This window comes from Hydractinia symbiolongicarpus, chromosome 9, assembly GCF_029227915.1.
Source record: "Hydractinia symbiolongicarpus strain clone_291-10 chromosome 9, HSymV2.1, whole genome shotgun sequence".
In the NCBI taxonomy this organism is placed as follows: domain Eukaryota; kingdom Metazoa; phylum Cnidaria; class Hydrozoa; order Anthoathecata; family Hydractiniidae; genus Hydractinia; species Hydractinia symbiolongicarpus.
The window spans coordinates 24,146,859-24,287,125 of record NC_079883.1 but is presented as its reverse complement, the minus strand read 5'-3'; the positions used below and the strand labels follow the sequence as shown (position 1 = coordinate 24,287,125).

At 34.0% G+C, this 140,267-nt stretch overlaps 14 protein-coding genes and 2 pseudogenes across 24 annotated transcripts in view; 8 read left to right on the top strand and 8 right to left on the bottom strand.

Moving 5' to 3' along the window:
• LOC130657548 (LIM domain only protein 3-like) overlaps nucleotides 1-6,677 on the bottom strand; it is a 7,306-nt gene extending 629 nt beyond the window's left edge. The window contains exons 1-2 of one of the 2 annotated variants that reach the window (XM_057460532.1): nucleotides 6,596-6,677; nucleotides 466-683 (exon numbers count right to left, since the gene is read on the bottom strand). In XM_057460532.1, the coding sequence (XP_057316515.1) occupies nucleotides 466-644 (179 nt within the window). In that variant the 5' untranslated portion in view covers nucleotides 645-683; nucleotides 6,596-6,677. Of the gene's footprint in view, nucleotides 1-465; nucleotides 684-2,898; nucleotides 3,270-6,595 lie in introns of those variants that run through there. The other variant, XM_057460531.1, reaches the window with a different exon arrangement.
• Nucleotides 6,678-9,365: 2,688 nt separating this feature from the next.
• LOC130657546 (T-complex protein 1 subunit delta-like) lies at nucleotides 9,366-26,778 on the bottom strand. The gene is made up of 13 exons (XM_057460530.1): nucleotides 26,631-26,778; nucleotides 26,438-26,542; nucleotides 14,990-15,042; nucleotides 14,539-14,628; nucleotides 13,929-14,180; nucleotides 13,506-13,627; nucleotides 13,149-13,427; nucleotides 12,841-12,937; nucleotides 12,548-12,655; nucleotides 12,016-12,146; nucleotides 11,612-11,846; nucleotides 10,151-10,264; nucleotides 9,366-9,516 (listed from the first exon to the last, which is right to left on the bottom strand). The coding sequence occupies exons 2-13, from the start codon at nucleotides 26,526-26,528 to the stop codon at nucleotides 9,502-9,504; spliced, it is 1,587 nt and encodes a 528-aa protein (XP_057316513.1). The 5' UTR covers nucleotides 26,529-26,542; nucleotides 26,631-26,778; the 3' UTR covers nucleotides 9,366-9,501.
• LOC130657545 (uncharacterized) lies at nucleotides 14,992-22,046 on the bottom strand (annotated as a pseudogene).
• Nucleotides 16,710-17,573, top strand: LOC130657547 (uncharacterized; annotated as a pseudogene).
• Nucleotides 26,779-29,415: 2,637 nt separating the features above from the next.
• LOC130657544 (BTB/POZ domain-containing protein KCTD3-like) lies at nucleotides 29,416-37,245 on the top strand. The gene is made up of 19 exons (XM_057460529.1): nucleotides 29,416-29,516; nucleotides 29,588-29,641; nucleotides 29,815-29,860; nucleotides 31,343-31,416; nucleotides 31,503-31,561; nucleotides 31,696-31,776; nucleotides 31,925-32,062; nucleotides 32,509-32,593; nucleotides 33,129-33,256; nucleotides 33,349-33,393; nucleotides 33,543-33,658; nucleotides 33,762-33,849; nucleotides 33,939-34,055; nucleotides 34,651-34,821; nucleotides 35,395-35,550; nucleotides 35,666-35,762; nucleotides 36,031-36,163; nucleotides 36,248-36,293; nucleotides 36,574-37,245. Exons 1-19 carry the CDS (start codon nucleotides 29,467-29,469, stop codon nucleotides 36,939-36,941), a joined length of 2,052 nt encoding a protein of 683 aa, XP_057316512.1. The 5' UTR covers nucleotides 29,416-29,466; the 3' UTR covers nucleotides 36,942-37,245.
• A 5,303-nt stretch (nucleotides 37,246-42,548) lies between these two features.
• Nucleotides 42,549-44,580, top strand: LOC130656298 (uncharacterized). 3 transcript variants are annotated; one of them, XM_057459132.1, is made up of 4 exons: nucleotides 42,549-42,707; nucleotides 43,497-43,634; nucleotides 43,720-44,007; nucleotides 44,242-44,580. In XM_057459132.1, exons 1-4 carry the CDS (start codon nucleotides 42,617-42,619, stop codon nucleotides 44,451-44,453), a joined length of 729 nt encoding a protein of 242 aa, XP_057315115.1. In that variant the 5' UTR covers nucleotides 42,549-42,616; the 3' UTR covers nucleotides 44,454-44,580. The 3 variants fall into 3 exon arrangements, with proteins under 3 accessions (XP_057315115.1, XP_057315113.1, XP_057315114.1); XM_057459130.1 differs by having other exon boundaries at nucleotides 43,720-44,580; XM_057459131.1 differs by lacking the exon at nucleotides 43,497-43,634 and having other exon boundaries at nucleotides 42,570-42,707; nucleotides 43,720-44,580.
• Nucleotides 44,581-45,716: 1,136 nt separating this feature from the next.
• On the bottom strand, nucleotides 45,717-50,399 carry LOC130656297 (PI-PLC X domain-containing protein 3-like). The gene is made up of 4 exons (XM_057459129.1): nucleotides 49,611-50,399; nucleotides 49,210-49,361; nucleotides 47,780-47,943; nucleotides 45,717-46,722 (listed from the first exon to the last, which is right to left on the bottom strand). Exons 1-4 carry the CDS (start codon nucleotides 49,681-49,683, stop codon nucleotides 45,987-45,989), a joined length of 1,125 nt encoding a protein of 374 aa, XP_057315112.1. The 5' UTR covers nucleotides 49,684-50,399; the 3' UTR covers nucleotides 45,717-45,986.
• A 134-nt stretch (nucleotides 50,400-50,533) lies between these two features.
• On the top strand, nucleotides 50,534-66,858 carry LOC130656295 (radial spoke head protein 4 homolog A-like). Its single transcript, XM_057459127.1, has 14 exons — nucleotides 50,534-50,767; nucleotides 53,032-53,093; nucleotides 54,040-54,107; nucleotides 54,302-54,361; nucleotides 54,634-54,835; nucleotides 56,097-56,215; nucleotides 56,676-56,706; nucleotides 57,075-57,191; nucleotides 58,240-58,337; nucleotides 58,706-58,847; nucleotides 63,261-63,370; nucleotides 63,623-63,770; nucleotides 64,369-64,486; nucleotides 64,748-66,858. The coding sequence occupies exons 1-14, from the start codon at nucleotides 50,655-50,657 to the stop codon at nucleotides 64,974-64,976; spliced, it is 1,617 nt and encodes a 538-aa protein (XP_057315110.1). The 5' UTR covers nucleotides 50,534-50,654; the 3' UTR covers nucleotides 64,977-66,858.
• LOC130656296 (uncharacterized) lies at nucleotides 66,378-69,337 on the bottom strand. Its single transcript, XM_057459128.1, has 4 exons — nucleotides 68,677-69,337; nucleotides 68,059-68,112; nucleotides 67,149-67,490; nucleotides 66,378-66,868 (listed from the first exon to the last, which is right to left on the bottom strand). The coding sequence occupies exons 1-4, from the start codon at nucleotides 69,292-69,294 to the stop codon at nucleotides 66,563-66,565; spliced, it is 1,320 nt and encodes a 439-aa protein (XP_057315111.1). The 5' UTR covers nucleotides 69,295-69,337; the 3' UTR covers nucleotides 66,378-66,562.
• Nucleotides 69,338-72,417: 3,080 nt separating this feature from the next.
• Nucleotides 72,418-77,253, bottom strand: LOC130656990 (uncharacterized). Of its 2 annotated transcripts, none has more exons than XM_057459941.1 (5): nucleotides 76,970-77,253; nucleotides 75,451-75,582; nucleotides 74,694-74,739; nucleotides 74,088-74,287; nucleotides 72,418-72,904 (listed from the first exon to the last, which is right to left on the bottom strand). In XM_057459941.1, exons 1-5 carry the CDS (start codon nucleotides 77,081-77,083, stop codon nucleotides 72,566-72,568), a joined length of 831 nt encoding a protein of 276 aa, XP_057315924.1. In that variant the 5' UTR covers nucleotides 77,084-77,253; the 3' UTR covers nucleotides 72,418-72,565. The 2 variants fall into 2 exon arrangements, with proteins under 2 accessions (XP_057315924.1, XP_057315925.1); XM_057459942.1 differs by having other exon boundaries at nucleotides 74,694-74,724; nucleotides 76,970-77,244.
• Nucleotides 77,254-77,614: 361 nt separating this feature from the next.
• On the bottom strand, nucleotides 77,615-79,318 carry LOC130656992 (uncharacterized). Its single transcript, XM_057459943.1, has 3 exons — nucleotides 78,727-79,318; nucleotides 78,494-78,649; nucleotides 77,615-78,224 (listed from the first exon to the last, which is right to left on the bottom strand). Exons 1-3 carry the CDS (start codon nucleotides 78,887-78,889, stop codon nucleotides 78,013-78,015), a joined length of 531 nt encoding a protein of 176 aa, XP_057315926.1. The 5' UTR covers nucleotides 78,890-79,318; the 3' UTR covers nucleotides 77,615-78,012.
• A 3,857-nt stretch (nucleotides 79,319-83,175) lies between these two features.
• On the top strand, nucleotides 83,176-100,607 carry LOC130657929 (uncharacterized). 2 transcript variants are annotated; one of them, XM_057460927.1, is made up of 9 exons: nucleotides 83,176-83,379; nucleotides 93,153-93,222; nucleotides 94,624-94,922; nucleotides 95,657-95,761; nucleotides 97,042-97,091; nucleotides 97,461-97,556; nucleotides 98,291-99,013; nucleotides 99,933-99,998; nucleotides 100,153-100,607. In XM_057460927.1, exons 1-9 carry the CDS (start codon nucleotides 83,229-83,231, stop codon nucleotides 100,378-100,380), a joined length of 1,788 nt encoding a protein of 595 aa, XP_057316910.1. In that variant the 5' UTR covers nucleotides 83,176-83,228; the 3' UTR covers nucleotides 100,381-100,607. The 2 variants fall into 2 exon arrangements, with proteins under 2 accessions (XP_057316910.1, XP_057316911.1); XM_057460928.1 differs by lacking the exon at nucleotides 83,176-83,379 and adding an exon at nucleotides 91,117-91,760.
• LOC130657927 (RNA-binding protein 25-like) lies at nucleotides 98,572-112,157 on the top strand. The gene is made up of 16 exons (XM_057460925.1): nucleotides 98,572-98,583; nucleotides 104,915-104,971; nucleotides 105,889-105,972; nucleotides 106,270-106,327; nucleotides 106,990-107,081; nucleotides 107,193-107,318; nucleotides 107,421-107,490; nucleotides 107,848-107,888; nucleotides 107,983-108,066; nucleotides 108,137-108,526; nucleotides 108,602-108,765; nucleotides 108,856-109,099; nucleotides 109,884-110,282; nucleotides 110,357-110,455; nucleotides 110,726-110,773; nucleotides 111,875-112,157. The coding sequence occupies exons 2-16, from the start codon at nucleotides 104,936-104,938 to the stop codon at nucleotides 111,965-111,967; spliced, it is 2,028 nt and encodes a 675-aa protein (XP_057316908.1). The 5' UTR covers nucleotides 98,572-98,583; nucleotides 104,915-104,935; the 3' UTR covers nucleotides 111,968-112,157.
• A 1,024-nt stretch (nucleotides 112,158-113,181) lies between these two features.
• LOC130657932 (CCR4-NOT transcription complex subunit 9-like) lies at nucleotides 113,182-118,881 on the bottom strand. Its single transcript, XM_057460930.1, has 10 exons — nucleotides 118,830-118,881; nucleotides 118,604-118,737; nucleotides 118,476-118,528; nucleotides 118,212-118,279; nucleotides 117,899-117,986; nucleotides 117,025-117,131; nucleotides 116,691-116,786; nucleotides 114,383-114,481; nucleotides 114,194-114,285; nucleotides 113,182-113,992 (listed from the first exon to the last, which is right to left on the bottom strand). The coding sequence occupies exons 1-10, from the start codon at nucleotides 118,848-118,850 to the stop codon at nucleotides 113,818-113,820; spliced, it is 933 nt and encodes a 310-aa protein (XP_057316913.1). The 5' UTR covers nucleotides 118,851-118,881; the 3' UTR covers nucleotides 113,182-113,817.
• Nucleotides 118,882-123,818: 4,937 nt separating this feature from the next.
• LOC130657935 (uncharacterized) lies at nucleotides 123,819-126,252 on the top strand. Its single transcript, XM_057460933.1, has 2 exons — nucleotides 123,819-124,322; nucleotides 124,857-126,252. The coding sequence occupies exon 2, from the start codon at nucleotides 124,874-124,876 to the stop codon at nucleotides 125,447-125,449; it is 576 nt and encodes a 191-aa protein (XP_057316916.1). The 5' UTR covers nucleotides 123,819-124,322; nucleotides 124,857-124,873; the 3' UTR covers nucleotides 125,450-126,252.
• Nucleotides 126,253-126,371: 119 nt separating this feature from the next.
• Nucleotides 126,372-139,978, top strand: LOC130657926 (crossover junction endonuclease MUS81-like). Of its 6 annotated transcripts, none has more exons than XR_008985238.1 (24): nucleotides 126,372-127,089; nucleotides 127,242-127,285; nucleotides 129,766-129,838; nucleotides 129,916-129,975; nucleotides 130,228-130,364; nucleotides 131,317-131,406; nucleotides 131,494-131,574; nucleotides 131,889-131,977; nucleotides 132,556-133,071; nucleotides 133,306-133,379; nucleotides 133,552-133,636; nucleotides 134,043-134,113; nucleotides 134,209-134,404; nucleotides 134,931-135,004; nucleotides 135,087-135,135; nucleotides 135,399-135,442; nucleotides 135,685-135,750; nucleotides 135,923-136,020; nucleotides 136,711-136,827; nucleotides 136,953-137,048; nucleotides 137,400-137,537; nucleotides 137,747-137,850; nucleotides 138,341-138,530; nucleotides 139,089-139,978. XR_008985238.1 is itself a non-coding variant. In XM_057460922.1 (24 exons), exons 1-24 carry the CDS (start codon nucleotides 126,954-126,956, stop codon nucleotides 139,138-139,140), a joined length of 2,487 nt encoding a protein of 828 aa, XP_057316905.1. In that variant the 5' UTR covers nucleotides 126,372-126,953; the 3' UTR covers nucleotides 139,141-139,978. The 6 variants fall into 6 exon arrangements, 5 of the variants coding, with proteins under 5 accessions (XP_057316905.1, XP_057316903.1, XP_057316904.1 ...); XM_057460922.1 differs by lacking the exon at nucleotides 138,341-138,530 and adding an exon at nucleotides 138,211-138,294 and having other exon boundaries at nucleotides 134,296-134,404; XM_057460920.1 differs by lacking the exon at nucleotides 138,341-138,530 and adding an exon at nucleotides 138,211-138,294.
• Nucleotides 139,979-140,267: the final 289 nt, after the last annotated feature.

Here is a 140,267-nt window from a genome sequence, read left to right as displayed (position 1 = left end):
TTTTGTAAATTAAACACGTTTAATCAAAGAAGTTGTTCTATCGGCCATTTTTTTGTGTGTTAAAAGATAATTATTCTGTCTAAACAAATTTTCAGTGCTGTTTCTGATTTAACTGTTCCTTATAAAAAACACGAGGGTTCAATAAACTTAATTGTGTTCGGTAGGGCATAACCCAAAAAGATAAGAGGAGGGTTGGTGAGTGGTAATGTGGTATTTTGTGGACCAAATCAACCTATGTCAAAAATTGTAATGAAAATTTCATAAGAAAATTACAATCATCGACGTAGGGGATTCCTGACAAAACATTTTTTTTAAAATAGCCTTCCCATTTTTAATGTTGGGAAGAGCGTACGTTTGCATTTGCTGGATTTTTGACTTTAAAAAACGAGATAAGAAAAGGGGAGCTCAAAATGCATTTTCTGTCACTGTTTGTAAAGAAAACTAAAATTTAAGAAAATAAATTACCTTAAATAGTCGTTTTTGCAGAACACATTCCCATGTTTGAAGTACAACGAACTCCCCAGCTGAGACAAATTTCCATCGCATGCATGACAACATAAACAACTTTCGTGCCAATAACCATCCAACGCCTTCAGAAAAAAATGGTCTTTAATGGCTGCCGTACATTTAACACAAGTCGCCATAATGTTTTCTGTTTTGAAATCTTAACAGCACCGTTCTAGCTGTAAAGGAAATTCAAATAAAAATTAGTTATTATTGACGCGCAGTTTTGTTCTGCGAAGCTGTAATTGCATTGTAAATCAAAAGGACATGGTAATTACATAATTACGTTTAATTAAAAAGTCTTATCCCAAAGGAATCTGCTGACCTTGACATTACTAAAAATAGCGGAAAATAAACAAGCAGAAGAGCTTAAAACGAGAAAAAATTATATCACTGATTCAATCTATTATTATTTTTTAAACTTTTAAATTTGCATCTTAAACAACTAATGATCGATATAAATTAAAAACAAGGGAAGCTTCAATTATATATTTTTTCAATTTTCTAATACACACCCATAATGGCACGTGGTAATCTGGTAGCTAGGTTGCGATAATTGCAGCCAAGTCACGAACAGGTAAGAACGTCACATAAGTGTTTCTTTGGGAGGCTCGTTTTGTTGGCAAGGTTATATTACAAGTGAAATTATATATATATAAAAAAATATTGCAGAATTTTATTAACGTGAATTTGGAGTTGCACTATCTTTCGTATTTATCGCGTACTGGCCCACGTTAGGACGTTTTTATTATCGAATTTAGTTTTAATTAGCTTTGATTTGATTTGACAAGTTTTGGTCTGTAAAAGTAAAATTAAATTCCGACCCTTTTTTTTGTATTTTACGTATCAAAAGTTACAGAAGAATTGTTATATTTTGGACCAATCATCTCTTTAATTGTGTCACGTGCACACGAAATAGCGTTTAATTTAAAGACGGACGACCCCGTAGATTTTTCCAATATCAATATATAATACGATATTGGAATATAATATCAAATACGATATATTTTTATTCACTTTGTTGCGACGGGTAAATTTAAAGGACGGGCGAACCCGTGGATTTTTCCACGGGCTACCGACTAGTCTCTTTAATAATATCCGTCGTCTGTCTGTCTGTGTGTCCGCGAAAGCCGTGTCCCGTAACGGAAGCACGAAATTTTTAAAATACGCATCAATAACAAATGCGATATATTTCTGTCCACTTTGTTGCCACGGGTAGATTTAAAGGACGGGCAAACCCGCTGATTTTTCCACGGGCTAACGACTATCTTTATAATAATAGCCGTATTTTGTCTGTCTGCTCGCAAGAAAAGTGTTGTGCAACGTGCACACGAAATAGCGTGTAATTTAAAGACAGACGACTCCGTGGATTTTTCCACTGGTTATGATTAGTCTATATTATAATACCCGTATACAGTGCCACAAGTAGCAAGACGCACGCAATGCGGTTTAAAAAAGGACGGGTGAACCGGTGGATTTTTTAACATGCTAAGTACAAACTTAATACGATACGTTGTATATCTCATAGAGACATCCAGCATAAAAATTATCGACTTATACCACACAAGGATGACTTTAGATTTCGAATATTACAAAAAACAAACAACATGAGCATAGCAAGAGTCTTATCTCACTTAACTTTTGGTCACGTAATAATTTTTAATATCACCGTCTGCCTTTCTAATCAGCTGCACCGAACGTGTGACACTGATCACATATTAATTAAAAAAAACAACAATTAAAATGCACAAAATAATGTTGACTACTGTGTAATGTAACGTTTATTATTTTGAATACCTGACAATAGAACTAATTTCCTTTAAGTAATAAATTGACAATAACCCACAGCTTGCATGGAGATGTTTTTTGTACTGAGTAGATAAAACGATATATTTATACATTCTAACCAGGCTGGCCATTTTAATTTCTTTACTGCTTTAAAAATAGACCTATTATTATCTTAAACTCAAATCCCAGCCTGATATTCTTATAAAGGATATTCTTATAAATGTAAAAGCGTGCATATATTGCACACATCAAAAGTTTTAGTTAAGTAAACAAATAAATAAACAAATTATTTTTTTTACAATATGTCTTCTTAAATTCTTAATCTTGGCCTCTCATTTTAGTTCTAATATTTTTAAATAATTTTCTTAGCGAAATTTACGTCTGGTCAGAAAATTAGGTACTATCTGCCTATATAAGCATGCATTTGAAGCCTGGGTACGAGAATGGGATAAAAAATATCCAAATATGTTCTGTGGTTCTCAAAATTAATAAAAATTGTCACACAAGATGTTGTTAATTTTGTAAAAAAAATCTGTTTTTAAAAGTATATTAAACTTTAACAGTGATAGATCTCTTAGAAAACATTTCTTTTCTATAAACTAATACCTTTTACGGAGTATACACTTGGATGCTTGTTACTTCCTCGATACCATCCACGTTAATACTGCCTTTAGATTGACTTCTTGCAAGTGATTATAAAGAAGGTTAATTAACAACAAAAAACACAACCTTTGTCGGTGTAATTGCTAGCTCCTAATTAGCAAGCATATTTTTCCGCGTTTGTTGCTATCCAAACGATGGAAATAGTTTCGATCGATTTCTTAATGAAGCTGTCAATAAACACGATGTAATTAACTTTGATTGTCAATGAGACTAATTTATTTTTACCAGATATGACGACGCTTTAATTGGCTAAGGGATCAAAAATAAAGAAGAAGAATGACAAGGCTGAAAGTTTCCTGGTACTTTCTTTCCCCCCTCCCCCCACTCCGAAAAAAAATGGCTTAGTACTTCTTTTAAGGCAGATTTTTTTAAAAAGTCAGTTATTGCGATCACCCATATTATATTGTACTGTAAAATAAAATTTAAAAAATGCTTAAAATATAATAACAAAATGAAAGGCCACAATTTTAGGCCTTCGTTGTTTTGAAGGATTTTTTATACAAGAAAAAGTATTTTGTATTAAGAAGCAAATATCTCTGGTAACGAGGTAGATTTCAGGCTGAACGTATGAAAAGATAAGAAAACATCAAGCGGAAGCAAAAATTTTCTAGTTTTTACATAAAAAAATGATATTGTTAAATGATATTGTTAAAGATTTAAAATAATTTACGAATTACTTATTAAAAAGGTAAGAGAAATGAAAAATCTCCAAACCTTTGACATACCCTAAATCGATGGTCGTTGAAAATCATTTTTGATGTAATTTGTAAAGAAAAAGATATATAGATATTATAGATATATACTCTCGCTGTTTTATCTATTTCTCTCCATCTGCAAAATTTTACACCTCTCTATTGTTTTCCAGTAAGGAAATTTAAATAGAATGACTTTGTACCTAATATAACATCCGTGGAGAAGATCGCAGTATCTTTAACTATGCGATAGTTTTTTAATGAGATTTATATCAAGCATATCACCTGTGAGCCTTAACGTTTACAATAAAATAGAAACGGATTTGAATTAATTCCTTGTTTACATTAAACGAAACTAAAAAATAAACGAATTTTATGCTTTATTTACACTACATAGCGTCTTTAAGCTATATCTACAAAAGTTAAGGCTTTCAAAGATGTCCTAAAGAATCATAAAATGGATGAAAACAACCGCGACAGTAACCACAGGAACGTTTCTGGAATAGAAAATCAAGATGTCCTTTTCTTGCTAAATAGCTAGCCACCAAAATCTCTCAAAATTGGTTAGAAGGTAGTTTTAGTAAAGCACACCTTGTATCATCCTTCTGATGAGAGGTATCATCCTACTGATGAGAGGTATCACCCTACTGATTAGAGGTATTATCCTACTTATGCAAGGTATCTTCCTATTGATTAGAGGTATCACCCTACTGATGCGAGGTATCATCCTACTGATGAGAGGTATCACCCCACTGATGCGAGCTATCACCCTACTGATTAGAGGTATCATCCTACTGATGCGAGGTATCATCCTACTGATGCAAGGTACTGTTACAACGTACTACCCAACAAATTCAAATTATCAGCAGTGAAAAAGCACCTTAAATTGGGCAACGCCATAATACTGACACTCATACTAAACACGTCATTCATTTTTAACAATGTTTCAGAATTATTTTTTTGTATGACCTGATAAATAAGCACAATAAGACAATTTGTTAATGCTTCGAAATACAAGGAGAAAATAGAAGGATAAATTTTAAAAAAATAAATTTAAATTTTCGGGTAGGCCAGAGGGCTTTAATAGCGATGCGCTTTTGACGTGATACATATGTCCATTTTTCTCTCATCAAAGAAGGTTAATTACATATATTGTCAAGATAAAAGAATAGGAAATTCGTTTTTAATAGACAATATATACTTCATTGACGTCATTAACCTGAGGACCAATTAAGAGGAAACCAATTTACTTGCACGGTATGTCACTAAACAAAAGGATTTCTCAAATAATTTATCCACACTCAGCAGATGCCAAATGCAATAAAAATTAAAATTGTGGTAAACAAATTAGAGAAACCCCAATCCCAGGCCGCTTAGTCTGTTTATGTATTAGAATGGCACAATTACCTTGGGCAAGAGGTTGTGGATAAGGATAAGCTTAACCAACATCGCTTCAAAGAACATAAATAAAATGAAAGAAAAAGTGAAGACAGCAACAACAACAAAAAATATCGTCAGTACGTGGAAAATCAAAATTTTCGATTCATTTGATGTAAGAAAAGTCACATGAAACTATAAAGGCGCATTTTTAAGTAAAGTTGTGCAGTGGCTTGCTTCGTGATAAAGGCAATAAAAACATCTCGAAAACATTAGAGGTTGAAATTTAGTGACGTTTTTAAAAAGACAAAACGATATCAGTGTTTTATCGGGTAATTCTAATGTTGTTGTTTCCAGGGATTCTTCTCAGCCTTCTTATACTTACATGGACCAGCCACACAGACTGATTTTGTGTCACGCTTTATTTGTTGACACAACATTAGAGGTTGGAATTTAGTGACAAAGCACATTTAGGTTGATCAAACATTTTGACGTTCTTATAAATAAAGCCATGTGTTGTCAGGGTAATCTAATCTTGATCCTGGTGATTCCAACCCTCGAGGGCATTTCACCTTGTTGGTGAAGTTGCCACACTGTAATAACGGGTCAGGCCCCAAAAGACCCTGGAGACAAGGTTGTTTTTTTTACGCTTAAGGAAAGGGTTACACTGCGTAAAATTTATACAAAAGAATATATGTGGCTCAATATAAAATTTATATTTTCAACAAAACTGTTAGGTGAAAAAAAACGAGTTAATTTGAGATAAACTTGTTCCCCAGTATGCTTTAAACTTGTGCTATGCGCTGATGGAATGATTTCGTTTAATCAATATATTAGAGAGACGTATAGGAAAGTCCTACGGATAAGATTGAATCTGAGGATATTTTGTTACTTTTCCACATTATCCAATAAGGTACCCTCTTCAGCACTTCTAGAGTTCTATTTCTTTTTGGTATTCAAGACGCTCAAAAGAGCACCGAAGCAATTTTAACAATTTTGACATTTTGACTTCACTGTTCTTCGAAGACTCTATAACTCGAACGATTATTAGTTCCCCATGTGTATTCCAATTATAGAGAACTTTATAGAACTGGGTCTGTCCAATACTGGCCAATTGAATGTTAAGCTCTCTGGCTTAATGCCAATCTTTCTTAAACTTAATTTTTTCACTTTGGACATTACCATTAATGCTAATATGGTTCGATTTTGCTAGTACTCTACACTACATCCTAGTTCTCTCAAAAAGGGAGAATGCCCTGGGCACGAGGTTGACCCTTTTATTACTTGCAGTAACCTTTCCTTTTTTTTTCAAAACTATTGACGGATAAAGGGGAAACCATTAGAAAAAGGTATTGGCCATGAAGCGGTATAAACCAACTTTGTGCACAGGAAATCTTGTATCTTTTCAGACATCAAACATCGCAGTCAAGATATAAAAAAGAGACAACAGGCGCTGGGAACGAGGTTGGCCATGAACGTTAAATGTTTCCCTGACAAGTGGTTGACAAGAAAAAAACAAGGAAATAGCAAAAAAATGAAAAATTAGTTGAAAGAGTATAAAAAAGGCATACCTGACAACCAAAATCTTATTTGTGATAGCCTAGAACGCTTGTTGAAAATGATGATGAATGTGAGAAAAAATCGAATTATGCACTAAAGCACGTAAAAAATAATTAAATTAAAATGTTTGAATGAACAAGACATTATTGGCTATAGTTGTAATGATCCTTTTATTGAAAGGATTAAAATTCAATTCCATAAAGTTTTTATAATAAACAAGACGACAGAATAACAATGTCTGGTGAAAATCCTGGCAAAAAAATACCAGAAACGGGAAAACAGAATAATTGCCTCGCCCAGTCATGATTAGTTTTGGTTATGATAAACTTTCAAAAGCGGGATTGCCATCAGTCGCAGCAGTGCAAATAGAGTTTCTTTGCAGGTCTGAAGGGGGATTGGGACAAATGAAGAAATGCTAATCGAGACAAAAAGGCGGTAAAGAAAACAGAAAAAGAGTCTAAGAAGAATAATTCTTTTTCGAGATTACTCACCGATGAAGCAAACAAGCTTTGTCGCATAAAACTTCTCAGCAGTCAAACAGATATATCTAACTGCAAAAATTTTGAAGACGCAAAAAATGGCTTCCTTTGTTTACATGACAGCTAGTCGAAAACAATGCTTAACAAAACGACACGCGCTCAAATATTTAGCTGCTTTCAAATTTCGTCTTGTTTGTTTATTTAATAACGATTCTTCAGACAAGTAAACTTCAAGTGTCTGGTTTCATCTTGACCGAATAAAGCCGATCCTAAACACATTGCGATTTCAAGCTTTTAAGATATTCTTTGTTTTAAAAATAAATTTAATCTAAAATTTATTTGAATACTACTGATAAATTTTTAAACATTTTTAAGACTTTATTAATAGTACTATGATAAAAATATATCACAACAATGAATGTGTTGTTAATAATTAACTAAACTTTAAGTAAATAACTGGACAGAGTTTTTGTGCCATTTCACGGCTGAAACTCAAGGGGGCAAGGGGGGAGGGGTTCGGAATTTTAACTTCTACACAAATCTCCCGCAGCCCCCTGGTGCCCTAGCCTGTTATGTCCATATAGATAATGCTATAATTTGATGCGGATTGCAACAAAAATAAAGACAATGAGTTTGAAAAGACATTTTGAAGTTGCAGAATTCCTTGTGTGTCTGGTTTATAAACGCATTCCCAGGCATGGAAAAACGTGTTTTTGTTTTTGTGTTTAGGGTCCAATCAAGATTTTTACTGGATATCAAGATATTACACGCATGTGCAATTATCATACAACCGCGCAAAGCAAACTTGTTTCTTCCTATTGATTTTGATAGATATTGCTTGTGCTCAAATATGCACGTTGGAACACAATGGAGGGCCTCTTCTCCTTGTTATGTCAGCACGAAAACTTTTGACTACCATCATCAGTCAGGTACTGTATTTGTTCTTCTGCCCGATTGGACGCTGTGGGAGGTTTGAATGGATCACCACAAAACAATGACAGCTTATATGCAACACACAATATCTTTGATAATAAAAAGACCTTTAAAAGTTTAACAACTGTCCATTATATGGGCGTCCACCTCCTTCTCCTTTTGAATATTTCTCTCACTCCACCCTTACTCTCCCATATCATGGTCATCATCCATAAATCCAACTTCAATCAACAAAAATAAGTCATGAAGATATCATCACCACAAAGAAACTCATCGTTCTTCGATGCCATTTTTAATTATCTGTGCAGTGTTAGCGCGTCCCCTAATAAATTCCGAGCTGAAAACCGTAAACAAAAGAAACTGTCCAGGAATCCAGACTGATCTTTTTGCTTATGACTGTGCCCATAAACACAAATTCTAGCAACGCCTATTAAAATTTTAATTCTTTTTATTTGGAGTGAGAGTGCTTTATGCTGGTGCCATTAACAAGCGTGGCCATGTACTAAAGATGGATGTTTGATTAAAACACACATGGTGACCAAAAACTAATCCTTATGCACAGGTTGTAGAGCCTATACTGGGCTTCTTTACAAGTGGATAGTTACGAAAACATAACTTCACGAAATTAAACAAAAAGAAAAAATCGCTAAACGAAAAACGATAGAAATCAAAAATTCACCACTGTTGTTGCATTGCTTAAAATGGTATTTATCAACTCACCGAAGCAAAAACAAACAACTACAAACCGCGTCTAAAGTGATATGAACATTTCAAGTTCGGTCAGGTTAAATAAATTCGACTCGCGAATCTAAAATTAACATTAAGTGGAAAGCATCCACGCTCGCGGTTGTAACTCCCACACATGAGCTTTTTTGTTCATGTTGCGCTCCAACGTAGTTGATTTTAAAGCAACATTGTAATACGACTCTGACACATCCTGAAGAGGTTGCAAGTTAGTGCGCATGTCAGTTAGTATGCCAGAAACACAAAATCAGTGTTTAGCGCGCGTAAATATTCGATGGCTGTGAAGGCACATCACAAGGAGTACTTAGGCAATCAAGTGTATTATCATATTACATATTTTCGGAAAACAAATACTTAGGATATTTCGCCCCACACCACGACATCACGTAATTAAGCGAGAGGTTTGGTAAAATATAATTATTAGGATAAAACAAGAACTCGTTCCCAAACTTTAAAAATATGGTAAAGGATCGTATTGAAGTATTTGTGATTTGATTTTAAAGACTGACAATACCAAAATTTTATTTTGACATTTTGGACGGGTGAGGGTGGGGATCTAAACTTGGATGGATATCACGGGTATACTTGATTTTTGGGTCATTCCTTACAATAATTAAAATAGAAATTTGTGTAATAGGTGAACGTATTCAGACAATTAATTTACAAAGTACTGAACTCTGGTACTGAACTAAGCGACGTTGGTGATCCGCAGTCTTTACGATGGAGAACTTAATATTACTTCTGGATAATGGTAGCACTGCTCATCGAATGAAGGTCTAAGAAAAATGCAAACAATAGTGTAAAATTAGGAATCTCTGTGAGGTTACCTAAAACTAAGTTGGAGAGGTTATTAAGACAAGGCTGAAACGATACTTTTCGTAAACTGCTATAACTAGCAGCGTGTTTACCTACATCAAGAGATGAATTTAGGAAAGGATTACGCGCCAATTATCGTCATTTTCGCAGAAATAAATATTCGCTAAAAATGACAATTAGCGCCATTTGCGAAAACAATTCTTCGCTGAAATTTTGATTTAAAAGATATAAGAATAAAATTCTTTCGTGAATATTAACATGTGAGCTGCTATATATGCTGTTTTTATATTTCTGTAACTGCCAATGATTCGCGAAAATTTATGTTCGCGGAAAATTAACGTTGTACACTTTTTTTAAATAAATAACAACAATTCCATTGCGAAAATTATTCTCCTTATTGTATCTACAGCTGCTACCTTGTACAAGTCACATGCAATCGCATATAACCAATTCCAATAGGCAATAACATTAACTGCAGCTTATCTGGTACGTTTTATACCAGATAACCGTTGCTAATGTCATGAATGATTTATTATTCTTCAATGATACTAGGTAAAAAATTAAATAAGAGACTGTTATGATGGTTGTACTTACAATGTCGTCAATTTTTAAGATACTTCTAACAGTTTCAGCAGCAAGTGAGACCGCGCTAATGGAAACCAGTAGGGGTTGCAAAACGTTTTCTTCCAATATGTTCGATACAAATCCCTAAATGAGAAAAATAAAGAAGGATAATTTAGAAAACAGCTTGAAAGAAGAAAAAGACATTCGTCTTGCTGAACATTAATGATGGAATGGATGGCTACAAAAACCGTAAATCTCTAATTAGGCGCCTAGTAAGCTCTAGTACTTATTTATAGCTTCCACTTTTTCTTTACGTTTTCTTCGTTTTGACTAAATGTACGATAAGTGTTTGTTTCAAAAGGCAAAGTGGGTGTCCAATTATAAGAAGGGAAGCGCCAATCAAATTATTTTCCTGACAAGACGGACGCTTATTTGAGCGTGACGATTAGTCTGGGGTGTTGGGGGGTGTTAGGGGGCGGGGAGGAAGGCTTATTGAGGATGTAAGGTGTACGGCAACAACACAAGCATGAAAAAAATTAACACACGATAGAAATAAAATTATTCGCCGGCTAATTAACAAAAATTTAAGCTGGCGACCCTACAGACAATAACATAAATGTCCTTAAGAACTCTCAAAATATGTCTTACAACTTTGTTATTGTGTGAAACACAAACACAGCCATAACCACGTTGCAGCGTAAAACAAACGTCTGTTTTTTTACACTCTTCATATTACAATATAAAAACGTCCGAATTTTTTTCTTAAAGATCTCAGAAACTTCCTTTTAAATATTAACTATATGATCCCGAAGTTCTTTTTAACTACAGTATTCTCAATAAGTCAAATATGAGGAAATTAAAGGACGTTTGATGAATGTTTTGCCATAAAAATATTGATTAGATTTGAGGATGTTTTAACTTCCACGTAACGCAATAAGCAAAGAAGAAATTATTGCTGTAACCATATAAAACATTTCCATGCATTTTGAAAATAAAAACATGCGACCGGTTGTAAAAATAAAATTTATATTTAAGGAAAAAGTTGTTATCAATCTAGTGGAGGATATTGGAGCTTTGAGAAAGCGTTGTAACTCTGACCAACCAATGTGCAACTTCATGGTGTGCTTACATCTCAATTTAAGAAGTGTTAGTATTTTGGTCAGAATTTATTTAAATCTATGCAATACAAATTGTCACTGAGCTTTTTTTTCTCTTTTTATTTCTATTTAATAATTGGAAAATTTGTCCATCCATTCGCCCCTCTGCCTGCGGCCCAAAATAGTACTGCAAGTAACGACGGCAAATCCCCATTGATTTTTCCACGGCCTATGACTAGGAAATAAAGTTTTGCCTTTTTAAAAATGCTTAGATCAAGATTGGCGTACACCTTGAGCCTTTAAACCCACAAAATTTTAAATAGAAAGTGTACCCTAAATTAAAATTCAGCCTGACTTTGAGCAAGGCATCCTCTTTCTATTTTTCTTTATTTACCTTTCGAACATTTATGCCAGCGTGTTGTTCTCCCTTGGCATGACGATTTCGAAGTTCAGTTACAACAGAGATTGGAGTTAGGCCAGCATTTTCTGCAAGTGTATACGGTATAATTTCCAGCGCTTCTGCAAATGCTTTAAAACAATACGATTCTCTCCCGGTTAGTGTCTTAGCATAATCCATCAGTTTGACGCTTGCTTCAATTTCTGGTGCTCCACCCCCAGCTATCAATGCCCTAAATGTAGAAGATCAACTTACTTAAAAGACAAGGTGGAAACAAAACACGTAATATGCAGAAAACCAATTTACAAAAACAAAAACATAAATGTTTGGAAGTTTCCAGTGAATGTTACTTCGGAAATCGCCAATTAAACACTTGCAAAAGCTAAGCTAACGATAGGTACCTTTTCTTGACAAGACATCTTATAACGCACAGGGCGTCATGAATAGATCTCTCAGCTTCGTCCATAACAAGTTTGTTAGAACCACGCACCAGCAAACTGACCGTTTTACCTGGATTTTGGATGCCAGTAATCTGAATACATTCCAGTGAAAAATTGTAAAAAATATTAAAGTTTTTTTAATCTAAAAGTACATGCTAGGCTTTCCTCGTTTTTTTCTAATTAATTACCTATGGCAATCTGAAAGCTATGATCACATATGTATGAAATAAAACAAGAAAATGGATAAGTATCAAAGAACATATGTGCAAAACCGTGAGGTTGAGAAATTGGACGCATTCTTGACGATATTTAAGATGATATACCTGTTTTAACCTATTAATGCATTAAATAAAAGGTATAACTTATTAATACAAGAAAAGTAAAAGAACAAAAGAAACTTCACAACTATGAATATCTTAGGTAACAGGTACTTTCCAGGAAATACAGTCATCTATACAAAGATTGTAATCACAGTAAGCTTGTGATGACTCACCTTCACTACTTTTGCAGCACCAGTTGAGAACTCTTCAACAAGATCAGCAGCACCAAGCATTTCAGGATTTAAATGGTCAGCACTGGCGATTGGTCGACAGTTTAAGGTCTAAAAATGTTTAATCCGTTAAATAGGAAATGAGCAAAAAAAAAGGAACTATTCAGTTTTATTCAATCAAAACCTGGATGCCGGTGTCAGTAAACTATTTGATAACAACCAGGAACATGCTTGGTGAATATACTTTACATAAGTGAATATACTTTAAAGGAGAACTATGTTAAAAATGAACATACTTTACATATAAAATCAACTTCATCTCGTTCAATATCTCGGACAACCATTATTTTCATTTTACCAAGGAAATGGAGACCCATATCGCTTATAGCATCTCTAAAATAGAAACAGTTAAAGTAACAAACGTTTTGATAGCAATGCCTCTCATTTTTTATCTAACCATTAACAAATTTCCTCTAATATTTTATTCTGGCACACTTTGCTATAATTTTGCTGTCCACTAAGCTAAACAAAGAACTTTATAAAATACTGACAAGGAAACTTTTTCTGTAACCTTCCTATTAAGTGTATATTTACTTCAACATACCTTAAAATTGATTTCTGTAGCAAAACAACATTACACCCAGATTTTTTAATTTTTTTGCATATGTCTAATATATATTGTCTTTCCTCTCTTAACACTCTGTCCATTTGTGTATAATCGCTTACAATAACATTATTTTCCATGTCTGTTTTTGGTGGGGATATGCAAAATTGCAAAAGGCCAATTTTAGCTTTTTCAACTCTTCCAACACCTTCAGCAAAATGTGAAATTCTGTGATTTAACACAAGTCCATCCACCATTTCAGTATCTTCGATAGTGCCACTATAAGACAACAAGCAATGAATCATTAAAAAATAAGCTTTTAAAAGCAATTTGAAAGTTTACGACATCTAGGCTTACCCCAGTTTTGTTACAATTTTAATATCTCGTAAATCTACGTTGGTGTCCTTGCTGGGATCGATTACTTTTAGGACAGAGTCCACACAAATTGGAGCCAGGAGATTAGAGTATTGTGACACAACCTGAAGAATAAAATTAACATGATATAAAGCTAACACCATTAGCAGGTAGCCAATTATGAAACAACATAATGATTTAAATCAACATCATATACACACAACAAGAAAATATAAAAACAAGACTTTTGCTGTCCTATTCGATACCCGATATACATTCTATTACAGGTTGGCCACTTGCTCTACAAAAATAAATATCTGGAGTTTTCTTCAAATTATTGCAGGATTTTTTTTAACATTCTCCAGAAAAAAATAGTTTGATATTAAGTAAAAAACCATCCACAAACATAACATTGTCTAAAATTACCTTTGAAGATAACGAAGTTGTGGCACTTTTTAATAACAGTTCCCTATCTGATAAATCTACTGGTGTGGACATTTGTGTCAAAATTTCTGCAGCTTTTAAAGCTGCCTTTTGAAACGACTCTGATATCGTTGTTGGATGAATTCCTTTTTCCAACAATCGTTGTGCAGCTGCCAGTAAGCTTCCAGCAATAACAACAACAGATGTTGTACCGTCCCCTGCTTCAACATCTTGTGCTTTCGATAATTCTACAAGCTGTAAAACAAAAATAATGCATAAGTGTAACCTGTGCAAGTGTGGGGATAATTAATGCTGTCTGAAATATACAGTTTTCTTTATAAGCAACTCGTTTATAAGCAACTGAACTGGATTTAAAAACTTTTTAAGCAACTTCAGTTTCATACAAATATGCAAATCTTTAAACAGATTGAAATGGAACAGCAAATCAATTTCCAACAAATGTTATTGTTTACTTATGCACATTTATTCTTCAGTCATAAAATATTGAAACATCTTGACTTTCACTTGGCCTTGGCCAGCAAAAAGGTAAAATCGACATTTTCTTACAGAGAGATGGTTGCTTTATTATTTTTTATTCTAAACACTTATTTACCATTTTAGCAACAGGATGCATGACTTGCATTTGTTTCAAAATAGTTGCACCATCATTGGTTATGGTCACAGTACCATCTGCACTTTTGATCTAGAAAAAACAATGTGAAATGCTAAAAAAGATAAAAGTGTGGAAACCTGTTTATTACTAGAAAGAATTTATCAACTGTAAAGCTTAAAAAACAAAAGAAATGAAAAAAATTGAACTTTAAAAAGTTGGAAAGTTCTAATGCAATGGCAACAATAGTTTCGTACATTTTAGATCTATTAGAATTGCCAACTTGAACTTGTTAATATTATAGGAACATGGGTTTCTTACTAAGATTCAAAATTATACAATTATAACAAAAATGGCCAAGAAACTTCTGTTATCTAAACCAATTTCATCAGAAATGTAGAATTGTTTAGTCATATCAACACAAGAAAAAGAATGAAAATTACAATCTTAGTACCATTTTGTCCATTCCTTTTGGCCCTAAACTTGTTCTGATTGCATCAGCAACACCTAAAACATAAAAATACTCAGTTAATGGGGGCCCATAGTTTTCAAATATAAATACCTCAATTCACAACAATGCCGAACACTCATACAGACTTTACGAGGAAGTTTTTAAAGATTATATTATTACTTATATAAACCTAGTCATGCAAGTGAAATTGAAGAAAAGTTGAAACCTGTTTAGAAAGATACTGTTTCCACTATTAGAGACAAGAAAGTTAAGACTGAGACAGACACTAGCTCACATGCTTGGTTCTCTAAATTGAATAAAGCTTCCGCACACCATTTTAAACTAGCTCTCAGGACCCTTGGCAATCACAGTTGGAATATTAAAGCGAAGTATGGTAAAAATGGTGAGTCCTGGCTGTGGGGAGACAATGAGCATTGTGTTATTTGTCTTTGTAGTTTTTCCAACTCTTAATATCCAAAATTGTCATGTAAAAATAGGGTCAGGCAGGTGACTTTAACACAAAATATTTGTGACATCTGCGGGTATAGCACTATTTCGTCCCAAGTACAATTTCTTCATATAGAAATAAATTTCACTTTGATGGGTTTAAACTCATTTTTATCGATGTATGCCTGTTCTATGAATCCATCTTTAATTTAATACAAGCTTTGGATAGGCAAAGCAAATTTCTGCAACTGGCAACATTGTATCTTTTCAATACTCCTTATTTTCTTGCCACAATAGTACAATTTTCCTAGAATCAAAATTTTTACCTTGCCAATTCACAAGGGACTTAGAATAAAGTATTAGGCTAAGTTACATTGAGTACCCAGAATATAATGCTTCTTTTTCACAGTTAAAACCTAGCTAGCAAAAATTTTACTAGCAAGCGTTTCATTCTAGATCCGGTTGTTATACACAATAAGGGTGGCCACATCCTGGACAAATACCCCAGAGTCAAGGGTAATTTTGAATTAAAAACACCCCCCTACCCAAGACATGGATATATGTCCCAGGGGCTGGGGTATTTATCATAACACAAAATGGTCAAACACCTGCTGCGTATGGTTATATGCATGATTTAGATGCTTTTTTGTTTCTTTGTTTTTTCTGGGGGCAGGGGGTGAAGGGAAGTGAACCTTAAAAATTACTACGAAAACTAGCTGGGTTTTTTTATAAAATATACCGTCTACACACTTATTGTTGACCAATTATTTTTTATATTATAGAAGAAAATTCACGTTTTGTTGATTTAAGAAGCATTAGCTAAGTTTTCTTTTTAGATAGCTAAGATTATTTCCCTCTTTTTTTGCATTTATTGCCTGTAAGGCTAGGTTTGTATTTACTACCAAAAATTACTCAAGATATAGTAATCAAGGTTGATACCTTATATAAAATGCAAATAGGATAGACTGTAGCTAATAACAATGTTTGTTGCTAACTATCCTGTTACAGGCTAATTAACCAGACCAGCAACCTCGTCCCTAAGACCTCTTTTCGCTTTTTTGATATCGGGGATGGCGCGAAGAAGAAGGCCCTGGACCCGGCCGCTTTTTACACCCAGAAATCTTGGGTGTAGACTGCAGCGTCAGCACTTTTGCTAAATGTCGACAGTTCTTTATATGGATATGTGACATCCATATATGGAGTAAAACTAAGAATTTAAAATTATTTCAAAAAGTGAACGGCGAGTTAAAGTGTTAAAAGGGTTCCGTTTTTCAAAATGGACAAGATATTGCAATTATTTTGTAGATTGCAACAAACTTTTTTAATTAATAACATAAATAATATTATCTTAAAGCCACAGCAAGTTAAATGTTTCGAGCATCTTTTAAATGGATATGATGTTATTGGTGTTTTACCTACTGGATTTGGGAAATCCTTGTTGTTTCATTTGTTGGCAGACTTTTTGCCAAGAAAGAGTGTCCAAAATATAGTATTGGTGGTGTGCCCTCTTAATTCTATCATAGAGGACCACTTGAAAGTTTTAGAAGTGAGAGGTATTGGTGCTGGGGTGCTTCATTTGGGCAAACAGTTGTGCCTGAAAAATTGTTTCCGTGTAATGAGAATGGTGAGCCTGAATTACCAATTTCAATTAAAAATGGCGAATTAAAACTAGTATTTGCTCACCCAGAATCTCTGCTTAGTGTCAGAGGACGAGAATTGCTAAAAAGTTCTGTTTACCAAGAAAATGTTGTCAGTTGTGTTATAGATGAAGCACATTGTGTAAGCATGTGGTAAGTAAAAACACTCCAGTGAATCATTTTTTTTTTGTGTTTTTTTTTAAAAAAAGACAGGGCTGGCGAACACTTTTATGCTAGAAACGAATTTTAAAATGTTTGTTATGCGACAATGTAAAACTTTATTTTGGATGTTGTCTCCACTTCACGAATCAATTCGCCTACCCTGACTTTGTCAATGGTGAACTCAAGCTTCCAGTGTGTATTTTTAATTATTATAAACAAAATATTTTTTCTCTCTCTACTTAAAACTACATACATACATACTATATATTATAAATAAAACTATGCCGTTCAAGTAAATTCATAAATTTAAAACTTTGTATATTGCTACATAAAATAACATATATTATATATAATGTGTATCTTCAAAAAATATAAACTTTTAATGTGCTTAATTTGATTTATAGGGGTGAGGATTTCCGAAAAATTTTTAGCGAGTTGTCTACGTTAAAGGCACTTTTCCCAGATGCTGTTACATTGGCTCTAACCGCTACTGCTACACCAGACACTGTAGAATATTTGATTAAATCGCTCGCCCTTATTACGTATAAAGTCATTGCTGTATCGCCAAATCGAAAAAATGGGTTTGAAACTTGGGTTTGAAAGGATTTGAAGTTATTCTCAAACCGTTGGCTGAAAAATTAAACGTGCAAAGAGAACACTATTCCATGACAATAATTTATATGCATTTAAGATATTGTGGGTATGGGTACAAATTATTTGAAAATGTTATAAGAAATCATTATGTTGGTGACAATATTTGTCCTAGAGCAAGATTGTTTGCACAGTTTCATGCTTCTTGTACTACACAAATGAAAGAGGATATATTGAAGGAGTTAAAGAAGTCAGATTCACGAATTAGAGTAGTATTTGCTACAACTGCTCTAGGTATGGGTGTTGATGCTCCAAATATATCTAATATTATTCACATAAGTCCTCCATCAACATTAGAGTCATTTGTGCAAGAAATTGGAAGAGGAGGAAAAAATGGTGTAGCTTGTGATTCACTTTTACATTTCAACAATTCTGATTTGGCATCTAAGTATATAAGTGAGTCAATGAAAAAATACTGTGTATGGGATAGATGTCTCAGAGTATTTTTGCTAAACTATTTTGGATTTAAGAGTAAAACTCAGATTAACTGTTGCAAGAACTGTAATGTTGGTGCTGATTCTACAATTGATATCAAATTAAACGCACTTGACGACAATAAGAAGATAGCATGCAACATAGTTGGGGCTGATATGGAGATGCTTAAAGTAGAATTGTTAAAAACGGTTGAAGATATCAATTCTGATGAAAACGTGATGTTTCCTTTCCACAGTAAAATTAACACTAACATTGTAAATGAAATCCTGAGAGAATTAGCATTTATTTCTTGTGAATCAGACTTACTTTCTATGTTTGGTATTATATGCTTTAATAGACAAATATGCACCTAAAATAGGTTAGTAAAAAACATAATATATATATACCATGGTATGACAAAGTTGGTAAAATCTTCAATTTCATCCACAAATAAAATTCAATTAGCCAAAATGCCAAATTTTGTCAGCTTATGGGTATATATATATGTTAAACAAAGGAAATTAGTTGCTTGTGCTTTTCTACCCATAAATGAAAATCTAACGCAAGGGCGATCTTTTAAAGGGATCCCGAGGTGTCTACACAAGTAATGCTTATGCAACTCAAAACATTCAAAGAAATATAGTAGAGAAAGTCTTTTTAGCCAAATCAATATTATGTAGAAGATATATCCATGTTTACCTCGTAAAAACAGCAGCGCTCGCCTCCATTTTGTTGTGATTATATTTCGGTAAAATTCAACTCTAGCGTCCAGTCTTTTTTCCATGGGTCAAAGTTGTGACGCGCCAGTTCAGTATCAAAAGCGCGCGAAATACATAATACACAAGAAAATCGTTTCGTTAATGCAGCAAAATGTCTGTAAATCCTTACCAGTTTGAAACACAAAAAAAGGTTGTTAACAATTCCAACAATGATAGCGATGATAGTTGGGAAGATGTTCCCGACTGTCCAGAAGAAGTTAGAGAGCAAGAGCCTCGTATCAATCGCCTAGACGTCGAACCATCCTCATGGTGTAAATGTTCGTTTTGCTGTACGATGCCTGTGAGTCGTGAATGTTTATGCTGCACAGAAATCGACGAAATAAAGTTGAGATATATTTCTGGTGGTATGATTCTGTATAATTGATTAGTGTGCATATTTTGTTGAATGAATAACTAAGAAATTTTTATATGCTCGATCCCAGGACCTGTATGAGACAGGCCTCTAGATCTAGTTTGTAAATTTTCCCAATTTGTTTTTTTTCTAGATTATACATGCGTAACTCAGCATGAAAGTTTCGATGCTGTGTGTTTAAATCCACATGTTTTATGGACCGCTATGGTTAGTTTGAATGACAGGGAAGGTGCATGGCTACCTTGCATAGACAATATACCGAATCGGTAAAAATATATATTATTCTCAAACATAGATCTCATACAAAATGTTTCTCAACACGCTCAACAAAATACAAAACAACAAAATAACTCTATTTATATCTCAAAAAACTATACTCAACTTATGTACATGCAAAAATATACATTTAATGAACCTCATCCCCAGGCCTTTTTCTCGTTTTAGGACTTATCGCTACGCAGCGTATCGACAGTTTTCTTGGTTTGTTTATACAAAACTTGGAAGACATGTTCGTAGAATCATTCCCGCTTGTGTGGTTTCAAAAATTAGAAAAAAATTTCCAGAAGAAAATGGAATTTATGTGAATTTCGATGGCGACGATGAGGGAGCAGACGGGATGTCTGAAATTATCCAGGCATGGGAGTACATGACCTTCAAGTATTCATAATTTTTTTTCTCAAATACTGTTCTAGCGATTAACTTGTTCGTTGGTTTGCGCCAAGCAATTTTGAAGCGTGGTTTCCCAAGCTGTTCACCAGATTGAATAATTGCTTGAGTTCGCTGGCAGTTGAAGTTATTATCCAAAGCAGCCAGATAAGCACCCATGACCATATGATCGTGCTGAAAATGGTACTGCTTAGGAATATACTTCAACAAAAGGTTGTTAAAAACTTCCACATTCGTTGTGTGCACGACATCCGTTAAATACTTCAAGTCATTTTTGAAGGACTTGTCTCTGACCATTGAAACTAAATATTGATGAGCTGGTGAACCCTCTAACAACCAGTTCTTACTTTTTTGTTCTTCTTTCGTAAGTGGTTCATGTTCACACCTTTTAAATTTTTTACATCCCGGCCATTCATGTTTGTTGATAGTGTGATAGATGATTGACTGAAATTTTTCATAGATAAGGTCAGCATCGCCATTGGCAGTTGTAACGCTCCACCAGAAGTGGTTCACTATTGAAGGTACCCACTCTAACAAACTTTCTAACTTTTCTTTTTTGCAATTTTATTGATTTTTTTATTTATATTTTTGGCAACGTGCCATGGATCAAATTGATGTTTGATTGTGTTGAACTCAGGGTTCACTCGCATTAGTTTGCGTATTTGTGTGTGTTTATCTGTGGCCACAACATCCACGTGAACATCATTATTTTGCAGCTGTCGTAAAATACGAACAAACCCTTCTTTTTCCATGGCGTTTGAATTCTTTACTTCTGTTACAGGTACCACAACAGTGTCAATAACTTTCCCGGTAAGTGTTTCCATGAACATATAATTGCAGTACTTTGCAGAATGGCCAGGGCTATCGCATCTTCCGTCACCAACGAGAACAACGACATCACGCGATTTCAACAATTCCACCATACGTTTACGTTCGACATTCCACTTTTGTCTAACTACGGGAAGGATGAAATCACGTCGAATCTGATAATACACACTGTCAGATATGAATTTCAAATTAATCAACCATGCAAACCTCGAAATTTTTGCAAACGGTACCCCTGAAAAAGCGATTGATGTTGAAATAAATAAATTTCCCAATCCGTTTAGTGAGTCGACCATTGGTTGACTTTTCCATTCGATATTGCATTCATTGAAGCAATTAATTTTTAAATGCAATTGGGAACCGGTATTCATAACTTCTCTGATTTCAGATTGATCAACAGGCCCACCACACCTTGGACACCGACCGAGCAATTCAAATAACTTACTCTCGTAAACTAGAAATACACGTTCATTTCTAATTTTCTCCTTCCAACTGACACACTCATTCTGCGAAAGATCAGATTCTGTTGCATTCTCATTCTGTGAAGGAACATAATCACTATCAGCAGCGTCTTCACCACATTCGTCACTCGAACTTTCTGATTTATCATCCAATTCCAATTCATTATTTACAACCTCCAATTCATTATTTACAACCTCCAATTCATTATTTACACCATCCAATTCATTATTTACACCATCCAATTTATTATTTACACCATCCAATTTATTATTTACAATTTCAACAGCAGCACTAATGACATCCTCCGCTTCATCTAAACCACTACTCTGAACACCCAAATTGTTACAAAAATTGTCAGCCACCACAGTCTCTAACACGTCAGTCGACACACTCTCACGATTCTGAGAAACAATTTTTACGCCATCACTTTCTAAAATACCTTTCTTGGGTATTGGAAATTGTACACCTTTCGATGGATTGTTCTTTTTGAACGTTTTTGTTTGGCACCTAATACTTCTGAAGTGTCTCATCCTCGTGAGGGTAGAGGCATCTCGATAATACGTCGGTTCTGTTTGCACACTGACTGTGTTGTAAGTGATGTCTGTGTCTAGAACCTTGAACATCAGAATCAGCAGGCGAGAGGCTTTCAAGACTGTCAAAATCATCAACTGGAATTGTATAAGAGTCTTGTTTTTCTAATAAGTCTGAGACAATCTGAAATTAAAAGAAAATCAAATGATAAGTCCTGGGTACTAAGGTATATTATATTATATATGTCACACCTTTTTATAACACAAAATGTATATGATTGGAAGGAAGATAAATAAATTTACGTATCTATATTTATCATTTTTCTCAAGAAGTTTCATATTTGATATCTCGTAATTATAAGCTGAAGACTGGTCACCAAGTTGTTATTGCAAATCACAATACCTCAGCTTGTTCTTTGACTTTCAATCTTTTTGTGGATGATGCTCTCTCAGGTGTTGGCTCAATATGAGGGAATAAGGTGGGTATTGCCCCTGGCACCAGCTTCCGAATCATTTTTTTATTTTTATTTGCTGCATACTTTTGTTGCATATCAAAAGATTTGTCGAAACAGTCTTCGGTGAAATGGGTTGAACACAAGTACCGATATTTTGGCAGTGAGGTCCGTTTGACTTTGGCAATCCATGTTTTATTTAATTCTGGATCCTTTGGAAATTTATGATACGATACATTATCATTTAAATTAGATTGATTGTGACATTTATAAGCACAACAGTGCGGCATGTTTACACGTCCTCACAGCATGCGCACCACGTGAAAAAGACCGCGAAACAAATCTGAGATGAGCATATTTTTCAGAATGAGTTTCGTGGTCGTACACATGATCATAAAAGACATTTTATACAGAGAATGTTGCATCAACTTATAAAATAGGAAGACGAATGCAGTGAAGCCAGAGGGATTGTTTATAGGCTAACAGCAATTTTTTCACGCTACGCAACTGTGACGTCATAATAACTAATTTGTGGTTTTGAGTAATGAAAATAAGTTCTTCACTATTTCGAAAAGAAGTTGGACAAGAAGCAATGGCGGACAGAGCGAGAAGGAAGTAAGCGAGCGAAGCACAAACTTTTGATTAACGTTATTTGTTGAATCGATGAGTTTGAACAAAATAAATAACAAAGGTATGAATAAAATCATGTACATTTTCATATAAACCAAACTTGTGTAGACACCTCGGGATCCCTTTAATGTTAGGAAAACTGTGATGTTTTCGTCCGTTTATGTAGTTAAATGGATCAAGCAGTATTAAATCTTTTATCATTTCTTTTTCATCCTTCATACTGTCAGTCGTTGTATGATGTGTCGATGATGCATGTATTTTAGAATTTTGATCAAAATTTTCCACAATCTCTTTAATTCCATTTGCTGCCTTGCTGATTTTGCTGATAGATTTCACTGACTTATTTGCCCCCATTCTCTGAACAATTCCCTTTGACACTCTATTCATTATTTCTTGTACCAAATCGTCCTCTACATTATTTCCTTTCCCACCTTTCCAGTTGCTAAAAAAAACCCAATTAAACTCCTCAGAAAGTCTGGGAGTTAATAAGCATTCCATCTGAGCTATGCTAAGAAAAATCTCAATAGCATATTTGCTGTAAGCTCCTAATGATTTGAAGACAACCAAAAGTAATTTTTGGTTAATAAGATTTCTGTCTCCATCTCCCTCTTTTGTTGTGTCTTTTAACTGCATCAGTAAGAGAGTTAAAAAAATTGTGCATAGGCCATAGTTCTGTACATAGTCATCTTCATTAGTGACAAATTTTTGAAGAACGTATGTGTCAACAAACTCAGTTAAAACGTGATCTAAATACTGATGTTTTTCTTCTGTAGACTTATGTGCCAGATTAGGTGGATAACAATGGATAGTCGGTTTATCATCTAGATTAGTCATACCAAAGAATTTTATTGCAGCAGTTACAATATATGCCTTTCCCATGCTTAAAAATAATTCTTCACTGCCATCATATGAGTCAAGAACTTTGGAGGGTGTTGCATTTTTTCGATTAAATTTTTCTCTAAAACATTTCAAAGTTCCTTGTTGATTGACAGAATCACCTTGATGTAATAAGTGGTAGGAATATTGAAGAAGAGAAGCCTTTCAATGCCACATTACAGGCTTAAAAGGCGAGCAATGTTCAAAGCGATCTGTAGGAGTGTGTGATCCAGCCAGTATGTCCTTGGCACCTGCAAAACGCACACGTGTTAACTGGTCTCCGGAAAATGGAATTTTCATTTCCTTCATTACATCACCTTCTGTAAATACCGTATGTGATTGTGTCTGACCAACCGAAGCAGGTTCTTCAGGCAGTGGTGGATGTTCCCGATTTGGGTAAATTTTGCAACAAGCCAGCTTTACTATATAGTTCTGCAATCCAGTCCTCATATGTCCTTAGTATTTTCACACAGTCACCATATTTGTTCTCATTTGCATCCATTATTGGCATTGAAACAATCAATGATTTTTTGCTCAAATTATTCGTGTACTTGTGTTCTATGTGGCTAGGAACAATTTGCTTAAAGATACTGGACTTTGGAAAGAATTGCAGAAGCACTCGAGCGATGAGAATTTTTGTTGTGCTAATGTAGGCTTTCCATTCTGCTTGATTTAAGGTAAATTTACTTCTGATTGGTATGGATTGCTCTCTCAATGGCATTTTGCTGATATATATTAAAAGGTTCAGATGAAAGTTTGTCACTGTCTTTATTATATACAGATTTAATATTTATTGTGATGTGTTGTTGTAAATATCCTGTGTTGCTATATTGTTGTTTGATTTTTCTTCAGATTTATTGTCAGAAACAGACATTTGTAACCTTTTTCTTGGTTGATTTAAACATTGTGTAGTGTCCAATAACACCTTTTTTTTGTCCTGGTCTTTCCTAGGTGAAAAAGTGTTCAGCCGCTTAATGGAAACTTTTTGTCGGAGCTCAATTTGATTAGTTTGACATGACCTTCGAAATTCCCACATTTTATTTATAAACGTGTGACAGTTTCTACATATTACCTTTGTTAAAAAATCCTCTTGTGTAATATCAAGTCCACATGTTCTAATAATTTTTTGTTGCAATTGTTTTTCTTTTGCTTTATTTGAATATTATATTCACAATATGCTTTTTTTGGAAGGCTTTGGCACATACCCTGCAATGACATTCATCGTATTCTTTTCGTACATATAACTTCTTTGGTGTAGTTTGTACCTAAAAATATAATAAAAATTTTTTCCTCAATTTTAAAAAAAATGTAAGCTAGTTATAGGCAAAAAATATATATACTTTACCTTGTTATTTTCTTTGTTCATTCTGAATTAAGTTTTTGGGATTACCAATTTGAAAATACCTTGTAGAGTACACAAACCTACTATTTCTCGCTATATTACTCTTAATTATTTTATAGATATACTATCATCTAGCTAATCACAACACCTACATTGGCAAAATATTTTTACTGCTAGCTAGTACTGAGCTTGCCACATAGTGTATATATATGATGTATATATTTGCAAAACTACATATCAACAACAAACCATTATTTTTCTTGTAAATAGCTAGCTACATAAATATCTCTATTCATTTCTGTAGAAAAACCAATTATAAAATTTTATTTTATATTTTCAGAATGAAAAAATTGCCTCTTCTTTTTATTTTATTTTCCATCCAAGTTTCTTTTCCCATGTGCGCACCAGACACTCAACCAGACAGAGGGGCTACCATTTTTGTTTATAACTTGATGATACGGGCGACTCGTCTCACTCGCGGAATGTTTATAAATTTTAAGCATAATTAGTGAAAGTGAGGCTACCAATCATATTGCAAATCCGACCGGCGGGGACCAGGGCCTTCTTCTTTGTGCCATCCCTGATATCAAAAAAGCGAAAAGAGGTCCTAGGGACGAGGTTGCCAGACCAGACCACTAGCAAAAAAAGCCAACTACTTCCAGATCAGGGAAAAACTTCCAGATCGGGAAGTATATACATTAATTTGCGAACATAGGGACCTGTTGAATAAACTTCCTGATCGAGGTTTCTATGCTATTAAAAATGGCTTCCTTACATCTTTTTTTTTATTCTAACAAGAAGAGAAATAATAAGCATGGCTACAAGTACAACTATAACCATAAAAAATAGCTGCATTAAAGGTTATCATGTTTTATTCACTCAGTAAACCTAGGGTAAAATTTGAAGCTTGATTTACTTATTGACATTTTTTATTGCGCAAACGTAAGTAGTGATGCACAAAGCAGTTTTCTTATTTTGAGCTTCCCAATTGAGAAGTTACTTCTGGATAAGGCAGTTAAAAAGCTTCTGTTCAGAAAGTACTTCTCGATCTGGAAGTTACTTCCATTTACTTACTTACTCTCTCAGACTTAGATGCAATTTCTGCCCTAAGGATATACGCACCTAAACGTCAAATGTGGCCAAGCTTAACTACACACACATGAAATAACACAGCAAGGGTAAATGCACTAAATCACATAACAATAACTTGCTTTGTGACCTCTTACCTTTTGCAGCAGTGATGTTGCTTAGGCGTACTTGAACAGGCTTTTCTCTGTCCTTGAAGGCATTCCTTGGTTGTTGGTTATCAGTTTTCATGGTGGAGAAGGGCACTGAAAAAGGATATATAAGGCTAATTTAGTTAAATTAACAGGATTGCAAAGATATATTTGGATTCATCCCAGCCCAAAATATACGAACCTTCCAGAAGCTCGATGCAGGTGTAGCGTTTGCATAAATATAGTCCAGTGTTACGGGCACATGAATTATGACTTAAATGTGCTGAGAAAGCATAAGCTGCTTACAAAATTTTGTGGAAACTTCTTCACGTATCTATTATAAGTATATATCTCATATATGCATGTTTGACCTATACAAGAAGTGTCCAACGGAGTATCGTCCATAAATCATATAACATGTCCAACCTCTCTCAAGCAGAAAAACATCTGAGAAAGAATTAAAGATAGTTACCCAAAACATTGGAAACACGTTAAACTTGTCCTAAGCAGTAAATCATCTAAACCTTCCGGGAAAACGGAGGTTCTGGACTCTAGTTCGTTAGTTTATATATGAAACATATACCTATACTAGATACGTGAAAGAAGTACCAAAATTGTTTTGTAGTTTTTCAGTTTGCCTTGTTTTAGCTATTTGCGCAGCTAGATAGCTAGGAAAGTTTTTAAGGTCAAGTAAACTTGTTTTGCCTCCGTGTATCATCACTTTCTGTAACAAATATGCAGCAAACATTTTTGCGAGCAAAATAGTCCTTCTTGTGTAGGAGAGTACAATCATACAAGAATATCAACAAAGCTGTTAAACAGGGTTAACAAATAGTTATTGTTTTAGCTACACATTTTTTCCTCTCTCTGTGGTGGTCTGGTGTAGCTAACCTTCATTCAGCCTTAACAAATACCCCTTAGTATGATTCAATGACAATGTTTTTACATATATATAGCTAGCTAGCTATAGCTAAAATTTTATCTATTCTTATAGCTAGATAGCTTAGCTATAGTTTTTTTAAATGTTCAGTACGTGGCTATATCCACACCCATATTAATAGTAGAATGATGTTCATGTGTTTTTTTACAGGTAAGAGTAAACTATAAATGTGTGGAAATATGCTAGCTAAGCTTTGTGATGTTCTGAATTTATTAGGCAGTTTTTCAAAGTCCCCTGGTGTCCTCTTTCCCAGTTAAATCAAGTATTCTTTGTTGTAAGATGTCTGAGGATACTGAAGAGCTTTGCAAAATTAGGGATGAATTCGACATTGAATTGCATATCATGCAGAAAGCTGATGAGGTCTTCTTTTGATTAAGGTGATGATGTATAATTATATATTCTATTCTAAAGCAGTTAATGATATAACTATATTAATGATATAACTATAAAAACAGACCTTTTACATCTCCTCCCAGCTTTAAAATGTACTTTTTTATTATTTAGTGCCTAGTTAACAAGGTGATTCCATATCTTCTTTTCTGAATATCATTTTTAACAACGAAGAATGAATAAAACGGATAAAATAAACGTTATTATTATTGGTTTGCTTGCACCTATATATAGACTTGCATGGAATTCACAACTACAATTTATCTAGAAACTTTATTACCCATAAATATTGTATATTTTTTGCCTATTTTCTACTCCCCCTCCCCCATGTAAACATTTGGTTGACCCCCCTCCCAGAATTACGTCATCATCTACTTAACCCCCCACCCCCCAAAAAAGTAAAAAAATCCATAAAAAATTACGAATATTTACAGTTTTATATTTCGCTTTTATATTTTACATGCAAGATATAAAATATGGCAAATACAAACGCTTTAGATAGTTGATATTTTTTACACTAAAATATGCTGTTAATTTTTTTTGATTTGCTTATGTCATCAAACCACTTGATCCCTTCCCCATAATCATGCGCCAGCAATTTCGATGACCCCCCCCCCCTTCCCCCTACTTGATTACTTAATATGCGAACGCTCCCTTATTCATTATTTTGGGACAAACACATATTCAGCATCATACTGACTATGTGTTATAATACCAATGAATGGTTTCGATTCGGTGTGCCTTGTCACATGGGGACCAAAACCTGAGAAAACTTGTCAGTCTCCTTATTATTTTTGTTTTCAGTCATATTCACAAAATCTAAATAGTGCATACAGAAAGAAAAATAATATTTGAATAAAGTTCATTATCCTTCTCAAAATAAAACCTGTGAGCAGCACGGTTAAAGTGATTGTTGCTAAGGTGATTTTAGCGGTAATGTGGCAAGTTGTTTATTGTTGAAAATTTGTAAGCTCTTTTTCTTGTGTTCATTTTTTCGAGAAGTAGTACTTATATACATTTTGACTTTCTTTTAAATAACCAGGGAACTTCTGTGTAGGAAAGTTAGTTTAAAACCAAGCTGAATAATATATCCTGAAAGGTTTTTCGATTTTTTTTGTTTTGACAACTCTGACGAAAGCTACGGTGTAAGTTATGAAAAATATGAGTTACAAAAAGTTGAATTTTAAAAAAAGGCAAATTTAAACAAAAAACGACTCAAGAATAAGGGAAAAAATCGAAAAACCAGTTTAGATACATCCCTCCTGAATAAGATAATCGAAAAAGATGGGAAAAAATTCAGTCGTTTTGTAAAAGAAACTTCGAACGTGAAGGAGGGGGTCGGATTTTCTCCACCTTATAAATCCTTGTATTTTCCATTTTAATGCAAAACACTTATACATATCAACCTATAGAAAATGTTGAGATCTTTCCAAATATTGATATATTTGAATATATATATTAAATTAATGTGAAGAAGATATTGTGATTTAAAAAATCATGCTCACTTTCCCTTACAGTATCCTTAACTTTGTTTTTGTGGTAAAGTGTGATATATAACAATAGATGCACACATACGGCTAATTTCAGGCATTTTTTCCTAGTTTCAGAAATTCAGAATTTACTAGTATAGTATATACTGTATATGTATAATCAATTTTTCAATAATTCTTTCAATTTATAGACATATATATAATATATATAATACAAAATGAATTACAGGGACAGCGAAATCATAAATCTTAATGTTGGTGGTAAAAGGTAAACAATTTTTTTATATATTTAAAGGATTAGGAATACTTTGTGTTTAATAACTTTTAAAAATGTTTTAGGTTTGCGACATCTCGATCAACTCTAACGTGGATTCCAGAGTCATTTTTTTCATGGTATGTGTATATAGATACATTGAAAGCATGACACACACTAAGAAGATTAGTATTTTACTTTAAAATAACACTTTTAGTGTTGTAAAATTATTTTGAGGTTTTCTCAATAAATAAGTGTAAAAAGTATCTAGTAATGTGTTCTGCCTATTACGATATTGTTTGCTTGCTTATAGTTTGCTGAGCGGCAGAATATCCTCAATGAAAGATGAAACCGGAGCAGTAAGTTTTGAGATTATACACGCTGTTAAGCTATAATTTAAAGATTCAATGTTTTCTTTATATAGTAAAAAATCACAATGGACTATTGTAATAATTAGGATCTTAATTATTACCTTGTTACCCATGAATCCAATGATCTTTTTACAGTAAATTATGGAAATATGAATGCCAATAAAACATTTTTTTATGAACTGGATAACTTATTGCACATATATGATTTTAATGTAAAGAAACAGCTTAGTATGCCACAAGAATGAAGACAACAGCAGAAATCCTGCAATAAAACAATATACATAGTCATGTGATGCTAGATAGAAATTTAAAAATGGCAGCATGTTGAACACTGAGAATAACATCAATCACGGAGATTTATTCAATGAACAATCACACAGAAAACAAGGATTCGTCACATTATCAAAGTAATATAAGTTTGCTTGTGGAATAAAATTATGATAAAAGTTATTGTTTTAGAACTAAATTTCCAAAGTTTCAAAATATTTTGTGAGGTAGCTAACCAACCATTTACATATGGTTAGCATTTTTAAGTTAAGAAATTACTTAAGAAATTACCTACAAAAGTTATGCCGGGTGTAAATATAACTTATACCTTATGGATGAACAAAAACAGTTATATCGACAGAATTGTCATTTTTTTCGTAAATAGAGCTAACCTGTTTTGTGTTTCGTTTGCCTGTATCTGACGTTTTTATCTTTTTCTTGAGGGGAATTTTTGTCGTTGTAGGTAATGTGTGATGCCATAGTTTAATGGTTATCACTCTCGTACTTTATGCGGGAGACTGGGGTTTTGATTCCCCTTGGGCGATTCAATATGGGCAATTGAATTATTACCATAGCCCTGGGTTAACCCAAGTCATGTGAGGGTAATTGGGGAGATGGCGCACTGTGTGGGCTGTTGGATGTTGCCGGAAGTTGTCTGGCAGAGCGCAGACCCTAATAGAGTTTGCGTAGCTTAAAAAGAGCATTAAATACTCCAGAACTTCCCATCAAAGCCATGGCCCCTCCTGGAAATAATAGACAGGGTATATCCCTCAATATATTTGAGGCTAGCAATGTAAAATATGCACATCTATCTATCTAAGATGAATTGTTTAATAAAGAAAGCCTGAACATTCCACAGAAAAATTAGCTGAGTCGTTATTTGCTTCGCCTATATATTATCGCATAAAATAAAATAAAAAATAAATAAAATTCATGTGCTTCGATTTACATATAAAAGCTTATTAGAATAAATTTAAAAATTTGAATGGATGATTGTTTTTTTTATATATGTGTTTAATTGCATGTGTGTCATGCCAGCTTTTTAAGCGAAATTTGAAAAACAGCAGTACTTTCTTTGTGATTATGAAACTTATTAATTAAATTGAATAAATGAAGATTTAAATTCATAAGAATGATCAGAAGACTTAATGATCATGACAATTAGCATGTTTTAAAGCTAGGTAATTTCTGTATTTTTTATAGTATTTTATTGACCGTGACCCAGAGGCTTTTGCACCAATATTGAATTTTCTTCGAACAAAAGACTTTTGTCTCAGGTAATCTGACATTACACATTTATCTTAAAGAATATATATATATATATTCACTTGTATGATATGATCACAATTTGTTTTCTTCATAGAAATGTGGATCCTTCAGTGGTGTTACACGAAGCTCAATTTTATGGTATCACACCAATTGGTAAAAAGAGTTTATATTATCCATTAAAAATTGTTTTTAGCTAATAAACGTAAACCTTTTTAAGCAAATGACTTATAAAGGTAAAGCTTGAAACTTACAAATTAACTTGTGCTTTTGTTTACCACCACTTGTAGTCAGACGATTGTCACTTTGTGAAGAATTAGTAAACAACCCGTGTGGCGACCTTCTGTTTATGGGCTACCTAAATCCTCCAGGTTAGTTTGTTCAAAAAAAAAGTATGTAAAAAATGTTTTGAAAAACCAAATTTTTGAAATTACACACCAGTCTTTTTTTTATATTTGCAACGTTACCCCTCAGTGTATTTTAGATTTTGACTCTGTAATTTTGGTTTGTGTTGTTTAGAACTCCCATGCAACCCACTTGAAATTAAATCTTCCAGAAGAGGTTCTGTTTCTTCTGTTCTGCAAAGCAGTGATCACCATTCCCGTACTGCTGGGTTAATCAAAAGTGCAATGTCCGAACCTAACTTAAAATTTGATGGTGAGTAAGACATGTTTACTTAAGAAATATGCTTTGTACAGCCGAAAAAGAAAAAGAAAATGGAAATGTTAAGAACATTGGGAAAAATATTAGAATGTATTATCATAAGGACCATAATTTTTGAATTAAGCAGGACCCTTATTGATAGTAGTACCAATAGGAACTGAAGAGGATATCCTGGGTAAACAATTTCAATAATAATAATTTTAGAACAAAATGGAATTACTCTGTGAACTAAAAATGAGTACAATTTCTTAAATTTTGTATCAAGGTAAAATACTCTTTGTATTCTTACTGTCAAGGCAAACTTATTTGAAAAGAAAAGCTATCACTGAAGATATATATTAGAAAGGCTTAGAGTGAAACAAAAACACAAATCAACAATTTTTGATCATTTGAGTTCATTTTCTGTTTTGAGAGAATAATTTATAGTCTTTGTTTTGTAGATGTGGACCCAAGAAAAGTGTTAATCATAAAAGGACATCATAATGTACTTGCGGTTGCTTATGCTCATTGCGTTTGTTGTTATCGGTATGATGTCATTTTAATGTTACAATAAATTATTTAAGTTTGTTTATTCCTTTTAAAGCTATCTATGCTTAGTAAGCTTGTTGAATGCAGTAATATGAATCTTTTTATGGTAGTAGTTTTACTAATGACATTAAAAAATCCCTTTTTAGCAATATGAGAATTACTTCTGAAGTAAAGTAAAATTTATATATTATGAAGACATCTTTGAAGCCTAAGTTGATGGCATTGATGTTATTACTTTCTCCACTGGTATGCTTTACTGCGCAACTTATACCACCATATCATACTTTACATGTGTGTGCTTTTTGGTATCAAATAAACTGGTGATTTGGGTTAGAAATAACAGAGGGGGTTAAAGAATTAAAATTAATTGGGATTTGAAAAGAGGGAGGAGAAACAATTTTTTGGAAGGGGGGGGGTACGAAAATTGAAAATCTTGAAGAAAGAAATACGGTTCAGCTAGAGTTTTAAGAGTACAGATTTATCCAAATAACATTGATTCTAAGATGAAAATATATTTTGTTAATGTTTGTAGATTACAAGATTCAGTTGGTTGGGAATTAATATTTACAACTCCATATATGGAAAAGTCAATTGAAAAAATATCGTTAAATGTCAAAATGCCTGGTGCTCTTGGGAATAAATTGCTTGCAATATCTTCAGGTATGTTATAGTTTTTTTTCCAGGTTTCCAACATCTTATTTATTTCATAATTACTATTTGTCTGTTGCTTGACTCATGGTATTTTCTTTAAGGGTCTAAACTTTGGCTGTGGAATTGTGATCGGGGAAATAGAATTGGTAAGATTTTCATATTCGAAAGTTTCACAGGGTGTAAGGTCCTGGTTAATCTGTTTAAATGCTACGTAGAACTACCATATTTAGCTGAGTTTTACAAACAGCTAAGCAACAGCTATGCATCTTCATAAGGATTTATTTTTGTATTGAAGGCACGTTCAACTTAACAGTACCAGTTGATGCTCTTTCATTTGTTGGTAGTCAGCTGGTTGGGTTGAGTTACACTGGAAAGGTTGGGGTGTGGAATGTAATGACACAAAATTGGAGAGTAAGTTTTTAACTGTTGAGCTTACAATTAAGTCAGTGTCTCTTAAGCATTGTATTGCAAATTGACAAAGAAATATATAAATTGAAGACTAATTTCTTTGAAGATTCAGGATGTGATCCCAATTTCCAGTCATGATACAGCTGGCTCGTTTCTCCTTCTTGGTGGTACCAATGGTGTTATTTACTATGTTGGTAAGTACCGTCTATTGTGATCTTCTTCCTTTAAAAGCATTGTGGTGAAGTGTTTTTTTATTTTAAACACTTGCGTTGTCATTTCATAGATATGGAGAAGTTTCCACTTCGGATGAAAGATAACGATTTGCTGGTGACTGAACTTTTTAAAGATCCTGCAGGAGATTCCATTACTGCTTTGTCTGTGTACCTAACACCAAGAGCAAGTATGTTGATTTCTCTTTACATTGTAGTAGGGGCCACGAAATGGGTGGGTCTATATTTTTACTTTCGTTACAAGGGTTGAAAAGTTCGAGCTATTACGAAAAACGTCGATTTCGATTCCGATTCCGTCGAATTCGGAAAAAGTCAAAAACCTAGTTTCTTTTCGTATTCTGAACTGTAATACATACACAATCTCAGCAAATACTATACAGCAAATTTCACCCAAAAATTGATAAAAATACTGTGGGTGGACGAAGAGCTCTGAAGTAAGATTTTAAAAATTCCCATCTTTAACATGATTTTTCCTTGAGTAATATGACCATTGCGCATTCAACTTGTAATCATATCGTATTGAGTTATAGTCCCCACTTCAGCGTACTTTAATTGTAGTGTTGTCAGCCCTTTGGTGCTATCACTAACCGCTAAACGGCATGTGTGGCAGGCAAGCAAGTTAGAGCAATGGTATACGTATCTCTGACGGTAATGTAATATAGTTACAGTTGGAGGGGAGGAAGAGCCGACCGTTAGGATGGAATCCCCAAGGACGTTAAAACTACTTTACATACTTACCAACTCACTAATATAGTATTTCTTTAGCTTTCAGTGGCACATGGATCGAGATCGCTTATGGTACGAGTGCAGGAGCCGTTCGCGTGATTGTTCATCATCCTGAGACTGTCAGTAGCGGACCTCAGCTATTCCAGACGTTCAATGTTCATCAGAGCAGTGTAAACAAAGTTACACTGAGTGAGAAACAACTCATATCAGGTTGGTTGAATGTTTAATGTTGGTTCATGTCCTAAAACATACATAAAATTTTGCAGAAATGACCTTGTAGAATCTATACCTGTACGGGATTTTAACAATCTAGATGAATTCCTGCATTTGCGTGGCAGGAATAAAGGTGCTAGCGTTTGCTGAAAAGAGGTCTTTTCCTATAGATTTCTTTTCGCAGGCTCAGGTTTCAGTGTAAAATGATGCCTTTTGATTTATTTGAATTCATTTAAAGTCCTATGAAACCTTTATGTGAAGAAATAGTCCGATAATGATTTTGCTTCCCAAAGCCTGAAAAAACTCATGTAAACAAAGGAATTCATCTATACTTATATGACAATTTAAGAACTAAAATTACGGTATGCGATAACATTATGTTAAAGTAGTTAAGTAGGTTTTGGTATACATATGCAGTAAAAACAGGGTTAAAACTATTTTGTAAATCATTTCCTAATTTGCGGGAAATTGTCAACCTTTGGAAAATATCTTGTTTTTTATTGTATGTATAACCTTAGACAAGAACGTTTTAACAGCGAAAAACAACCGATTTTGCTTTGTTTTTTTTAGTTTGTTCTGAATATAATCACGTACGAACGTGGAGTATTACCCGATTTCGCGGAATGATATCTACACAACCTGGGCCTACTTCATTAGCATCGTTTAACGTGGTCGCTTTGGAACAGGGAAACGCCCATGCCAGTTACACTGTTGGAAATTGTATAGGTATGGTCGAACTTCCTAAAGTATAATTGGAAATTTACTTTTGTTACTTTTCATATTATTTTATGACTCTGGAGCGTGATGACTTATACATCAGCATTTTCAAATTTTTTTTCAGGGCCATATGGCGAGCGAGATGAACTTTTATTATTTGTACAGAAAGTTGTTCCAGATACGGATCAAGTATTTGTCAGATTGGCGTCGACTGGTAGACGGTAAAGAAAAACGACATATTTCACCTTCTCGTACCATATTTTCCAAAGCAATTCTTTCCTGTTCGTTTTAAAGCTCTTGTCAAATAAGTTTCTCTCCTTTTAGGTGTCTTGTTAAATGCTTTTCTTCTTTCAATGCGTTAGATGGTTTAGTTGCACAAGTTTTAAATATTTGTAATAATTGGGTAGTAATTTAATTTATAAGAAATTAGTATGACTTGAAATCGTTGATTTTGTGAAGTTATTAAACTTATAACTTTGTGTTGTTTAGATTGATGACTTGTAAAAGTATTGATGGATCGCGTGTCACAGCATTTAGTGCGCATGAGTGTGACGCCGCTGCCCGAATGGGTTCTAGGCCTCGACGATTTTTATTTACAGGCCACGGAAATGGAGGCATACAGGTCAGAGATTTTTTTTTCGCTTTTAGATTTCCAAAGCTGTGGGATTCATATCGATACTTTATCATATTTTTTTTTGTACTTTAGATGTGGGATATAACAACGGCGATTGAGAGAGCGTCTAAAACCCCAGGTAAAATTTATTTTTAATTTTTTTTAACCTTGGTAATCTATCCCTGCAATAGATGTTATCTTCCAAGCCCAGGATATTTTGAGCACTACCAATTATGAGAATTTTAAAATAAAGAGGTTAGGCCGACCAGCTAACTTTCTCGTTTAAGAATTTACATCTTGACTAGATGTTTACCGTAGAGAAAAAATTCTGTTTGTTTTAAGTTTGTTTCTGCTTTTGTTATTGTTGCTGTTGTTGTTGTTGATGAGATGACGATGATATATAATTTTTACTTGTTTAGATTCGTTAACCCTACTTGGTCCAAGTAATCAAGAATTGCTTAAACTGTTAGAGCAATGCGATTTGAGTTCTTCACGTTGTACAACACCTCTACGATGTGGCTCGGATTCATCTTTAGTAAACTTTCGAAATAACTTTTTAAGATTCCAGCAGAGTTCGTCCTCCATAGGAACTGGTTTAGGAATGCACGATAATAGGCAGATGTCGAGAGACGAACTTGAACTTTCCTATCAGTCTAATGCTTCAGCAAATTGTACAGATTTTCGCAATAATGAAATGTTGGACATTGTACAGAGTTTACCAAACAGTGCGCGGTCAAGCCAACGTGGAACTAGAAAAACATCTGACTCCAGTGGAACACATGAATAATTTTGTCGCGAGACGATTGGGTGGAGTTAGTAAGATTATGTTTCCTCTTTGGAGGAAAAACATCTACGCCAACAAAAAATACATACTAATTTTTTTTACAGAATCTTAAATTTTATTCCATTTGAAAGATAACTTCTTAAAATAATTCCTTACACCGTCAAATTCTCATGATTTAAGAGTGACTAGTTTAATCTTTCTTAACGTGTTTTTATTTAAGAATTAATTTTATTTTATTTTTTTGGTCTAAAAACTATTTTGTAAATATGAGAAATAAAAATTAAATGTACTTTGTTAGAAAAAAAATCATTTTGAGCATTTTTTTATAAAATGTGCGTTGCACGAATTCACCGCTTTGATGCGTCAATCCGTGAACGTAAAAAGGGATATCTTTGTTACGCGTGGTCGTCTGTTTATTTGATATACAGTGGAATCTCTCTATCTCAACTACTCTCTATCTAGAACTAAATTCTCGGTCCCTTTGAACATTTGTGGTCCACCTAAGGCATTTTTCTTTCTTTATCTCGAACTTTTCTCTATCTCGAACAAAAATCCCGGTCACTTGCGCAATTCTCTCTCTCTATATCGAACTCGCAAGGGACCAAAAATTTCACACATATCGCTTTTTTGCTCAACATATATTCGCCTATGATTGCATTAAGATTACTATTCATTCAACTTTGCCCTGTGTCATTGTACACCTACTCAACATTTTTGCTTTAACATCGCGCATGTACTGAATCTTATATTCACAATTTGCATATGTTGTGCAATCTACCATAGATTGCACAACATATGTAATTTTATAAAAAAAACACTGACGCAGTTACCCTTGTTCGTCGTTGTATCCTGGCAACAACTTCACATATCTTTTGTTAATATTCTGTTTGATTGACTTACTGAAGTGCTTTGTATAAGTTGTATAAGTTGCATTAGAAAGTTTCTGTCAATGAAGAAGGCTACGTTTAAAAAAGATGGTGAAGTCGAAGAAACATAATTAAGGTAAAGTTAGAACCAGTCTCAGAGACAAACTGTTTAACTCAAATGGCTTTTGAGGAAAGGAATGTAAATAAATGTGATATAGCTCCTATTTTGAAAAGAGGAAAAAGGGGATGAACCTTTTCCCCTGGGTTTCACAGTCTGTAGATTTAAATGTAAACATTTTGGCTACAGTACTGAGAAAGTTTTAAGAGTCTACAAAACGAGCGTTAAATGTCTTGCGCAAAAATCGGGTTGGGACAATTGAAAAGTTAATTTAAGTCGTTGAAGGACAAAAATTATTTCGGAACTCTTTACTTTTTATTTTTCATTTCAGTGACTGATCAAAGAGCATTGAAACATGGCCACCAACAATACGCCTGAAAAATTCACGTGTATTGAGAACGAATACTGGCGTAACATATTCCTTATCCTCAGCGTTCTCATCGTGATCTTCTCATCGATTTTTGCTTTGTTGTTTTTGTTCACTTTCATCTCGACGAAAAAATTACAAACTTCTCTCAACGCTTGCATCCTGAGCCTTTCTGTGAATGACGTTATTACAACTATATGTATTGTATCCATGATGATGTATTACGTGTGGGACTTCCCAAACTGGCGAGGTGGCGAAATTGGAATGATATTTTACAATTTCTGTTGGTGTTATTCCCTTGTGGTCTCGTTTGCTCATATTATTGTCTTGATGATCAACAGATACTATGCTCTAAAGGTACCATCTGAAGAATTATCAGCAAAATGGCTTAAAACACTTATAAAACTATTTCTGCTATTCCTCTACAGCTTTTTGGTTAGTTTACTAACGGCGTTAAATTTCTCACTGGTCGAGGAACTCGATTGGAAGTTTTCACCTGCTTGGTACTTCCCGCTTGTATCCCTACACACCATATTTCCAGTTGTTATATGTGTTGCGCTTTATAGAAAGATGCGAGAGGCCATTCGAGACCAAAAATGCGATCGAAATCTACGCGAATTTAAAAACTCCCAACCTATATTCGTTATCATCATTGTGCTTTACTGCGTATGGTTTCCTGTTATTTGTGTGGATATTTTACGAGCAGTTTACCCCAACGCATGTGTCTTAAAACAAATAAAAATGTTCAGTGCCTTGTTGACATTCCTACCAAGTATTATGAATCCAATGTTTGTTTTGGTTAGGGCGCGTGTATTCAACTGTGTTGAACTTCTTGATATTATGTTTTGTAATAAGAGGAAGCCACGCCCAGTTCGAATTAAACCACCTCATCAGACACCCGCGGTTTACAGACGAAAATTCACTATTCAGGAAGGAGATTCTGCATCTAAAAAAGTACGTTTTATTCACAATGAGAACGTTCGTAAGTTGAATGATCGTGGCAAAGGTAAACAAAAGTGGTCAAGAGCAGTAAACTTCATTTCTCAGGCCAACAAAATTTTTAAATTTTTTGAAGAAATTTGACACCCAAATTAGACTGAAAGCATAATTGGAAGACATCTTGAAGAACTTTACACGAAGGCAAACTAGATATTTTCTTTACGTAATTATACCACAGTTTAGACAATAACCTGAGAGGGTCACTGAACCTGAGAGGGTTGATTTTAAAAAAACAGAGCCGGCGAATTAAGTCTCGAAGTATAGGGGGAGGCATATTAGAATTAAAAGTGAATGTCGTTGATTTTTGTTAGGGTCGTCATTTAAAAGTCGTTTCTAACATAAGAGTGGAGCAGAGAGAAGTAGGATGCAGGAAATTATTTGTTGTATAATCACTTAAAAAAATATTTACTCTTACAATTTCGAAAGTAGAGTCTGTACCAATTTTAATTAGGAGGACGAAACGTGTAGAGTATCTTTCTTATATCAAAAGATGCTAGAGACCCTGGATTTGATGGTGCCCTTAAGCAAACGTATATAAATCTCTTTAATAATAGTCGTATTTTGTCTGTGTGTCCGCTAGAGCCGCGTCCCATAACGAAATCACGAAATTTTTATAATGCGCACCAATACCAAATGCGATATATCTTTTGTCCACTTTTTTGCGACGGGTAAATATAAAGGACGGGTGAACCCGTGGATTTTTCCACGGGCTAACGATTAATCTCTATTATAATAGCCGTATTTTGTCTGTGTGTTCAAAAGGGTTAGTGCGTCCTGTTACGGAAACACGAAATGCCATATATAAAGGACGGGCGACCACGTGGATTTTTCCACGGGTAAAGACTAGTAATAAATATTATTTTATTGTCTGAAAACATTTAAAAAAATAAAAAAATAATTAATTCGCCTTAATGTACCGTAACCGAGTTTTATCTATATGGCATCTCACCGTTGAGATATCCAAAAAGACAACAAAAGTTAGGATCCAGATTGCAAATTTTCAGCAATTAATTACGTAACCAAACATAAAAATTTGGCTAACAATTTAATTCATTTATATGTAATAGCATAAAGACACCGTGAGTAGATTTGCAGCTGATAGCATCACGGATGATTTCAATAAACAACAAAATAGTTTAAACTTTTTTTACCTCTATTGTAATAAGTATTTGATGCAAGTAACTGTGAAAAAAGGCGGTGGTTTAAATGTTACAGGATTAGGGCATGTCCAACTCCTCTCTCCTAACCTTGGTCACTCAGGCCCCAGATTAAACACCGCTAATAAGCACTCTCTCCTAACTTGGTATTTGGCCACTCAGGCCTTAATTAAATAGGTATAATAAACACTTTTCTATAACAAACTCACTTTAACAAAGCCACTTGTAACTATTTTAAAATAAACACTGCATTACGCGAGTTAATGTCCACCTTGGCCTTTTTGTCCTGGCGTTAGCGTCAGATCTATCAAAAGGTGCAGCTGCGGTTAGACTCAAAAAGCCCCGAGAATAAGTCTGGGGAATAAAACATTCCATATGTTTTGTACGCCCCTTTAAATTTGACTTTATTGTGTTCTTAAACAATATGGCATAGATTAGCCTTCCTCACATGGTGATAAACAATTGTTTTGAAGAGTCCACCTAGTTTGTTGAGTAATAACTTCCTTGTATTGTTTCTTCTAAATTTATTCAATCTGTTCCTAATAAAGTGAGAAACACCATGTTTTATTCTCCAACAAAAGCAGCTGATAACTTTAGGTGCTTAAATTACATAAAAACAACTATTTTGGGCTTTTTCTCAGTTTTAGAGGAAGGTCTAAGAAGAAGATTTAACCCAATTTTTGGCTAGCTTTGTGACTTTTAGGAGGTCTTTATGTGTTTAACTTTCGAAACATAAATATATTTTGTTAAATCCAGGCTATATAGAATCTTATAAACCAACATTACTCACAGTGAGGTGGCTTGTATTAGGGTGATGGCTACCTCATCCCCGGGACTTAGACGGCGAGATTGTCAAAAAATTTAATTTACATGAAAGAACTCACTAGTACTGTTTCAAGGACAATGATGGCATCCGTCTCTTATCCATCTCTCCATCTCTGATTTATAAAACATATTTACTACGTAAATTCTCGATAACACCCATCAAAAGATCTTTTTTGCGTTGGCTCTTGGTAATGTTTAAAAAAGGACTGTGTTTAGCCAGATGTCAACATAAGAAACAAAGACTGTTATGTTTTGGTTTTTATACGCACGCCATCTTGGTATTTTTCATGCATTATTTAGCGGGAAAAAATTAAGGGGTTGCAATTGGACCGTATAAACCTGGAAAAACCGCAAAATGGTACCCCCACTGTAATTAACCAAAACTTAAATGTTTATCAAATAAAAAGCGTCCTAACCTATGCAAAAAGCTTTAACTTTCGCGATACATTTGACTTTGGAAGATAAATAAGATATTTGCCCTTACCCCAAAACGTCACTTCAGTTTTCACTGTCTAGTCCTGTGTTCTAAATGTATAAGGCATGTAACGGCATTACCTATCCGATCTTCTTCGAATAGCATAAATGGAGCCGTGGCTGTGGTAAGGGCACCTTTAAAACATGATCCACGGATCTCATCATTATGAGACGAACTTTACTGGGCCACGCACCTGAGCCCAAACGTCAGTGCTGAGAAGTATTAAAAGACCGATAACAAACAGATCAACAGAGGTTTCTTTTTGGTTATGAAGAAAGTCAATGAAAAGCTAAAAATTTTAGTTATTGCTTTCTGACCTAGATAGAGCAGTCATATTTTTTTATTATTTGAATATTTTAATCAATCGTACAGTTCCTGGTAAGAAAAGCCTTTATAACTGCATCCTTTGTTCTTTTAAAAATATTCTAACATATTAAAAAGCTTCTGAATGGCGGAAAAAATTTGACGTTGTAAGTTCCTGTTTAATTTGTTCGACAAATGTTAAATAAAATAGTGTCGACATGGCAGAAGGTTCCTTATGCGGGAGGATAAAAAAATTAAAAACAATAAGAATTAAAAAAAAAAATTACTATTTTAAGAATTTAGATAATAAAAATTGATAAAATAAGTTGGGTGGATCCTTCAGCTGACGACATTAATTTAAAAAATTTCTTTGTTTGTTGTTTGTTGTTTTTCCTATCTCTGTTCGTTAGAAAGTGAATACAAGTTTGGAATTAGGTTAACAGAAAGTAGCCACCTCACCTTGATAAGATCTTATTGAAGTCAGTATTCGCCATGTGTTGCTTCAACATATTAGAAAAAGATTTCTTCAACTTTACCAACATCAGTCAGGGTTTGAGAAGCCTTCAATATGGATGACAAAGCAGTACTTGTTATTTTAGTGATTCTACACGTGTTTTCGGCGAGATGCTTATATTTAAAACAGCGAAGAACAGACCGAAGTAAGTTTTGATATTATTGATTCTAAATTATTAAAGTTGGCTTATCCTCGTCCCCAGGGTCTCTTGGCCCCTGAGCTATTATCGCCGCTATCAAGTTAATTAAAATGGCAAAATGCCATGGGATAAAAATTTGCATATAAATATAAAACTTAATTTTTGACCCAGGTATTGTCTTACAAAAAGTGTGCATGTTTGTCAAGGAAAGTTTTTTTGCTCAACGGTTGATCATGAATTATTTAAGAGTAATTTTATTACCAATTTCGTCTCCAGAGCTTTTTTCTTACTGACGCTTCACTTATGTTATGGTTCTTTTTTGTCAGATCTGTAACTAATGCCAGCACTGATAAGAGACGCAAACCCCTGTGAACGAGGCTACCAATAGACTGGTAATGTGCAGATGGTACGGACAATTTCCACACTTGCATTTTTATCTGTTCTTTTGGTAATGTCTTGCACCCTCATCTTAGATAAGAAGTTAAAGTGAATAAAAATTTCAAACTTTTCATTATTCTTTTTAACCTCGTTCCCAGCACTTGTGTCTCTTTTATATCGGGAAAGAGAAAGCAAGCATTGAAATGACATAGAATCCTAATGTAATTTTTGCTCAGTGCAAAGCCAACTCCAATGTTAAGACCGGGTTCTTTCAGTCGGGTTTTTTCTTCCATCCATTTATTTTAGTTCGCTCTTAGGTTAGCAATTGTCCTCCTAAAAATCTTCTATAAAAATATTAAGTATGAGGGTAGTATGTGTTCTCAGGGCATGCTTTACATAGATGTTCTTTGTTATTAGACGATGCATCTAGTGTGCATGATCAGCTGGAATTACTCGACCAGCCTGGTTTTCACGATAAACCGGAATTACATGGTAATTCAAGAATACAGGACCAGCCTGGTTTACATAAAACATCAGAAATAAATGCAAAAGGAGGTGCGTCTGAGAAATTAAAACGCTGATTGAAATTCTAAACTTTAAAGCGCCGCTGCAAAAACATGTTAGAATGTTTTTTTTTTAGATGCTAAACTAAGAAGTTTTAAACAAGCTGTACACGATCAAACTGAATTGCGCGACCAACCTGGAATCCACTACAAACCTGAATTCCACGACCAGTCTGGAAACCACGATCAGCCTGCAATCCATGACCAGCCTGGATTTCACGATCAACCTGGATTTCACGACCAGCCTGGATTCCACGATCAGCCTGCAATCCATGACCAGCCTGGATTTCACGATCAACCTGGAATCCATGACCAGCCTGGATTCCACGACCAAAAAATGCAAGATCAACATTCAATGCGCACGGGTGAGTTAATTGGGAATTTGTCTAATGAGGATTTTGTATCACTCGACCAGCCAGAAATACATCACAAAGTTAATGACTACATTAAAAATTCTAAAAAGCGTAACCAAGTTCTTTCCCATGACGACCAGCCTGGTATACATAAAAAATCTAAAGACACCGCATCAAGGAAAGTACCTTACGCCGTATTAATTAAACGAATTCCAGTAAGGCGAAGGTTTTTTACATATCTTGCAGGAAAGAGGGATTTTGCAGAAGAAAATAGTGTGATAGAAAAAGTCTTACTGCAAGATGAAAGAAATGACAGTTTGGAGAAAACTCGGCGTTCATCAAGCAATATACCGTACTATCATTTTGATACAAAAGGAGTACAAAGAAAAGACATAGCACTGCCAACAGTTAAAATCACGTGGTATGAAGAATGGACACGACCAACCCCAAAGGATTGAATTGCCTAGTTGGCGCATTAAACCCTGTTACAAGACTTACAGTAATACTACTAACAATGAACTCCTCTTTTAGAATATACACAAATATAAAAAATATGGTAAAATGACAAATTAATGCCAAGATGAATTCCTTTTTTCTTTTTCTTCTTTCTTACGAGTTGATCCAAAAATGCTTCCCTAATTATCCTCATGTTAAATAACACCCAAAAGAATATGATAACAGCTTCTTGTATGTGCATTTAAACTGTGTTAATAAATATTCGTCTATATAAATCATAAGTTTCCACAGGCTTATTTTTTCCTTTCTTTCTCGTCGTCCCTGTGCAATTGATTTTTTATTGTTTTTTCGTCCCAACCGCTCTTTGAGATAAACTTCGAGAATGTAATCTAAAATCGACGTTCAGTTTTTTGTAAATATCAAGAACAACAAATTACGACTGATAAGTATCAATATCAATAAGAGAATCCAATATCGTTCCCAAAAATGGCTCTGGGAACGAGGTTGTAAGTCACTTTTTTGTAGACTAAATACAAATCACTGCACTGCATTAAAACCTTCAAAATTCACTTAATCCTTTGACGACCACAGGCCACCGGTGACCCGATCGAGCGATGCAGGGGGCGAGACTTTTTTTAAGAGGATAGGAGTAGCTATCCAACGAGAACAAAAGGAATGTTCAACTCCTTCTACTTATGGAGATCGTTGCAATTAAATTCGGGAAAATAAAATCAAAAATTCCAAACTTTACAGTCTTGCACTTTTTAACTTTCAGGTCATCCCATAACAATTGTCTTTGTTCCCATGACTTTCTCTATAAAAATCCGACAGCACTCTAGCACAGAGGCTACAAAATCCGTAGAACAAAGAAATAATATCAACCTCGATCTCAGTGCTCTTTTTCTCTTATACTGCGGCTAGGCATAAAAAAAGCACAAGGAGCCATCGGATCGAATTTGCTAATACTATGGATTAATCTCACTTTAAAGTATTTTTTAACTTTGATCAAAATATTTTTGCTTGTAACTATCAACCTCATTTCCAGTTTTTCCTTGCTAAAGTAAAGTTGTGTGTAGGTTGGTAAACTTGTGTAGGTTGGTAAATAACTTTAATTGTATGTTATGAGTCTCAGAACAGGTCGGTCATATTGGAAATGTGAATTTTGGTTTAAATAATCTATTGTTTATCTCACAAAAACTCTAACATTGTCAGAGATATATTAATGTAAAGATCTAGGAACGAAAAGACGCGATAGGAATGTAATGTTTGACGTCGAAACAATCTTTCAAGATTTAATAAGGCAGTAATTTTACTATTAAAATCTCGTCCCTTGGTGTTCTTGCTTTACATTAAAGCCGTGTAAAGTTTAGTTCCTGTCTTACTGCGTTTCTGCTATAGCGCAAAAAGCTCACGAGTTTAGCTCCATAGCTTTTTCTGCTAATGTGGAAAATGCAGTAAAATGGAAACTAGCCTTTAGCCGTCAATTAAGCGGTAGCGGCTTTAACATCGGGCAGCAAACTTTCTGGGAACGAGGATTATAATGCAAGGATAATAGTGTCAATTATTGTCCAAATTAATATGACACTTGTGACATTAATAAGCCATGACATCGCTCCGTGAATAACATTTGAGTTAGTTTTCATGTTATTTAGCGATAAAACTGTTTCTACGAATTTATGGTTTTCAACAAAATCAACAATAACAATATTTAAATCATTTTTTTGTTTCGATGTTAGCCATTTTATCATTTCATTGGATGCTTCATCGGAAACCCAATTTTTTAAACTCGCTTGCTCGGAAATCCCAGCCATGGCAACTTCCATCCAGTGAGGTTGCATAATCCCTTGAGTGACGTAAAATGCGTCATTATGTTTTTCTCGTTTATAATTTGTATTTAAGAAACGCAGCCAAGTTGATTTTTGAGTAAACATATTTTCTTGAAATGGAGAAGTTATAAAATCTTCTGGGCAAACTTTGTAACCACGTCGTTCTACAAATCCTGCAAAAAATACTAATATTTGACAATTAAGATCCCAAAATGCCTTGAGAGTGTATCTACTCGTTGCAGTACACGGACACAAACGAGAATCCAGTGTCATGACAACGCTTTTCATAATGGTATCTTGAGCTGCTTGTTTTGATATACTTGGATCAAAATAGACATGGTTAAAGTCTAATAAAATAATTTCTTTGGGATGTTTCAAAAGAAACCGTTTAACTTGGGTTAATATACTATCCAGTGATGTACCAACCAGCCGATGTACAATGTAACTAGAAGAGAAATATTTCATTGCAAAATACGACAGACAAACGAATTCCTATAACAGATTTGTTAAAAAAATATACTCTCCCATCTCACAAATGAGAAAGAAGTTTTTCCTAATTTATTTTTGCGTATTGATCGTCCGCTAAAAAAGAACGCTTCGTTATGCGGAATGTGTTTTTGTGTGGATATCTACATTTTCTACATTTGCGGAAGCTAAAGATTTAGTAATTTTAGTAAAAACAAAATCTGTAGTCTAACATAGATGAAAGGTATTCATAAGTGAATATTTATTATAGCACATCCGTATTTCATTCTCAACAGAGAATGGTTCACCCCGATCAGACCTCTGATCATGACGGGCGAGTATAATGCGTGTAAGTCATATTGAAGAAGAACTACTTTGATCATCACTAACATACTGCCTGGCAGTGAGTGGGATTCGATCCACATATTGCCGCACTTAGTGTAGTGGGTTCGCCTGCGGCTCCCAGTTCAGGGGACCGCGCGGATTGAATTCCGCTCACTTCCAGACAGTATGGTAGTGATGAACAAAGTAGTTCTTCTTCAATATGACTTACACACATTATACTCGTGGTATTCTCAAATATCAGCAAAAATTTAGCCCACAAATAATTTTTTTATATTAACGACTCATTTACACGCTCATGTGAAAAAATTTGAATAATTAACGATATGCCGAATCTACCCAGACCTGACAGCAAGCGTTATATACAATATATTTTTGGTGAAAAACCCGTTAGTCATTAAGTTTGTCGGTGAAAAACCCGTCGGTTCATTAATTTTGGATAATTATTTAAGGTTAGTTAGCCATCAATATTTCGCAATATCGAGGTCGGAATCGTCATCATCTAAGTTATCCCCAGTGAAATCGAACGATTTCTGAATTTAGCAAAAACACTTCTTTGGGGATAAAAAATTTCGCTGGTGATAATTTTTTGTCACTTAGCCGAAACTTTGTTAGTTTTAACTGTCGGATCTTTCTCTGATAAGACATTTAAGTAGAACAAATTGATTTATTCGTTTTGATCTTACGAAACTTACCAATTTTTACTAGCATCGACAGCAATTCGCAGATCTAAATATCGTACACCAAGATTGAGCTGGCTCGTGATGTTCAAGTCTTGTGTTTTACTCCAACGATAAATCAGGTTTCCCATAGATGACTTTTTAGAGCCATTCAGTGCCATTTGAAAATATCTGGTGAACTAAACATAAATCGTGATTTTTACTGACATTTTTCTAACCAAACGAACCCAACCTCGTCCCAAGAACTTGTTAGGCTTTTTATCAAGTCCTGGGGCCTAGGTTGCAAACGAATTCTGAAATACTGAGGAAAAGAAAGGACACATTTTTTTAAAGCGAATTGATTAGTTTATAATTCTATGCTCCTGATGAAGGTTTTTACCGGAGGACATAAACACTTTCTCAACGTCTCTTTTAAATGCGAAGTTAAATTTCAACCAGAAAAAACGCCTGAAGCATGTACCGAATTATAACAAATTTTTACTCAAATATTTCTAAATAACACTCATGCTTGAGCAAAAAAAATCAGTAAAAGATTTGTTCAACAAGCTCTGGGGACGATGCGAGAGATGACATGTTCTTGTTTTTATGGAAGCGAAAAAGGAAAGCTAAATTTTGCGTCCTTTATGAAAAATTGGCTGCAGTGGGCTCAATCCCCCATGAACAGACAGGAGATGGGAAAGTTAGGAAGGAAAAGTTCTTGATATAGAGAAAGGTCATTGGGAAAATTCTATAATTATTTTTTCGAGATACTTAGAGGTTTCTGAAACTGTGTATGTGCAGGACCTTGCTATTTCGCATCCTCGTCACCAGGGTTTTTGCTTGATGTCAAAGCCGCTAGGGCTTACTTGACGGCAAAAAGATTCTTCGCCGCCGCCTTGATGTCAAAAAGGCAATAACACCTGGGGACAAGGTTGGCTAATTCGACTTCGTATTTTTACAGACCAGAAAATTGTTTATTCAAAATAGCCGATAACCTTTTTCGCATTGATTTTACGCAATATCAACATGGCATACTCAGCGAGTATTAATTTTCACGCAAATCTAAACTCCCACACAAAGTGACAAGAAAAGAATAGTAAAATTTAGGAATTTAGGCAAAATTGTAGTCGCATTTATTTTGGTGAACTATAGAATTATCCTGGTCTTGTTGCAGGAAAAAGCAGACGCTTAGAACACCAATCTGTTCCATGAAAAAATATATCTTTGCAAGAACTAATTTTGCAAAAAATCTTTAATTCGTGTGCTTACCGTAATACAATAACGATTGTTTTACGCCAGAGCGCAAAAACTAGCACACGCGAAAATTAGTAAGAATAAGGCATATAACTCATAAAATCATCTTCAGTGACTATGAGCAAGGGTGTGTGTAGATTTAAATGTCTTTATGAATGATTTAAATGCATTTTTCGAAATGACTCGACAACTTGATATTCAAATGGCCGTACCTTGTCTTTATCTAATAGATTGATGTGCTCAGGCTGTAGTGAGTATGATCCGGAGTCATGAGAACCAGGGATGGCAAGGTGAGTAAGCTTAATGTTTTGCAGTTGAAGTGATAGATTGCCCATCCAATCAGCGTGAAAACCGTATGAGGCTCCTGGAATAACAATCTTTTAAGCATGAAAAGCTAATAGTTAAATTTCACTAAAAACTCGAAGTTTTTAAAACGATGCTAAAAACATAGGGTATGACAGTACCAGATTCTTAAGCTTTGGAGAAATGGTTGTTTTATAAATTTTATTGTATGAATGTATTATAAATCAAGCTAGTAGGATAGAAAAGATCCTACTAGCTCGAAAAAATATTTTAATTTAACGCAGAGATAATTTGAAACTCATTTTTTTACCTGACAAAGAAGCGATGTTTTGAAACCAATGAAGCATTACTAACATCAGTAAACGTTCTGCTTGATCAATCATTCCACCTTTAGAGTTTTCTGTTTAATTCTTTGTTTATACTATATTTTTTTATATTTCGAGTATACTCATAAGAAAACCTGTTACGAGTTTTTTCGAAGTGTTATTTTACATAAACTCTCTTCCGTGAATTCTACGAGATCATGGTAAAGCAATGCACAGTGTGCGCTGTTAAAAAAGTCTTGTTTAAAGGTCTGGATTCCAAGCATACAAAATAGTTCCCATGGTGTTAAACCATTAATATCAACTTTGTTTCCAGCTCTCAGTAGCCATAGAAAATTTTTTGAGAGTATGGTCTATTTTCGATTCGTTATGTCCTAAAGTGAGATAATTATTACATTTGGATTGAAAAATATTTGCAAAATTGATTTTGGAAATCTTTTGATTGGTGTAAATTTTCTTGGAAAATTTACACCAGTTAATTAACCAACTATAATATCATCTTTGTTACCAGGTTTTGATCGTAATGACGGTGTGTTTACATACAATGGTCGAAAAAAGTTAAACATAGTAGTGAATGTTCCATCTTGCTTTCTTGTTATGTCTTGTATATTTGGCGCAAAAACCTAAAAAGCCGTGTACAAAGGTTGCTATAAAATCACAACCCTGCGTTGATCTTAGGATAATATGCCCTGTGTGTCACAACTCACCTTAACGGTAGCTAATGTTATCTTTCCCCATTTGTCTGCGGTTCAAGATTATGTATTGGTATTGTAATATACAGTAAAAAAGAAACAAATAAAGATCGAAAAATTAAAAAAAAATACAGCTTCGCGCGATGGACGCGCCGCGAACACAAGCAGCTGCTATGTAGCAGTTGCTATGGTGATCAAACATGCTTCGAATACTAAGCGCAACTAGCGCACCATTTTGCTTTCATAGAAGTAAAACAACAACAAGAAGGCAAAGGAAGGGCACATTTACTTTGTCTCATCTTTATTCCATGGTCGTTTAATTTTTTAAAAAAGGTTAAAATGGATGCTCCTGTCAGCAAAACAGAAGATAAGTCTAATGATGACCTTGAAGACCATATAATGGCCGCAAAATCATTTTTATTGCGCTCTAGTGGCAAGTCAGGAATAACAATGTAAGTGAATCGTTATGATGATAAAAGTGTCAAGTTAACTTAACATGAGATCAAGTTATTAGTATAATTATCAAGGATTATTTAAGATTTTGATAACAGGTTATAGAACTAGTCGACAAAAAAAAGATTTATTCTCTTCCAGTCAGCAAATTTCACATGCACTTTATGATTGGAAGGAAAACATAGCTGAATTTTCATAATATCTTTGTTTTCTAACTTCAAAATGACATAGTTTTACTTTAATTCAGATACTCGTATCTATGTAGCTATTTGTTGTTTAATTGAAGCTTCTTCTGCATGAATTTGACTGTGAAACATCTGTGTTTTCCCTAAACAACTGAAAATGATGCCACATATGCAACATGACAATTATGACTAGGAGAATAGCTATACAAACATTTTCAAACTCTTTCATATGAAACCAGCTTTTTTTGTGGAAGATATGAAGCTTTCAGAAATGGTCAAAATCATAAAATTGTGGTGAGTGTAGTTTGTACATCAGCACCAGAGAAATTTGTTTAGCTAGATAAATCATATAAAAGTATATATACTATAGCTAGAAAGTTCATAAAGGCACCTTTAATCTTAAAATAAAATATAGTTTGCATGTAGTTTAGATTTAGAACATAGAGTGAAAAGATGCTTCTAGCCTTAGTTTTACAGTTTTTAACCGTAATTTATAATTTTTTAACTGTTTTTAACCGTCATTTATTTATTAACCGGCAATGTGCATTGCTTGTCGATTTCTTATTTTTTCTGCAAATGAACAAGAACCCGTTGAAACTTAAACCTTGAAAATGCTAAGAAACAGAAAAAATAATGCAAATTTAATGCATGACATCCTGTATGTGATATAAAAAAGGTTCTGTTTTGAAGGTTTATCAAGTTATTGTGGTAATGTAAATATATTTATCCATTATCACAGTTGTCATCAACATGACTTATGATGTCATAACTCTCCATAATTAGTGGCTTAACTTTAGAATATATACACACCCATTCACCATATATTTGCACCCTTTATATTGTGCTCAAAAATTCTTGTTCTTTAAAAGTTTGTTCTGCCTTGCAGCTTTTATGTAGTAATTGAGAATTCACATTTTCTAAAACTGGCTTTTCAACTTTTATATGATGCTGATAATTCTTATATATATCTATAGTGAATCTCCGTAGCTTTTAGATGATTACCAAGATTTATTGGTACCAATTTCAAAACTGTTTCCAAATTTTTTGAGCCAAAAAAAGAGATTCACAAAATTTTTGCAATAATCAGTACTTTCCAACTTGCTTTAGGCAGCTGATTATCATCTCTTTTTACTGGTTCACTAAACAGTTCACTAAACAGCATAGTTTCAAATGGAAATCATTTAAAGCTAGCATATCTTAAGAACAAAGGGGGATTTTTCATTAAAATTCAAAAGACTTGATAAGACACTTTATAGAATGTGAAAATCATTTTTTGTGCTAGAGCCACACAGTGTTGCTGGTGATGAAGAGGATGGTAAAAGCAAAATCATGTAATTTACCATTTTAGTGTAATGTGGCAAACATTTGCTGGCACCCCTTTTTTCAACTATGATAAAATCAAAGTTTGACTTTGAGTTCCTTTAGCAGCATGCGCAATGTCTCAAAAAAAGTTGAACTCTTATGTGAGAGATTTATTGACCTATCTTAACAAAAAAATATTTTAACATTAACTCTTATAACAATATGTCAACTCTGATTATTATTTTAAAAAGTCGGGTGAACAGCCCCAGTGATCACATGAAAGCAACAATAAACAATGAAATAGGCGCAATGTCTTGGTTTTATGTCTTAATTTTATGGTCAGTTGGTGGAGCACTTAACTCATGCCCAGAAGGTTGTGGATTGACCCTCACATTAGGCTGTTGTCTAATTGAGCAAAAATTGCTTTTCAAAATCAGAAAGTGTTTTAAACTAATTTTGTGGACTCTTGTAAAATGTCACTAACAAAATAGGTTGTTTGATCTGCGTTGGTAGTTGACTATGGTCCAGATAGGCCCTAGCTTAAATACTGTTCACACTAGTTTTATGTCTATTACATTAACTTATATATCTGGGGTCGAAAGTTAACCCACTTTAATTCATGTTAACCCATAGTGAGAGCCACGCCTGAACGTTGAAAAGATTGAGTCAGTCTTATCTACAGTCTTTGGAGCATCTAATTATACCATTTTTATAATATAATACTGTAATATATATACTGTACACCTAATAAATTGTTAAAACAAATCGATTTTTAGGTACGATCATCTTGTTGACATACTTACAAAAGTATTAGATGAAAAACCTGAAAAAGTTGTTGGTAAGTTTTTATTTTATTCTATCTTTATTTTTATTTTATTAGTCTTGTAGGAAATATATGTCAGTACTGGAACTTTCTTAGCAAGTCTATATACATTTTCCTTGGGACAAAAAAATTGTATCCAAGGGAAAATTTAACACGAGATTTGTTCACAAACAAAACACTGTAAAATATATAAAATAACTTCTTTATCGGCCTTTCTGATTAACGTCAGCACACAGCAAAGGCCGAGGTAAATGCTGAAGTGATTTGAAAAAAACAAGTTCCCATTGGCAAAATTTTTCTTTGCAGTTTATAGAATCCTTCAATTGCCTTGAATCTATCATAAATATATAGAAAGTATAGATATAAAAGTGATAGAAAGTATTTTTACACGCAAGAATTAACAAAGATCATAAGCAGTTGCTGAGCATTTTTCTTACTTACCCCAAAACACCTTTTTTGCTGATGTGAAATTGTGGATTGCCGAGGCGAATCATATAGCTTAACATCTGTTTTCCATGTTAGTGTGGGTTCGACGGCTATATAACAACCCTTCTCTCAATCTGATCTAAACTTTATTAGATCTAAACTTTCAAATTTTTCTGCGTCACATCTGTCCTTACTACCTCCTGTGAGGTCTTTCATGGCCTACCTCTGCGTTTTAAGCTATCAAGTATCTACACTTTCTTTTCCAATTATTCTCCTCTATTCTTTCCGAATGTCCATACACCAACTTATTCTCCTGATCTGCATGACATCTCCAATGCTGTGAATATATTTCACCAAAATTATATAGACTTATAATTAGAATTATGATGGTCTTTAAAAAACCTTAGACTTTCTTTGTAAAAATTAAATGAATTTCTTATTCACATTCCTGTAAAAAAGATGAATTTGTGTAAAGGCTACATTTTGCACTTTTGCACATTTTTCAATATTAACTGACAATCCAATTTTTTTTCAGATATCCTACAAGATTACAGCCGGAATGAAAAAAAATATAAATTTTATCCTGAAAAAGATACAATACAGGTATTCTTTCAGTATATGTATAAATGCTTGCTAATAAAGCACTTCCAGCCATTTCGTAGCAATTCTTTGTGTTTTTATTGTACTTTGGGTCAAAATTAAGTTTTCGTTGGTACCCGCTTTTCACACAGCTTTTTAGCACCCCTTTTGAATATTTAGGCTTTAAAAGTTCTGTAGCTAACAATAACCTTTTTCAGGAAAAGCAAGAAATATCGAGTGAAGTTATTCTGGCCCACGAACAAAAGGACTTATTTAATGTGAGTATTTTGTTGTAGTTTTAAAGTGTGCTGGAGTTTTGTAAAATCATTTAATGGTGCTGCAAGTCAAATATTTTCAAATGTGAGTAAGAAGTAGTTTTCTAAAATCATACTCAGCCTTTGTCACCAATCTCCCAATTTTTTGTTCTAAAATTTTTATGAATTTATGTGACAATCAAAATGATTTAGGTCTGGTGCAAAAAAAGGTTAAAGATATAAGCATACCCTTACAGTACAGCTAGAGAAACACATTAGAATTTCAATATTTTTAGAGAAAAGATATCGAAGTTCCAGACACTGTTGGTGACATTGAAGCAGAAGAAGAAGAACGATTGATTCTTCCTGATATCATGGAAAACGCATTTTATTTTGAGCAAGCAGGAGTAGGATTGGGCAGAGAAGAACAGTTTCGTACTTTTCTTGCATTAAAACAACTCACTGATACGTATCGGTTAAAATCATGCAGATTCTGGGGTTGGTTATCATTTCTTCATTATTTTACACAAAACCCTGTTTATTCTAAAAAATAATAACTTATAGTACCACAGTCTCAAAGAAAATTATAAAAAATATAAACCATCAACACCTTTTTTAAGTAGTATAGACCACATACCTGGTTGTAGTGTAGGTATTGGCTGGGTGTTGGTAATTTAAGTTACTAATACATTAAGTTAGTATTCTCATTCGCTCTATTAAAAAAATGCTATTAAAAAGAAACTTTTAGGATAGAAATCACAAAAATTACAGAAATTTTACTTACATTTTTTAGTAGGAATATCCCTTTTGCACTAGTGTAGAAAACCAAAAATATTGCAGTATATATACGTCTGTTGTTTTATTATCACTTTATCCACTATAAAGTGTTGTAACCTCTCAGTCATGATTTCATAGGAAATTTTTAAACAATACTCAGAACCTGCAGGGCGACCCCACCTCCTTAGATTTTCTAAATAATCCCTGAAAACTCCTAAAATTGTATATGATGGCATCTATAATTTTTTTAAATAGTAGCTTTTTTGTTATTTTGTTTTATGTGATAAAAGATTAAGTATTATGTTCATTTTGCAACAGAAGTGATGAATTATATTTACATAATAGCTGCAATTCAAAATGAACAGTTTCTTTTTCAATGAATCAATGAAAGACTTGATTAATAGCAACTTCATTTCCTCCCCAAACCTCCTAATTTCTACTAAAATTACAAAGCTTTAAATTTGTGGCCACCCTGACCAGTGTCAAGAAAGCCTTTTACAGTGAAAAATGTCGAACAAAACTGATAAATGTTTTCTATAGGTAATTTAGGTGCTTTCTACTGTCTTACCTAGTAGATAGAAACAAAAACGTACACAAGAAATTTCAAAAATAATCAAAAGGGACGTTTTTTTCCTCAGGTCACCAATGTTAATTTGTAAAGGATGTAATCCAGCGCTCTCAGTAGCTGTTAAACGGCTATTTTCCAATTGAAATTTATCCCAAATTTCCCAATTTATTAGAATTCACTACAAAATTTAGGACTTATAACCTTTTTTAAGCAAGTTGTGAAGGAATAAGATTTCAATAATACCTAAGACCACCTTGATGAAATTCCCATTTGGGATTTAGCAGCCCTTATTTTACATTTCTGGATTATACACTGTAATCTAACATTTTTGTCACATAACAAACTTATTAAAGGAAATATAGAAACTATGTTATGCATTTTAATATTATTTTGTTATGAATCAACTTTTTTTAGGTAAGATACTAGGAATCCAATCCAATTATATAATCGCTGAAGTCGAATTTCGACCTGGAGAAGATCCACATTACAACAATGGTGAAGAAATGGAGAAAAATGACGTCGACAATTCACCTGTGAGTTGCATTTCTATAAGTCTGCGTTTCTATGCCACTTAAAGGGGTCTAGTATCAACACATGTCAAACACAATATTATTTTTCTTGTTTAATTTTTGCTGTACCTAACAGTTTACATGATTGTTATATAAACCTTGCTAATTTTAAGATAAAAAACTTAACTTATGAGTCTGCGACCTGTTTCTTCCTCGAAAAACTCGAAAAATTACACTGAGAAGAACACTGAAAGGATTCGAATACTGAGCTCCTCCGCAGTTATATAATAACGTACCGGCTTATATGCAGATTTATACGTGTTTTTTTTTAATAAACTCATAAAACTATCTGCGGAGGAATGCAGGAATAAAGACTTCTTGTGAAAAAAGGTTCACAGAGAACAAGAGCATTTGTCAGCATTTTTATTTTCATTCTATTCACTATTATCAGTAACTTACTGTGTTGTACTATATTTGATTTTAGCTATCCAGTCCGGCTTTCACTAGTGAAAATGGTATGAAGGATTTGCTTTTTTATATACGAGGGTGTTACATTACACTTGCCAATTGCTATACGCAATATATAATTATTGTTTTTGTTCTGCTACTTTTGTTAGAAGTGACAGGGCGTTGGCGATATTTTACACTTTTTTTTACATATCTTGCATATACATGTTTTTAAGATTAAAAGATTTTTAGATTAAAATGTAAGATCAACTCCGGTGAATTACACCGGCTCACAACATGTTTTTCTGCTTTAAATTCTCCAACCGGTATTTTGACATCACTTGTAGCGAACATTCTTACTAAACGTTTTAGACAAACGTTTTATAACAGTTCCATTCTATATATGCGACACATAATCCTTGGTTATTGTTTCTAGGTGAAGAAATAGAAAACCAGGATGTACCAAAACCAAACTATAAGCCGCCTGTTGTCATACCTCAAGAAGTATATGGCGAAGGTTGCAATGCAAAAGTTTATTACGTTTGCAACGATGGTAAGTCTTTGATGTTATTCTGTATACATGTGTGTGAATAAGGTACAAAGAGGTCATGTGCAGATTGGTTTATAAATTGGTCATTTTTACGTAACCCTGAGGAATGACTTTTTTTTGAAAAACCCTTTTCAATCAACACTAATCACCCCCTTAAAACTTTAGCCGCAATTTAATGATAGCCCATCCTCAGGAGTTATGTCGCTCCAACGGTGGGGATCTTTTGTCCAATTTTGCCTGAATATTTGCGGTACCCGTTTTTGGATAACCTTAAATTGTTTTAGAAATATTGCTTTGAATTTATTTAAATACAAAGGAGATTATGGGTTTACACATCGACTGTGAAGTAATGACACTTCATTGTTGGCTTCCATACTCCTTCGTTTATATTTTGTTTTGTCATTATTGTTTCTTACTTACAGAAATACTTTTTTTCGCAAGTAGCCTTTATGGAAAATTTTATACCGTGCATGCATTCGATTTGTTGGACATTTTGCACTCTTATTTTTTTTGTTGTGCCTGCTTGAATTTTAAACGTTTTATTTGAGCAGGTATAAATATTAAATATTAGAGATTATGCATTGGCGACTAGAAATTTTCCGTACTAATACCTTTTCCAGAGAAAACTAAACCCTGTTATGTTCTGAACATTGATACCGTGAGGAGCGCGTATCGTAAGAAAAGCTATCCCAGGCTGAGCATTCTTAAAATATAAGATAATGTAAAGTATATGACAAAAATCAATATAATTTGAGCCAGAAAGGAACTTCAATCACCAACCCTTTTAATATGCCACCTTACCCCGTTGTTTTAAGATCAGATTTATCTTTTACTCGTATAGCTAGTAGGTGAAAATGCGTTACCCCCATGTATCCCCCATGTATTGCCCCCATGTATTGAAATAGGGTGCTTTCAATCTTTGTCACTTTAAACGAACATATCACGTCTTTGTCGCCGTTATGCGAGGGGCCACGTTTCTGCTTTGTGTACATAATTTGGTTTTTAGCTAGCATTTTGATATTTTCTTGTATGTAACATTATTTTCTTTTAGCTGGTTTATCTTGGCACCGCTTACCACCTGTCACTCCTCAACAAATTCAAGTTGCTCGACAAATTAGAAAACTAATGACAGGAGATTTAGATGCACCAGTAAGTTTGATGTACATTTCGTGTGAATATTTATGTGAGGTTTTGTGCAAGGCAAATAAAAAATTTTCTTCGCCAGAAGTAATTGATTATTTGGTTAAATCCAAACCCTAAAAAATTGTGTTATTTGCTGCTGATCCTTTTTTAATTTTTTCGCATGAATTGTTTTTTTTCTCCGGTGTGTAAGAACAAGTGACATATTTGACTAACACATTTTAAAGCGTTAAAATGTGTTAATCACTTACCATACATATCGGCCATACATATCGGCAAAAATGCCTACTCACATATTCTAGTGGATTCTTTGTAGGTATTACTCTGTTTCCAATGTTTTCAACGTATTTTTAACTAGTTCTTTCTTCTTGTCACAGGTGGTGAGCTATCCACCATATCCAGGTAACGAAGCAAATTATTTACGTGCTCAAATCGCTCGCATATCAGCGGCTACGCATATCAGTCCTCAAGGTTATTACATTTTCGAAGAAGATGAAGAAGAGGAGGATGAGGAGGAAGGTTAGTAAATTAAAAGCGAAGTAATTACAGTACAAAATTATTAAAGACATAAGAGAAGAAATTTTTTTAAGCCGTTTAATATTTAGTCATAGACGAGTTTCATTGTGACGTGTGTTGTTTATAGTCCCGAGACCTCTTACGCCAATTGACAGGTACAATAATGCAGGCGGTAAGCCGTGGACCAGTCCAATCCAAACTTTATTTTCAGATAGAGGCATCTTTTGATCTTGAAATCAAAATATAGTTTGCATGTAGTTAAGATTTAGAACATATATCAGTAAAAGATACTTGTTACTGCGCGTTGTTGTTCGGTTCACATAAAAAGACAGAATTTTGTAAGATTCAACAGTTTCTTTCCAATAATAAAGTACAAATCCTCAAAATCCGTAGTAAACTGTTCTCGCTGTTCACAACGCTAAGCAACTGTTTTACACAGAAATACAACTCTTTTTTTATACACAAAAGTGACACAAAAACATAACAATTACTGCACAGCTACGATACGCACGACTAACACACACAATGACATTAGCGCACCACAAGGGACAACTCATACACACAAACTATAATTGTCTCTAAACGAAATCCCATAGGGGCCATTTCATCTGGCTCCCCTCAAGTTCATCTTGAAAATTGTGGCTCCTCGTCGGGGATTTGATATTCTAACAATTGTATCAATTTTGTGATTGGTCGATCCAATATTGTACCAGCACGGCCACCAAGCTTCACGCTACAACTCCGAACCTTTCCATCTGCACCCGTTTTTACAGCCACCACTCTTACCAGTGGCCACCGTCCTCTTTCACAATCCTCATTTTGCACCATCACTATATCACCGGCAGCAAAATTTCGTTCGTTTTTATTCCACTTTGTTCGTGTCTGTAGTGAACACAGATATTCGCATTTCCATCGTCTCCAGAACATATCCGACACATACTGAGCTCTTTTCCACTGTTTCCTGCAATATAACGACGCTTCTTCAAAATTACCAGGAGGCGGTAAAACTACCTTTGATTTCATCGTTAGAAGAGCAAGTAGTGAAAGTGGTGTTGCACTGTTTGCATGGCTGATTGCTTCGACGCATAAAGGTCTAGAGTTAACGATACTTTCTGCTTCTGTTAAAATAGTGTGCAGCGATTCTTCACTCAAACGCGAGCTATTATGATTGAAAAGATCTTTTAATATTGCGCGCACAGATCGAATCTGGCGCTCCCATACTCCACCCATGTGCGAAGCAGCAGGTGTATTCCTCTTCCAGAGAATCCAATCACAACCAACACTTTGAAGGAATTGTTTAACTTTCGCATTGTCCATTTGTTTTAATGCCTTTATGAACTCGGTCTTGGTGCCGACAAAGTTAGTGCCGTTGTCGCCTCTCATCGTTCGAATGTTTTCTCTTCTAGCAACAAACCGTCGCAAAGCTAGAATGAAGGAGTCAGTTTCCATGGTGTTGACAACTTTAATATGGACGGCTCTGCTCGCCAAACAGGTAAAGAGGCAGCCATATCTTTTTACAAACTTTCGATATGGTTTTATGACCAATGGCCCAAAGAGATCCACTGCGCAGTATGTGAAAGGTGGGCATGCGTCTACTCGATCTTTGGGTAAATCTGCCATGACTTGCTGGCCAGCTCTTCCCCTCAATATTCTACATCGTACACAATGATGAATCATCAGGTCCGACAAGACTCCATCCCAACCTTGTTTTTAACCCATATGGTCCATTTCCATCGGATGGAATTACCTTTATCGGTTCTAGCGCTTGTGGGCAATTGGCTCCAATAAGCAAACCAATCGGTATTCCAGGATCGTATTTGTGAAAGGAATGCTTTATATGTCGCAAATGAGGCCATTCAGCAACTTTCTCGGGAGTAGGTATTTCCATGGGATCTATTGGAAGATGTCTTCTACTGTAACAACTCTGTATTGTTACTTTGAAATCTCGTGTAATGGGCTCTACCATCAAACCGGTTATTAGACAAGAATCTTCACGACTCTCGCTTGTGAGAGTCTTCACGACGATCGTCGACGAAATACCGGTTAAATTCAAGCGATGAACGATTTCATCGGTTATGAACGTACCCTGACTGCAATTATCCAACATAGCATAGGTGGTGATTGACTCAGCAGACTTTGGATGCGACAACACCACAGGCACTACAGACATGCTGATGATTTCTACGTTGTTATCTGTCTTGCAACAAACAGATTTCTTCGTTCTTGCAAATGCATTTGAGATTTCAGGCTCCTCATCTTCCTTTTTATCATTATTTTCCTTGTCGTTCTTGTTGGTCCTCTTTGGTCGGATGAAACCATGCAAAATGGTTGGGTGCCTATTTTTGCACGTCTTGCAAGACAATTTGTTTTCGCAATTTCTTGCTTGGTGATTGCTGGTAATTGGTTCCAAACACGCGAAACAAAGCTTCTTCTCCCAAACAAATTTGTTTCTTTCCTCTACGTCTATTTTCATTATTTTTCGACAATCTTCCAATTTATGTTTGTTCGAACAGTAGAGACAATCTCTGGTGACGCCCGTCAGGTTTGTTTTAAGTTTGGGTGGATCTTTCTTGTTTTTCACGTCATTATCCTTTTTATTCTTCAATTCACTGATGGCTTCTCTAGAGTAGAGGGGATCATTTTCAAGCGTTGTCTCTTGCTCCATGAAGTCAACAAAATCCCTCAGCTCCGCTTCGTGATGGTTTTTCCGACGGACGTTGAGAACCGTCCGATTCCATCTTTGTTGCAAGGCTTGTGGGAGCTTTGATTGAAGTTGTCTGAGGACTTCTAGAGAGTTTAGTTCGCTTTTTATTTGTCTCTCCAAACCACCGTAGCATTTTATGAGGAACGTATAGAACTTTCTGAACGCTTCAGAATCACCAACACGGAGAGTGGGCCATTCTCTGAGCTCCTTTCTGTAGGCATTTGCAATTCTGAATTGATCACCGTAGGTTTTCTTCAGAAGATCCTTTGCTCTTGAGTAGCAATGTTCTGATGTATCATATATACAGCTTTTGATCAATTCTTTTGGCTCACCAGTTGTGTAATTGATCAGGCGAGTCAATCGACCTTTATTACTTTTGATCTTGGTCTCAACAACTGCTTCAAAAGTCAAGCACATTTCCATCAAATGGTTCAATTTTGATGTCTGGTGCACTTTGCTGTAGCAGTAATTCGCATAACACCCTTTCTGTGTTATTTCCAAATGGGTTTGGAGATTCCTGCTCATTGTTAATGTTCCAGTCTTTGTTAACATCAACTGAATTATCGACCACTTGCGGTTGCGCGGTGTTTTGTGGCACATCAGGAAGAAATTTGGGAATTTTCTTTACCAACTTTGGATGACTTCTAGCGCCTTCATAACCGGAGCCAATGACACCTATACAACCATTATTCACCCAAGATTGGCACTTCGCATATGAGCGGATTTGTTCATCATCCGTGTCCAATGGTCTTGAGAAATGAATTTTTTCATCTTCGTCCTTGGCTTCTTCATATATGCTGAGTTTTGCTTCTGCCAAAGCAACCTGCTCTTTAAGCTCCAATCTTTTCATGCTTGCTTCAGCTTCCAGTTTTGCTTCTAAAAATGACGCCTTTGTCTTCAGTTGCGCTAACTCAGCCTTTTGATCCGCAGCACGACTACGCAAGGAAGATACTTGCGAACGACCTGAAGATCTTGTCTCTTTCGAACGTGTCGAGGGCGATCTGTGCGATCATTTTTTTGTCGAGAGCAAATTCTTCTTATCACGTCATGTACCACGTATAGTTTTTCTCGAACCACTACTACAGCAAGTTTACTACTATGTTACTGCGCGTTGTTGTTCGGTTCACATAAAAAGACAGAATTTTGTAAGATTCAACAGTTTCTTTCCAATAATAAAGTACAAATCCTCAAAATCCGTAGTAAACTGTTCTCGCTGTTCACAACGCTAAGCAACTGTTTTACACAGAAATACAACTCTTTTTTTATACACAAAAGTGACACAAAAACATAACAATTACTGCACAGCTACGATACGCACGACTAACACACACAATGACATTAGCGCACCACAAGGGACAACTCATACACACAAACTATAATTGTCTCTAAACGAAATCCCATAGGGGCCATTTCAATACTAGTGGCCACAGTACAAAAGTTTTAACCCAAAATTTGACTTTCTTTTTTTGCCTGTCAATTTTTCTATTTTTTTTTCGCGCATGCGCAGGAATCCCGTAAAAACGTAAACATTGAAACTCGTCTATACGTTTTTAAAAAATTGATTTTTCTAATGCTATGCTTCTTTAACCGTATTCGAACGTCAATAAATTGTTTGCGATTTCTCAGTGATTTTAGTGGCATTCACGATTTCTATTGAGGTATCCCTCCTGTATTGCAATTGTGGCGTTATTTGATATAATTTTTACTTGTAGGCCGAACATCTTTTGTTACGAATGAGGATTTTGAAGGTATTCCTGTGGGTGACTTGTGTGATCCATCGTTCGCGTTTTGGGTTCACCACAACCAGTATATCTTACCGCAAGTAAGTATATAGTTATATTTCTTTAAAGGAAGGTGTAGGAGAAACTATGTTTATTTTTTATTTATTATTATGAAAAACAAGTTAGATATTTAACACTGAGCAGTTCTTGCTAGCGATATTTTACTAGAGGAGAAAATTTAATGTGGAAAACATTTGATCAGATTAAGGCATTTTACACTTTGGGCCAAGCCCGCCAAAAATTAGTCTCGCAACAAAATTTTTTTAAATAATTTTTCCTCTTTTGCAATGTAGGGCAGGACAAGTTGGTTTGATCCTAATTTTAAAAATGAGGAAGAAATTGAAGACGAAGAAGATGAGGAGGAAGAGGAAAGGGAGGAGCCTGAGGATACAGAACCTGAAGAAGGACCAGCCTTACTAACGCCTCTTTCCGAAGACGAAGGTCGGTTGACATGTACTAGTGTCTTCTATTGTCTTAGAAAAGACGGCGCCATTAAATTCTGTGTCTGCAATAAAGTTGAAGCCTGCCTGTCTTGTCAAATATCTATGTGCCAAACATGACGAGGACATTTAAACTTTGGTTTTTGTGAAACCAATTCCATTTTGATGGGAAAATGGCATGTGCTTTGTTGTAAACAAAAATAACACGTTGTTCCATTTAAAATATTGAACCTTTTTTGAAAAGATTTCACAGAGTTTAACCAACTCAACAAAGTCCCAAAAAATTTTTTCCTTTCCTGATTGTCATAAAATTGTGTAATTTTCGCGCATATTTTATAAACCATTGAATTTCTGGCAAAAATTAACCCTTATGCACCTGCACTTGTATTTTTTAAAAAGATCCTGATAAAAAAAACCTGAGTAGCAATTGGCGGCTAGATGGTTTAAGTTTGGTACTATCGGGTAGCTCAATTCATCTTCTTTCTAAAACATGTTGAAAACTTTTCATAACGGCCTATCAAGAGTTTAGGCGGTCAAACTGCGAAAAAAGTTTTTGCATAATTTTTGTTAAAAAACATTACCATCTTATATATTTTAAGCCATTAAAGATACTCCAGCGTGGACGGCTATTAAGTCAACCAGTCTTGTTTCACAATACGCTATCGCTGTGATGCACTCAAACTTGTGGCCAGGAGCTCATGCGTTTGCTACTGATAAGTGAGTGGGTATTCTGTTTCTTATCGCACATATTTGCCGTTACTTAATTTTTTTGGATCACGAAATTTAAAAGTGTATGTTTTTTCACAAAGTAGAGCTGATACTCAAACCATAGAGAAAAAACTTAAACATTTCTTTCCGTACCTACATCTTGCTTGTAAAATTTGTAAAACAAAAAACATTTCCAGTTGGAGGCATCGTAGATATATAGTGTGTATTTATCTTGCAGTTTGTTTACTTCTGTACGGTTTTGTGTTATAGAAAATTTGATAACGTGTACATCGGTCATGGGCTTAAATACAGTGCGGAAAATTATAGCCCGCCACCCCCTCCCGCGGTACAAGACGAATACCCAAGTGGTCCGGAAATTACGGAAGCCGAAGATCCAACCGTGGAGCAAGAACGAGCATTACAAGCCGCTCAGCAGGAGGCTTTAGAAGCGGAAGAAGAAGAAGAGGAGAGTGATGATTATGATGAAGATGAAAATTGATATTTTCTAATTATGAATATTAATGTGAAAAATCTGACTGGTTATTATTACCTTTCTGTGGTCGTCATTCGGACATCACTTTGATTTTTGTCACGGCTTAAGTACTCACCCTTGGACGTTTTGTTTTTGAAAGCAGTTCTAGGGCTGTACTGTAGCAATCATATCCTCTTCACTACTGTTGGTTGTTCAGATTTTTGGTTTTTTTTGTGATACATCTCGTTATTAAGAATTCGCATTACCAAACGTTGGAACATTGTACATATAAAAGTTGGATATGTATAAAAGTTTCGATGTTTTTCTTATACAAAGTTCACATAAAGTGATTAAAACAGAAGTTTACAGAAAGACGTTGTTTTAAAGAAGCATTTACTTGTATGGGTAAGTTATTTGCGTGATTAAATAGTTTGCGAATTTTCGGCCATTTTGTTTAAAAACAATTTGTCTTGTCTTTGTACTTCATTTTTAATTTGCGAAGGTTTTGCGTTTGGTAAAATGAAATGCACATATTTTTCAAGAAAAGTCTGACTTGTAAAATGCAGAAGCTCGCGAAAATAAATTCACCCAAGTTTAATCCCTTTAAGGTAGAAAACCTTTTTTTTTGATATGCGACTTTTTGTTACTGCCTATGATGGAAATGAACTGAAACATTATTTGATCAATGTAAAAAAAGTAAGAGATCCTGAGAACGCGATTGGATATTTTGATTAAATAATAGAAATTTGAAGGTGGCGAAGAAAATAATTTTAGTCACTGGTGGTAACGGGTATTTAATATCACATTCTGGTAAATTCTTTGCTTTTTCGTCAAAAATGTAGCGTGAATATAACTGCGCGTATATTGTGCACTTGCTTTTGAGGATACCCTCAAAATTAGATCTCAACTTATCAACAATATTAGAAAATATCTTGTGAATATTTCTGTCCCTGTAAATATTTATGTAGTTATTGTGACCTTTTAGGTTTTAATTTCTAGAATTTCATACGAGGTATTTTGGGTATGACGCAAGGCTTTTCACGTTGGGGTTACTGACGAATCTGTGTTGCCCTATTGTCGTGCATTTTTGAAAAAATCACTTGTTCGCTTCAATCACATTCCATACTCAGCAACAGTACCTCCTTATTTTCCTGATATTTTTTTTTGACCAAAAATCCTCTCTACGGCTACTTTTGGCCGATTTAGCGTTTTTTAGTCTAAATTGCGAAAGTTAGGCCCGCAAAATGTTATCCTTTAAAACGTATTGAAATAGGCAATCTGCAAAATCCTGATTTTCTAAGTTTTCTCTGACATTTTGAAATTTTCTGACGGAGCGGACAACTTTACCACAGGAACTCCTTGATTCACCACTTAGAATTTACAGCATTTGTCACACCCTCCACAGATCCGTATAACGAGGAAACTATATTTCTTGTTCTGTTTATTATATACAAAAGTTATATACAACTTTAAAAAAACGATCGTTTGTGGCACCATATTAGTTACCAATACTTTTTGAAAACACCTGTGATGGCGAGATGCCTTCATTTGTTGTGAAAGCGCCCTGGTAACAGCCTCACTTCATTGTTTTCCACAAGTTTCATACTTATTTGTCATGATAGCAAGCTTGCAATGGCGTCATTGTACGAGGGCGGTGGCTCGTCACACCCATCGAGGAATAGATCAAGTTGATAATCAGTGGTGCTCATGGCGTCGACGATTTCGGCAACCGGCATCATAAACAATGGAGTTTGTGTACTCACAGAAAAGTTATTGACGCTGTGCACGGTTCGTTTACTTGTCGTGTCTTCCCTCGCTTTTTGATGGTATTCCAAACTACCGAACGAATGAAGAAGTCCTGACGTAAAACAGCTTTCTTGCGTTTGTGTGGTAGAATTGATTGAACCAGGTGCATTTTGCTAAAAAATATTAAAAAAGAAAACATAAACTACTAATTCAAGCAGTGGTGCCATTTTAAAGGTGATACAACCTCTGCAATCAAACCTGTACATAGCGAACATTCATACGAATTATAATGTCAACTTTGTACCGGCGTCTGCAAAGGCCTTATAACGTTTAATCAATTGGCAGGTTGCTATATACAAGTGTCCACTTTAACAGGATGCCTCCTGTACATTGCGAACATATGGGATCATTTTAACGTGAGCCGAAGATAAAAGCAACATTAAATTTACTTACCACGACTTGATATTTCCGTTTTCTTTTTTCTTTGTGCAGCAGGCAACACGCAGCACTGGCAGTGAGAACTGATATCACAAAACCAACACCGAACAGCGCGCTGACGCCGTAAACCAACTCTCGTAAACTCTCTTTCACTGTGTGACAGTTCATGACTTCGGCGAAATGAAATACTTTCTTCGTATCGCCTTTTTGAATCACGCAGGAACAAATGTTATCGCGCCCGTCGAAACTGCAATCGTCCAGCTGTCCAAGTCGAGTGTTGACTCTTGTCACAAGATAGACAAAACTGGATACGCAGAATACGGTGCAGACAAAGGATAAAATCAAAATCAAAATGATCTATAATAGAAATAACATATACTTAGGAAATGTCACATTAAACCAAAAAATACTGTCTACAAATAAACCACAATTGTGCCAGTTCAAAAGTCTTTCAGAAGCCTCGTCAAGTAAAACCTTATTTCCATTAAAAAAGTGCTATCTATTCATTAAACATGTTTGATCGACAAACATTTTTGCTCTATCGTCTGAACCAGTTTTTAACACAACAAAATAACCAAATTCTTCCGTTGTTTATTTCTTGAGCGGAAACGAGCCTTTAAAACAGAGGTGGGAGGGAGGTGTGAGATGGTGCGAAACAGGCTATTAATTTTTAACTTCGATGATTTACACGAAAGTTGACCGGGAGGCAAAAGACGTTGATTACAAATGTATATATGTATTTTAACACTGTACACAAAAAGAAAAGCTAAACATTTTGTCCACCCCCTCCCTCCCCGTCTCTTTGCCAACTGAATTCAATTCTAGGATATAGCAAACTCAACTCGAGAAAATTTAGCATTTGCAAGATTTATCCAATAGACAAAATACCGATTTCTACACGTTTTTAAAACATACACAAACTTACCAAAGGCTTAGTTCTTTTGGATGCGAATATCGTGCAAATTCCACTAACAATCATCTATGGGGAAAAAAGTTTATCAAGAAATCGGTTCACGGTCAAACCATAGAGAAAAAGTCATGAGAAAAATGTAGAATAATTAATTTAAGTTATGTTTATTAGCCTATTGGAGGGTAATTTAAATAGTATTAGATAACTCATTTGATATGAATAAAAAGGTGATTTTAAGCCTTGAACGATATAAACAAACTTTTGCTCCTTCCGTAGCTGGTGAGTCATTTTTGTTGACTCAACAATGAATTAATTTTTGCGCGAAACAAAGAAGATAAATTAATTAAAAAATAAAATAACATCATGTTTTTTTTTCTTTTTTAGTTTTTAAAGATTAACTTTACGAAATAAAAGAAAGTTCTTTTTTGATTTGCAACATTTTAAATTTCAGAATTTTATACACGACTATAAACTCTTCAAACTCTTCGTTATTTTTTAAAAGCTGCTAAAATCAAGAAAAAGAAATTTATCATAAATTTTAAAACGATATCATTGCGATCTTTCATACTATCTCTACTAGTTTTTTCAAACAAAAACTCAGACTATTTCATCCGGAATAACAGGTAAACATACCGCGGCTCCGTAAACATAAGTAGGAATGACCCCTTCAACATGATTAAGCGAGGATGTTATGATACAATAATTCCAAAACCCAACACACAGTAGTACGCCAACAAGAAACAAGCCACATCCGAGAACACGAAATCTATCAAGTGAACACGTTGAAGCACACCCCGAAAAACAAAACAGCTTTTTCTTTTTTAAATGTTTTCTTTGTTCATTATATGAGAGACAGATGGTATCTTTCACGACGACCGGATTAAAATCTTTTTGACCGGAGTCTTCGCGTGAAGTTAACGATAACATTGATTTGTGTACTCCGGTTGAAAACACAGAATTCATGCTACTTGATTTTTTTATCACGAGGTTTGGAACAGACTGCGGACTGTCAGGTCGTTTTAACAAAGAATCCTGGCTTTTCCATCCCTCGAGATTTTTTTTTAACCGGGCAATACGAATTCGTCCGGACTCAATATCACATTTATCATAATCGCTTAAGCACGTCGATTGTTTTAAGTCATACGAAGAAGGTCTGGAGGAAAGTTTATACTTTGTTTCCAAATCTGTATCTTCAATTACGCATGAATCTTCGTCTTCGCTCTCCAATTTTTTTATCTCTTCTTCGGACATTTTTTGTTGATGAAATTTTATGTTTGCAAAATCTATTAAGAAAAATATAATCATAAAACGAAAAGGATAAAAAGGAAATATTAATTTATATCTCCTGTTACACATAAAACCGGAAATCCGTTTTTAAATAAATTCAACTTTAAACTATATAAAACTCCGATAATGCGTAAACCTTCTTTTATACTACTTTGTTTTTGTTTATTATCCCTTGTGGCTACAACAAAACGAAAAACTAAACGCGAAATCTGTTTTACTTTTTCTGCAAACAACAAAACGAAAGACGTTGAGGATGTCTTTATAAAATTTTCAATAACACTTTACCGTGAAACTGACCTGTCTTGATGATAATAAAGAATAATTTTTTTTGCATACACCATTAAGGAGAAAGAAAATAGTATAAAAACCACAGATAAATCAATCATTCAATTTAAATAGGTTAGTTAGAAACATTCCCGTACATTCACACAATGACTAAATAAAATATTAAAATTTTGTTAAAAATGTAATTAGTTAAGTTTCTGACTAGTTTCCCCTACAAAAATATTCTCCTGTGACATAAAAACAAACAAAAAATTTCAGTGGATAGACCTTTTTGAATTTCACATTTTCCCGCATCTTTCTGCCCGTCACGCAGTTGTTAGAGCCAAAAGGGCTTACCGCAGAAAATGTAAACATTCAAAAAAGTCTATATATACTGTTAAAGAGACATTCGCAGATATATTAAAAAACCTTAGCTAATAAATTTTATCTGGAGCCTGCAATCTAGACAAACATTTTTACAAAACACATCAAACACGTGTGTACGTTCTTGTTTTCTGAATGTAATTTTTTAGCACAAATATTTCTGCTTTTCTCGTCAAAGGAATCCATCAATAAAACATATTTTTTCTTCTTCTTTATTCATTATGTCATACGAAAATCCATTAAATCTTCCTCAGGTTTATCAATATATACCTCCAGGATATTATTTTCTCTTTATTTTTGCTACTCTGTTGTGTGGAAAACAACCATAACTCATTTAAAATAAAATTCTTTGCGTTATTAAATATGAATAATGTATCATCCATATCTTTAAAATCGATTAGAAAAACTGCTTTTTTGATTATCTTCGTAAAATAACAAAACAGAAACGCATGTTAAAAAATTCGTTCAATATCTATTTGTTGGACTTTCTTTTCACTGAATAGCAACGCAAATATAATTGAACAAAAATGACGACGAATACATTAAGGGATCAAAATTATTTGATTAGTTTAACAATAAGGCACGTGTTACGAACAACAAGAACACCAAACGCGAACCAGGTGGCCGCATAATTATTTCAGTAAAACAATGTATTTTACAGAATACATTTGTTTATAGATAATAAAACCACCATTAATTTTGATCGCTATTAATAAAGGTCGCGAGCTAATAAGCATGCCCGGAGGAATTGTCCTCAATATATAACCATGCCGCCAATTGTTATATAATTTACAGAATAGAACAAAGCTGAAGTTCTTAAACGTAAAACGGACAGAAAATATTTGTTTAGATTTAAGAAAATTAGATTTAGAAAATTAAAACAACGTCTTGTTTTGTTTTTATAAACGGTTGTGTGAATTCGTGTAAATTCTAATTTTCTTTTGTGCTGCAAATGAACAACCTGCAGTCTGCAGAATGCTTCTTTTAACCTCTTTTTTAAAATTTATAAGCACGATAGGACAAACCTACAACGATCACGTGTCTCTGCATTTGGTTTTAGAATAGAGCGGAATAGCGGAATTAGGAATAAAATAGTATTAAGGACGAGGTTGACTTCACTCATTTTCTCTCTCTTTATAATCCATCGAAGACTTCGAACTACCAAAGGCGGTAAAGCGACAACGCTGAAGCTCCAAAATAATTTCAAATAAAAAGCGCAAGCGCTAACGTTTTGTCTAATGGAAATCCGGCTTAATATGGCAATTTTCTGTCACATTTATTTTCTACAAGATGTTGCTGCAATGTGAAACAGCCTTAAAAGCACGCTAGGTTTATTTTCTCTCTTATCTTGCTACACGACTGTTCCTTTCTCTTACTACTAATAATTTTAAAAGGAACAAAGAATTCTTTGAATTATTTCGACAGAATTTCTTTTAAAATAATCATTTGAAAAAGGCGACAAAATATTAAGTTTTTATATTTATCGCCTTTTCGTCAACTTTCTTATCGCCTGCGGCGACGCCGTTTAAATATCCACTCCTACCGAAGCGACCACGTCGTTGCGATGATGAAACGCATTTTCTCATTGCAACGTCCAGGCCGTTTCAGTAGAGAGCTCGTCGACCCCGGCTTGAATTCTGATAAGGGTTTATCCCTTGGATCCGTGAAAACTAGGCTTAAAGTCAGATTTCCGCCCATAAGCACAATAATATGCGTATCAAAACTTTCTCGAGGTCAAAAACTCGCAAAAGTTTTTGAATAAACTTTCAGAAATTGGTAAATGCAAAAGAAATCGCAACATAAACTATTGCGAATGAAGATATTGATTTCGCGATATAAATATTTTTTTAAATTGCTTTAGAAATGTTATAGGAAACAAGGGGTTTAAGGACACAGAAAAATTAACAAAAGTGCTTTTTTTGAATTTTTGATAAGTGAAAATCGTTAACCGAAAATACTTAAAAAAATTAGCAAAATCTCGCGAAATAAACTTCCACGAATAAACGATTTCAATTTTTTTGCGAAATAAACTTTCGCGAAAAAGGCTAAGGCTGGTTACCAGTCCGCAAAATGATTTCATTTTTTGTCGCATAAAGATGCCTGGCAGAAGAACCTTAAGAATGCCGCGACTTGGAGCAATTAAATCTTGCTATGTTAATTGAAAGTGTGACCACACCACAAGTGTGACCACACGTTACCTCTTTCTCCCACCCAGCCCTGAATGCCAAAATAAAAAATGTTATATTTACGTAACATCAATCACTGAAGCATGTAGACAACAAATCAGTTTAAAAATTTTTCCGTTGTCCAAAAAATCGAGGTTTCACGATATCAAATATTTAACGTCAAAGGATTGGTTACTGGCGTACACTTTTTTCTTTTTTGAATCCCCTATTAAGAAAATATGATTTGTTTGGTAAAAATAAGTTGTATAGCACCTTCTGCTTATCATCGCTGCAGATAATTATTTAAGTAAAACACATAAATTAACAAAAATCATATACATATATATAAAACACAACAGCACAAAAACATAATAATATTTACAATATAAACATATTCACTAGAAATTTGCCTTCGTTTTTTATCAACTTTCTGCGTTTTTCGTTCGTTTTTCTTCGGGTTGCTTCTCTTGCAGCAGATCATTCGGACATGTATTATTTATTTTAGTAGTTCTTTGTATTTCATCATTTTTTCGTTTTCTTGTATTACTAAAATTTTCGCCTTTGCTTTTTGTGTCTAAAATATTTAAATCGTTTTCTATTTTAGTATCCCTACATTCAGATGTCTCCGTGGAATGTTCAGCGTCTTTGTCTTGATTTTCTGCTGTTTTGTCTTGCTTATTTATGTCGTCTGTTATTTCGCTTTCACTGGTTGGTTGAAAATCTTTTTTGTTTACATCACTTCGTTTTTCTTCATAGGTAACCTAAATAAAAACCCGCAAATTATTTATTGTCGTATAGAAGCAGGCAATTAAACTGAAAAGACGTTAGGTAAACATTTAGCGTGGGTTTTAATGGTTTATAAAAAAAGATGCAAAAATGCAATATACCTCAAGTTCATTCATCCATAATCGATTAATTTTTTGAGAGCATTCGACACGTTTTTAAAGAAATTAATCATTTTTGTTAAAATTTAAAATGGATTCAATTGGTCAATTATTTTAAATTTAGAGTACCTAATTTGGAAATATTTGGCCCAAATTCGGTAATCTCGCCAATTTTTTTCTACCTTAAAATTTCACGTAGACTGTTAGGGTACTAGGATATGCAGATATATATAAAATGCAGAGAACTTTATAAGAGGATATTCAACATCAATATCTTATAATAATACGGAGACTGTGTCTGTCCGTAACAGGCAAAGGGAATGTGTTCATTTTCCTTTGATGTTGCCGAAAAATGCATGTCTAATATGTTAACTTTTCTGACGTTACGGCGCGACGTCAATAACACTACTTTAACGTCAATATCTTAAATTAATGAAGCCATTACAGTGCACCTAAAACTTCGAGGCTAAATAAATAACTTGGAAAAGAGGTGGCGACGTCAATGATTTTTCACCACGTGGGTAACTAGGGACCACCTAGGAACAATTTGGGTAAGTTTCCCAAACCTGGGTCACCAAATTCGTTTCGGAATGGACGGGTTGATGACGTCATCTAAAAACCTTCAAACCTTAATATCTCCGCAACCGTTTGTAAAAAGTACAAATCCTATACATTTTCTTGATCAGCGTTTCAAGATCTATACGATGAAGGCAACAAAAAAAATTTCTGTTTGGACGGGGCCATTGCTGACGTCAGCAAAATTTTTAAACCCTTATATCTCATTAACCGCTCATCAAAAGCACACGATCATATACATTTTCTTGATCAGCGCTTTAGGCTCTCCACAATAGAGGGAACTTGAAAACAAAATTCTAAATTTATTTTAGTGGATGGGTTGCTGACGTCATCAAAAATTTTATCCCGCCTGAGTGGATTTTTCCACGGGCCTTATCGACTAGTTAACAATAAAAGCCTTTGGAAAAAAATAGCAACTAGAACTGTTTCCAATTCAAAACTGGTTAACTTGAATGGATACAGTAAAAACACAATGTAAACTTACTCTTTCGCAGGGTGTATCTTTTGAGTCATTACTCAACGAATTTTCACAGGGCGTAACTTCCGAGTTGTTACTCGATAAATTTTTACATGGCGTAACTTTTGGGTCATTACTCGACGAACTTTCACAGGGTGCAACATTCGAGTTAATACTCGATGAACTTTCACAGGGTGTAATTTCAGAACTATTACTCGATGAATTACCTAAAAGAAAATACTTTCTTAACAAATATTTTAAATCAGCTCTAACTCTTCTCACTATCAATGTTAAAGTTCATTCAAATGACGTGACTAAAGACTTGTTTGCACAATTCTTTGCCATCACCATAAAATGTGTTTTATACAAAAACAGAAAGAATTAGTATTAGAAATTTCTTTTTACAAATTTTTATCTTACAAAATACGTGTGAATTGTTTTTTATCTTCGTACACGAGTACTTAACTAGATTTAAACCACCTTACAACCAAGCTATCTGGACTTAAATTCTCTAATTTCAGTCCCCGAGAACTTTGAAGGAACTTTCGTTAATTTAGCCAAATTCTATTTCTATGTTGTGAAGAAATTCATCATAGATTTATTTTAAATGCAGTAAAAATGTATGATGCACACCTTGGTCGTCGTCTCTATTTGTTGGATTATCCTGAAACGAAACAAGCTAAAATAGATAAAAAATTAATTACATGTACAAAAATCAAACAAAAAATATCAGAAATGAGCACTAAATAGAAGGTATATCTCCAGTTCTTTAATAAAGAGAGGGTTTGTTTTCGAAATTTCTAATTACCCTTTGTATTGTGTTCAAAATATCTGTAGTTAACAAACGAAAGTATTTTACAGTTTTTCTAGGCGACTAAAAAATCAAAAAATGACCAAAAATCTCAAAAATTAAAATTTTTGTGAAATTAAAAAACAATTTAGTTAGAGTCTCTCTATCTCTGACACGTGAGGAATGGACCAGGGAATTTGTTCAAGATAGAGAAACTTGCTGGAAAAGATATGGAAACGAAAGATTCTGAAAATTGCGTTTTCGTGTTTGTTTGTTTCTTTGATAACCCTAAGTACCAGTGGTGGTATCACAACATCCTTCTATCCCAATGTAACATAAAATAAAGGCTAAAAAAACACAATAATTTAGCAAAGTTTTCTTGCTGGTTTGACAATTGTAGTTGAACTATGTTGCACTAGAATGAAAGCATTAAAATTGAAAATACCAATGCACACGGCTTTTTTTTTGAAAACAACAAAGACATGAAAAATACAACATGAACCCTGTTGTTTATTGAAGAGGTCTTGTTCTTAAAAAAATAGATATATAAAAATCATATCAGGATTCTACTCAACGTTCAAGATACATAAAAAATCTTACATTATTTGGAAGCTTGAGTTTTTTTTCTACTGGATCCCAATATTTCTTGATGAGCAATTCTGCTTCCAGGAAATTTTTGGATGGCTCCATTGTTGATGCAGCCCATTGCACTTTGTAATACCTCCGACCATCCTGCAAAAACAACAGCTTAGCTAGTGTGTGTAATCCAAGGCTAGTCCTTCTCCTGCTTGACCATTATAGGGTCAGTTATTTCCACAATCGTGCTCAGGATAAGTAACCCAGGGTCTATAATTTCTACAATATTGTGCTCAAGATAAGTAAACTCAGGGGCTTAAAAATTTCGATCCAGGAATTTCAAGTGAAAAAGTAACGGTGTGAAAAAAATTATAGCGAAAAAAAATGAATAATTTTTTAATTTTGAGCTGTTTCTTAACAGTGTGAGAAATTATGTTATTACCTTTCAAAAGAGCAAAGTGTATAAAGAAATATGATTTGCTTATTAAATGTAACTAGCCACATATTTTTAAAAGTAAATTTATTTCTTCTCAAGAGAATTATTAAAAGGATGTGTTGTAACAACTTGTACATTATTTTAGAAAACATTTTGCTTGAGGGAACAATGAATTATTTTATGTTCTTGAAGATTTTCAGATTCAAATCCATTCTTTATAATTTTTTTAATTATTTTAAACAACTTTATTTTTTTAATTGTTTCGATTCAAAAAGAAAAAAAAACAATAGAGAAAATATACAGAAGAGGATAGCTTGCTTTTGTTTTTCTGTTTTTTCTTTCCCTCTTGTTTACACAACATCACATGATCGTAATTAATAATACCTGCAATTTAATCGATATTGTATTTAAATTTAGCCTTCGTCCATCCTAAGGAAACTAATTTTGGTAGGAATTAATTTTCATGAATCAAAAAATTCTATTTTGCAGAAATTAATTTTTGTACATTTTTTCAGTGCGTGATTAGTAAAAAAATAAATTTTTGTGAAAACAAATCTTGTGGGATTTTTAAATAAATCACACAAAAAGGTGTAGTGTAAATGGCTTTGTTATTTAGCATAAACAGTATAAATGATAAAATTTTCTCTAATTGTGCCCTTTAAAAAAATTTCTTGACTATGTATTTTGGCAAATTTAGAGTCCTGAAATATTTTGCAGGCATTAAACTTTACATTCAACATTTATTAAACATGCATCATTTCCAAAAATATCTTTTCGCAAAAACTAGTTTTTAAAGTATACCATAGACTTAGCTAAAAATAAAACATTACGTCAAAAAAAGAAATAAGGACTCTCAACAGAATAAAAGACTTTAGGAAATGAATGAAATATTTTAACAAAATTTCCGATTTTATGAGGATTTTGAATTTTCAGCTAATTTAAGGAGTGGCCTGTTTTTACTCATGTTGTGAATTCATGTACATAATTCTGAAATTAAAGCAAATATTGTGAAAATGTAAACAAACATTTGACTGACTAACTGTGTCTTTGTTCATAAACGTTTTAATCACAGTTTAAAAGTAAATGCTTTTTAAAGCAAGCCTATACCTCTCCAATCTTGGTGTCAACAATCTTTTCTGGAATCATATTTCCATAATGCTCTCGCCATACACGCATTTGTTCTTCATCAGCAGTAGTACTTGCATTTTCTTCATCTGCCATCTTAATTTATACTAACTGTTTGTGATATAAAAAATGCCGTTAATATGAATTAATCTCTTTTCAGTTAAATAGGTATTGAAACTACATTATGAAAAATAGGAGTTATAAAAAGTACTCTCCAGACTCCAACATTGTCTTCCCCACTAGTAATTTTGTGAAATTTTTCCAGCCAGGACATTCTTGTTAGCCACCCAGGAAAATTTCCCACACCCTCTAACTATTCCAACACACCTCTTACTATTAGAATTCAGAGAATTAAGAGATTATATTTTGCAATGGTGTATGAAATCCTTTCAAAGGAAATAAAAACATAACTTAATTACACTTATGGCCGCACCTCCAAAAAACTACATTTTATTTTAAAATGCCTTACATGAACTTTTGTAGGCAAACTCCTTTTGGGTATAAAATTTATAATTTTCAACCATTTTTAAGATTTTTGTGGCAGATGCACGAAAATTAGCACTAACAAAAATTTACTATGAGATAATGTGAGATAGTGAACACAAATGGGAAAAAAGGTGTGGAAAATTCAATGTAAATAATGTTCTTTTTAACAAATAAATAAAAATTACAGCATGTTAGTTGTATCAAATGTGGAATCAATATGTTCCAAACATTTCATTAGAAGATTAAAAGTTTATAATGTCTTGTCTAAATACAATATAAGCCAATAATAATAATAATATTAAACAACTCTCTTTATAAATAATGTTTTCCCTAATAAATATAAAAAATTTCATAAATCTTCACAATAAATAACAGAAGAACAATATACATTACAAATAAAGTACTGTCACATCTTTCTCACATTGACGCTGTGAATAAAATATCATTTTAAAAGTATACCAAAACGAATAGAATTATATCACGCACAAAAACAACTACCTATACTCTGCTTTGCATAATATATGCCTAATAATATAAAGTCATCCAAAAATATCATCTCTTTGAAAGAGATTCATTTCTGCATTTTCTTGTGATTTTGCTGCTTTCAAGTTTCTATTTTGTCTCTTCGGTATAGGTGGCTTCTCATCTAAGGATTTCTCTAATTTCAATTTACGACCATTTTTACGCTGTGTACCATTGGCTGGTTTTTCATCTTGTACAGTTGATGGTGAACAACTGGGCACAACTTGCTCTACAAATCATAAAAATCTAATTTTTCATAGTTAAGATTATCATATAACTATTCTGAAAAAGATTTTTTGCTTTGTAACTACTTTTTGAATGCTTACAAAACACCAAATATTTTGGTTATGAACAAATAGCCTCTTTCCTAAACACACACACATTAAACTATACAAATTGCATAGCTTGGAAAGACAAGATAAGTTGCTTTGAAAAAACTACTGTTAAGATCAGTCAAATGGTAAAAGAACACAACAGACAGCAACAACAAAAACTAACCCAATGATGGTGTTGTTAAATTAGTTGGTTTCTTTATGACTGCTGGATCTACCATGTTACCAATAGGAGTGAAAGGAAGTCTTTGTGGTTGAGAATCTGTTTGAGAAGATTGCAGAGCAGATAACACTGGGGATGGTAGTATATCTTGACTAAGACCTGCAAATCAATAATTTAAGAATAAACTTTTACTATACCATGTAAATTTCATATATAATAATATAAAATATACCTACTTCTTACTGCTTTTCTCCTGTTTAATCTATCAATGTCTGGCACACATGGTACTGGAGATCTTGATCTATTATTCAGAAAGGGCGAGCATGGTACAATGTGACTTGATGGAGAGGAGGAGTACACTTCTTCAGAAGGCAGATGTATATTTTGGTTAAAATACATATCTAAAAAAACGTATTTAGTCAAATCCACAAAGTGCAATATTAGATTTTTATGTGAAACAAAATAATCAGTTTACTGCATATCTATTTGATTGTTCCTAGTGACAAAAGGTATTATAGTGCATTATTGGTAATTGGTATTACAAGTCCTATAGATTTATTTCCTCAAATCAGTTACTGCATTTAAGAAAAACAAAGTGTTAAAGGGAACCTGAGGTATAAAATATCTTAGACTTATATTATAGAGCATAAAAAGTGGGTTAACAAGTCTTTAATTTTTTTAAAAAAGACCTTTTCGTTCCTAAGATATCCCAATTAAAAGAATTTCAGATTTAATTATGCTGAATAAATTATGATGTCATATTTAAGTAATAGCAAGTTTTGACATTTTTTGTCATCATATGAATCAGCAGTAGTGTAAGACCTGTTAAGGGATGTGCATTATCAATGTATAAATAGTTTAAAGGTAAATTGATTAAAATGATTTTTTTGCCAATATAACACTTATTTTTTTGCTAATGATAAAAATGATGATAATAATGGATCCGCATGTTGGTTTGCAATCAAATTTGCAATCAAGTTGCAGATACCAAGTTATTGGGTCATCAGCAAAAAATAAGATGTCTGGGACAAGCAGACGAGTGTCATATTGGCAAAAAAAAACATGTTAGAGGCATGGGGGCTGTGCTGGTTTATTTGCTATGCAACTTGACAAAAATGGAACTTGGAATAAAAGCTACATGTACAGCCTTTCATTAAAAACCAAACCAACTGACTAACCTTTTTGTAATTAGAATGATACTAACTAAAAATATTCTGAGGGTGGCCTCTGTCATCAACACACTTTTAAACAGACTATTTTTTTCTCTCCTATGGTGGATATCCACAGGGGCAAACACCCAAAGTAAAGTTGTGATGCAAACCTCCTTTAGGCTATATCACAAAAGTTTTGAAATCAGAAACATTTCTACATTGCATTGATAAATACTTAGATCCAGGTTTACATCATTAACATAGATTATATATGCCACTCATTTTCCTCAACAGAAACTGTTGAGGAAAATGAGTGGCATATATATTTGGATTTATAGATTATTTATAGATTTTCATGGATTATTTTCTTTCTCAAATCTTTTCTCATTTATCTACTTTTTAAAGTGTAACATAAACTTGATGGAGAGAGTAAAGATTACTATGGTCAAACAAGGGAATCATGATTGCTGACTTGTTCCTGGGACTGAAAATCTGACAACATTAGGACCATCATGTTTAAATATGTTACCTTTGATGTAAGTGTATAGTATTATGATAAAATAAAAAGTCCAAAGAATCACAAAGGAAGAAATGCAAACTAGAGTAGGGAAGACCCTGACCCTGACGCTGTTCTGCCCAGATTGCGAAAACGGCCTGTTTACAACCGGGACAGCCGGATTATGTACACATGATCCGATTATGTTTTTTTGCACTTGTTATGTAGTGGTGACCGAATTATGAACGCTGATATAATGGCTGGCCAGGCAGGCTGTGATTGGCATTTTCTTCGAACTTTTGTGAATTAAACATTCTCTGGAAGATAGAACACCCCTAAAAACTATACATGGCGGAAGAAAAAAGTCTCAACGTAATTCTTAGTATAAACTAATCTTGTAGTAAATACATTTCAGCATAATATACTTTGAAGTAACTAAATTTCACGGAACCTAAATTATTCTTTTTGCGGGAATTAAGTTTGAAAAGTTCTTAAACTTGCGAATCCCAAAATTTAGTATTTGCCGCGAAATTTCGTTTCATTTGAGAGCAACAACAACTTTGCCACCAGGGCTATTCGCTTGTCAGAAGTGATGACGAATGATATAAAAGCGGTCGGCCCCGATTATATTTGTTCTATAAGTCTGGAATAATATTTGACTGTCATACATAAGCCGGCCTTCCCCAATTATGTGCGTTCTATAATAAGTGAGAAATAATAGAAAAATGCCATACATAAGCCGGTCGGCCCCGATTACGTTCGTTCTATAAGTTTCGAATAATATTTGACTGTGTCATACATAAGTCGGCCTGCCCCGATTATGTTCGTTCTATAATAAATGAGAAATAATATTGCACTGTCGTATATAAACTGGCCTGCCCTGATTATATGTCCCTTTTATAAGTGCCAAATAATATTTTTTGAGTAATAAGCCGGCCTGTCCTGATTATGTTGCCCTGATTATGTATTTTCTGCCCTGTTCTTAGCCGGTGCAAGCTGCCGTACTTAATCAGGCCGATGTTTATTATTATCATTCCGGATATTCATTATCCGGGCAGAACAACGCCAGGGCTTCAGACAGAAACGCTTTGGTACAAAGCGAAGCTTTTTCGCGAAGCGGAGCCTCTACCAGATCCACGGAAAGAAACTTTCGCGCAGCAGAACATAACTCACATAATAAATACACGCAAAATGGACGAGTTCCTAATATTTTTCACTTCACAACATCGAGAAATAACTTTTTTTCACGAATAATAAACTTTTTGCGAAAATTAACTTTGTGACAGGCATAGGAGTTGACATAGCCTTCTAAAGTTAGAATAAAATTTCATCGACCATGAAAACATATTATTTGGTAATCGATAATTTTTTTTAGATGAATGTGATATAATAAAATATATTTTATTATCTCATAAAATAAATTCCGTAATAAATAAAATTGCGAGAATTAACTTGCGTGGATAGCCTATCAATCTTTTTGCGGGGCGTAACTTTTCTGATTTCGACCGGAAAATCGCAAAAAATGCTTTCTTTGTAATTGTGTAGCCGGTCAGTTTACACGGGCGCATATGAAGCAAGAAAAAGAGCAGGTAGTTTAAAATGTTTCTCAACCCGCGTTTTGCGCTCTGGTCCATTTCACTTGGTGGTTTTCGCTCTGGAGGCTTGGATTTGTTATACTTTTGAAATATCTTAAACAGGAGGTCTTGATGTGCATGCAAAGCTCTCGCATGTCGTAAACATTCTTCTCTTTTTGTGCACAACCTCGCTGCTATATGTGACGTTTCAAATGCTTTTTTAATTAAGACATTGTGAAATTGTGTACAAAAGTTTAGCATATTAACGTAAAACATCAAGCGATTCCCATACAGCGCGCAGCCATTACGTTCCAGGCTGTTCTGATATAACATACATTAAATCATAATTCCTGTTCTGAACTTAACCTTGACGCCAGCACATGTAGCATTTCGATCAACTTCGTCCCCAGGGTTCTTTTGATTGAGCTGTTTTGTCTTGTCAGAGTATCACAGGCGTAGAAGAGCCCTTGGGACAAGGTTTCATATCAGAACTACCAAAAAGAGCAGCGTCGTGTTTTAAAAACAAATCGAATTTGGAACAAGTTTGATTCTGGAGATATGAAGATATGAAAAGGCAACTGAAGGTCAATTCCACGAGCGTTGACGTATTTCTTGCTGTGTTCTTGCTTACTCAAAACGAAGCAACAAACAAACGAACCAAAACTCTAACTTGTAAAGAAAACTGCTAGTAGTACAAGTAACTTTTAGGATTTTAACATCTACTGAAATATATTATTTGTGGCGCGTGGCTTAGTGGTTATGAAGTTCGCTTCGTAATCACAAGATCCGTGGGTTTGGTCTACAATGCAGGTATGTTCAACAACTAAGCGGCTATCCTGTATAAGTATAATCTTGGAGGTATAATATATTGGTAAGAACAATAATAATGAGTAGTAGAAAATGCGGATTTGTGGGTTAGTGTCTAGCATATTTTACTGGATTATGCATTGCATAGAAGATATTTGCAAGACTATTATGTCTATCCAAGCATAGTTATCGACATCATTATCCCCTGGACTAAATTGAACGAATCCAATAACTCAATATATTGTAATGCCGTTTTCGAAAAAGTACATTTTGCACATTGACGAAAAACTTCGTTTGGTCCGCCGCGCCGGACTATTGTAGTTAGTAGATATAAAGATGAAACACGTACGCGCTTCATCTTCATATCGAAAAACACTGCAGGCCCTGCTGGTAAGTAACGAGAGGTTGCGTTACCCTCTGCGGTTTGAGGTACTGAATGCATCTTTCGCTGGAACTAATTAACAGCGCATTAAGTTGCATTCAATCTAGTTTAAGGAGGGCAGAAATCATCGACTGGATACTAAACTTTTTTAAATCGTGCTTGCCCCTATTGCGCTTGGGCGCAACCTGCCCCCCCCCACCCCCCCCCCCCCCCCGACAGACGATTATTGAAACGATCCTTTTTTGTGTGCAAGTTACACCACTCTAATTTGTCAACAAATATGGTAGCTTAAAAGCGGGAAAAGGTCATCGAGACGCATTTTTCTTTTATGTCCTTTACTAAACGTAAAACTTCTTTGATAACCTATTCAAAATTTCAAAATCTCTACTTTCGGAACACAAAACTAAAAAGAAACAGATCAGTGTTACTCGAAGATGATGTTTTCAGAGAAGTACAGTCAAATAATAATTCATTAACAAGTAAGAGATCCTTTTTGGATGATCTTTTTGTTTAATTCACTTTGCTTTGTTTTTTAAAGAAAGAAATCCTACAATGGCGGGATGCTGCAATTGCATTATATCTAAGACTTTTTTCTTCTGAAATACACCCTTTGCACGCATAAAAACTGCAACTTTTGTTATCATTTTAAGACCAATTGATGGCAGTGTTGTTCTTACCCGTATTTCGACCTCTTGCCCCATATTGACTGAATTTTTAGTCAAATTACGGCAACAATAAAAGTTGCCCCATAGTGACTAGAGGGTATTTAGTCAAATTGGGTCAACAATAAAAGTTTTTCGACAGATGACTTGCCATCTTGATAAATTTTTGTTTTTATTTTTTTAGCAGAAAGCAATTCAATTGGCTAATAATTCTTTTTAGAAGATCTGATTAGTTAAAAAACTATTTGCCTGCTGAAAAAATGTAAACAAAGCTTATAGCAAGTCATCTATAGTGACAGCATTTTGCACATGTTTTAACTATTATAGTGATAAGCAACAGAAAATTTAACTTAATACTTTTCAATAGCAAAACTTTGTTGCTGCGTCTTTGAACATATAAAAGTAAATAAACCTAAAAATATGTATGTATAGATGAGTTGCGGCGTGACGTAATGTTTTGATTTTGCATTGAGAACAATGGACATCTTCACGCAAGTGCACAGGAAAAAATATAAACACCAACCGCGACAATCAAAACTAATAAGTGTAAAAAAAAACTGACGCTAAAATTGATAAATTTGACAACAATGTAGATTAACGCCAATCAGGGGACCAAGCCCTCTATCTATTATATACACTATAATATACAAAGCATATATCAATTAACATTAGTAAAAATCTCTGTCTTTCTTGTGCACACTATGGTGGCTGGTTCGTGAAGCGGTGGGGAAATAAACAAAACAAAGAATAGGAAAATCCAAAACATAAGATGAAACGTCCAGAGATGAAAATGTCCACAGTGGAAGATAAGCGTTTATCAATTCTCATCTATCATTGTTTCTCGCTGTTTTAAGAACACAAAATCTTCAGAATAAAACCAATATCGATAATCAAACAATAAGCATCTGCGCTATAACAGTCTTGAATCGACTTCAACCAACAAAAGTCATTAGATCCACTGTTCAATTAACTTGCCCTTCTGCAGTGTTTGAATGAGTTGACTACATTGAGCTCCACGTTTTGTGAGACAATTGGCAAGTTGATAAGATCCTGGGCACCATTTTACACTTCTAATTTCACCCCTACTTAATGATTCTTTGATAGTGCTGATGTCAATACGTAGTCTTCGATCATCAACCATTTTTGTCGAGTTAATGGCTTCAATAACACTTTTGTTGTCTACAATTGCATCAATAGGAAAAGCTTGCACCACCATTGATGCTGTCTGTTGTCCAAATATTTCAAGCAACATGTTTTGATGAAAAATAGCATCTTCCAATCCTTCCTGAAACTTAAGGCTTCAGCTGCAATGGTTGATCGAACAATACGTTTGATCTTATTAGCTTGCCAAGACAATACACAGCAGTGATTGTTTGCATCAGCTAGAAAGACAATATGCCCACCCATGCTGGATACACCATCACTGAAATTTGCATGTGATGCATCTGAGAAAACAATAATACGCCATGTTTTTATCTCTGCAAGAAATGGGTAAAATATTGTGCATGATCCTTGCTTCAGCTTGCGTATGTTTTTAGTCGCTCGAACAAGATTGTGAACACATGCATTCTTAAATTTTGTGCTTAAATCCACCACATCATATGCCAGATCAGGTCGTGTTCCTTGGGCAACCCAGTTGAGACGTCCAACAATTGAACGTAGTTGGGTATATTCAGTGTTGGTTAGTTCTTCTTTCTTTTGCGACAATCACTGTGAAGATATACATGGATTTTCAATGTTATCCACATATTGATTCTGCTGTAACATTATTCCAGACTCAATTTGCTCTATTTCAAAACCAACATAACTGAAGACGTTTTCTTCGAACTTACCAACAATGAAACGTTCCTTCAAACGGTCGATCACACACTCTGGAAAAACACTGGAACCAGCATGCAGAAAATCATCAACATGGCAAGCGAAAATACAATGTAATTCACCATCCTTCTCAAAATAGAATAATGCAGGATCCAATTTGGATTGATGGCATTCAGATCGCAACAACTCTTCACGTACACTGTCATAAAACTGCCTTGTGGCATCATTTAAACCATACAGACAGTGATTTAATTTCCGACAAAACCATCAGCAGTATCTGCTTCTGTTAGTGGCTTTACATAGACTGTTCTAGCTAATTTCTTCCCTTGCAAAAATGCTGATTTTATGTCAGTGGCCTGCATCTTCCATTTCTTCATATTAGTTACAACAAAGAATATTCGTAAACCACTCTTGCTAACAGTTGGAGAGTCTGTTGGTGCTGAACAATTCTCTTCATACCGTCTGGCAACTAATCGAGCTCGCACTGCATCACCTTTCATCCATAAAACCCATGTTGTCGATATCGTCTCCTGGTGTTTGTTTGGCACTTCCTTGTATGTTCGAAAAGATTTGAGTTTAAGCAACTCTTCTTGCTTTGCCACAAGACAATCAGCATTGTTGTGATCTTCTTTCGGTACCAAAACTATGTTGACATGTTCATGTGCCATTGTTTTGACACTATCATTCTGTGCAGAATTAGGAACATCATTCTTCTGTGTAGAATCAACATGAAAATCCCATTGCAAACCTTTCAAATTCACAGATGTTGAAGTTCCTGTATCAACATCTTTGACGTTGAACCAATCTTTGTGTTTTCCTGAGGATTTACCTGCACGGGCCAAGCACTCTCACTTTTGAGACAACACTATCTCCAACGTGCTGTATTGTCAAGACATCGTTCTTTTTGGGATAGCGTTTTACATCCATGTCACTCCTGCTAGAAACTGCCTCTTTGTCAAATGCTGGCACGGGATTCACAGGGCCAGTATGTTCCTGTGGCACTTTATTGCTGAATTTTTCTGAAAAAGCATGCCTGTCATTGATGGCTTTTTCCTAAGGATGAACAAATTCATCACCTCGACTTTTTATTTCAATATTCTCCTTGGTGTTTGTCATTGAATAATTCGTTTTGATGTGACGATTGGGAGATACACGCACAAAAACTGAGCCATGTCGAACAAATATAACTTTTCCATCTTGGAAAATCACTCTCGCTGGTCCAAGCCAACGGTCATGTCCCTCTCTCTTGTAATAGACGTTGTCACCATGTTCAAACGTCTCTTCGGATGATCGAATCTTGGTTCGTAGTGCACGTCTAATTCTTTCTGAAGCTTCTGATTGAATAAAACTTTTTCTTGCTTCATGGAGTGCATTAAGATGTTGAGCAAGTATTGCACTTGACGTTGATCCTTCAAGAGCTGGTGGTGTAGCTTCCATAATGTTTGGTAGGTTAGGATTTTTACCAAACACTAGTTGATAACTGCTGAAACCATGCCACATCTGTAAAGCGTTTCTTGCCATTGTAGCCCAAGCAAGTAAAACTTCGACAGGGGTCTTTGGGCACTGGTCAATCATTTTAAGAAGCATAGAATCTGTAACTGCATGGACTCTTTCACAGAGGCCATTTTGAAAAGGGCTCTTCGCAGCTGTTGTACATACTTGAACGTTAAGAATACTTGCAACTTCCCTAGATTCTTCAGATGTAAATTCGCCTCCATTGTCTGTCAGCATGGCTTGCATTACTCCATACCCTGCACCAACCCAATGAAGCATTATAGTATCAATAACATCACTGGGCTTTTTTCTTGGTATAAACTTCGAAACTGTCAACCTAGACCACATATCAATGATATGTAGGATCCAACGACCACTCCAACTCTTGAGGTCCATTGCTACTTTTTCATTAAATTCAGCTGCCATTGGCAAGCAAACAGCAGGTCGAGGTGGAGTTTTTTTGTGTGTTTTGCATAATTCGCATTTTTCTTCTATCATTTTGAGCACATCCATATATTCACTTCTCCAAATCTGGGCATCCTTCAATAATGAGACTAATTTCATTCTTGGTGGATGAGCAAATTGACGATGGAGCTTCAGCAACTTCTGATAAAAATGCTCATCATCTAAACTGGATAACTGCATTGCAAATATTTCACTAACTGAGAATTCTGAACCATTTATTGGTAGGCAATAGTGACCAGAACTGGTATGGTTCAAAACGACGGTCTTCCCAAAGATCTCAGCAGAATCATTCTCAAGATTCAATTTGATTTTCGCCTTTTTCATTGCTTTCAAAGATAGCAATAACGGGGTATCAGAAGTAACAACATCGGTATGAATGGTTATCTTCTTACCGGCAAGAGTTGCAGGAATATCAAAAGCTCCTTGTGATTTCAAAATCTCTCCACCTCCAAATCTAAACATTCGATCACTGTGTTGTCTCTGCAGACTAAGCTTTTCACTTTTATTCAGGGATTGAATGTAGTCATCAAGCCATTTTTCTCCACAAACGGTGCTTGAACATGCACAATCTAACACAACACATTTAACAGCTTCATCACCAAGCAGTTGCACTTCTTGTTTAATACCTCCGGTGAAAAGACATTCATTCTCTACAACAGCTGCTTTGGTCAAGTTTTCCCAACTGTGTGGACAATCAGCAATTAAATGTCGATACGATCCACATGATATGCAGGTTAGAACTCTACCTGCCGCATTCTTTGGATTCATTGCTCTTTCCGTTGTTGTTCTGTTATGGTTGCCAAATGAATTTCCTCGTCCTTGTACTCTTCCTCTTCCTCAGCCTCCTTGGGAAAAGTATTGACCAGTTCTTTTGCCTCTTCCATAGCTATCACCAGCATTTCTATGAACAAATCCAGCAGCTAGTAAAGCATCTTCGTTTTCAGCTAAGTATGCAGCACTTAACTGAATGGCAGTTCCTTTTCTATCAGCTTTGACTTGATCCCCTTGAAATTTTTTCAAAGATGCTTGTGCTTGCTCATATAAAGTCTCTTTTTCATCATAATTCATACCAGTAAGAACCAATAAACGTTCATCCGTAGTAATGTTAGCATTTTTCAAAAGTTTAAAAGCTAATATTTCTGAAGGCAATTTCATCTTTTGTTTCAACAATTTCTTGTACTTGTGATCAAATTTTGAAATGTAGTCTGCTATTGATTGTCCTTGTTCACGCCGATATTCTTCAAAATCATCAAACTTATCCCACATATCTGCTAAATCATCCTTTTTAAGCTTTGTATCAAGAAACGCTAACAATGTATCCAGACCAGTGTCTGTCTTTAAGTCATCTATACTTAGTTCATCAAAAACTTTCTCTCGAATACCCTGTTCACTATCTTCAGGTAACGACAAGGCAATCGCAATACCTTGTTTCGACTTCGCTAAGTCTGTAATTTCACGCCAAGCTTCTAGCTCTACACGATAACGCTCATAATTTTTCTCTTTAAACTCTGGAGGTTTGATCTTCACCGACATGGTGATTACCCTCTGCTACCATTGATAAATTTGACAACAATGTAGATTAACGCCAATCAGGGGACAAAGCCCACTATCTATTATATACACTAAAATATACAAAGCATATATGAATTAACAAAAATTGGCAAAGGTAAAACAATTCAAATGCACTTTCAACCTAATATTCCTAAAAATCTATAAATTAGCACAAAGGGTCAATTTGGCTATGTGGTCCTTCTTTTTTTGCCTGTCAGAATGCCTGTGCATATACATCCACAACTCATCTATTTTCCTTGAAATTCATAAACACTGGTCTGATAAAAACAGAATAGAAAAAGCAGACTGGATTGTCACCTGTATATTCATGTCTTTGAATTAACAGAATACCAACTAAAATCAAACTAAAAGTTATGAGCTTGTCAAGAAAAAAATATGTGAGTCAACAATTTCTTTCTTAGGGTGAAGGGTCTCTTTAAGAGACAAGAGAGAAGTTAAACGTCCTCCACCATACCTTAGTTTAAAGGGGCGATTGTGGAAGTCCCATGAAATGCCACATAGTGATGGTGTCACTTTGAAAAACACCCAGTCCAGTCTGTGAACGGTTGTCGCTAGGAAGGGCATCCAGCTGTAAAACAATGCCAAAACTCTTTATTAAGTAAGAACAGTTGATCAGACAAACTGCCTAAATGAGGCTGGAACTCTAAAGAGTGAAGGTGTCGCGCACAGTAGGAGATTTCAGGTGTGAGCATCATTAGATCGTTACCCAGCTATCACATCGCAAGGTAGATAACACTAGGTTGAGGATGGCTAGTGTAAATGTTGGTACTCTGAGAGGTAGAGCAGGTGAAGTAGTTGAAATGTTATAACGTAGATCTGTTGATATGTGTTGTGTTCAGGAGGTCAGGTGGAGAGGAGCTTCAGTGAGATTTGTGGAAGGTAGGAGGGCAAGGTATAAGCTTTTTTGGATTGGTAATAGTGATGGATATGGAGGATTTGGCATATTCGTTGCTGAGAAGTGGGTAAAAAAAGTAATAGATGTTAAGCGTGTTAATAGTCGTATTATAGTGATAAAGTTTTTGATAGGTAATAGGATTGTCACTTTTCTGTCAGTTTATGGTCCACAGTGAGGAAGAAAAAGATCAGTTTTATGATGAGTTAATAGCAGCCACATCAAAGTTTGGAGACACTGAACTTGTCATGGTGGGCGGCGACTTTAATTGTCATGTTGGGAAGTCATCTAAAGGTTATAGAGGTGTGCATGGAGGCTATGGATTTTGGAGCAGAAATAAGGAAGGGGAGAGATTGCTTGAGTTTGGAATGGCAACGGACATTCAGTAAGAGACAGAGTAGGCTGAACATATGAGTCAGGTGGCTGTAAGACACAGATAAATTACTTCCTGGTTAGAAAGTCAGACAAGAAGGTGGTGAAGGACGTGAAAGTTATATCGGGGAAGAGTGTGTTTCCCAGCATAGGTTGGTAGTTTGTGATATGTATCTTGAAGAGTGTTAAAGAAGCCAAGGGAAAGTACAGGCCCCGTCGTAAAGTCTGGAAGCTGAAGGAAGAGATTGTAGCAAGACAATTTAGTGCAAAGTTGCAGTTAGCCCACAATGGTCAGTGTGATAGTGAAAATGTTGAACACTGTATAAAGGAAAAGAGGAAACTTTGGAAAGAGTGGAAGTCAAGTGGTAGTAAAAATATTTACTTAGAAGCTAAGCGTTGTGCTCATACAGCAGTGTATAAGGCAAAATCAGAAGCAGAGAGAAACAGATTTGCAGATGTGTTAAGAAGGGAAGACCAGCGCAATGAGGTATTCAAGATAGCAAAGCAAATGAAGAAGACTAATCAAGATGTTGTAGGTGGGAAGATACGTAATGATGAAGGTGTTTTTGCTAGCATAGAGGAGGAGAAAAGGGTAGCTTGGAAGAATTATTATCAGAGGTAGTTTGCTTTAAATATGAACATTTGTTTGACGCACAAAATTGATTAGAAGTTTATTTTTTTATTGTATATCAAACGAAATGAACTTTTTTGTGTCCAAGCAATGGGCCATTACATGTAGTAGAAATTGCAATTAACTGGCTATAGTAACTTATATCATGCTTCATTTTATTACAGCATTATCTATTTTCAGGCCCTAGTCATGCTTTGACAATAATGAGGATAGCATTTGTCAAAAAAGTTAAGAGCATCGAGGCTGAAACTAAGATACACTATTATTATAAAATCAGTGTGGAGAAAATTTAAATAAACTGTCAAAAGTAATTTTTCCATTGTTACTGTTGTTAACGCTACTGAATGTGTGATTCAGTGTTGATGTCGTTATAAAAAAACTAAACCTAAAACCTAAACTTAAATCAATGTTTACATCTGTTACGTTACAATCGTTTGAAATATATTCAATTCTTAAATTCGAAAACGCTGCATTGTTATCTTTGATTTTATGCGTGATTTTCTTGATTATAAGTTTGGGTCTGTTAAAGCAAACTGTTCTTTTAATGTTTCGGTAGATACACAATATACCAAATGATTCAAGTTTATTTATTTCTCTTTGATGTTTTTTTTCAACTATTAATTTCTTATATTGGTTTGTCGTATTCAGTAGACTAAATAGCTGATTTTGTATGACTTATCGAAAAATGTTGGATTTTTTTTCCCTGGTATACTTCTGGAATGGCAAAGCAAGTATATTGTTTTAGCGTATTTTGCTTTTTACGTAACGGTTGTTAGACACCTTCAATATTTTTGGACATTTTCCTTTTTTTTTTTTGATTGCACATGTTTATATTTTTAGACGTTTTGTTTCAGGTTATAAACATAGAATAATGCAGATTGTGAGCAACCTTGATCCCAGGGCTTTTTTTATCTTTTTCACCATCCTGTTATAAAAGAGCCAAAGAGTTTAAATGTGAGTTTTGATAATTCAAATTACAGTGTTGTAAAAACAGTGTAAAAACAGGCGGGAAACAGGCGGGTTGACCCTACTTGGTCCAATTTTAGTCCCAGGTTGTCCCTAGTTACCCATGCAGGAGATGATGTCAGTCATTTCCACATGTTCTTAAGTTATTTGGTTCAAACTTATAAGTAATAAAATGGCTTGCCTATTCTTATTTAATGAGCAGACTTCGCTCTAAATGCATGACATTGTGTCGTAACGTCTAAGTAGTTGTCAAATAAGGCATACTTTTTTTTTAGGTTAGATCAAAGGAAAACAAACACATCCACTTTGCCTGTTACAGACATACACAGTCTTTGTATTATTATATAGATTATACCCTCAGTTTTGTATATTTCAGCGAACTGGATAAGAAAAGACCAGAGATAAGGTAGAGGTTACAACTATAGTAAATGCTTTCATGTCTGTATCTCTAGAACATCAGGACTATGCTGGCACTAGCATAGTTGCAACTTTTTTTTAGTTAGAAACAGTCTATTTAACTTACTTTTATGACCCAAAGATATTTTTGATTATTATTTTAAGATGTTCTTGTAGATGTTTAGTAGTTTTACTTTGTTGGCTGCTTTGTTTTATGGCCACTGTTACATCTGGAAAAGGGGTAAATTTCCTGCAGAATTAAACATGGCTGTACATAGCCTAAACGGTCTGTTCCTAGCCTAATTAGCTGATGCAGAAAATTTGACAGATAAATTTCTATCTTGCAATGCTAAATACATGTAAATGCTAGCAGACAACTAAACTCCAAAGAAAGATGACGCAACTGAACATGATTGCAAGATAAACACGAGAAAAAATAATGAATCACCAAGATAGGAGATGCTATTAAAAATCTCCTGATTAGGCTACTATCCTGTAGTTGTCCCTGTCTATATAATAATTTAGCTAAACTACGAACTACGAAAGAAATATATATATATATATACCGCTATCAGCAAAGCACTTTTCTAAAATTGGAGAAGTCTCCGTATTTGGACGTATTTCCAAATCCAGCGTTAAAGTGTTGTATAAATACAATCTTATGTGTTTCCATGCAGGGGAAATGTTTTGTAATGTATAAATATTGTAGAAACCATTAAGGTAAAAAATGTTTGCCAAACTGACACTCATTTAGAAGAACTGTTAGTAATATAATTATTAGTAATAGATTAATGGTGGAAGCTTCATGACTTGACATCTACATTTCAGTTTGCAATAAAGTTTGGCCTATGTTTTTACAAACCATCATGTAGAGCCAAGGTTTTGTTGTATTTGCAATGATGTCTCATAGACACAAGACTTGGGTGTCACCATTGTGAACTAAAACTGACTTGTCTGTCTAACATTTCTACTATCCTCTTTTAGAGAGCTATGAAAAAATTATCCAATCATGTTCCATAAATTTTTCAAGAACCATGGGAAACCAACTTGATAGGTCAGTATATTATTATTTGTTTATAAATAGTAATAATAATTTATCCTATTCAAAACTGCTGTCAAAAAACAACTTATATTATTAAATTATTTTTAGGTTTTCTCAAACGGTTTACAGGTACACCATAAAAGCAGAAAATATTATTTAAATGTATAATACATTATAGGAAGTTAAGTGATTCTAAAGCAGGGAGCAACATATATTAATTCAATATATTTTTACACATGTTAAGTATGCACAGTGATGTTCTCTATAAGATAAGTCTAATTTCATTCTCCCTCTCCCAGGAAAAGTCTTTGATCTTGTACCTTCCAATTGCTTTTATATCTATTAGGATATTTTAATTGAATAATTTTTTTAAGAATATTGACCTTTAATTTAATAAGTACCCCCAAGATTGTGGAAAAATATAACCCTCTTACTTGAGCTAATTCCCTAAAAAGGAACCTTAAACTTAACATTCTTTTCAGTCAAGTGCATTTGAGGCGCATTACAAGATTGCCGCAAGACAATATAATACAGTATTTTAACCCAAAGTTTAAATGATGCTTAGTAAATTAATTATTTCTAAACAAAATATGTGGTATTTTAAACACATCAAATGAATTTCTCACTAAATACTACATTTCAAACACCATGTATCAGGCCTTTTCAGGAGAGGCGTGCAATAGCACGCGCACACCTCCACACACACGCAAAATGGCTTAGGCGTGCTATTGATATCACCTGCAAAATGACAAATTTTATAAGAAGTTAACCAGTGCAGCACACCCAAAAACACACCTAAAATACTTGAGGCGTGCTCTTTGGCACACACGTATTAAAATTTTCCCAAAAAGGCCTGATGTATAAGTAGGATATCTTTGTTATTAGTCTAGGTGATTTTGAAAAACTTAAAAAATGACTTGGAAACCTTGAATAAATTTTGTCTATAGTATTGTATAAAGGCATCCTTTTTTGGTTGGCATTGCATTTGCCTTTACTTTACATAGGAATTTGCTTCTTAAAGAAAAGAAAAGATTTATAGCAAAATCTTTTAAAAACAAAAAAAAAGGAGATAAAACTTAACTATTTAAATTATTAGCTTAAATATATGCATTTTCAATTGTAATAAATTTCCGAATTTTGTAGGTGAATTTTCTTAATCTTACAATAGTTTTAAATGTGTGGGAATGACTGCACACGATCAAACTTCTTCATCCAACATTTTGAGCTATGTTTGTTTGATCTTTTGTGTCAATCCTCAAACGTCTTCATTTTTATTACAAAGGACATCATTATGTCTAACATTCAAAAGTTCGATCAAATTGATATTTTATTGTCCAGAATGCACTTTAAGAATGTAAATTCCCTTGTGTCAATCTTTTAAAAATTTTCACCATTGTCTTTACCTTATTTTAGGGAGAAGCTTGGTGTTGCACAAACCATGGCCAGCCAGCAAAACACAAGTGATAGTTGCTGGGAGACTATAGCTGCCACACCTTCTTTTTCGAAAACAAGAAACTACAAATGTGAAAGGATTGCCCCACCTCCCAAAATCCACAAGGGTACACCACTTCCTAAAGAAACTTCTCATGCGACCTATAAATGCAATGGACGTCAAAGGAGATGGTCACAAAACAGAAAAGCAAAGTCAGCAGCCACAGACGTAACAGCAACTAAAAATTTGAAAGTATTGCATGAGGAAGCAGAAAATCCTGGTATGTATTATGTCATGTCCCCTCAGTGCTGCCCTTCCCTAATAAATGCCACTATTCTGCCTTGAAATAGTAAAAATATACTGAGGGTGTCAAATACAGGGAATACGGTACCTTATTACCTGACTGATACAAAAAACTGGTTAGTATAAAAAAATCCGATGATTTTATTGGTTTACGGCTTATTTTACCAGGTCCTTGTATGAAGCCATACTAACCGATTTGGGTAGCCATTCTTAAAATGGCAACATAAAAACGTAAACAAACAAAAAACATTTTCATAGCACACAAAATATATAAAAGTAGCTCATCTAAAACCATCTTTTCGTTTCAATTCACATAAACTATGATTCGAATTTGTTTTGCGAACTTACAAAAGTTTAAAATCGAGAGATCAGGAATTTGAAAAGTATCAAAATCAAACATGCATTTTTTCCCTTGTGCCTTGGGAATAGCAACTTAAATATAACTTTGTTTGTTTTGTTCACAAAGGAATATTTATTTGCAGACCAGATACAGTCAGGTAATAAAACGGATACTGACTGGTTTTGATGTTGCACTGTAAAATACAATGCCCTCTGTCAAGGGTGCAGACTCCGCAAGCTTGGTCTGTACTTTTGACCTCCGCCTTTGTATTTTACAGTACAACATCAAAACCGGTCAGTATCCGTTAATTAAGTGCCTCCTCTGTGTTGATATAGAGTTTTTATTGTTTTCAATTTTTCATATTAATTTAGCCTTAGATCAAGATTTTGACGAAAATAAGAATTCAACTATTGTTCAAGGCGGAGTATCAATATGTCAACCACATATTTTTGGTTTGTCACCTATCAAGGGTAACGGTGCGTGTTATTTGTATTTGTGTTCTTTGAATGTCAGGGTGGCCAGTAATCTGAAAACTTGTCAGAGTCATGATATTATGTTGTATAAAACACAGCTGTCATCTGAGTGCAATGGAACATTTTCTTAAAAAGTTGGTTTCTGTAATAACCAATTTTACATTCATAAGTCAGACAAATTTATAATTTAGTAATACGAAAATTGACTGACCACTCTGAAAGTGCAGAGGAAATCAATGAAACTGATTTATCGCTCATATGCATATAATCCATTGCGTCATCTTTAATAACCTTCATGCTAACACATTTTAACATTCATTGGATAGCGCTTTTTTACTTGCTTAACTTTTTTATCAGACATATAAACACAGAGTGCTGATAAAGAGAAAACTAGACTAGAGAAGTCTAGACTACCATCCATGAACTATAAGCAATCAATTGGAGAATCACACTATATATTTTTATTCTGAGCTAATAGGCTCTTATACTTCAGCTAAGGGCTGTTAAAATCGGTAGGGTTTTTTAGTGCAAAAGCTACTCAGCAATAGTTGCATGTCTGACCATGTGAGTTAAATAACAACACAAGGGTAGCTGCTACTCGTGGAAACTTCTGGGAATGGAATATACTCATGTAAAAAAATTCCTTCGAATTCGCTAGAATGGGAAAAACGCCTTGGAAATAGTTTTCTGACAAAAACTTTAGTGGCGAGGTTATGGAAACCATTTTTTTAATGATTTTTTTTTGTTAAACGAAATTTTTCTTGAAAAACTTCTGGAACACTCCTGGTTTTTAAATTCCATATAAGCATTCTATATTCTATACCATCAGTCATTCTGATTAGAATCAATGTAGTCCTAATTTTTTTCAATCCCCTACTTAGTAAAATAGAAGTGATTAGTATAATAAGAACTAGTCGTTAGCCTGTGGAAGAATTCACGAGTCCGCTAATCCCTTAATTCTCGCCTGTCATACCATGGAGGTCACACGTATTTCTCAGGTTGCTATCTCGTAAATTTTTGGCCGCGTGTTTGTATGAAGAAAGAAAATTTAGTGGGATAGAGGTTATTACTGTGATCATGAGTGCGGTTATATTGCGGTTTTCGATTTAATAACCCCCTGGTTTCTAAAAAATTGCGGAAAAGATCACAAGAATATAAGTTGCCATTTTGAACACAGGCGGAGGGTGGGTATTAATATAGAGATTTGGTTTATTTTGTACAGTTTTTATTGTTCATGTTTATAGCGCCATAATTTATATTTTTTTTCTTTTTTTCTTTTTAAGCTCCAAAAACGAAGGAAAAAGTTGTTGCGCCGCTAAAGCATTACTTGGTTGTAAGTAATTAATGTCTAATATGACTAGTCTAGTAAAAGAGAGGCTGTATAAAAAGGATTGTTTGTGTACAGGTTACAGTACCTGTTCTCTACCATTTATCCGATTTTGTGGTAGCTGTCCTCTACCATTGTTCTGATTTTGTGATAGCTTCTATCTTTTATTAACTGGTAGCATTTTTTTATTGGTCGAAAGTATTGTCTACTTTTTTGGTTGCCAAGCATGCTCTACAAACCACGTGGGTCTTTGGAGTATGTATCAGAAAATTTCGCCTTGTGGAGCTCGAGCTTCACCTGTTGGGAGTTGCGGTGACTGATTCTTGTAGCTCTTGAGGATGTTATGTAAAGTAATTCTCATTTTTTACAATCTAGAATACACTGAAGTCGCCTGACAGTTCTCAATCTAAAGTTGAAAAATGGCTAGCCAGTACTGAAAAACATTTTAAGAAAAAGGACTTTTCACATTCAGTAAGTACGCTTGATTGCACACAGTAATTATTTGTCTTTTTTATTCCTAAAATCATTACCTGGGGGACGGGCGAACCCGCGGTTTTTCCATTGGCCATCGACTGATGATAGAAAAGTTGCTTTATTGTTGCGCAACAGAGTGTGGAAAAATTCCGAAGATTATCGAAAGTCCTTCGAAAAAGTACAGGTCTTATCCACAATTGTTTGTTTAATGTTACTTCTTTACGTAATACCCAGACTAAATAATTATTATATATAATCATAAAATAATATAAACGTTTATCTTTCGCAAAATGAAGCTACACAATTTTCAAAACAGAGCTAAAAGGAAATATTTTGCTTGAATCCAATTTAGTTCATACTTAAACTTTAAATTTTGAAGATTTCAGTACAGTTTCTCATGCAGTTGTTGCTTTAAAAAAATACAGAATGTGAAAGCCTCTTTCCAGGGATAAAAATAATTATGAAGACAAAAATTGTTTTTTAGACCGTTTCAGAAGTTCATATGTTTTGTTATTTACCAAGACTAAATTTATAGCTCCAAAAATACTATTTTTTTAATTTTCGTCTTCTCTTAAGTACGCCTCGTTTTGAAGAAGAAGAGTTTAATATAATTAAATAACTTGATTTGATTTTAAAATTTGTTAAGCTTTAGGATGGATAAGACTATTATATCAACACATAAAGAATATACACCAAAAAATGTCTATAAACAAACTTTTGTTGTTATTTAGGTAGCTCAACCAATACCATTTTCTTCTGATGTATCACCGACCAATCATAATTTGCGAACTAGGAAAAAAATCAATAAAATATCTCAGGGTGAGAACAAGGTTTGTCAAAACGACGAGCTCTCCAATTCAGATATTGATGAAATTGTAGATAATAATAATAATAATATTAATGATGACAACAGATTGGACGATTCCAGTCACGTGGAGGATTGTGTTGGTGAAAATATAAATGAAAGGACAGAGCAAATAGATAAACAAGAAGATGAATTTTCACCAATTCCCTCTGAGTTTAACGAAGTTTACCAAGAGGAAAATTCCCTAGAGAGTTGTATTATGTCAGAGATTGTCGAAATTCGTAAAGCTAATAAAACTAAAGCCAAAACAACTACTGAATCTCACAGCAAAGATAAAAAGAAAAGTAGAAAAAAAAGAAAAAGAATTGCTATGAAAATTTCTCCAAAAAAAGTAAAAAGAAACACTACGAAGAAAAAAAACAAACCCACGGGGAAGAGATTACCACTTCCAACTGTTCCCAGCAAACCAGGGAATGTGACTTTAAAAAATGGTAGTTTGTGTTTTTTGAAGAAGGGATACAACTTACGAAGCTGTCCTGTTAGTGATGATAAAATATGTACGTATGTGTGCAATACAAAACTAACCAATCAGAAGGAAACGTTTGAAGTGAACGAAGAGAAGAATTTAAAAATTACTGAAACTGAAGTGGTAAGATATTTTCTTATGTTATTATGTATTTAAAATAACTTTTTTCTACAAACTCTCTTCTTTTTTTTTGGTGGATACACGCACTTTTGTATAGGTTTACTCCTTTTCGTCATTCGATTAACAAATCTTTATAGAATTTTTTGTTAAAGGATAAATTTTTCGCCTTCTTGAGTTTTGCAAGTTTGAAATTAGAAGCGCCGGGTACATCAAGACTAAAGCTACAAATTTTCGGCAACGATCCTAAATGCACGGGGAAAATTAAGGCTCTTAAACTTTTTTCTTGTAAAAGTAAATCGGGACTTGGACGTCATGGTTGAAGCAGGACGACTTTATTGACGACTAAGAGAGCAAATTCGGCTCTGAGCAACATTTTGCGTATCGGCCATTATTCCCTCGGAGTAAATAAATAAGCGAATGTGAAAAAGTGTTTGCATGCTCGTATTTCGATAGTTTCAAACCATGCCAGGTATTCGGACTTTTTTTCTGAAATGCTGTTGTCAGTCGGGTGGAAACAATCTATATTGAATGGTTCCTTAATCTCGTACCTGAAAATTCATTGTTCAATTCTCAGTCTTTCTGTATTATTTTGATTAAGGTGAATGAAAATGTTTTTCGTGACAATAATTTTCCCAAAATGATTGCAAAAAATCTGATTGATAAAATTTTTCGTTCTGATCTAAACTGAAAATTGAAATTATTTCAACTTTTCTTGCGGACAGAAACTGAATAAAATTTATAAAAACAAAATAATAATTAGCTGGTAGCCAATCACATTCAAGTATTTTTCCCGTTCCGTTATGTTTTGCTCTTAAGTGGAAATTCAGCTTTATTGTTTGGGTTAGATTCCAGTACTTGGTTTTAAACTTAAGTCAAGTTATACAGTTAAACATTCGTACACAGTTTTATCTGATTATTTTAGACAGTTGAAAACGAGAATACAGATGTGTGTGAGAAAAATTGTACAGATGAAACTCCACCCAATGAGGTAGTGCTTTAAATTATGCTTAAACTCTTACTATAAGCATAGTGTATATTTTCTCAGCCTTGGTTTGCTTATAAGAGCTATTTCAGTTCCAAAATATGCTGAATAATGTTAGCCAATTCAGAAACCTGTTAGAAGTTATAAACCTTTATTTTAGATTCGCTCAAATAATGAAAGTGGTCGGCGGAAGCTATCCTTTTTGCCACGGAGAAAATTAAGTACAACGGAAGATGTAATTTCTAATGAAGTAGATGCATGTGTGCCAGATCTGACTTGTTGCTTATTTGGCGAAGAAACAGACTTAAAGTTACCGTTCACTCCGCAGCAAAAATCTGTGAAATGCTCAAGTGAGAGTTCCTATCCATCGGACTGTTTGTCGTTTTAACGTTTGAGGTTGTTGTTGTTGTTGATGTTTGTGTTATGTTTGTTTTGTGACTTGTTCAAAATGTTTTGGAATATTTACCGATAATTTTTTTTTTAAAAAAAAACGTTTTTATTTGTGTAATATAGTTATATATATTTATATTTTATTTTTAGAATAATATTAATTTTCGAAATGTCAAAAATATTTCAATTTTAAGTATATTTGAAAAACATTATTTGTTGAGCTGATATGGTGTTTTTATTTTGTAAAGCTGGCAGCAACAAGCAACTTTACACTACACTACACTAAAAATATAAGCCTTTATATCAAAGGGCAGAAAAAGAGTATAAGACCAACCCTGGTCTCCAGGGCACATTGTATCTCTTCTGACAACAGGGCGGCGATTCGAACATGTTGTCTCGCCGTCCAGATATTGAAAAGAGACAACAAGCGCTGGGAACGAGGTTGGGTATACGACTTCTGTGTTGCTACCAAGTTTAGACTGAAATGTTTTAAATCTGTTCTAAACATAAGTTGTAATTGTGGACAGATTATGTATTTCATAATGCAAAACGTTCACAATGCTAGAATGAAACGATAGAGATATAAAATAAATAAATAGCTGTTTTCAGGTACTGTTAGACGCGCAGATATTTTCTGACCAGAGTATTTCTATACCTGGAAAATGTAGGAAATTCATTTTACTGAACCTTTTTTAGTAGTGAAATACTTTAAAAGTACAAAAAATGTGCATAAAAGAAGCTGTTTAAGTAGCTTGTTTAGCAACCACGTCACCAGTCTCAGAGGCATATGCATGTCCGAGGATTCTTGTCACTACGCCTTGTACGAAGTTGGGTGTTTACATTCTGTAATGTTTTTATTTTAACAGCAAGAAAATATACCAATAAACTCATGGAAATATCTAGAAGTCGTTTTTTAAATAGTCTAGAGACTATGATTATATCACGCCATAAAAAATACCAAAAATGAAATCGAAGCAATTTTTTAATCAAAAACACAAGTCCGTCCCTAAAGCTTATTAGTTCTTTTTAAATTCCAGCGAAAAAACTGACAAACCCTGGGAATTATCAAAAGTTAATCGCACAAGTTGCACCCTACTACAAGTTTGCTTGTCGCGTGTTACAGAGTTATAGTCTGTCAAATGCTAAAAAACAGCCTAAATTTGACATGTGTATGCTGATGTTATCTTTAGGAACGAATTTTTTTTTAAAAGTCGATTTAAGAAGTTATTTAAAGCTTCGTTGGTAAGAAAAGTAACTCAGGCTACGCGAAACTCGAAAAAGCCCCGGGGAAATCGAGGTTAAATTTACGCCATTTTGTCTGCTATTGCCGTGCCAAGACAAGGGCTACTTTGCAGCTGTCACTGTCGTCAAATTAAAGGAATAAAAAAAACCTCAGGACAAGACTGGCGCAAAAGTTTTAATAGCTAGAATTATTTTTTGGTCCAAACTTTTTTACCGGCTTTTTTTTAGTATAAAAGAGATTACCGAAAAGTAAAAGTAAGAAGTACGGGTAAGCTTTTCTCTGTCATTCCAAGACGATAATGCTTTATTATTATCCTATGCCTTTTGTTTTTCTAGTCACAAGAAACTATGACTATTGTTTTTTCATTTTTATTTACGCACGCAGAAAAAAAATTCTAAAAAGGGTTTAAATCGGATGATGTCCCGTTATATATCGGGAGGTCCGAAATATTTATTTAATGTCCCACAATGCCTTGTGCGCTCTCCCGTTTGGTTAAATACTATAACTATAGCAATGTTTCATCGTTTTATAGGTAAGTTTTGCACCACGCAGGAGCGTAGATCCATTGGGTAATGGCGGCACGGAACGAGACTTTGGCTGGTGAACGTTAAATCTTTCTGTTTATTTTTTTCACTAGCTAGCAAGCGAAATCAACAAAACAGACGTTATCTTCTTCCTATTTTTGATTTTATGTTCTTTATTATGCATATATCAATCGTGGCTTTCAAGGCAAACGTCACGCACACATGGCTAGACATGGCTAGAGCTAGCTAGCCATCCTCCTCATATTAAACTGTCGAAATATTAACTGTTACCAAATATTTTTTAAATTATATATAGAAGAAAAGTCGCATCTCATTTTTTCGATCCATACTTCAAAACATCATCCTGGTGAAAAAATGGGTTGACGTATAATATAAAATATTCCTGGTTAACCCGAATAAATTACAAAGCTGTCTTAAAAAACTGGACTTTTAAAGGATGCCATCAGCTGCCTTAAGAAGCATTTAAAATAAGTGAAAAATTGAGGCTTACACCTGGTTAGGCTTATATTGTTTGTAAGCCGTCACTTCTTTGCAGTGTGTTGTGGAAATTCCAAACTTTGGGAAATTGGTCTATATAGGTGTACTTTTGACTTTAGGAAATTTAAGGCTGAATTGGAAAAAAAAACCCAAACAAACACGAAGGTCTTCAATACTATCCAAGGTTCCAGCAATTGTCAAGTAATACTATTTTCACCTTTTTCTTCTACAATTAAAGTTGCTCCTAAATTATGTATATGTGAATTGTGTCGAGAAAAGTATGGTCAATGCTCTGTATTTGAAGATTACCTTCTGAATGTGTCTGCACTCGCTGGAAGCCACATTCATTCAGATAATGGCGCCGTAGATTAGTTGTTATACCCCTCGTACTCTGTGCGGAAGAGCGGGTTCGATTCCTCTTGACGGCGATTCAACATGGCGAGTGAATGTTGCCATAGCCCTGGGTTAACCCAAGCCGTGTGAGGGAAATAGGGGAGATGGCACACTGTGTGGGCCGTTGTCTAGTAGAGCGCGGGCCCTATTTGGGTCTGTGTAGCTCAAAATGAGCATGAAATACTCAAGGACACTCCATCTAAGCCATAGCCCCTCCTGGAAATAATAGACAGGGTATATCCCTCGATGGACTCTCCATCTAAGCCATAGCCCCTCCTGGAAATAATAGACAGGGTATATCCCTCGATATTTGTGAGGCCAGCAAAGTAAAATATGCACATCTATAATAGAGAATTCTCTGGTGATGTAGTGAGTGTAGATTTTTTTCTTCCTAAAACAGTTTGTGCTATTGCAGCTGATAAAAAGTCTGTTGACACGGTTTGGTTTTTCGATATTGTGAAAGAATTTGGTGCCACTGTAGATATTTATGATGACTATGGCGTGACAGTTGGTGCTGGTCAAAGATGTCTGAAAGGTCACTTTGCGAGTTGCTAAAGGTGTATGGTTCAACTAGAAAATACAAGCTAATTTCATGGTTTATCGAGAAAGTGTTGTGTCCCCCTTTGTCCCATTTGAAACGAAAGATGATTGTTTTGTGCTATTAAACAATGACTTTGTTGATATCCTTAGATGTGTGGAACATCATGGTTTGAAGTTTATCTAAATAATACACAGATAGCAATTAAAAGTTATATTCATTAGTTTAGAGTTTGTTCAAGTATTTCTAATATGGATCTTCCTTTGTAGTTTAATTACAGTTCATCAATGTGTTGTTTGAATGAGACCACACTTTGTTTGTATTATGTGAGAGATATAAATACAGACTTGATTTTCTCAGAAGGTATCCTAACACATTTTACATTTTTACATACTGATTTCAGCCTGTTTTTAAAAGAAATAGTTTGTTTATGATTACACATCACAATTCTGCCTTAAATATTGTTGTAAGTCTGTTTATTTCACTTTTTGACATTGTTCGTTACTCAACTGATAGTATACATTGATCTTGACAATATCTCAAATTTTTTTAGATTTTAAATTAGATCTATTTAACATGATGTATAAAAAGACTTATATTGAAATGTAATAAAGTTCACTTTTACCAACTGAAAAGCTTTCACCTAGATAGTTCCGGTGCAAGAGTAACTCATAAAGATACAAATTGTAGTGCAGTATACAGTCTAATCAATGAATTGAACATTCCAAGCTCACAAATATAACAAAACACAAAATCAGATGTAAGCATGCAAACTTCACTTAGGATACGTTTTAACTTACTGAGCTTAAACACTGCATTGAACTGAGTCACTTCTCAAAATTTTAAACTTAGATATTGAAGTAACCCTGATTTATGCCCTTTTATGTAAAAATCTGTTAAAAATGAAATTTTTAAAATGTCACAGTTTTTAAACACGTTTATCTCTTCAACACAAGTAGTAGTAGGCCACATTACAACCTCCGCTAAATATACCACAAGAGTGTATGTCCTTGCAACATACCTTTCTACTAGAATTTCATCTGTCTATATTATAGAAAAAACAAACTTAATAACTTAATTTTGCGCAAGTCTTTTAGATTAGGCAAATCTGCATAATAATCTGCGTAATAGACGCAAGTGCAGAAAGACTAGTACCAAAAAGGATTGGATTTTGAGCCTGTATTAGGAAACTCCTAGAATTTTTGAAAATAAATTGGACAGCCTAAAATCGGCTAAACTATTTTGTAACTGTTTTTTTTAATTATTTTTGCCATTGGTAATTTTTATTTTCCCCAGTGTAATTATATTTGGATGTTATACTTGTATACACTCTTTAGCATTCTAAATAATATAAAAAATGGCTCCAGTTGTTAATGGCACTGTACCTCCAATGGTAAGTCACAATTGTTTCTTATATCTTGCTTTAATCACTATTCTTTTTATAATATTTACCCAGATTAAGTCCAATTTAAGCGACTAAGCTTGTGCGAACATCAGGCCATTCCTTGAGACGAGTGCGATCGCACGCGCACTCGCCCGCACACTCGTAAAAAGATTTACAAGTGTTTATTATCGCACTCGTGAATTTTTTCTTTTTTTAAAAAAAATATTATAGAGCGATGAAAAAGGCTATTACGCTAATTACATAACATGCATTTCTTCGTGATTGATTTGTTTAAAAAGTATAGAGAACATGAAAGTCCCCTTAAAGGCCCCTTTCCTTCATGCTGACACTCTTATGCTCGGCTGGTGCATTACACTGAGAATTGAACGAAAGACGAAAGACCATTTGCGATAAACAAAAAATAGTTAAGTGTGAATCACACTTGCAAATATTCACATCGCACTTGTAAATTTTGCTTACGAGTGCAATTTTTCGCACACCATAACACTCGTAATTTTTTTAGCGGGTGCTTTTTGTAGCTCTGGCATAGTTTTATTCAAGAAATGGCCTGGAACATCCACACAAAACTGTCAAGTTACAAAATCCTATTGTCATGTTGAATGCTTAGCAAAAAGGATTAATCTGCTTTCTATGGCATGCTATATACCTTACGCTCTGAGCTTCGATAAACTTATAAATCTTAAAATTAGAATGCCATATTTAAGTAATAGCAAATTTCGACATTTTCTGTCATCAGTAATTTTAGACCTGTTAGGGATGTGCATTCAAAGTTTATCAATGCATATATATTATAAAGGTGAATTGATTAACAAAATTTTTTTTGACAAAATGACTATTGTCCCATGTCTTTTAATTTTTTGCTATTCCTAAATAAATGTTCTCTTGATATCACTCTTTATTTGTAGGTTGGAAAGCAAGAAATAACTACAGTATTTGTAGGTAACATAACAGATAAAGCTTCAGACACACTGATTAGGCAGATTCTGATGGTAAGGGATGTTAAGTGTTGATACACAGACTATTTTAAAAACATTTTTATTGAAAATTCTCAGCTGAAGCGCGTTTCTTTGTTAACTATACATAGATCTAACTGGCAACATTTTTTTATTTATAGCACCTAATAAATTTAAACTTATCATTCAACGTACTGTAAATGTTTTTTCTAAGCCTTTTCTTTGTCTACTTGGTAAGTTTAAACTTCTATTTTTACTTTTTCTGTGCTATCGTTATTTCGTGTTTTGTTTACAATCCTTGTTTCATCTCTAACTCATGTTCATACTGATTAGAAATGTGGATATATTGTAAGTTGGAAACGTGTACAAGGGGCTTCCGGTCGCTTGCAAGGTATGTGTTCAGTTTTTCTCGTTGTTTGATAAAACCACTCTTTAATTGTATTGAATTTTTTCATGCCAGAATCATGTATGATCATTATGAAAAGTTTTGTATATACATGACAATGTTTTAAAAGTAAGACATGTTCTATCTATGATATACTTATCATATTTTCATTGTTTCCGTGGCATGTTTACATCAACAAATTGAATCAACGAACCAAATTATGTTTCACTAATGCCGAAGGGTATGCGCAAGAATATGAATCTTAAAAGCTTTTTATATAATGGGTGTTTAAAATGATCATGATCCTATGTTATGTACAATATGAATACTTCGGGACAGGCTATGAACATACTAGCAGCCTTTTATTTTATTCCTTTTTCTTGAAAATTACCTTTTAAAACAAATAACTCCATGATAAAAGTTTGTAAATCACTAGGGGCTTAGATGCTTAAGCGTAAAACAACTTTTAAAAACAGAAAATAAGAAATATTGTGTTATAAGACTTAGTTGAAACACAGTCATCTAATAGAAATTTGATGTACATTTATACATGTAGCTAATGAGGATACTAAAAAATCATTTTACCTCTCTGGTGACCCTTTTCTTTAAAATAGTATAAATAAGCTTAAATTTTTTGTGTATGTATAATAATCACCTTTGTTTTTTAGCCTTTGGATTTTGCGAGTACGCAGAACCTGAATCTGGATTAAGAGCTATGCGATTGCTTAGTGGGTTTCAAGTGGGTGATAAAAAATTACTGGTATGAATTTACTTATAAAGATGCTGACGTGGAAGACGTTATTTTTTTTTCATATTTGCTGTCATAAACGTTATTTTCATTCAAGTTAATCTTTGTTTTGTTCTGTACTAGGTAAAAGTAGATTCCAAGACAAGAGAGCAACTTGACCGTTACAAAGAACAAAAGAAAATTGAAAAGGAAGTTTTAACTGGTGCAAGTCTTAGTGATTATGATATTGAAAAGGATGACGTAACCACAGTACGTGATATAAACATCGTTTTTCTTTTCAAAACAGTGATTAGGGAAGCTAAACTGGAAGGGATTGAGTTTTCATTCTTGTCATCTTAATCTGCCTTTCAGAAACAAGATAAACTGCTTGCACAAGAAATTGATAAACTTCTAAGAGATAACATGTCTGAGTTAGACAGTGGTAAGTGAAGGCTACTTTTTAATCTAGTTCAAACTTTATTAAAAACGTAGAAATAACTGGTAGTTATAGTAGGGAGACTAGGGATTATCTATGCCCCATGGAAAACTTAGAGAATTGGGCCAATAAGAATAGACTGCGTTTTTTAAACATTGCCGTTATGTTCAATGCAATTCCGTTTCATGTAAGTGCTTAAAGTTCGGTATTTTTGGCATTACTGGAAGATATTTTGTTTTAATGGTAAATACTTAAGTTTGTAGCATGGACTTCAATATAAACACAAAGTGAATATGTTATCTCATCATCGCTGTGCCAATATTTTATGTTTCACCATCACTGGGCTTATATTTTATGCTTTAGGTATTTTACAGACTTTTAAGAAAACACACAGCGGCAATGCAGTAAGCCTATTATAACTTTCTTAATGTGTGTATTATGTTTGTTTTATTTTTCTTACTTTACTAGTAGTTCGCTTGAATGTTTTATTTATTACAGGAAAATCTGGAGGGATTAGACATGAACGATGACACGAAAAATCTTGTTGCAAAGGAGATTAGAGGTTTTCGAGAAACCTATAAGGTAAATTTGAAGTTGTAAATAAGAAGTACAGTTTTTTCAGAAACATGGATTATAATCCTTTTTTCTTTAGGAGGACGAGAAGAAAAGGGAGAGAGAAAAAGAACGCGAAAGAGATCGCGAGAGAGAACGAGACAGAGATAGACATCGTGACAGAAGCAAGGAGCGCGATAGAGATTACGAAAAAGACAGACAACGCGAACGCGAGAGGGAACGCGAACGGGAGAGAGAAAAAGAACGCGAGCGTGAAAGAGAAAAAAAGCGTCGGGAACGAGAAGAACGTGAAGAGAGGGAACGGAGAAGGGAAGGAAGCGATTCAGAAGCAGGTCGCCGCGGCACACCTATAAGATCACGGCGATCAAGATCGAGGTCTCGAGATAGAACAGTGGAAGCAGACGATGATGCCTATGAAAGCAGGAGACTCGATCGCATAAGAAAAGAAAAAGAAATTTTATATATGGAGGTTCGTTTAGCTATATGATATGTTTTTTTTGTTTCTGGTGCAATTCTGCTAAACTTTCAAAATAATTTTCTGTAGAAAGTGAAGGAGTGGGAAGCACGAGAGCGAAAGAAAGCGCGTGATTATGAGAAGCAGTTCACAAAAGAGGAGAGGAAGCGTAGCGACGAAGAGGAAGAAAAACACAGACTACTAGAGTTTCTCGAAGACTACGACGATGATAGAGATGACGTGAAATACTACAAGTAAAACGTTTTACCATTTCCTTTTATACTTTTAACAGATTGAATAACAAAACGGAAACATTTGAGTAAAGTTATTTTTGTTTTCTATAGAGGAAGTGCGTTCGCCCGTCGAATGCGCGATCGTGAGTTGGAGATACAAGCTGATGCACGTGATAAACAGCGCGAAATGGAAGAGATCGAGGAAGTGTTAAGAAAAAAATTAAATGGCGAAATCGTCGAACCAGTACAAACAACAGCAACAAAAATACATGACAACAAAGAAAATGAAGCTCCGTCTCCTGAAAAGGAGCAAGCCACCAATCCTAACCTTCGACCTGCATTCTCTTCAGTTCAGGTAAAATATATATCTCCAGAAAAGTCGTTTTCTCGGTAATTAAAGGCATACACCTGTTAAAACTGGCATAGCGAATGTTCTGAAACTGTAATTAGATAAAACACACTCGTTCAAAAGACGTTCACTAACTCAAAGATGTTAACTAAATAAGTTGACTAACTTTAAAGATGCTTAAACAGGGTTCCCACGCCTTCTTAACTCCTCAAATTCAAAAGGTCTCCTCAATTATCCTCAAATGTCCTCAACCTTTTTTGGAATTTAAGTTTTCTTCTCGAATTTCTTAAAAAACAAATTGACATTTGGTTATTTTTTATGTATGATAGTATTTATCATTTATTTTGAACCACCAAAGTTTGGCCTGCAAACATTGCTTTTTTTGTTGTGTTTGAAGCAAATTTTCTTAGTTATCTTTTGTTAGAACATCTTGAGACACCAGTCTGTGTGTTCCTTCATTTTTATAAGTGCAAGTTTTTCTCCTCAAATCTCCTCAATTTTTGTTAACAAAGACTCCTCAAAAATCACAAATATCTCCTCAAAAGTCCTCAATTCTTCTTAAATTTTGTTTTGAAAACAGAGTGGGAACCCTGGTAAATAAGAATTAAAGAAGTAAAATAAACGTTATAAAGATGGTTGTTGGGACTCTATTTTTGCACAGTATGCATAATATACTTACAAATGTGCAGATATTTAATGCTAGGAGTACTACATCGACCAAATCAGTGTATGTGAAACGGAAAAAGCAAGAACTATGTCAAAGTCTTTTGACCATGTTCTTTTTATTTAGAGCGACGCGTCTTCTCCGGCTCAAGCGCAGTCAAGTCCAAGCCCTGAACCAAGTCCCGAACAGCCAATACCGGAACAGAAGCCTGCGATTTTGAAACGTGAGCACAGCAACGAGAACCCATCTATAGAGGCGCCGTCGAAAAAATTCGGCTTTGGAATGAAAATGAATACCAGTGTGGCGAATAAAAACAAACTTGGAACCGTGTTTAATGCGAATGACGATGAGGTAAATAGCCAAGAGGAACCAAAGAAAAAATTAACCCGATTAGATGACGATACGGATAAAAAAGAACCCACTGTGGAAGATAAACGGAAACTAATTAAAAATCTCATCGATAAAATACCCACGGTTAAAGAAGAGTTATTTTTATATCCACTTCGCTGGGATATTGTGGATCCGGTAAATATCTCTACGCAATTTCTTTTTTTCCTATTTTCTTGCCCATGTTATATTTACTATTGTTGTGGGTATAGAGTCTTGTCGAGAAGCGAATCAAACCCTGGGTGAACAAGAAAATATTTGAATATATTGGTGAGGAAGAACAAACATTGGTGGATTTTATATGCAGTAAGGTATGGTGTCGCACATTCTACACGAATGTTTTACTTTCATTGTTTACTTCCATTGTTTTCTTCTTTTTGAAATTAAATAAACGGGCACAACGTTAGTACAACATTTGGAAATCATATTGGTTGAAATTTTGGATTCTGCCTTTTAATATTCTATTTTTGCGTGTGAAATTTATTCCTATCGTGGAAAAAGTAGACAATTGTATGGTGTTATTCACTAACGTGTTTTTTCAGTTTCATTAGAAGTAGTATTTACTTCAATTTTATTTTTAGGTGTTAAGTAAAAGCAACGCGAAGAACATTCTAGAAGATGTCGCTATGGTATGTGAGCCTCTTTTTACTGCGTACAATACAGCCGCATGTCAACGCAAGTTTCCTGCACGTCACAGTGAACGTTTTTCTTTATGTAGTTTCGGGAACGCGTAGCATGGAAACAGGCGTTGGCACTATAACCTTTGTTCGTGTATGAAAGAATGTTTTCTAGTCATAGGTTTATAGAAGGGGACTGGAAACTTGTTGTATTAGCTCGCGTGTTTGTTATTGTTGGTTGGTTGTTCTGGTGGAATTGGTGAAGGCGCTGTTACGTATGAATAAACACGTATTCGTTTTTCTTCAACAAAAACTAGTTTAAAATTTTCGCTTTTTCGTAATTTTTTTTTCTCTTGGGGTAGTTTTTTTATGTATATTTTTTTCCCACGTGTGCTGCAATTAAGGTATGAATTGCCAATGCGCACTCTTCTACGCGGAGTTTTTTTATAGACGAAAAGAAAGGTTTTTATAATTCTGTAACACGTTCTAAAGGAGAGTGCTACGCAATGTTGTCATTTCTACGTGTAGGAAATAGCATACCCAAAAGTTTTGTTGGTTTTTGCAGAGAAGACAATTGGATATGTTTTTGTGACGCACAAATTAGAAGGTTTGACGGGCCTTGCACATGTTCTGTTCAGAAGTCCTCTCTTTCAAACTTTACTGTTATATGACATTTTTATTGTGATTAATGTATGTACTCTGAATTCAACAATTTGGTCGTGTTTGTATCCCTTACACCATTACTCCCTACCACCCACCCTCCCGCTCCCTGTTTTGTAATAGTAATTTTCTGTACTACAGTCTGGTGCGATTTATTGATATGAAATATTTCGCTATAGTTTATCAGAGTATACTGTATGTTTTGTTGTGTCTTTGCTTTTTGTTGTTGTATATAGTACTTTGTGTGTTCAACGAATAATTCTTGCTGGCCTTTGTGTTTTCCCGCATGCGCAGACTTGCTTCGATTGTTTGTTGTTAAAGTTGAAGAATTTGGTTTATCAACCAAGGCTAAGCAAAATTTTGCGTACTTTTTGTATAGCAGTTGCATTGTACAATATTTTTGTTGCCTACATCGGGGATGCGATTTTGCATGTTTTTATCTCGTTTATTCAGGTATTAGATGAAGAATCCGAAGTGTTTGTGGTTAAGATGTGGCGTCTGCTCATCTACGAAACAGAAGCGAAAAATCTGGGTCTGGTGAAGTAAGATCGTCTCGAGGATCGAATTGTCGTGTTGTCATGTAAGCTGGATGTCTTCAACTCACTGCATCATCTGTCTGGCTCTGATTCGCGTAAACTTGTTCTATATGAACCATTGAATACAGTAAAGTAAAGGACATCAAGTGTTGTAAATTATATAATTTTACGAAACAATTTTTAACAAAATTTCACATAAAGCTCAGAAGTTTTTATCACGTGTTGGGATGTCGTGCTACACACGAAATCAATTTTTAGCTGCTGTTTGTTAGTTGCGCTGAAAATATTTACCGTCGCACTTTTGCAAGTTTACAGTTATTTGGTCAAATAAATTGCGTCATGTACTGCAAAATGACTGTTGTTCTTATTCTGAGTTTCCCCTAAACAGACTTTGTTATAAACTGTTCACTTGATGTGGTGCCAGAATTATTCTCTAGAGAAAACTTTGAAAATGTGACAATTTCCAAAAACATCTGCATCCAGTTATGATACATGGTCTCGTAGTATATTGTTGTTTGTAAGGGGGACTTAATGTTTAGCAATGTCTATTTGGTCCTGATTAATATTTGCATTAATTATGGCTAGGTTTCTTGTGTCTGCGTGCGAAACAATCTTGGCACTATAGCAAAATATCTTGAAAGCCAGGCAAAAAATAAAGAAAAACAGGTCCAAATTTAAGCCGAAATGTTTTCCTGGGACTAGAAAATAGTCCAGTTTGGTTGCAGAAACTTTTCTGTGAGACTTTAGAATACCTCTCGAAAAATCAAACTACCAATCTTATGGAGTTTCTCGGGTCAGGAAATTTCCATTTTAGTTACATATTTGCTATGGCTGTTGTTGATTATCATCAACAATTTATTTGCAGAGGCAATCAAGAGGATTTTTAAGACAACCAGTAAATCTGAAAACAATCCTGGTTGGAGCATTGATTGGTATTGTGTTGCTCATTTGTATCTGGATGATGTATGGCCACGCACGTAAAAAAAGTTTTTCAGACTTTTTAGACTAATTTAAACTAATTCGAACGTTAGTCAGTGCGCCAACTACACGCAAAGCTTTATCGGTGAAAAATACTTTTTTTCAACAATTTTTTCTAATTGCTAGACGGCTTCAACCGCTTTTAAACACCGACATCCGTAACAATATGATAAACGTAGCAGAGCCCTAAGGACAACGCTGCTAAAACGTTGACTCGTTATTTTTCGGAGAATTTAGTACGATGAATTTAGTACGAATACGGAATTTATGAAGAAAGTAAGATGTTTACATATTGTAAAAACAAACAAGGTTGTCTTCAAACGATATAAAAACACAATATTGTCATAAATAACGCAACGAGAAAATTGTCTCATTTGTTAAAATAACATAAAATACAAGGTTTGCAACTGTTTAGACAGCTTTGTTGACCTGACAAATCCAAGTTTAAAATCACGAAGGGATACTAACTTTTAAATTGCATCAATGTTGTTATTTTCTTGAAGACAAAATGCAATAAGATTAAATACTCAAGAAAAGCATATCGAAGGGACTCCTTTGAGTCTGACAAAGAGAATGTATAAACACAACTTTTGCTTAAACAACGTAAAACATGGTACTGTGGATACAAATTTGGTATTAAAGCTAGTGTATGGAGGGTATAAAAGTTCACGTTATCAGACCGCAACCCTGAGCACTACCGTTAAAATTAACACTAAAAACTTGTTCTATAAAAACGTTAATAAATTTATTTCAACTAATTCATTCATAAAATATTTTAAACGTCTGGTTAAAAAAGACAAAATTTTCTCGATAATTCATCAGGAACTGGACTCTGTCATCTTTACTACTTTAGATTTTATCGGTTCTCATTATTCGCCACAATTACGGAGGCAACGGGATACCTCTAGGATCAGCCATAGACGGTGTTGGTACATCCTGTAAATTTTTCATAAGCTGTGCTAGCCAGCGTTTCGTGGAGGTATCATCTTTTAAGCAATTGGCGAACGTGTTGTCCTTTAAATATTCCGGAAGACATTGTCGTAGCGCTTCACGAGCCCTAAGAAAACATTTATTTATAAATCAGTAAGTTTATAACATCCCACAATTTAAATCTATTCGTATGGTGTAAAAAATTACAAAGAACTTCGTACAACAGTGGCAGTTAAAATGCTCATTTAAGTAATAAGACTGTCTCTTAGACGGGGGCGAATTCCCATGTTTTTTTACCCGCACCAACTAGTAAAATAAAAATAGATACCTTGGGTTATCGGACAAACGTAGGTAACATCGAACAACATGTTTGAGTAATCGAGGCGAAGGTTCTTTTGAAAGTGCGAGTACCATTTTTCCCTACAGTAAATGATAACAAAATGTGTTATCAAAGAACTTCCAGGTTAAAAACATACACAAATGACAAAAGAATTTTTCATAAACAAGTCAACCTCACCAATATCATAGCTACATGAGAGAATCTTTCATAAGTTTGACAAATATAAGACAAGCCAGTATCATCCAGTAGAATCTTCTGTAATATAAACGTGGCAACCTGTAAATAGAACAACATATATAACATACGTCGTTTTGTTTAACAAAATAACCCATGAAACCGTTATAGCAACCTAACACGTCCAATTACGATGAGGTCATAGAAATCAACGCATTCAGCTCTTAGTATTTAGCATATAGTTTTTTTTTTTATCTTGATTAACTTGCGGAGACTAATTTTCTCAAATTTAGCGAATTTTATCCATATTCGCAAATATTATATGGATTAAAATAATCGAAATCAATTCGCGAAAATAAATATTTGCGAATTGTCTAGAAATGACTTTGCAAAATATAGATATGCTTAGAAATGCAAGGATTAACTTTGCAAATATTTTAGATAAATATACGTCTGAAATAAATTAAAATTCTTCGCGAAACTTTAAAATTATTCATTTGCGACAAAATATTCGCGAAATATCTCGACATATATTATCCGCGAAAATTATTCCTCGCGAAAAGAAACTAAGCATTCGCTGTAATAGTAAAGTTACAAAGATCTGTATGTCATCACGGATCTACTTCATCATAGAAAAAAGGGGAATCAAATAAATTTCGATGAACTTGTTTATCTATCCACTTTTCATCGTCATCTTCACTATCTATTACAAGTTCACTTGGTATATATTTAGCCACCTAAAGAATCTTAGAAGAATCAATGGTACATGCATCACTACCCTCTTCTAACATCAACAACATCATCATCAACTAATGTTGTTTTCAAACTTTTCGCGAGTACTTATTTTAGCGAATTTGGCCAAAATTCGCGAAAATTAATCTTGCGAAAATTAATCTACTTAAGGTATTCCCACTGATTTTTTTTTTGTATTGTAATGAAAAACACCTATCTTAAGATTATGCAATGCTGGATTAAAGAACAAAATTTAATTCGAAATAATATCGAAATATATTGTAAATGTTTTAATGTTATTGTTGGTTTGTTTATAAATTTGAGATAAAGCACCACAATGTTTTTGACATATAAAATTTAATTTCTTTATTCTTTTTAAAACAACATCATTCTCGTTGTTTTGGCAGTCTACACCTATCGCTTTTCTCCCGTTCTGTTTCATTTCATTTTGAGTTAAAATACTTTTACCTTAATTGCATAACGTTAAGGCGCGCTAATTTTTACAATTTCCAAACGTTGATAATTTGTTTTTTTGAACAAACGGGTTGCTGGACGAAAAGAAACGCAATAACTCGTTTACCTACAGGCACTATTTCCGCAACTTTATACTATAAACACAATGTTTTTGACATATAAAATTTAATTTCTTTATTCTTTTTAAAACAACATTCATTAGCATAAAAATATCGTCGCTAAATGTTCGTTTGATATCAAGTTCGCAATAAATAAATCTTACGAATAAGCGAAGCTACTACAGCACGAGTGATCACCCTGACAACACAAATAAGGAGACAATATCCAGCTTATGAGACAAATATTTTTATCGTAAATCGTCAATACAGAAAGGGTTACGAGATGGCCAACACTGCCTGATGAATTAGCGTAGAATTGTTTTCTGTCACTAGACCATAATACAAACCCGCAACCCGATGATTAATACCCTATCCCCTGGACACTCGAATTTGTTTATATTGCAATAGGGAGACAAATTTCTGCGTAAGAATGCAGCATTATCTCACAATTAGGGTATAATCTTTCGAGAAAGATTGTCTCTTGATCAAGACTGTGTGCTGTAATAAAAGTTAATTCTAAACTGGTGTTGAAATTACAAACACAACCTTCCTGACAATTCCTAAAGTTATGTTAACAGAACATACATCCTTCATTGTCCGATTATTTCATTATTCTTCCATTACACACATACAAACATGAAAAACTTTAGCTTGAGAGAATTTATGGTGCAGTAAAATAACAGTCGATCGAAAATATCACACTTACTCCTTTGGTAACATATTTTTTTGGTGAAAAAAGCTTACCCTTCCATAGAAATTTAAAGAAAGAATGGTAACATATGTTTTTTTTGGTAAAAAAAGCTTACCCTTCCATAGTAAATTAAAGAAAGAATGGTAGCATATTACATACCAGAGATGAAGGCATGGTGTATTCTGAATAACAGATACGTAGTGAGCTTCGACTAATTTTTTTTTTTTCTTTCCTCGCCCTTTAAATAAATTTCTAACAGAAACCTTACGTTAAAGGCTATTGATGTGCGTCACACAATGTGTCACACGAAACTTACGGTTTTCGAAAGTTCACTTCCTGACTCCATGATTCGTAGGCACAGAGGGATAATTTCCGTTGACAATAAAAAGGTGATAACCTCTTGATCATCGGTCTAAAAATAGATGCATGACATAGAGTTTTAGAGGCCATCACAACAAAAACTTCATCATATCTGTGTCAGAAACTTTTTAAGAGTTTTTCTCCTTTCGAAATATCGTCAAAAAAGGGTAGTAAAAATTGTTTCTAAAGAAGCAGGAAATTGAGGGTAAGCATAATCACGTGTGTGAAAATAAACAATGACCAATAGAATGGAGAAAGCTTGATATAAGTATTTCTAATATTTTACTCACCTTTACTAGAGCACCAACAACCCCAAGGCTAGTCAGTCTCAAATATTCAAAAGGTCTTGTTTTGCTGGTTGTGTGAAGAAATGGGTACAAAAACAAAGGGATTTGTGCTAAAATAAAAACGCCTTTTCTTAGCAGCAGATAACAAACACCTGATAACAGTATCAACTATCCTTCTATCCTTATAATTATGCCTTCACTTTTAGCAATACAAGGTTTTGTATGATTGTTAACCCCTAGGAGGGAATATCTTATTTTCATGATCTTTGGAAAAAATTTCCTCAATTCCCTCAAAATTTTGTGCATCATAACAAACGTAATAAGAAATTCAGACCTGTTAAGGGATGTGCATTCAAGCTTTATCAATGTATAGATATTATAAAAGTAAATTGATTAACATAATTTTTTTTTCCAAAATGACGCTTGTTTGATCGTCCCGGGCCTCTAATGTTTTGCTGACGACCCCATAACTTGGGATCTGCATGTCTGATGCAGAAAATGTCAAAATTTGCTATTACTTAAATTTGACATCATAATTTATGCAGCATAATTAAATCTGAAATTCTGGAGTAAATACGTGAATATCTTGAAGACCTTTTACCAACTTTTTAAATTTATATCAGTCCAACATCATTTTATAACTCAGGTTCCTTTAGTGTGTACGTTTTTATGTTGTCCGTAGCTTTTGATTGCCTCATCTGTTTTAGCCCTAATCCAGTTCTAAAGTAGTTTTCAAATTTATTTTCAGGCTATTTCTGATTTTAAAGAAAATTTTGATAATTTCTTAAAGGGAGCAATTGGGAAGGCATCATGTGGCTATATTTATGGCTATATTTATGGCTATATTTATGTCCAATTTAGCAACATTGAGAATTACCTTGCAAAAACGGTGACCGTGTCTCTTGATGAGAAGCAACACACTGAAGCAAAGCAAGCGCGTTGCACACTCTGTTTGATTGATGTGCCTAAAAAACAATTAAATTTAAAACAATATTTTTTGAAATAACATTTGGGTACATAGGAAATTGTTTTAGATGCTGAGAATTTACAGGCAGATTTAAGAGAGTTGAGTGTTAAGGAGAGGAAAATATAATTTTAAGAATTGCAACTGGGATACAGTAGTACAAGTGACTTGGAATGTTTTATTAAAAGCAAAACATTGATATCACGACACAATTCAAACAACATACTGTTAAGTTTGGTGGATTAACCATTGGATATATGTTAACAATCTCTTGCAACAATGCTGCAATTGTACCTGAAATAATAAGAACAAAAAAACTCATGATGTCCTGCAATATTTGAGCTCTCCTACCCAAGCATATAATTAGCAACATTTTTTTCTACGGCTATACCTTTAAGAAAAACAGAAGACAGTGTAATTCTGCAGAAAATAGCTAGAAAATATAAGATTGATATTTTAATAGTTCTTTTTAAATAATATTATACCTTACCAAATGAATGCCACAGCATTGGAGCTAAATCAGAAACCACTTCTCTTTTTTTGCTAGAGAGTAAAATAGTATGAAGATAAAGTAAATAAAAAATTAATCAATTTGCTGTCGTACTTATTAATAAATACCTTAATTCTAATAATGCATGTTCTCTCGTTTCTGGACTTGCTAGTTCCAAAATCCATTGATACACTCTTTCTCTGTCATTTGATGATAGTTGAGCAGGCTGAGGCATATGTTGCGCTGTGTTGACACCAAATCGCTAAATAAACAATATAATATTTTTAAAAAATATATATATGTATATGCTATGTTTTTTAAGCATGTTTCGAACATATATAACAGAGTGGATACCTGCTGTCCCAATGATTGCATTGTTACTGTTTTTTTTGTTATTATTATTTCTGTAATTGTAATAAAAAACATCATTAAAAAAAATTTTCAAGTTAAGAAAATAAAGAAGATCAAAACAAACTGCAGTCTTCAGACTTTATGGTTGCAAAAAAGAAGTATGGAGCTGTATAGTACACAAAAATTGTTAACCTCATGTCATTCTTCACAGTATTCATCCCGAATATGTTACATTGAAAAAGAAAAACTAATTATTTGATTGCCAAAATTTATAGCTATTTCTAGTTATCATTATTTTCTTGAAAATAAATTTGTGTCTTGCATCTAATCAGACTTTCCCTGTTTTGTAAATTAATTTATAACAGTTGATAAGAAAATAATAATTTTTCTAGCAATGTGTATCTGTTTTCACTAGCTTAAACAAAAAGCATTTTGAATCAAAAACCTTTATTGTAAATGCAAAAAGCACCAAAAGATCCCTTGTATGAGTTCCCCTCCAGTAATAAAAGAAACCTTTAACAGTCAAGGACAACTGCAAATTAGACTATTAACTGTCTAGTCGTGCCATCTTTTTTCGGAGTTCTGTAAGTAAGGTTAACTCCTCTCTAACTGTGAGGTTTTACATCTGTTTTCATTATTAGCTGTTCTACAAGGAAATAATCAATGAAGAGAGGAGCGAAAAAGTTAAATATCTTGGGGTAACATTTGATTAAATAATGCAATGGGAAGAGCACAATAATGACATAAATAGAAAAATACTAATTAAATATTCTAAAATTAGAACCATTGCATCCTGTTTAACACCTCACACAAAAACCTTTTAATTAATGCACTTGTCATGCCATATTTCAACTACTGTTTCTCGGCATGGGCTTGTGCCACCCAAGGTAGATTGGGAAAACTAGAAAAACGATTAAAACCTTTTCTTGGGAAAGAGAGGGAATATTCACTGAATAATTTACTCATCAAAAACGATACAATACTATTTTTTAAAGCCATGAATCATATTGCTCCGGATTACATGCGCTAAAAATTCCTTTTGGCAAAAAACTGTCATAATCATCAAACAAGAGAAGCTTCAAAAAACAGGTTCACATTTCCCTTGGTCAACACGGAATTTGGCAAAAAAGCCTTCCTATTTAGAGCTTCAATAGTGTGGAATAATCTTCCAGACCAAGTGACCTGTAATGGAATTCTGCTTACGGTTAGAACTTCCACCTCTAATGTATTTGGCAAATTCTAATGGAGATCACTTTTTAACTTTTTAATTTTTGTTTTTATTCTTTTTCTTTTCAATTTTCACAGATTATAAATGTTACTATGTTTGATTGAGCTGAGGCAGTCTAAGGTTTATCATTTTTTGATTCTTTTTTGTTCTAGTGGCCCCCAGTGGAAACAATCCACTAACTATAGGTTTTCTGGGCTAGCCACTTTAAATATTTATTATTATTATTATTATTATTATTATTATTATTATTATTATTATTATTATTATTATTATTATTATTATTATTATTATTTATAACTTTCAAACCAGCACAAGAATAATTCTTGCGGTATAATTTAAAAAAAACACAAGAAATATTCTTTCTGTATAACTTTCAAAAAAGCACAAGAATAATTCTTGCTGCATAACTTTTTAAAACATTTTTTGAGCACGCAAGTATCCATACCTTTCACCTTGACAGCTAGTTATTTTAATAATTCAAAACAATTTAAAATTACCCAAACATTTTTTTTAGTGACAGAAATTATTATTTTGTTTTCTTTCGCCAGCGTTCGTGATGCAAAAAATACATATAAAAATATACTTGTTGTAACACCATCCTTTGTTGTTGACACAGTTAACTTATTATTTAATTCTAGCAAAATAAACTTTAGTTTCTTCTATAAATAAGAGGCAGTGATAATAGTGCAATGAAAATCGTGAACAAAACAAAGTTTATTTTGAAAGTTTTTTATAATAATAAGACGCATACGCAAGGCCTATCACCTTCACTAAAATTTTGCCGATAAAAAATTACATAATGTTGACATAAACTCTCTGTCAGTTAGGGTAAACACCTAATTAGGCGGCATGACCTAATTAGGCGAGTCGTTTAGTTAGGCGACGTGATGTAATTTAATTACGCTATCCGTAGCCTAACTAGGCGAACGAAAACTTTCTGTTGTAAATACGTCTAAATCACTGTGTTTAGCACTACAATTTATATGTGAATCAAATCCGTCCACTTTGAAGATAATTTAGACCAATTATATATCGTCTTATTTGCATCGCGCATTGGTAACTTATGGCCCAAACCTCATGTGGTACTATTTGATGTTTGAAATAATGGATTTCAGCCAATCACGCCGCAGGGAAAAATAAATATGGCGGACGAAAACGTCACCTATATAGGCGACACTTAACCTAATTAAGTTATATATTTCATTTTAACTTAGTTGCGCGAACATATCGAGGCACGAGTGACAATTTTGGAATCATGGTCGCGTAGACTATCCATTCTGAACAAAGATTTTTTGCGATTTTTTCTTAGGAATGTGCGAAAAGCCATTAAATATTGTAATGACTTAACTAGGTTACATATGGCCTAACTAGGTAACAATGAGTTGCCTAAATAGGTGGTATGCCCTAATTAGCCTACTGTCGCCTAATACACCTTTACGATAATTCGGGAAAACTAACACTCCATCGCAGCTTATTAGCGATCGGAGGAGGTAAACATCACACTTTTATAAGAGTTTATTAATGAGAAAACACGTTTTTTTTGTGATAACTTTTCTTGTCGCGTTTTGTTTTTAATGAAAAGTACACATAAGTTGTATTTTATTATTATTAACGTTTCCTGAAAATTTGAAAGAAATTAATACGACGGAAGTTAAAAAACTGGAGAAAACTTTCATCTCTAACAAACTCTCATAAAAACACGATTTTTACATCCCTTTTTCCGATATTGTAAAACGATGGAGAGCTGTTTCCATAGGGTTCTAAAGTAAAACATTGGTGCTTCACTGCACTGGCTACACAATCAAATAGGTTTTTTTCAATTTTTAAAATAGATTTTAGATATTTTTAATAACACTTTACTGTAAATTTTGCATCGTTTTTTGGTGAGTCAGCACCTTCCAGGGATCCATCGATTATGCATTATCCCTCCTGCTGGATGGAACTGTTAGGTGGTGATTGGGTTATTGAGCCCTAAAGTCTTTTATCCACATCCTTCAAAATACCATTCAGTTTTAGCTATCTTACTCCTAATTTAGCTTGCAAAAAATTTTTTTGCACAAGATCTGTTCCTCTGTCCGTCCTCCCCTGCACCAAACCTTTTATATTTTGATAGAACATTGACAAATAAAAAAAAGTTGACTAAAAATATCAGAAGAAAAATGTGAGTCTTTACAGAAAAAAAAACGTTTGGCTTGCTGAACATGATATCAACTAGCCTCTAACACCAACCAACCGGCAGCCTGATGTCTGGCTGACTGGTTGGGTACGCTACTGGTCTACCATTACCTCGTCTACCATTTTATATTTTTTGCAAGGTTTTGCCGGCAGGCGATAGTCATACATTCGACGCGGGAGAGTTCGAAAAATGGCGATGTTCGCGATGATCCGCTTGTGACTTTTGCAGCTAGCTAGTTAGGTTTTAAGGATACCAATTATTTTGTGAGAAATGAAATAAGAAGGAAGAAATTTAATTGCTATGGGAGGATTGGTTTTAGCAGCTAGCTGTAGCTATAAGGTTCTTGTATTTTCAAGCTTTTTTCAGCCTTCGCGAGATCTGCAAAGTTTAAAAAAATTTTAGTTAGCTATAGCTAGCTAGCTATATAGCTAAACCATTTTGGATGTTTAGCTACATTTTCTGTGCTCTAAAACAACTTGAACTCTTCTTCGGTGCAGCTACCAACTGGCGTGGATGCGATGGGGCACACTCCAATTAAACCTGTTCCTACCTGGCGCCATGATGGTGACCACACAAGGTCCAAGAGTATTGTAGCTAACAAAAGAAAGATTTAAACATTTGTTAACTGAAAATGAACTTGTGTCCTAGAAAGTATTGTCCCTGTCTGTAGTAGAAGAACTATTATGATTTGAGGGAAAACACACTGTTCACGCCGGCCAGCTCTTCTTAAAATAAAATTTTATATAACTTATTTTACTTATTGTGTAGTTTTGTAAGTTTTTGCTATTTGGCTTTAATTTAATTCAGATACTTTTAGTTCTTGTTTAATCAAAGCTTCTTCTGTGAGAGTTTGACTGTGAAAAGTCTGTGTTTTCCCTCAACCTATAAGTAGTGTACAGTCAGGGTAAACACCTAATTAGGCCGCATGACCTACTTAGGCGAGTCGTTTAGTTAGGCGATGTGATATAGTTTAATTAGGCTACCCGTAGGCTAACTAGGTGAACATAAACTTTCTGTTGTAAATACGTTGAGATCATTGCGTTTTGCAATACAATATTTATGTGAATCAAATCTGTCCACTTTGCAGATAATTTTGACCAATTATCGTCTTATTTGCATCGCTCATTGGAAACTTATGGCCCAAACCTTGTGTGGCACTATTTGTTGTTTTAAATAATGGATTTCAGCCTTTCACGCTGCAGGGAAAAAATAAATATGGTGAACGAAAACATGACAGTGTTCACCTAAATAGGCGACACTTAACCTAATTAGGTTATATAATTTATTTTAACGTAATACTTACTTGCGCACGAACATATCGAGGCACGAGTGACAATTTTGGAATCATGGTCGCGTAGACAAGATTTTTTGTGATTTTTTCTTAGGAATATGTGAAAATCCATTAAATATTGTATTTAAGTAAATTAAGAGTTGCCTAAATAGGTGGTATGCCCTAATTAGCCTACCGTCGCCTAATTAAGTGTTTACCCTGACTGTAGTACCATGTGTAAATTCCGTCCGGAAGAATATAAATCATGTTGAATTTAAGTTTTGCAAATCCTGATATGAAACTTTGGCTAGCTGTGGACTTTACTACCTACAGAAAGAAAGGGGATTCTTAATATACCTTATTTTTAACTTTAGCTACATAAATTAGCATCATATTCTCAAATCCGGATTACCATGCTTAAAATAATCATTTTCAACAAAAATGACCAATTAAATTCAGCATCAAAATTTATGGAAAAATACAACTGCCTATTATTAGCCAAACATTTTATGTTTTATGAAGAAATGGCTGCAGTAAAAAATGTTTTTCACCAAATGTTTCTAAGTAAGTGTTAGCTGGGGTCTATCACATGTGCAATAAAATTGAACAGATAATAAGTGTATCTCACATGGATATCTTCTATGTGTCACAATTGGAACCACTTTTATACTGTACAATGTTTCTAATATATAAGGTCAATACATTTGTCATATTCCTAAACCACATTAGAAATGGGGGAGGGAGCACAAAACAAAACAAAGAAGATAAGAACAAAAAGCAGCTGGGACCAAGACTTCCTGTCCACACTAACCATATTCAAAGGTATGTATCTATATTATAATACCCGTATACGTCTGTCCGTCTGTCACGCAAAATGGTAGCTTAGCTGCGCAAGTAGCGAGACACACGCAGTACGGTATAAAAAGGACGGGCGCACCCATGGATTTTTCCACGGGCTAACGACTAGTATATATATACATTCCTTAAAATACCTTAAACCTTCAGGGAGTCAAGCTAATACGAGGGAACATTATTAATTAATTATTACCCTTGCATATGTATTAATATAATTAGAATTTCAAAAAACTTGTATAACATTTTTTTAAAGCTCTACACCATAATTTTATATAATCCATAGCCTCAGGTTTCTTTTAAAAGCAATTTGTAGCATATACCAAGGTCTCAAATGCAATTACATAATCTTTGTGTTTAAGCATGATTTTTATATTGCAAATTCTCTATGTCCTAATTTTGATTGACATTGTGTGACAAATGGGTGAAGGAAGTTTACCACTCTCTACATACTTTGTTAATTACACAGATTGATGTATATTACTATAACTATTTTTTTTTCAGTTAAATTGTAACTTAATATGGAGGAAAGCTCAACAAAGAGTGAGGAGAATTACACATCACAAAGATTTGAAGCATTAAAAAAAGCAACACAAGAGTATATTCAGTCCTTATTTAACGAGCAGCGATTTGCAAATGCTTTGGCAACATCATTTAAGCCAGTGTACAAGTTGAACAAAGAAAAGTTTATGAAAACTGCCAATGAAATGGAGAAGAATTTGAACAAGGAAGTGTCCAATAAAGTTAGTGATATTATTTCAAAGCATGAATTTTTGTCAAAGATTAAAGAGCTTGATCATTTAGAAGAGCAGTGTAATAATAACCAAATCCTTTGTAAAATGTCAGACAATTCAGAAGTAAATCCAAAGGCTATTGCTTATTCTCTAAAAGTTAAGTATGTGTCGGAGCAGAAAGAAAAGGTTAACACTGAGTATATGCGTTTAAAAGAAGAGTTGGAAAGAAAAACCGAGAAATATCAGTCCAACATGAAACTTTTACAAAGTAAATGTAACCTGAAAGACACTATAAAGGAGTATGAAGGACAGCTACAAAGTTTGGAAGATATTTTGGTTACGGATAGAGAAATGTTAGACTGATTCATATTTCTTATTTATTTATATTCCGATTAACTTTAATTTATTTCCCAATATTAACTTTGTATATTGGTTACTTTAAATTAACTAGTCAGTTGTTTTGCAGTTATTTATAAAAAAATGATTCTATGTTATGAGAACTTTTTGTTTCTTTCAGTGATTAGTAGTTATTTTGTACTTACTCTTTGTAAAAAATACTGCACAGCAAAAGCATAATGCATTTCAAAATAGATGTACTTAAAACGAAGTACAATGTGTGGGATATACCATTGACATTTGACCGTTCCTATGTAAACAGCCAAAAAGTGAAATATACAGTAGGCTTGAGTTTGACTTTGATTTGAAGGACTTCTTTTAATTTTTAACCCATAAGTGAAGTGTTCAATTTGACTAAAGTAATAAGAAATCGTAAAGTTAACTTTGGGTTTTAATTTAATTGGTCTCTAAAAATTAGTATTGTATTATCAAGTTATTCATTTAATTTTACTTGTTTTGTTATGATTTGTAATCCTTCATATACCATTTTTTTCAATCAAATCGAGCAAGCTTTTATTGTTATTGTCTCGTTACATTCCTTCAGTGTTCATTTTGTAGGTGTTGAGTGTGAAGGGTATGATCATGATTTTGACTTAAATCTTCAATTAATAAAAGAACATGTAATATCTCTGGTGTTAAATTAAATTGGATATGCGAAATTGTTCTTTTTTCCTTTTTATTGCATTGCTGTTTTATAGTATATTTCACATCTAATGTTTTAGTATTATTATTTCTAATATCCTATATGAAGTAATAAAACATTTAAAATACACTTTTATTTAGGCTTGGTTATGCAGTACATTCTAGTGATGTCAAAGTACAGTAAAAGATAGAGATAGATGTGCATATTTTACATGGCTAGCCTCACAAATATCGAGGGATATACCCTGTCTATTATTTATTTAATTATTTAATGCTCATTTTGAGCGACGCAGACCCAATTAGGGCCCGCGCTCTACTAGACAACTCCCGGCAACATCCAACGGCCCACACAGTGTGCCATCTTCCCAATTTCCCTCACATGGCTTGGGTTAACCCGGGGCTATGGTAACATTCACTCGCCCATGTTGAATCGCCGTCAAGAGGAATCGAACCCCGGTCTCCCGCACAGAGTACGAGAGCTATAACCACTAATCTACGGCGCCATATAGATAGCATATTTCTCCCATTCTAATATTAAGAGCCATTATTTTATGAGCCTTTCTGATTTTGAGTGTTGTTTTTTTTCTCTTACTAACCAGGCTACTTAAATTTTACATGTATATAATATAGATATTATAGGTATAATATTTTTCCCTCTCCTTTTAGCCAATCATGTTCAATATACTTTTTTGGCTAAAGACTTTGTACTTTTTTTTTAAAGAGTATTCTTACACTTTACTTTAAGATCTGTTGAAAAACTAAATAATACTTCAACTAGACAAGTGGTATAGTAATATAATTTGTGTTATAGGATAGTACATGGGTAACAATGCCACCAAAAAGGTCTCGAAAGCAAGCATGCCCAAATCCACTGTTTGTTATGTGGTTGGAAGAGTGGAAGAATGAAGCTGAAGAGAAAGGCTTGAATTCTAAATGGACATATGCCAAAGTAACTTTTTTATTTGGTAATAAGTGATTTCTTCTTGGTTAATCTGTGGAATAAGCTCTTTCAAATATCGGATGGAAAAATATATACTGTCAACTTTTAAATATTCTTTTCTCAATTATAATAAACTACACAAATATTGCAATTGTTAGTTAATCTATTTAAATTTAGCTCCTTGGGCTTTGCGTTTCACAGTACAACATCAAAACCAGTCAGTATGTGTTATTTTTTAACAATTATAATAAACTAGCCGAATTCTTGTGGAAGAATGAACATACAACATAGTAATTTGAATTTTTAAAACTCACATTCCAACCTCGGATCTTTGTCTCTTTTTTATAACGAGACAGCAAAAAGAGAAAAAAGCCCTGGGATCATAGGGACTCACAGTCTGCATTACTTTAAAATTATACCCGTAAAAACCAAAACGTTTAAAAATGTAAGCAGGTGCAACAAAAAAATAAAAATGTCCAACAAAATCAAAGGCATCTAACAACCGTTATGTAAAAAGCAAAATCTACTAAAACTGTGTACTTGCTTTGCCAAAAACATATATCAGACATTACAAATTATCTACCGCAATATTCGAATCCAAAATTTTAAAGGAACAGTTTGCCTAACAGACTCAAACTCCTAAACAAGAAAATCAATATTTTCCTTTTATCAAGAAAACAGCGCAAACGTGCCGTGTGTGATAACAATGCAGCATTTTAGAATTTAAGAATCGAATATATTTCAAAAGATTGTAACATAACAGATGTAAACATGGATTTAAGTTTTACATTTTTTTGTTTAGAATTATGACAACAACAGCGAATCACTCACTTCTTAGCGTTAAAAACAGTAACAACGAAAAAGTTACTTTTTACAGTTTATAAAATTCTTCTCTAGGATATACACAGTGTTTTTTTCGTTTCAGACTCAATGTTCTTAACTTTCTTGACAAATATTATTCTTATTGCTCCTTATATATTCTTAGCATGTCTATTGCCTCAAAATATATGACGCCTTAATAAATTAAAGCTTGCTATAAGTTGCTATAGGTAATGGCAAATTCTTTGTCTATTTAAAACAAACAATTAAGGTTTGACATATTCTTAGGATATTCTTAACTTCTGACCCATTGTTCAGAGTATATTCTTACAAAAAAAGTGCTTTAAAAAATTATTTTTCGACTCAAGACACAAAATATTTAACTTCATATTTAAGGGAAAATTTAGCTCTGAAAAATTCGTTATACACATATTAATTTCTCCACCGGATAATCTAAACAACACACCTGCTTTACTTTCGTTTTCTCAGTAGGTTGCTAGCTAACGTTCTCTGGATAAAAGTCCAATCAGTTTTTTACTTCGATTACTAAACTTTGCTTTATCACAAAGAAAAACAATATGAAAATGTATACAGTACAGTCTGAATGTAATCTACCGCGTACACGCTAATATCCACCTTTGCGTGGAGGACGGCAGTCGTTTGTCTTTTTTTTAAATTAAATCCCTTGAGCGTTTTGCGAGTTTATATTTGCGTGTTAAAAAACAATGCGCTCGCGAAGAAATATCGGAGCAATTATATTTCTTCTAATAGCGAGATGCATTGTGTAAATGTATTGATAAGCTATTCCCTTAAGTATTAGCGTGAAGTAATTAATAATAAAAATCCTTTGCGAAGTTTTATAATACATTGAGCGAGAATGTATTGTTGATTTAATTACTTAAAAAGATTCCAGCGCGTTTAATCTAAGAAACATACGAGAAGCATTGTTCACAACTATTAAATGCCGCTTTTCGTTTTTAAACTTTTAAAATGCGACCTAAAAAAACGCTTAATTACTGCAATTAAAATTTCCAAAAGAGTTCGCGCAAAATAGATTGCTAAAATTGATCTTGCTACCTATTGTGATTAAACAATCGATCGCGTGGGGTCATTGTTTATCAGCAAGGCAATTATTTTCTTAAAAAAAACAAAAGCTATCACAATGTTATTGTTCTGTGTAACTATTCATGCAAGGTTCGCGTCCGCAGTATATTACATTCAGACTGTACTGTGGCTAGCTACAATTGTCTAATACATTTCCAATCAGTTCTCTTTGTGACGTTATACCATTGTACGTTTTTCTTCTTTATAAAAATATTTCTGACAACAAACTTTTTATACTCGCTTGACAACAACAGTTGCTCTACAACAACAGTTTTGTTTTTTACATTTTAGATTCGAATTTATCATTCGAATCCAATAGTTTTTTTTTAATAAACAACAGATAAACCCCCGTTTTGCAATTTTTTTTTAATTCAGTAAATTTTTTCCTAAACCCAAGCTTTTTAGCACCGTGAACTCACATAGTCACTCACACAAGTGTATTATAAAATAGAATACAAATAGTTAAAAACATACCATGTGTGCCTTTGTAAAACTGTTCAATGCAATCCATTACTAACAGCTACTTGTTGATTTCATGCATAATTAGTACATCTTGAGGTCTGAATTTTAAGAAATGATAAAGATTTTTTTAAATATACTATTTCTTAGCTTTTTTTATAACATAACAGTATATATATAACATTCAATTGTAACATTGATCATCAGGAAGAGAGTATGCCGTTTATTTAATTTCTTTTTTATGTATTTTTAAATGTGTAAGCAAATTATATTGCACTGGAATCATTATATTACTTTACTTAAACCTAAAACCTTTTAGGCTATTGCTTCTATTAAAAAATATCCTCTTCCACTTCGTACTGGTAAAGAAGCAAAAATACTTGAAAATATTGGTAAGACATTGTTTATGTTTAAGACTTCTTACACGAAGTATGTATATAAAAGCAAATACCTTTATCGAATGTTTTAGGTGATGGAATTGCAAAGAAATTAGATGAAAGGCTTGCACAATACATAGAAGATGGTGGTGGTAATACATCTTTTTAACTAGAGCACCATTAAACTTATAGCATTGCCAGTAGCTTGCAAAGTTGAATAAGTAAAACTGTTGTTAATGGATGTGTGTTCCTCTCCTATGACTAAAATTTTATTTTGGTTAAACTTTTATTTATAATCTAGACTTTAAGTTTGATATAGGGTAAATGTTTTTATGTTTAAAGGATTATCTAAATAGCAATTTTGGCTACCCATTGGTATTAGGATTTCGAATTTTATTTTTTAGATATACAGTCTCTTCACATTCGACCGGATTTGCTAACTTTATCATCGCCAAAACGTAAAAGAAATAATAAACAAAAAGAAACCAGTAGTGACATTAATAAGTCACCTGAATTGACCACACCTATGTTTAGTCCTAATGTACGTTTTTTTCTTTTATTATATGAAATGTTTTATTATCAATTTCCAGTGTGACGTGGTAATTTTGTTTTAATATGGTTACCTAATTGACATTCTAATCACCACTGCTATGATTAGTCCTGTTTAGGAGATCAAGGTGCACCCCCAAAGCTTCAAATTGAAATTAAGATGGTCAATAAAAATTTTCAATAACAGGGTTTTCAGGTAAAACTGCTAGGCCACAAAAATCTTTAGACTAATATCCATGTTAAAATCTTTGTGAAACTGGTCCTAAAATCATAACTAATAATTCATCATTACTAATGTCTGTATTCTATACTAGTATGGGTTGGTTGATGGTATTTTAATGACTTTTGCCAATTTCACCTATTTAGTGACCTTAATACCTTAGCTACTCTTAAATTAATATTTATAAATTTTAATGCCTTTAAAAGTAAGAGTGATAGCTATAAAAGTACACTTATTTATCGTTTGAAAGATGTAATTATCTCAAATTTGTTGAAGCACACAGGGTTCGAATTAGCAGTTCGCAATTTGCAAATCGAAATGCCATTTTTGCGAATCACTTTGCCAGAAAAATAATAAAATTGCGAATCGGATATTTTTAAGTGGCGATATATAAAAGCTTTTATAGATTGCATTTTAAAAACTTAAGAAGAAAGAAAGGTGATAGAAGAATGGTAATTGATCTAATGTGTTCCAAGGCCACATCTAGATAGTGGTTTACTTCGTTATAGAGTGCCGAAATTTTTGCGAACCTTTTTTTAATTCAAACCCTGGCACAGATGGCAATAACCAGGTTTTCAACTAGAAATGAAATACAATAGATTTATTTGTTCTGAGACACAAAGCTACCTGACAGAGTATACGGATTGGGGACCAGGGTAAGAATAAGGGAGTGTATTACCTATCCTAAGGCATTGTTTAGAAAATAATAAGTTATTTCTTTTAGGCCAAACATTTAAAAACTGGCAGAAAATACGTTCCAAAGTATCGTTCTGGGGCTTATGCTTTGATCATAACGCTTTATGAAGAAAGTCAGGTAAAAACAATATTGTTAGTCAAAATAAACAACTTTAATATTGTTGCGCTACTATTTAAATATTTGTTGGCATCTTATTTATATTAGAAGCCAACTTATCTTGGTTACATGGGAAAAACAGATTTACAAGAAGCATCGCAACCACTTTGTGATAAGTCGTTTACAATGGTATGATTTTCTACGTTGTATTTTGCTTGTTTGTTTTATAAGTCTACTGATTTGCTACTAAATAATGGCATCTGGAAAATTTAAGGGATTTATTGGAACTTTTTTCTCTTGTAATTAAAACCATACCTCAGTGAAAACAAGTTTGTTATAGGCTTTTACTAAATTTCTCCAAACTTAAATAGACATTTTTAAATAAAGGGAAAACCAATCTATGTAATATTCATACCATTGGTCTGTAACATAAAAAAATCTATATATTTATGTTTATAAATATTTATATGTAATTTTAACTTAAATGCTTTATCACCAACCAGTCAGATGCTGGCTCCCACTACACAGCTTGGTCATCTATGGGAACTTTAGTCGAGAAAGGTTTCGTTGTCAAAAGAAGTAGTCCTGCAAAGTAAATATTTTGTTTTTATAATATATAGAACAGTTCAGTTTTATTTTGTTTTACTTAACAGGTAAAGCTTTTACTTTCAATGTCTTGCTTAAGAAAATGTAATGCAATTTAATGTCGTCGGGATTGAACGAATTCTGATAAACGAAGGTGGGATTCATATTTGCTTTAGAAAAAAACTTGTGTTAATTTTTTGCTTAAGTTAATGTTAAATACTTTTTTGGTACAAAAAAGTTAGTAAACTTATAATTCATACAAAAGTTTTACATGCTTTACAAAGAAGACAAAGAGATTACACTAAAGATCTTATTTTAAACTTTACAAGGTTTTGTTAATTAATGTGGAAGTGTTTATATCTGCTACAGTCTTCCCAAACTGTTGGCACATTTTTCTGTTAGTGGTTAATTTTTACGAAGGCGGGTAAGTTATAAAACTAAAAGATTTCAAATTCCATAAAAACGATTTTTATTGTACAGTTTAAACTGTATATTATTTTTTTATTTTTTTTCAGTAAAAAAATGTACAGGGAAGATAATGGTGTCTCTTTAAAATGCAGAAACCAACAATTTAATTCCCTTTAGGTACTATATTACCGATAAAGGTTGCGAACTGGCTCATCAGTTGCTTATGGGCAACGAAGGGATTACCAAAAGTAACACAACATCAAGTGTAGCTCAAAGCCCAAAACATAAAGGTTATAAGTCACGTGAAAAAAGAAGTTCAGTGCCTGAACCCGGAGAGGGATTGTTGTCGGAACTCCGTGATACGGTGAACTTATTAGGTACTCCAATTAGTCCAAAACAAAAATATGAATCTGCTACGATTACTAATCCAACTGAAGTCTTTGATACAAATCGAAAATTGGGGAGTCGTCAACCAATTGGAAGTTCAGCTACCAATCTTTTTTCACCTGGTAGTCATTATGTAAAGCTTCAGGAGAAAATTCGAAATTCCAAAAACGTTAATGCTTCAAATGTTCCTCATGTTAAACTAAATCAAAATACAAAACAGACAAAGTCAACTGAGGATGTCAGTGTTGCAAACAAAATAACAAAAACTCTTGGTGGTACCAATCCTGATTTACAGCACACAAAAAAGTAAGTTTTCAATGTGCTGTAACCATTCTGAAATATAAAATTTGTAAGGTGCAAAACATTTTGCTACTAACCAGAAGGTAAATTGCTTTGATAATTTTCGCACCAGTCAAATCATACTATTTACAATAGATACTTGGATATATTTGTAAATTAGAGGCCATTTTTGTCTGTTTTTGGACATTTAAATCATCTGTTTAAGCTTTGAATGTGGAGTAAACTGGGTATTTTTTTTAGTTTCAACTATTGGTATGTGACAGACACTGATGCTACAACGTTGTTAAAGAGTAAAGCACTTGTTACTATTGATGGTAAGTAGAGTAAACCTTTAGCATGAATGCTCTTGAAGTGCGTCTGACTTTTCTTAATGGTATCACATATTTACCTTCTACGTGCGCTCCGGTAATTTTTTTCTTCATTGGATTTACTATTGCATTAACGTCTCTGTAATTGTTATTGTATTTCTGCAATCTTTAAATTTAGACATCATCGGTCTTGGTTTTCTTATTAAATCGAAACAAGCAGATCTTGAAAGATCTGGTGCATTATTTAAAATAGATGAGTCAAGGTATGGATTAAAAAAAGAACTTATTTAGATACTTTACCCTTTTTAGGATTGTTACAGTATTTGGTTTAACATTTTTGCATCCAGCACCTCTCTTGAACTTTGATGAGATCTGCTAAAACGTTACATAGCAAATTTGTTCAGAAACCCCAAACTCCACAGCACTGATGGATTTTATAGATATGATGATTTTTAGATACATTAGTCTAATAGAAAATGAACAAATGAATTAGGATACTGTTAGCATACACCTTCCACTCAAGTAAATGTTGGGTTGCTTTTGCAAATAAAATAAGTTTTCGGAACATTTTTGAGATAGCACATCAAACAGGAATTAAAGTTCACGAAATTTCATTTGCTGTCTCATAGTTTTTGAAAAACGCCTGATTTTTCTATGTTTAATATTCAGGCATGCAACAGACGGTTTTGTTTATGCTTATATTGCTGATAAAGATGGACCAGATGTTGCTCGACCACCTGGTATTTAGAGTATCTTTAATTTGTTTGTTTGTTTGTTGTTTGTTTGTTTGTTTGTTTGTTTCGAACATAAAAATTTTTTCCCCTTTTTGTAACAGAATACTTAAAGTCACCCTCAAAAAGCTCTTCTACTGTTACGTCAGAAGGTTCAAAAAGGAATCATGCATTTGCATCTTCTTTACCAGTAGCATGTACTGGAATGTTAAAAGAAAATCCATTTAAAAAGAAAGACAAGGAAACAATTTCAAGTTTATCTGATAGAATTATGGCTGCAACATCAAGTTCTTCTAATATGTGAGTTTCTGTTTGCTTTTTTTGTGTTTAATTGTTAGGTAGTTTATGAATTAGAATATACAACGTTCATGCCTTAATTCACGCTAAAAACCTCCATATTTATGTGAGATACGCATTTACAAGAACCTGGTTAGATAAAAAAGGGAAATTTAAATTTATTACCAAGTTTCCCATAGTAATAATAATGAACGGGAATGTTAGTTGTAGCTGAAATCGTCATTTAACTCGAAGCAAACCACCAATTAATAACTACGCGTCGATTATTTTAAAGTTTAAATAATCAAACAGTGTGTGATTTCACCCCATTATTTTGTTACATCAGGGAACAGTGTGTGATTTCCCCCCATTATTTTGTTACATCAGGGAACAGTGTGTGATTTCACCCCATTATTTTGTTACATCAGGGAACAGTGTGTGATTTCACCCCATTATTTTGTTACATCAGGGAACAGTGTGTGATTTCACCCCATTATTTTGTTACATCAGGGAAATTATTTTACTATTTTGAAGTCTTTCTTTGGTTTAGATCAGAGGACAGCCCTCAATATACTACAAGTTTGACTGCATCAGATATGAAACCTCTTTTCACACTAAACCCTAGTGAGTTAGTATCACGATGTAACTATATAACTTTATTCTATTGATTGCTGATAAGTGAGTTGCCTTTGTTGACATTTTTTAGGTTTATACGATGTGATATTGTGTATTGATACCACTGAAACTACTGGTGGGTATGTTCTTTTGTTTATTTTCCTTTTATGTCTGAATTTTGTATGTATTTGAAGCTTTTTAAATGTTCTGTACATCCTTAAGTTGTACTACGTTGAATAAACGTCTTTTGGTCTCATGTAACTTCCACACCGAAGTAAAACTGTTAAATATGGTTGTAGCTACAATATGTCCACTCTATTTTGATTCTTCTTTCATTCTCCTTGTACAGTGGAAGAGATAAAAAGACATGTTATACTTTCATATTTTTATGTAATTTATACAGCGGTAAGATGAAAAAAGAAATGGCTGATAAGCTGCTTAAAAGTGGTAGGTGTAACATTTACTACATTTTATGAACTCTTTTTGTCATATTTTTCTCGTCTTTACAAAGACACGAGTGAAGACGCAATAAATCTTAACCTTTCCCTGTGTAAATAAAAGACAGATTTGTCACAATGATTATCTGGTTGTTTGGTCTTTTGTGTGTCCGAAAAAAACTCAACCTCGACCAAAATTTATTTGTTTACATTGCCATATTTTCCTTATCTGAACGTTATACGTTGTTTAAGGATTGACAATTGACGTTCGCAAGCTTCAACTTGGAGATTTTTTGTGGATAGCTAAAGAAAAATTTGGTGAGCAATTTATTTAGTGGATGAATGGATGTTTTATTTTCAAACAGCTACTGCAGACTTTCATCAGTTCTTACTCATAATAATTCAGAAATTCGAAGTTTCTTACGCGACACTTTTAAAAGGGTATTATTGTAAAAAAATATTTTTCTTAAAAGAACCTTCTTTTCTGTAGGACAGCAACGCGAGTTACTGCTGGATTTTATTGTTGAGAGAAAGAGAATGGATGATTTGGCTTCAAGTATTGTGGATGGAAGATTTAAAGAACAAAAAGTATGTAGGTTTTTTTTGATATGGCAAATTAGTTAAATTAGAAGTTAACACTTTTGTTATCCACCTCATAAACACACTTCAATACACACTTTGTTTAAGAAACAACAACTTCAAAGCAAACGCGAGAACGAACGAATAGTCAACCATGTTATTTAAAGGTGTAAGAAAAACTTAAAACTCTCAAAAGTGTATATATTTCCTAAAAATTTACAAGTACTTAAAAATCTAGACCTTTCGTTTTTTAAACCTACGAAGTTCGCTGTAGTTCGTCATCAGATTTTCGGAATGGTAGAAAAGCGGCTTTTGTTCACAGAAAAAAACCTTTACTTTACGGAAAACTTCAAAAACCTTGAAAACTTTTAGATTTCTTTGTTAGAATTTTTTTTTGGTTTATAGGGATTTTTTAAATGCATGTTGTTTTTTCAGATTCCTGTTTATTCTCTTGCTGCTATTTCACTCGTACATAAGTTGTGTTGTAAATTTAGCGAGTGGAATTGATTATTGCGAAATTTAATATTTCGTTCTTCCTAAATTCTCTTTCGATGGTGCTTGTTTATTAATTCTATTTCAACATTTCGATTACTTTAATCAACCCGTAAAAAAAATATTCCTGATGTCATTCTTTTTATTTTCAAACATATTTTGGATTGGAAAGAACTAGTTAACCTCTCCACTTTTTCATATCCGTAGTTTCGTCTCAAGAACTGCGGTTTGAAGAAATTGATATATTTGGTTGAAACTTACGGTTCAGCAAGTCATTTTGCCGTGCCCGAAACTACTTTACGTCAGGCCATTATGAATACTCAGGTAAGATATCAAGATTTAACAAAATTAAGCTCTGTGAAAGTTACGGTAAAACAAAAAGTGTGTTGTTGCTGAAAAAAAGAATTGATACTTTTTTAAAATTGTTTTTTCGTATTCTACATGTGCAGGTTGTCGATGGATTGTTCGTCAAAGAAACTGCTGATGTATTTGATTCTGTCAACTATTTAAAGACGATGACGCGCCGTCTTATAAAGATTTATAAAGTTAGTATTCTATAAAGCCGTTACTAATGTCTGACACGTAAAGCTAATTTTACGCTAATAAGAAAGTTCTGCCTCGCAACTCTAACTGCATATAGTGGCCCCGCACTTTTACGTGTGATTTGCTGGAAGACATCGCTGCAGGTTCGGAGCCAACTCATCTTTTATTATTTATTTATTTATTTATTTATTTATTTATTTATTTATTTATTTATTTATTTATTTATTTTTTGTTCACGTTGCGAATTATTTTAATTAGACGCTATCTGCAAAAAAGTGGATAATAAACGATGTTTCAAAAATCAAAATAATATACTTTTTTAGTTTTTGCATTTATAGCCTGTTCATCTTTAGGATAAAAGCCTTCATTGCTTGAATATGGAGTGCGTAAAAAAATTAAAAGAAAAAGATGATTTTGAAATGATTATTCAAAATAAAGAACAATACCTAATATCGTTTCAAGAATTTACCACACAAACAGAAAAAAACAAGGTTTGAAAATATATTTTGTTTTTCTTTTTAACGAAGATGTCTTTTCGGTAATGATATTAACTATGTCATGTTCGAAATTTGCGAGTTCTTTTTCTGTTGATATTTCATTTCCCTACCCAGCTGTTCTACAGTTGCGTAAAGTAAGGTAGCAAATTCGATCCCCGTGCTGTTAAAAAGTTATTGATATAAAAATGTATATTGTTTTGTAGATGTTAACAGTCCGTGAAATGTTCGCAAAACAACTGATGCAAATCAAAGGTGTGTCAGCGGAAAGGGTGGTTGCTATAGTAAACAAATACCCTACACCCGCTTGGTAAGAATTAGATTTAAAAGTGTGGCTTTGGAACGTGTATAGTAATAAACTTTTTGATCTTGTGACTGCTAAGTTGTGGAATATTTAGAAGATTGAAAAAGACAGGAAACTTGCTGAAAGTTTTTTCGGGGTATAATTTTAAGAGCAGGCCTAAATTTATACCCCATCTTTTTAAAAAAATAATAATAAATGAAAATTAGGAACTGATAAACTGATGTTTATGAAGAGAGCATAAAAATATTAACGCATTTAATGGGTCACAATTTTTTTAGGGAATAAGTTTTTTTTTCTGCAAGGTTTCTCCAGCAGAGGACTATTTTTTTGTTGCTGCTTCTTAGATCATAAAACTTCTTCTTTCAGTCTACTAACGGAGATCGAAGAAGCTACTACGCGTGACGAAAAAGAAAATTTACTTACAAATCTTGATTTCGGCAAAGCGAAAAAGTATGTTTGTCCACGCTGATTTTGTTTTGTATTTTTTATTTATTAGTCTCCAGTTTCCTTACAGTGTCGTTGCTACACATTTGATGTGACGAGTTTTGATGTTCTACGAAGCTTTTTTGATGCATTCAATTTGTCTCCAGTCTACTTGAACTGTCGTTGCTACACATTTGGTGTGACGAGTTAGGGCCAATGTCAAATTAGGCTACATTACAATCGCTAAATTGGATAATGCATAGGTAAACTAAGTGAATTATTTAAGTCACAGAATATAAAATACATCATAAAATATCTAACCAAGAATAGCATTTAAACTGCACACTGAGATCTTAACGTGCTGCCTCTTATGACTGTTGTTTTAGATTATTGAAAAAAAAACACAAAAGTACTATGTAATAGCCTTTACTTTAAAACTCGTTGGTAGCCCCTGGATATATCCACAGGTTCGCCCGTCCTTTTTATATTGCATTTAGTTTGTCCGTAAGGGCGAATATCCACGGGACGATTTTTACGACGATCGTCATAAATACTCGAAATTGATTGGTCGCGATTTTCGTCATGACGAAAAGTTGAATTGGTTTCTACTCTTCGTCACAAAAATCGTCGCGAATATCGTCCAGTGGAGATTCGGCTTAACACGGTTAAAAGATCGCGCAGAATATACAGTTATAATGTAAGAGACGATAAAGCCTAATTAAGCTATATTCACTTGTTTAGTTTGATGTTCACACCTAACTGCATATTTATCAGGGATTGTATAAATTATGATGCATTGAGATGAATAATTATTATTTCAGAAAAGTGGGTGCGCCAATCAGCAAGCAAGTTTTCACGTTGTTCAATTCATAAACCAATCAAGAGATTGTATCTATCTGGTAGTCATGGACACCCGTTGCGAGGGAAACAAATTTACCAAGTAAAGCGATCATGAATTTTTCATGGCTTAATGAAATATGTTCAATAAAAATCAAACTGAATAATTAATATTTTGGTGTAAAATTAAATGATGATCTCCATCGCAGAAGCTGTTTTTTCATGATAAATATTTGCTTTGTGTGTTAAAAATGATCTTGGAAGGAGAGTGTAACTTAAAGAAAATAAAATATAGAAACGCTAAAGTAAAAAAAAAAACACATTGGTGGTCGAAAAGTTAGAGAAGCCATGAGTATTCTTCAAATTATTTCGAATACGAACTTCGAAATAGGGCTCTCTGTTATATATGGCATAGGTGCTGTAGCAAGCATATGGGCTGCTATACTGTCACCGCATATATTTGACTGGATAGGAGTGGATGTGAATAAAAGAATCACAGGCAGAAACTGGCCACAACTATTCTTGCTATCGCTGGTGATACAACCACTGACGTTCACATTTTCTGCAATTGCGCTGTGGTGGTATCCAGTTGTGGCTATAATACCTGCGTTGCATTTCTTAATAACATCTTTCTGCTTCATTGTTATCGATTTCGTTCGAGAGGACGAGCCCTGGGAAAAAGGCTATACTAGGTTGTTTTGATATGTGGATTAAGGTTGTGATTGGGTGCAAGCTCGACATTCGATGAGTTGTGATTGAATGACACTTAACTGGACATTATGCAATTAGTACAAAAGAATTTTAAAAAAATGTTTAAAAGTGTGTAGAATATATTGTGTATTTTTATTTGTAAATATATGACCTTTTTATTGGCTATTGTTATGTCAGGAGACCCATCTTTCATTGTTAAGTCCGAACGCCCAGCTTCTTGCCGTCCTTTCTTTATCTTATAATTCCTTACTGCCACGTCAATGACTGGAATTAAACAATACTGTTTGGTTCTTTACAGCTTACCTTTTGCGAAAAACAAAGTTACTTAGGGGCTGTTCATATGGGAAATATTTCCTCAGGAACTGATCGAGATCTCGGTAAGCGGGTAATGCATTTTCCCATATGCACAGAAGTTTCCTCGGTAGGCGAGATAAATGTCGATTCGGCATAAT

What these genes read in the sequence shown, in the direction of transcription:
- LOC130657932 (XM_057460930.1), bottom strand. Translation starts at nt 118,850, where the DNA reads ATGCAATCATTGGGACAGCAG. An exon ending in TTGTTGGTGCTCTAGTAAAG is followed by an intron (nt 116,787 to 117,024) that starts GTGAGTAAAATA and finishes ATCTATTTTTAG; the next exon opens with ACCGATGATCAAGAGGTTAT. An exon ending in CGTTTGTCCGATAACCCAAG is followed by an intron (nt 113,993 to 114,193) that starts GTATCTATTTTT and finishes ATGTTTTCTTAG; the next exon opens with GGCTCGTGAAGCGCTACGAC.
- LOC130657927 (XM_057460925.1), top strand. Translation starts at nt 104,936, where the DNA reads ATGGCTCCAGTTGTTAATGGCACTGTACCTCCAATG. An exon ending in CATGTCTGAGTTAGACAGTG is followed by an intron (nt 107,491 to 107,847) that starts GTAAGTGAAGGC and finishes TTTATGCTTTAG; the next exon opens with GTATTTTACAGACTTTTAAG. An exon ending in CTGCATTCTCTTCAGTTCAG is followed by an intron (nt 109,100 to 109,883) that starts GTAAAATATATA and finishes CTTTTTATTTAG; the next exon opens with AGCGACGCGTCTTCTCCGGC.
- LOC130657544 (XM_057460529.1), top strand. Translation starts at nt 29,467, where the DNA reads ATGAATTACAGGGACAGCGAAATCATAAATCTTAATGTTGGTGGTAAA. An exon ending in ACAAAAGACTTTTGTCTCAG is followed by an intron (nt 31,417 to 31,502) that starts GTAATCTGACAT and finishes TTTTCTTCATAG; the next exon opens with AAATGTGGATCCTTCAGTGG. An exon ending in TGATCGGGGAAATAGAATTG is followed by an intron (nt 33,394 to 33,542) that starts GTAAGATTTTCA and finishes TTTGTATTGAAG; the next exon opens with GCACGTTCAACTTAACAGTA.
- LOC130657929 (XM_057460927.1), top strand. Translation starts at nt 83,229, where the DNA reads ATGTCCTTTACTAAACGTAAAACTTCTTTGATAACCTATTCAAAATTT. An exon ending in AAATAATAATTCATTAACAA is followed by an intron (nt 83,380 to 93,152) that starts GTAAGAGATCCT and finishes ATCCTCTTTTAG; the next exon opens with AGAGCTATGAAAAAATTATC. An exon ending in GTCACCTATCAAGGGTAACG is followed by an intron (nt 95,762 to 97,041) that starts GTGCGTGTTATT and finishes TTTCTTTTTAAG; the next exon opens with CTCCAAAAACGAAGGAAAAA.
- LOC130657935 (XM_057460933.1), top strand. Translation starts at nt 124,874, where the DNA reads ATGGAGGAAAGCTCAACAAAGAGTGAGGAGAATTACACATCACAAAGA.
- LOC130656295 (XM_057459127.1), top strand. Translation starts at nt 50,655, where the DNA reads ATGGATGCTCCTGTCAGCAAAACAGAAGATAAGTCTAATGATGACCTT. An exon ending in CAGGAGATTTAGATGCACCA is followed by an intron (nt 58,338 to 58,705) that starts GTAAGTTTGATG and finishes TTCTTGTCACAG; the next exon opens with GTGGTGAGCTATCCACCATA. An exon ending in CATGCGTTTGCTACTGATAA is followed by an intron (nt 64,487 to 64,747) that starts GTGAGTGGGTAT and finishes TTTGTGTTATAG; the next exon opens with AAAATTTGATAACGTGTACA.
- LOC130657926 (XM_057460920.1), top strand. Translation starts at nt 126,954, where the DNA reads ATGCCACCAAAAAGGTCTCGAAAGCAAGCATGCCCAAATCCACTGTTT. An exon ending in ACCACTGAAACTACTGGTGG is followed by an intron (nt 135,136 to 135,398) that starts GTATGTTCTTTT and finishes TAATTTATACAG; the next exon opens with CGGTAAGATGAAAAAAGAAA. An exon ending in GATAGCTAAAGAAAAATTTG is followed by an intron (nt 135,751 to 135,922) that starts GTGAGCAATTTA and finishes TCTTTTCTGTAG; the next exon opens with GACAGCAACGCGAGTTACTG.
- LOC130657546 (XM_057460530.1), bottom strand. Translation starts at nt 26,528, where the DNA reads ATGAAAACTGATAACCAACAACCAAGGAATGCCTTCAAGGACAGAGAA. An exon ending in AAGTTGATTTTATATGTAAA is followed by an intron (nt 12,656 to 12,840) that starts GTATGTTCATTT and finishes AAACATTTTTAG; the next exon opens with ACCTTAAACTGTCGACCAAT. An exon ending in GTGCTGCAAAAGTAGTGAAG is followed by an intron (nt 12,147 to 12,547) that starts GTGAGTCATCAC and finishes GAATGTATTCAG; the next exon opens with ATTACTGGCATCCAAAATCC.
- LOC130656298 (XM_057459130.1), top strand. Translation starts at nt 42,617, where the DNA reads ATGGATGACAAAGCAGTACTTGTTATTTTAGTGATTCTACACGTGTTT. An exon ending in ACAGCGAAGAACAGACCGAA is followed by an intron (nt 42,708 to 43,496) that starts GTAAGTTTTGAT and finishes CTTTGTTATTAG; the next exon opens with ACGATGCATCTAGTGTGCAT. An exon ending in AGAAATAAATGCAAAAGGAG is followed by an intron (nt 43,635 to 43,719) that starts GTGCGTCTGAGA and finishes TTTTTTTTTTAG; the next exon opens with ATGCTAAACTAAGAAGTTTT.
- LOC130656297 (XM_057459129.1), bottom strand. Translation starts at nt 49,683, where the DNA reads ATGATTGATCAAGCAGAACGTTTACTGATGTTAGTAATGCTTCATTGG. An exon ending in ATCTATTAGATAAAGACAAG is followed by an intron (nt 47,944 to 49,209) that starts GTACGGCCATTT and finishes ATTTATGTTTAG; the next exon opens with TTCACCAGATATTTTCAAAT. An exon ending in GTCGATGCTAGTAAAAATTG is followed by an intron (nt 46,723 to 47,779) that starts GTAAGTTTCGTA and finishes TTTCTCTTCTAG; the next exon opens with TTACATTGTACATCGGCTGG.
- LOC130656992 (XM_057459943.1), bottom strand. Translation starts at nt 78,889, where the DNA reads ATGTATTTTAACCAAAATATACATCTGCCTTCTGAAGAAGTGTACTCC. An exon ending in CAGGAGAAAAGCAGTAAGAA is followed by an intron (nt 78,650 to 78,726) that starts GTAGGTATATTT and finishes ATTGATTTGCAG; the next exon opens with GTCTTAGTCAAGATATACTA. An exon ending in TTTAACAACACCATCATTGG is followed by an intron (nt 78,225 to 78,493) that starts GTTAGTTTTTGT and finishes TATGATTTGTAG; the next exon opens with AGCAAGTTGTGCCCAGTTGT.
- LOC130656990 (XM_057459941.1), bottom strand. Translation starts at nt 77,083, where the DNA reads ATGGCAGATGAAGAAAATGCAAGTACTACTGCTGATGAAGAACAAATG. An exon ending in AAATAGAGACGACGACCAAG is followed by an intron (nt 74,288 to 74,693) that starts GTGTGCATCATA and finishes ATTTTCTTTTAG; the next exon opens with GTAATTCATCGAGTAATAGT. An exon ending in AAGATACACCCTGCGAAAGA is followed by an intron (nt 72,905 to 74,087) that starts GTAAGTTTACAT and finishes GTTTTTATTTAG; the next exon opens with GTTACCTATGAAGAAAAACG.
- LOC130656296 (XM_057459128.1), bottom strand. Translation starts at nt 69,294, where the DNA reads ATGTCCGAAGAAGAGATAAAAAAATTGGAGAGCGAAGACGAAGATTCA. An exon ending in CCAAAAGAACTAAGCCTTTG is followed by an intron (nt 67,491 to 68,058) that starts GTAAGTTTGTGT and finishes TTTCTATTATAG; the next exon opens with ATCATTTTGATTTTGATTTT. An exon ending in AACGGAAATATCAAGTCGTG is followed by an intron (nt 66,869 to 67,148) that starts GTAAGTAAATTT and finishes AATATTTTTTAG; the next exon opens with CAAAATGCACCTGGTTCAAT.